We start from the raw sequence: 144,179 nt of genomic DNA on the forward strand, positions 1-144,179 counted from the left end.
CACCTCTGATCTCGCTTTTGATGATGTAAGGTTGGGCATTCAGACCTTGCTTCACCTGCTTTTCACCAAATATAGTCGGACATTCACACCTTCTTGCAGCCGAACACTTCCGCTCCACCTTTTAGTGTTCTATCACACCTTTTTTTCACCGCATTTTATACATTATGGTTGGAAATTTTCAACCACTCTCATCCGAAGACCTCTCCTCCCGCTTTTGTTAATATATTTGAACTTTAGTCGGACATTCAAACCTTCTTGCAGCTGAACCACCTCCGCTCCCTGTTTTGATCATATATGGTCTGGCAATACTACCTTTTCTTACCCGTTTGTGAGTAATTATGGCTGGACATTCACACCTACTTGCAGCCGAACACAACCTCTCTCGCTTTTGATGATGTATGGACCGGCATTCTTACCTTTTCTAACACATTTTTCAGCAATTATGGTCGGAGATTCACACCTACTCACAGACGAACAACTCCGCTCCCGCATTTGATGGTGTATAGTCGGGCATTCTCACCCTTTCTCATCAGCTTTTTGCAAATTATGATCTGACATTCACACCTACTTGCAGTCGAACAGCTCTGCTCCCGCTTTTGATTATGTATGGTTGGATATTCGAACCTTTTCTTCACTGCTTTTTACAAACTTTGGTTGGACGTTCACACCTTCTTGTAGCCGAACACATGCACTCCTGCTTTTGATGATGTATGGTTGGGCATTCGCACCTTTTTTTTACCCATTTTTCAGGTATTATGGGTGGACATTCACACCTTCTTGCAGCTGAACACCTCCTCTCCCACTTATGATCATGTGTGGTTTGATTTTCGAAAATTTTCTTTCATGTTTTCTAGCAATTATTGATGGACATTTAGACCTTCTTGCAGCTGAACACCACATCTCCCGATTTTGATTATGTATGGACCGGCATTTTTACCTTTTCTAACACATTTTTCAGCAATTATGGTTGGAGATTCACACCTACTCACAGCCGAACAACTCCGCTACCGCATTTGATGATGTATAGTCGGGCATTCTCACCCTTTCTCATCAGCTTTTTGCAAATTATGATCTGACATTCACACCTACTTGCAGTCGAACAGCTCTGCTCCCGCTTTGGATTATGTATGGTTGGATATTCGAACCTTTTCTTAACTGCTTTTTACAAACTTTGGTTGGACGTTCACACCTTCTTGTAGCCGAACACTTCCACTCCTGCTTTTGATGATGTATGGTTGGGCATTCGCACCTTTTTTTTACCCATTTTTCAGGTATTATGGGTGGACATTCACACCTTCTTGCAGCTGAACACCTCCTCTCCCACTTATGATCATGTGTGGTTTGATTTTCGAAAATTTTCTTTCATGTTTTCTAGCAATTATTGATGGACATTTAGACCTTCTTGCAGCTGAACACCACCTCTCCCGATTTTGATGATTTATGGACCGGCATTTTTACCTTTTCTAACACATTTTTCAGCAATTATGGTTGGAGATTCACACCTACTCACAGCCGAATAACTCCGCTACCGCATTTGATGGTGTATAGTCGGGCATTCTCACCCTTTCTCATCAGCTTTTTGCAAATTATGATCTGACATTCACACCTACTTCCAGTTGAACAGCTCTGCTCCCGCTTTTGATTATGTTTGGTTAGATATTCGAACTTTTCTTAACTGCTTTTTACAAACTTTGGTCGGACGTTCACAATATCTTGCAGCCGAACACCTCCGCTTCCGCTTTTGATGGTGTATATTCGGGCATACGAACCTTTTCTTACCCGCTTTTTACAAACCAAGGTCGGACTTTCACACCTTCTCTTAGCTGAACAACTCCGCTCCCTCTTTTGATTGTGTACAGTCGGGAATTTTAACCTTTTCTTACTCGATTTTTACCAACTATGGTCGGACATTCACACCGTCTTACAGCGGAACACCTCCGCTCCCTCTTTTAATGGTGTATGTTCGGGCAATCAAACCTTTTTATACCCGCTTTTTACAACTATGGTCGGACATTCAAATCTTCTTGTAGCCGAACACATCCACTCCTGCTTTTGATGATTTATGGTTGGGCATTCGCACCTTCTCTTACCCATTTTTCAGTAATTATGGGTGGACATTCACAGCTTCTTGCAGCTGAACAACTCCTCTCCCGCTTATTATCGTGTGCGGTTTGATATTCGAAAATTCTCTTTCATGTTTTCTAGCAATTATTGATGGACATTCAGACCTTCTTGTAGCCGAACACATCCACTCCTGCTTTTGATGATGTATGGTTGGGCATTCGCACCTTTTCTTACCCATTTTTCAGTAATTATGGGTAGATATTCACACCTTCTTGCAGCGGAACACCTCCTCTCCCGCTTATGATTATGTGCGGTTTGATATTCGAAAATTTTCTTTCATGTTTTATAGCAATTATTGATGGACATTCATACCTTCTTGTAGCCGAACACATCCACTCCTGCTTTTGATGGTGTATGGTTGGGCATTCGAACCTACTTGTTGCCCGTTTTTCATTAATTATGGGTGGACATTCACACCTTGTCGCAGCCAAACACCTCCGCTCCCTGTTTTGATCATGTATGTTTTGACATTCGCACCTTTTCTCACCCGCTTTTTACTATTGTCGGCCAATCACAGCTTCCTCTCAACCATACTTGTATGGTAGGAAATTCTCACCCACTCTCATCCGAAGACCTCTCCTCCCGCTTTTGTTAATATTTAGTCGGGCATTCGAACCTTTTCTTACCCACTTTTTACAAATTATGGTCGAACATTCACACCTACTTGCTGCCGAATACTTCCACTCCACCTTTTAGTGATGTATGGTTGGCATTTGCACCTTTTCTTACCCTCTTTTTATACTGATTGCTGAAGATTAAGTTGTTCTTTCTCAAACTACAAATTTTTTTTAATTGTTGAAACTTGATTTGAAGTGGAAAAATAAGGAGGACAAACAGTTTTAAGTCAGGCTGATAGAAGGAATTAATTTTATAGCAAAATCTGTATTTCGTCATATGTCGAGAGATGCTTATTGCTGAAGAAGTTCTTTCTCATTCTACAAAGTACAACGTTGTTTATCGTTGAAACTTGATTAGACATGAATAAATATGAAGGACAAAGCAGTCTTAACCTGGTTTGAGTTAATGAATTTGTTTTATAGGAGAATCCGAATTCGTGCATAACTCGTAAAATAGAGCTTATTTTCGGATTCCTGAAGAATGAGTCTGGTTCTTTCTCATAATACAAAGTTTGTTGTTTATTGTTGAAACTTCATCAGAAGTGAAGAAATAAATGAATGCCTATCAACAAATGTGGGATCTAAACTCTACTGCTTCCTCTAAAATAATTTCTTTTCTCAATTCAGAAATGTGTGTGTGTAAGTCACAACACCCGTGACACTAAAACGGCTTTCTTTTCTCTCTTTTCTCTACACTCTGCACTATGAGCACACACACCAAATCAGAAAGGCTTTTTTCTCTCTTTTCTACATTATGGACTGTTGGGACACAAAACCGCTCTCTCTTTTTTTTTTTGATTGTGTGCCAGGGCGTTGTCTCACGTATTAGATTATGCTTAAGATACGAATGGGTTTATCAGTCACATCAGAATCCATACATACTGATCCTCCCGTAATAAAATGGTCGGATCTTATCAAACACACTTTGTTTCTTGTGACAATCAAGTCAGCGAAACAGCGTATACACGTCAAGACACTGAATCAAGTTTGCCACAAGAACTCATAAGTTTGGCAGTATTGCTCTGCCGTCAGCAATCATACACCCATTTTATTTTCGTGAGACATGTGCAAGCACCTGTTCATCTACTGTTCTATCACTATGAATTAGTTTATCTATTATCAATAAGGATACTTCTACAACTACTATCAAAGTATGTCCGGACTTCTTATGTTGTCAGTTGCTATATATGAATAAGTGGGTAGCTACTGACAAGCATTAAGCATGTCACACAGCCCAAACATATAACATTTCAGGACACACCACACAGTTAACAACCACAGTGAAGTGTCAAAGCCCAAACATTCAACAGGACACTTACACAACACATTCAAATCAAACAGTCAGACAACATACAAGAACATATACCCCAGCCGGCATTGCTCCCTGCCTATTTTCCTACAGCTCACTATGTGTGCGCACACCTTTATTCACAAACTCTTCAACTTATACTCTTTTACCGAAGCTGCTACAGCTCGATTGGCCGAATACCCTTAGATCCTATTTCGGTGAATTTGACATCTGCCTTACATGTAACAGATTAGCGGTTTAGCAGTTTTAATTTAGTTTGAGTGAAGGAATTCATTTTATAGCAAAATCCGAAATCGTGAAGCACTCATGAAAGTAAGCTTATTCTCGGATTCCTGAAACTTTAGATTTGCTCTTTCTTTTACTGCAAAGTACAAAGTTGTTTTTTTTGTTTAAATCTTTCTAGACATGGTAAATATGAACGACAAAGCAGTTTTAACATAGTTTGAGTGAAGGAATTCATTTTATAGATAAAATCCCAAGAGTCTGCTGAGAAAAGAGAGTGAATGCGAAGTAGACCTTAACATGGCTCTGGGAGCGAGCCGAGTGTCGGCTAACCGGGAGAATTGCTTGAAAGAAACGCGACACCGAATGAGCGGTCAGAACAAAGCCTCAATACGGTGTTCCCGTGGTGTTTTTGTTGCTGCCTTGTCTTTTGCACAGAGTAAAAGACAAGGCAGCCATCGAATAGGGCCCGGTTGTTCCTACTTGGTCAGCCGAGGAGCAAGGGGGGGGGGAGCAAGCGTCTCAACCAAGCAAAGCTCACCATTGGGAGGGTGGCTATGCCAACTAGCCTGATGCCCTGCTCCCGCAGTGACGGATAATCGTACTCTGGTTTCTCTTCATAACGTACAAGTCTTTTGCCTTTTACTAAAGATTTCTGTGGAGAGCAGCACTAATGAGTTGTTTCTATTTTTGGCAGGCTTTACCTTTGCGGGTGAAGCCCTTTCTGTCTGTGCAAAAGAAATCTTGTTACTGTGCAGAGTGACTTCTCTGAGTAGAGTCGCCTTACTTGTTGCGACTGTGCCGATGTTCGAAGCTGGAGTGCAAAGTTGTTGCTTGAATGGTGCTTGCTGGAGCGTGCAGGAGTGCAAAGTTATACCATTTAAAAGGGCTGAAGAGTGCTCAGTGCAGCGGGTGGGCGACACTCTGGCCACCTTGAAAACCGAGGTTACATCCACTACCAGGGGCAGCCCAAGTTCTGCCGAAAGTGTGGTGAGCATGGGCACCTGGTTGAGGCTTGTACCAAGGTGTTATGTGGGAAGAGCAGAGAAATTGGGCAAACTTTTGGAGAGTGTCCAAATGGCAGGAAATCTAATCTCTGTGGAGAATTAAATCACCTCTTCAGAGATTGCCCTAAATCTTTTGCCAACAAATTAAAGACGGTAAAGCCACAGTCAAGCCAACAAAGAGAAGGACCAAAGGTGGCAGTTGGTGAACAAAGTGAAGAGGTTGACCCAATAAATTCAAACTTCCCGCCAAAAGCTTGGATTGGAAGTGAGGAGCAAAAAGGGGAGGGGCCTGTAGAGGCCTCACCACTCAGTGTTGAAGTCTGTGAGAATTCACAGGCAGAGGGTGGAGCTACGCTAAATGAGGAGGAAGAGCAGACGGGTGAGTCTAGTGAAGATACTCACCTCCCCGAAAGTCAACAGCCGAAGAGGACGGCATCTGAGCCTCTGATTCCCCAGTGGTATCAGAGAAGAGGGGAAGGGTTAGGTCCCTTTCAGACAGTTCTTCAGTGGAAGAACCTAGAGTCTTCCCCTCCGACTCACCAAATGAGGTCTCCTTTTTAACTTCAGCTCTGCAATCAACCCCCAGGGACTCAAAGTTAAATGCAACATTGCGTCAGAGGCCAACACCGAGAGTCCGAAAAGGAAATATAGATCACCCTACTCACTTTTCACCTAAAGAAATGAAGGAAGAGCTAGTTTCCCAAGAAATAACCTGAGTGTGTAATTTGTTTTGATAACTTAGAAAAACGAAAATGACATACCTACTTTCCTTTATCCTTTTAATGGTTCTCACCTTCTCAAAACTAAATGTGAGAAGTGTGAAATCAAAGACAAGAGCCCAGAGTATTTTATCATTCTTATACTCCATAAAATCAGATGTGTTTTTAATACAAGAATGTGGACTACCTTTTTTAAAAAACCATAGACAATGGGAGGAAATGTGGTCCCATTTATCAATGTGGAGTGGCTCAAATCAAAATAAAAATGATGGTGTGGCCATTCTAATTAAAAATCTGCATGTTCTGGTGAAAGGTAGCACAGTGGTGAGAGACGGACGGGCACTTTTAGCACACTTGAATTTTATGGGGCAAGACTTTAACCTCTTAAATATTTATGGTTTCAATGGAAAAAATGAAAGGTATGACCTTTTAGAAGATATACAGCTTTACATGCTAGGGCAAGTACCTTTAGTTGTAGGAGGGGATTTTAACTGTATCTTGAGCAGGAAAGATAGAAAAAGAGCAGGGGTAGATTTTAAAGTGGATAAGACTTCGATTTTACTTCAGGGCATATGCAGGGATTTTAAGCTTACTGACTGTTTTAAAACCATGCATCCCAGAGAGGAGGGCTTCACCTGGTTTAGTCATGATGGCACCAGAGCCTCTCGCATTGATTATTTCTTTACTAGAGATTGCCCACCCACTGATGTTAGATTAACCCCTGTTTTCTTTTCAGACCACCTTATGCTCTCCTGCACCCTTTCACCCCCTTCTGGTGTGACGGTAGGATGTGGTCTGTGGAAACTCAACTGTTCCCTGTTGGAGGATGAAATCATAGTCAGTCAGTACAGGGAATGTTATAAAGAGTGGCAGATCCTTCAAGACCTCTACGAAACACATGCACAATGGTGGGAAATGGTGAAGGAAACGACCCAGACTTTTTTTAAACAGCAAGGTAAACGTAAAAAAAGGAAAGAGAATGTATGATGGGACTACATAAACGCTTACAGCGCTACTTTAAACTAAATCAGTGTGGCATAGACTTTAAAGAAGAAATCAAAGATGTCAAAAAGGAAATGTCAGTTTTAGCAGAAATAAAGAGTAAAGGAATTTTTGTAAGAAGCAGGGAGCAGGAAATTGAGGAAGGTGAAAAAGAAAGAAAGTTATAAATAAAAAGGAGTGTATTCAAAATCTAAAAAGAGAAGATGGGTTTTTAACAAAATCCACACAAGAGATGATTGAAACTGTACATACCTTTTATAGTAACATGTACAAAGAGAAACCAGTGCACTTGGAAACATCGGCAGAAATTTTAAAATTCGTTGACTAAACCGTAAAAGAGAATGCACACTTGACACAGGATTTTACTGCTTTAGAGTTAAAAAAAATGCCTAACAGGTTTTAAGAGAAGTCGAGCTCCGGGTTTAGACGGGCTTCCTGCAGAATTCTATCTGACCTATTGGGACCTTTTATCATCAGACATTTTAGATGTTTTTAAAGATTTTGAAAAACTCGACCGACTGCCTGACAGTTTTAGAGTGGGAATAGTGACTCTACTTTATAAAAAAAATTATAAGACTGACCTAAAGAGTTGGAGGCCTATCACACTTTTAAACTTTGACTGTAAACTTTTTAGCAAGGTTTTAGCGACACGGATGTCCTCTGTTTTAGAGGAGGTAATTCACCCAGACCAAGCTTGTGCCATCTCAGGGAGACAACTCACCGACAGCCTCGTACTGATTCGAGACATCATTGATTACGCTAGAGACAGAAACACCCGGCTTGTCATCTTAAATTTAGACTTTGAAAAAGCTTTTGATCGGGTCTCGCATCAATATCTCTTTCAGGTGTTGCAGCCATCGAATAGGGCCCGATTGTTCCTACTTGGTGAGCTTTGCTTGGTTGAGACCCCCCCCCCCCCCCCCAACACACCCCTTGCTCCTCGGCTGACCAAGTAGGAACAATCGGGCCCTATTCGATGGTTGCCTTGTCTTTTACTCTGTGCAAAAGACAAGGCAGCCACAAACACCACGGGAACACCGTATTGAGGCTTTGTTCTGACCACTCATTCGGTGTCGCATTTCTTTCAAGCAATTCTCCCGGTTAGCCCGCACTCGGCTCGCTCCCAGAGCCGTGTTAAAGTCTACTTCGCATTCACTCTCTTTTCTCAGCAGATTAAAAGAAAGTTTCATCTTGGGCTCCCTGAAACTTCCATCCTGCACCGCTGTTTGCTTTTTCACAAGAGCAGAGGAGAGCGCACCGTTCCCAGCGGCACTGCAGTACCGGGTCGAGGCTTGGAGTGAACGGAGCAAGCTTCTTTTTCAACTCCTATTCTTAAAAATCCATTTAATATGTTGTCCTCGTATAGAGGACATATTAAACTGATAAGAACAGATACTACACTTGATCTTAGCCAAAAGGCCGAGAAGCGATAACTGTCCACTGTTTCAGGTCCGAGGGCCCTTGCTGGCACAATGCGCACTTGTAGCAGTGTTCTTTTTATGGCCATAGGTGGCCAGAGTGTCACGTTGCACCTCCGCCCACCCGCTGCACTGAGCACTCTTCAGCCCTTTTAAATGGTATAACTTTGCACTCCCGCATGCTCCAGCAAGCACCATTCAAGCAACAACTTTGCACTCCAGCTTCGAACATCGGCACAGTCGCAACAAGTAAGGCGACTCTACTCAGAGAAGTCACTCTGCAAAGTAACAAGATTTCTTTTGCACAGACAGAAAGGGCTTCACCCGCAAAGGAAAAGCCTGCCAATAATAGAAACAACTCATTAGTGCTGCTCTCCACGGAAGTCTTTAGTAAAAGGCGAAAGACTTGTATGTTATGAAGAGAAACCAGAGTACGATTATCCGTCACTGCGGGAGCAGGGCATCAGGCTAGTTGGCATAGCCACCTTCCCCATGGTGAGCTTTGCTTGGTTGAGACGCTTGCCAAAACAAAAACAAAAACACCACGGGAACACCGTATTGAGGCTTTGTTCTGACCGCTCATTCGGTGTCGCGTTTCTTTCAAGCAATTCTCCCGGTTAGCCGACACTCGGCTTGCTCCCAGAGCCATGTTAAAGTCTACTTCGCATTCACTCTCTTTTCTCAGCAGACTCTTGGGATTTTATCTATAAAATGAATTCCTTCACTCAAACTATGTGAAAACTGCTTTGTCGTTCATATTTACCATGTCTAGAAAGATTTAAACAAAAAAAACAACGTTGTACTTTGCAGTAAAAGAAAGAGCAAATCTAAAGTTTCAGGAATCCGAGAATAAGTTTACTTTCATGAGTGCTTCACGATTTCGGATTTTGCTATAAAATGAATTCCTTCACTCAAACTAAATTAAAACTGCTAAACCGCTAATCTGTTACATGTAAGGCGGATGTCAAATTCACCGAAATAGGATCTAAGGGTATTCAGCCAATCGAGCTGTAGCAGCTTCGGTAAAAGAGTATAAGTTGAAGAGTTTGTGAATAAAGGTGTGCGCACACATAGTGAGCTGTAGGAAAATAGGCAGGGAGCAATGTCGGCTGGGGTATATGTTCTTGTATGTTGTCTGACTGTTTGATTTCAATGTGTTGTGTAAGTGTCCTGTTGAATGTTTGGGCTTTGACACTTCACTGTGGTTGTTAACTGCGTGGTGTGTCCTGAAATGTTATATGTTTGGGCTGTGTGACATGCTTAATGCTTGTCAGTAGCTACCCACTTATTCATATATAGCAACTGACAACATAAGAAGTCTGGACATACTTTGATAGTAGTTGTAGAAGTATCCTTATTGATAATAGATAAACTAATTCATAGTGATAGAACAGTAGATGAACAGGTGCCTGCACGTCTCACGAAAATAAAATGGGTGTATGATTGCTGACGGCAGAGCAATACTGCCAAACTTATGAGTTCTTGTGGCAAACTTGATTCAGTGTCTTGACGTGTATACGCTGTTTCGCTGACTTGATTGTCACAAGAAACAAAGTGTGTTTGATAAGATCCGACCATTTTATTACGGGAGGATCAGTATGTATGGATTCTGATGTGACTGATAAACCCATTCATATCTTAAGCATAATCTAATACGTGAGACAACGCCCTGGCACACAATCAAAAAAAAAAAAAAGAGAGAGCGGTTTTGTGTCCCCACAGTCCATAATGTAGAAAAGAGAGAAAAAAGCCTTTCTGATTTGGTGTGTGTGCTCATAGTGCAGAGTGTAAAGAAAAGAGAGAAAAGAAAGCCGTTTTGGTGTCACGGGTGTTGTGACTTACACACACACATTTCTGAATTGAGAAAAGAAATTATTTTAGAGGAAGCAGTAGAGTTTAGATCCCACATTTGTTGATAGGCATTCATTTATTTCTTCACTTCTGATGAAGTTTCAACAATAAACAACAAACTTTGTATTATGAGAAAGAACCAGACTCATTCTTCAGGAATTCGAAAATAAGCTCTATTTTACGAGTTATGCACGAATTCGGATTCTCCTATGAAACTAATTCCTTAACTCTAACCAAGTTAAGACTGCTTTGTCCTTCATATTTATTCATGTCTAATCAAGTTTCAACGATAAACAACGTTGTAGTTTGTAGAATGAGAAAGAACTTCTTCAGCAATAAGCATCTCTCGACATATGACGAAATACAGATTTTGCTATAAAATTAATTCCTTCTATCAGCCTGACTTAAAACTGTTTGTCCTCCTTATTTATCCACTTCAAATCAAGTTTCAACAATTAAAAAAAATTTGTAGTTTGAGAAAGAACAACTTAATCTTCAGCAATCAGTATAAAAAGAGGGTAAGAAAAGGTGCAAATGCCAACCATACATCACTAAAAGGTGGAGCGGAAGTATTCGGCTGCAAGTAGGTGTGAATGTTCGACCATAATTTGTAAAAAGTGGGTAAGAAAAGGTTCGAATGCCCGACTAAATATTAACAAAAGCGGGAGGAGAGGTCTTCGGATGAGAGTGGGTGAGAATTTCCTACCATACAAGTATGGTGGAGTATGGTGATTGGCCGACAATAGTAAAAAGCTGGTGAGAAAGTGCGAATGTCAAAACATACATGATCAAAACAGGGAGCGGAGGTGTTTGGCTGCGACAAGGTGTGAATGTCCACCCATAATTAATGAAAAACGGGCAACAAGTAGGTTCGAATGCCCAACCATACATCATCAAAAGCAGGAGTGGATGTGTTCGGCTACAAGAAGGTATGAATGTCCATCAATAATTGCTATAAAACATGAAAGAAAATTTTCGAATATCAAAACGCACATAATCATAAGCGGGAGAGGAGGTGTTCCGCTGCAAGAAGGTGTGAATATCCACCCATAATTACTGAAAAATGGGTAAGAAAAGGTGCGAATGCCCAACCATTCATCATCAAAAGCAGGAGTGGATGTGTTTGGCTGTGAGTAGATGTGAATCTCCAACCATAATTGCTGAAAAATGTGTTAGAAAATTTAAGAATGCCGGTCCATACATCATCAAAAGCGGGAGAGGTGGTGTTCGGCTGCAAGTAGGTATGAATGTCCAGCCATAATTACTCACAAATGGGTAAGAAAAGGTAGTATTGCCAGACCATACATGATCAAAACAGGGAGCGGAGGTGGTTAAGCTGCAAGAAGGTGTTAATGTCCGACTAAAGTTTGTAAAAAGCGGGTAAGACAAGGTGCGAATGCCCGACAATGTATGATCAAAAGAGGGAGCGGAGGTTTTCGGCTGCAAGAAGGTCTGAATGTCCACCCATAATTCCTCAAAAATGGGTAGAAAAAGGGTGCGATTGCCAACCATACATCATCAAATGCGGGAGCGGAGGTATTCAGCTTCAAGAAGGTATGAATGTCCACCCATACATCATCAAAAGCAGAAGTGGATGTGTTCGGCTACAAGAAGGTTTGAATGTCCGACCATAGTTTGTAAAAGGCGGGTAAGAAAAGGTTCGAATGCCCGAACATACACCATCAAAGAGGGAGCGGAGGTGTTCCGCTGTAAGACAGTGTGAATGTCCGATCATAGTTGTAAAAAGCGGGTAAGAAAAGGTTAAAATACCCAACTGTACACAATCAAAAGAGGGAGCGGAGTTGTTCAGCTAAGAGAAGGTGTGACAGTCAGACCATTGTTTGTAAAAAGCGGGTAAGAAAAGGTTCGTATGCCCGAATATACACTATCAAAACCGGAAGCGTAGGTGTTCGGCTGCAAGAAGGTGTGAACGTCCGACCAAAGTTTGTAAAAAGCAGTTAAGAAAAGGTTAGAATATCTAACCAAACATAATCAAAAGCGGGAGCAGAGCTGTTCGACTGCAAGTAGGTGTGAATGTCAGAGAATAATATGCAAAAAGCTGATGAGAAAGGGTGAGAAAGCCCGACTATACATCATCAAAAGTGGGAGAGGTGGTGTTCGGCTGCAAGTAGGTGTGAATGTCCATCAATAATTGCTTTAAAACATGAAAGAAAATTTTCGAATATCAAACCTTACATGATCATTAGCGGGAGAGGAGGTGTTCAGCTGCAAGAAGGTGTGAATATCCACCCATAATTACTGAAAAATGGGTAGGAAAAGGTGCGAATGTCCAACCATACATCATCAAAAGCAGGAGTGGAGTTGTTCAGCTACAAGAAGGTATGAAAGTCCAACCATGGTTTGTAAAAAGCGGGTAAGAAAAGGTTCGAATACCCGAATATATACCATCAAAAGCGGAAGCGGAGGTGTTCGGCTGCAAGAAGGTGTGAACGTCCGACCAAAGTTTGTAAAAAGCAGTTAAGAAAAGGTTCGAATATCCAACCGAACATAATCAAAAGCGGGAGCAGAGCTGTTCGACTGCAAGTAGGTGTGAATGTCAGATCATAATTGCTGAAAAATGTGATAGAAAAGACTAGAATGCCGGACAATACATCATCAAAAGCGGGAGAGGTGGTTTTTCGGCTGCAAGTAGGTGTGAATATCCAGCCATAATTACTCACAAACGGGGGAAGAAAAGGTAGTATTTCCAGACCACACATGATCAAAACAGGGAATGGAGGTGGTTAAGCTGCAAGGTGTGAATGTCTGACTAAAGTTTGTAAAAACCGTGTAAGACAAGGGGCGAATGCCCGACAATGTATGATCAAAAGAGGGAGCGGAGGTTTTCGGCTGCAAGGTCTGAATGTCCAACCATAATTTTTAAAAACCGGGGAAGAAAAGGCTCGAAAGCCCGACTATACACCATCAAAAGCGGGAGCAGAGGTGTTCAGGTGCAAGAAGGTCTGAATGTCCGACCAATAATTACTGAAAAATGGGTAAGAAAAGGCACGAATGCCCAATCATACACCATCAAAAGCGGAAGCGGAGGTGTTCGGCTGCAAGACAATGTGAACGTCCCGACCAAAGTTTGTAAAAAAGCAGTTAAGAAAATGTTCGAATATCCAACCAAACATAATCAAAAGCGGGAGCAGAGCTGTTCGACTGCAAGTAGGTGTGAATATCTGATCATAATTTTCAAAAAGCTGATGAGAAAGGGTGAGAATGCCCGACTATACACTATCAAATGTGGGAGCGGAGGTGTTCGTCTGTGAGTAGGTGTGAATGTCCGACCATAATTGCTGAAAAATGTGTTAGAAAAGGTAAGAATGCCGGACCATATATCATCAAAAGCGGGAGAGGTTGTGTTCGGCTGCAAGTAGGTGTGAATGTCCAGCCATAATTACTCACAAACGGGTAAGAAAAGGTACTACTGCCAGACCATATATGATCAAAACAGGGAGCTGAGGTGGTTCAGCTGCAAGAAGGTTTGAAAAATGAATTCATTTTATACATAAAATCCGAAATCGTGCAGAACTCATGAAAATAAGCTTATTCTCGGATTCCTAAAACTTTTGATTGGCTCTTTCTTTTACTGCAAAGTAAAACGTGGTTTTTTTGTTTAAATCTATCGAGACATTGATAAATATGAAGGTAAAAGCCGTTTTAACATAGTTTGAGTGAAGGAATTGATTTTATAGATAAAATCCCAAATCATGCAGAAATCCTCAAAAGGGGCGTATGGCTTAATCACAAGTGTGGCTCTTTCTCATTCAGGGTAGTATGAGGAAGTTTATACTTGAAATATATGTAGAAATGGGTACATATGAAGGACAAAGCAGTGTTAACTTAGTTTGAGTGAAGGAATTCATTTTATACATAAAATCCCAAATCATGCAGAACTCCTCAAAAGGGGCATATGGCTTAATCACAAGTGTGGCTCTTTCTCATTCAGGGTAGTATGAGGAAGTTTATGCTTGAAATATATGTAGAAATGGGTACATATGAAGGACAAAGCAGTGTTAACTTAGTTTGAGTGAAGGAATTCATTTTATACATAAAATCCCAAATCATGCAGAACGTATGAAAAGAAGCTTATTCTCGGATTCCTGATCCTTCAGTTTTGCTCTTTCTTCTACTGCAAAATACAATGTTGTTCTTTGTTGAAGTCGATCTAGACATTGATAAATATGAAGGAAAAAGCAGTTTTAACTTGGTTGAGTGAATGAATTCATTTTATACATAAAATCCGAAATCGTGCAGAACTCATGAAAATAAGCTTATTCTCGGATTCCTAAAACTTTTGATTTGCTCTTTCTTTTATTGCAAAGTACAACGTTGTTTTTTTGTTTAACTCTATCGAGACATTGATATATATGAAGGTAAAAGCCGTTTTAACATAGTTTGAGTGAAGGAATTAATTTTATAGATAAAATCCCAAATCATGCAGAACTCCTCAAAAGGGAGGTATGGCTTAATCACAAGTGTGGCTCTTTCTCATTCAGGGTAATATGAGGAAGTTTATGCTTGAAATATATGTAGAAATGGGTACATATGAAGGACAAAGCAGTGTTAACTTAGTTTGCGTGAAGAAATTCATTTTATACATAAAATCCGAAATCGTGCAGAACTCATTAAAATAAGCTTATTCTCGGATTCCTAAAACTTTTGATTTGCACTTTCTTTTACTGCAAAGTACAACGTTGTTTTTTGTTGAAATCTATCTAGACATTGATAAATACCAGCCGAAACTCTGCTGCCGCTTTTGATAATTTATGGTTGGGCATTCTTACCTTTTCTTACCCGCTTTTTACAAATTATGATCTTACATTCACACCTACTTGCAGTCGAACACCTTCTCATCCACTTATGATCATGTGCGGTTGGGCTTTCCGCACCTTTTCTTACCCATTTTTCAGTAATTATGGGTGGACATTCAGACCTTCTTGCAGCCGAAAACCTCCGCTCCTCTTTTGATCATTACATTGTCGGGCATTCACACCTTGTCTTACCCGCTTTTTACAAACTTTAGTCGGACATTCAAACCTTCTTGCAGCTGAACCACCTCCGCTCCCCTGTTTTGATCATATATGGTCTGGCAATAGTACCTTTTCTTACCCGTTTGTGAGTAATTATGGCTGGACATTCACACCTTCTTGCAGCCGAACACAACCTCTCCCGCTTTTGATGATATATGGTCCGGCATTCTTACCTTTTCTAACACATTTTTCAGCAATTATGGTCGGACATTCACACCTACTCACAGACGAACACCTCCGCTCCCACATTTGATAGTGTATAGTCGGGCATTCTCACCCTTTCTCATCAGCTTTTTGCAAATTATGATCTGATATTCACACCTACTTGAAGTCGAACAGCTCTGCTCCCGCTTTTGATTATGTTTGGTTGGAAATTCGAACATTTTCTTAATGCTTTTTACAAACTTTGGTCGGACGTTCACACCGTCTTGCAGCCGAACACCTCCGCTTCCGCTTTTGATGGTGTATAGTCGGGCATTCGAGCCTTTTCTTACCCACCTATTACTTACTATGGTTGGACATTCAAACCTTCTTGTAGCCGAACACCTCTGCTCCCGCTGTTGATGGTGTATAGTCGGGCTTTCGAGCCTTTTCTTCCCCGATTTTTACAAATTATGGTTGGACATTCAGACATTGCAGCCGAAAACCTCCGCTCCCTCTTTTGATCATACATTGTCGGGCATTCGCCCCTTGTCTTACACGGTTTTTTACAAACTTTAGTCAGACATTCACACCTTGCAGCTGAAACACCTCCATTCCCTGTTTTGATCATGTGTGGTCTGGAAATACTACCTTTTCTTCCCCCGTTTGTGAGTAATTATGGCTGGACATTCACACCTACTTGCAGCCGAAAAACCACCTCTCCCGCTTTTGATGATGTATTGTCCGGCATTCTAGTCTTTTCTATCACATTTTTCAGCAATTATGATCTGACATTCACACCTACTTGCAGTCGAACAGCTCTGCTCCCGCTTTTGATTATGTTCGGTTGGATATTCAAACCTTTTCTTAACTGCTTTTTACAAACTTTGGTCGGACGTTCACACCTTCTTGCAGCCGAACACCCCCGCTTCCGCTTTTGATGGTATATATTCGGGTATTCGAACCTTCTCTTACCCGCTTTTTACAAACCATGGTTGGACTTTCATACCTTCTTGTAGCTGAACAACTCCACTCCTGCTTTTGATGATTTATGGTTGGACATTCGCATCTTTTCCTACCCATTTTTCAGTAATTATGGGTGGATATTCACATCTTCTTGCAGCTGAACACCTCCTCTCCCGCTAATGATCATGTAAGGTTTGATATTCGAAAATTTTCTTTCATGTTTTAAAGCAATTATTAATGGACATTCACACCTACTTGCAGCCGAACACCACCTCTCCCGCTTTTGATGATGTATGGACCGGCATTCTTACCTTTTCTAACACATTTTTCAGCAATTATGGTTGGAGAATCACACCTACTCCGCTACCGCATTTGATGGTGTAGAGTCGGGATTTCTCACCCTTTCTCATCAGCTTTTTGCAAATTATTCTCTGACATTCACACCTACTTGCAGTCGAACAGCTCTGCTCACGCTTTTTGATTATGTTTGGTTAGATATTCGAACCTTTTCTTAACTGCTTTTTTACAAACTTTGGTCGGACGTTCACACCTTCTTGCAGCCGAACACCTACACTTCCGGTTTTGATAGTGTATATTCGGGCATACGAACCTTTTCTTACCCGCTTTTTACAAACGATGGTCGGACTTTCACACCTTCTCTTAGCTGAAATACTCCGCTCCCTCTTTTGATTGTGTACAGTCGGGTATTTTAACCTTTTCTTACCCGCTTTTTACCAACTATGGTCGGACATTCACACCGTCTTACAGCGGAACACCTCCTCTCCCGTTTATGATCATGTACGGTTTGATATTCGAAAATTTACTTTCTTGTTTTAAAGCAATTATTGATGGACATTCAAACCTTCTTTTTGATGGTGTATAGTCGAGCTTTCGAGCCTTTTCTTCCCGGTTTTTACAAACCATGGTCGGACTTTCACACCTTCTTGTAGCCGAACAACTCCGCTCCCGCTATTGATTGTGTACAGTCGGGTATTTTAACCTTTTCTTACCCGCTTTTTACCAACTATGGTCGGACATTCACACCTTCGTACAGCGGAACACCTCCGCTCCCTCTTTTGATGGTGTATGTTCGGGTATTCAAACCTTTTCTTACCCGCTTTTTCCAAACTATGGTCGGCTATTCACAGCTTCCTCTCCACCATACTTGTATGGTTGGATATTCACACCCACTTGCATCCGAAGACCTCTGCCCCAAATTTTGTTGATATTTAGTCGGACATTCGCACCTTACCCGCTTTTGGCAAACTATGGCCTTCTTGCAGCCACACACCTCTGATCTCGCTTTTGATGATGTAAGGTTGGGCATTCAGACCTTGCTTCACCTGCTTTTCACCAAATATAGTCGGACATTCACACCTTCTTGCAGCCGAACACTTCCGCTCCACCTTTTAGTGTTCTATCACACCTTTTTTTCACCGCATTTTATACAGTCGGAAATTTTCAACCACTCTCATCCGAAGACCTCTCCTCCCGCTTTCTTTAATATATTTGAACTTTAGTCGGACATTCAAACCTTCTTGCAGCTGAACCACCTCCGCTCCCTGTTTTGATCATATATGGTCTGGCAATACTACCTTTTCTTACCCGTTTGTGAGTAATTATGGCTGGACATTCACACCTACTTGCAGCCGAACACAACCTCTCTCGCTTTTGATGATGTATGGACCGGCATTTTTACCTTTTCTAACACATTTTTCAGCAATTATGGTCGGAGATTCACACCTACTCACAGCCGAACAACTCCGCTCCCGCATTTGATGATGTATAGTCGGGCATTCTCACCCTTTCTCATCAGCTTTTTGCAAATTATGATCTGACATTCACACCTACTTGCAGTCGAAAAGCTCTGCTCCCGCTTTTGATTATGTATGGTTGGATATTCGAACCTTTTCTTAACTGCTTTTTACAAACTTTGGTTGGACGTTCACACCGTCTTGTAGCCGAACACATGCACTCCTGCTTTTGATGATGTATGGTTGGGCATTCGCACCTTTTTTTTACCCATTTTTCAGGAATTATGGGTGGACATTCACACCTTCTTGCAGCTGAACACCTCCTCTCCCACTTATGATCATGTGTGGTTTGATTTTCGAAAATTTTCTTTCATGTTTTCTAGCAATTATTGATGGACATTTAGACCTTCTTGCAGCTGAACACCACCTCTCCCGATTTTGATGATTTATGGACCGGCATTTTTACCTTTTCTAACACATTTTTCAGCAATTATGGTTGGAGATTCACACCTACTCACAGCCGAATAACTCCGCTACCGCATTTGATGGTGTATAGTCGGGCATTCTCACCCTTTCTCATCAGCTTTTTGCAAATTATGATCTGACATTCACACCTACTTCCAGTTGAACAGCTCTGCTCCCGCTTTTGATTATGTTTGGTTAGATATTCGAACTTTTCTTAACTGCTTTTTACAAACTTTGGTCGGACGTTCACAATATCTTGCAGCCGAACACCTCCGCTTCCGCTTTTGATGGTGTATATTCGGGCATACGAACCTTTTCTTACCCGCTTTTTACAAACCAAGGTCGGACTTTCACACCTTCTCTTAGCTGAACAACTCCGCTCCCTCTTTTGATTGTGTACAGTCGGGAATTTTAACCTTTTCTTACTCGATTTTTACCAACTATGGTCGGACATTCACACCGTCTTACAGCGGAACACCTCCGCTCCCTCTTTTAATGGTGTATGTTCGGGCAATCAAACCTTTTTATACCCGCTTTTTACAACTATGGTCGGACATTCAAATCTTCTTGTAGCCGAACACATCCACTCCTGCTTTTGATGATTTATGGTTGGGCATTCGCACCTTCTCTTACCCATTTTTCAGTAATTATGGGTGGACATTCACAGCTTCTTGCAGCTGAACAACTCCTCTCCCGCTTATTATCGTGTGCGGTTTGATATTCGAAAATTCTCTTTCATGTTTTCTAGCAATTATTGATGGACATTCAGACCTTCTTGTAGCCGAACACATCCACTCCTGCTTTTGATGATGTATGGTTGGGCATTCGCACCTTTTCTTACCCATTTTTCAGTAATTATGGGTGGATATTCACACCTTCTTGCAGCGGAACACCTCCTCTCCCGCTTATGATTATGTGCGGTTTGATATTCGAAAATTTTCTTTCATGTTTTATAGCAATTATTGATGGACATTCATACCTTCTTGTAGCCGAACACATCCACTCCTGCTTTTGATGGTGTATGGTTGGGCATTCGAACCTACTTGTTGCCCGTTTTTCATTAATTATGGGTGGACATTCACACCTTGTCGCAGCCAAACACCTCCGCTCCCTGTTTTGATCATGTATGTTTTGACATTCGCACCTTTTCTCACCCGCTTTTTACTATTGTCGGCCAATCACAGCTTCCTCTCAACCATACTTGTATGGTAGGAAATTCTCACCCACTCTCATCCGAAGACCTCTCCTCCCGCTTTTGTTAATATTTAGTCGGGCATTCGAACCTTTTCTTACCCACTTTTTACAAATTATGGTCGAACATTCACACCTACTTGCTGCCGAATACTTCCACTCCACCTTTTAGTGATGTATGGTTGGCATTTGCACCTTTTCTTACCCTCTTTTTATACTGATTGCTTAAGATTAAGTTGTTTTTTCTCAAACTAGAAATTTTTTTTAATTGTTGAAACTTGATTTGAAGTGGATAAATATGGAGGACAAACAGTTTTAAGTCAGGCTGATAGAAGGAATTAATTTTATAGCAAAATCTGTATTTCGTCATATGTCGAGAGATGCTTATTGCTGAAGAAGTTCTTTCTCATTCTACAAAGTACAACGTTGTTTATCGTTGAAACTTGATTAGACATGAATAAATATGAAGGACAAAGCAGTCTTAACCTGGTTTGAGTTAATGAATTCGTTTTATAGGAGAATCCGAATTCGTGCATAACTCGTAAAATAGAGCTTATTTTCGGATTCCTGAAGAATGAGTCTGGTTCTTTCTCATAATACAAAGTTTGTTGTTTATTGTTGAAACTTCATCAGAAGTGAAGAAATAAATGAATGCCTATCAACAAATGTGGGATCTAAACTCTACTGCTTCCTCTAAAATAATTTATTTTCTCAATTCAGAAATGTGTGTGTGTAAGTCACAACACCCGTGACACTAAAACGGCTTTCTTTTCTCTCTTTTCTCTAAACTCTGCACTATGAGCACACACACCAAATCAGAAAGGCTTTTTTCTCTCTTTTCTACATTATGGACTGTTGGGATACAAAACCGCTCTCTCTTTTTTTTTTTGATTGTGTGCCAGGGCGTTGTCTCACGTATTAGATTATGCTTAAGATACGAATGGGTTTATCAGTCACATCAGAATCCATACATACTGATCCTCCCGTAATAAAATGGTCGGATCTTATCAAACACACTTTGTTTCTTGTGACAATCAAGTCAGCGAAACAGCGTATACACGTCAAGACACTGAATCAAGTTTGCCACAAGAACTCATAAGTTTGGCAGTATTGCTCTGCCGTCAGCAATCATACACCCATTTTATTTTCGTGAGACATGTGCAAGCACCTGTTCATCTACTGTTCTATCACTATGAATTAGTTTATCTATTATCAATAAGGATACTTCTACAACTACTATCAAAGTATGTCCGGACTTCTTATGTTGTCAGTTGCTATATATGAATAAGTGGGTAGCTACTGACAAGCATTAAGCATGTCACACAGCCCAAACATATAACATTTCAGGACACACCACACAGTTAACAACCACAGTGAAGTGTCAAAGCCCAAACATTCAACAGGACACTTAAACAACACATTCAAATCAAACAGTCAGACAACATACAAGAACATATACCCCAGCCGGCATTGCTCCCTGCCTATTTTCCTACAGCTCACTATGTGTGCGCACACCTTTATTCACAAACTCTTCAACTTATACTCTTTTACCGAAGCTGCTACAGCTCGATTGGCCGAATACCCTTAGATCCTATTTCGGTGAATTTGACATCTGCCTTACATGTAACAGATTAGCGGTTTAGCAGTTTTAATTTAGTTTGAGTGAAGGAATTCATTTTATAGCAAAATCCGAAATCGTGAAGCACTCATGAAAGTAAGCTTATTCTCGGATTCCTGAAACTTTAGATTTGCTCTTTCTTTTACTGCAAAGTACAAAGTTGTTTTTTTTTGTTTAAATCTTTCTAGACATGGTAAATATGAAGGACAAAGCAGTTTTAACATAGTTTGAGTGAAGGAATTCATTTTATAGATAAAATCCCAAGAGTCTGCTGAGAAAAGAGAGTGAATGCGAAGTAGACTTTAACATGGCTCTGGGAGCGAGCCGAGTGTCGGCTAACCGGGAGAATTGCTTGAAAGAAACGCGACACCGAATGAGCGGTCAGAACAAAGCCTCAATACGGTGTTCCCGTGGTGTTTTTGTTGCTGCCTTGTCTTTTGCACAGAGTAAAAGACAAGGCAGCCATCGAATAGGGCCCGGTTGTTCCTACTTGGTCAGCCGAGGAGCAAGGGGGGGGGGAGCAAGCGTCTCAACCAAGCAAAGCTCACCATTGGGAAGGTGGCTATGCCAACTAGCCTGATGCCCTGCTCCCGCAGTGACGGATAATCGTACTCTGGTTTCTCTTCATAACGTACAAGTCTTTTGCCTTTTACTAAAGATTTCTGTGGAGAGCAGCACTAATGAGTTGTTTCTATTTTTGGCAGGCTTTACCTTTGCGGGTGAAGCCCTTTCTGTCTGTGCAAAAGAAATCTTGTTACTGTGCAGAGTGACTTCTCTGAGTAGAGTCGCCTTACTTGTTGCGACTGTGCCGATGTTCGAAGCTGGAGTGCAAAGTTGTTGCTTGAATGGTGCTTGCTGGAGCGTGCAGGAGTGCAAAGTTATACCATTTAAAAGGGCTGAAGAGTGCTCAGTGCAGTGGGTGGGCGACACTCTGGCCACCTTGAAAACCGAGGTTACATCCACTACCAGGGGCAGCCCAAGTTCTGCCGAAAGTGTGGTGAGCATGGGCACCTGGTTGAGGCTTGTACCAAGGTGTTATGTGGGAAGAGCAGAGAAATTGGGCAAACTTTTGGAGAGTGTCCAAATGGCAGGAAATCTAATCTCTGTGGAGAATTAAATCACCTCTTCAGAGATTGCCCTAAATCTTTTGCCAACAAATTAAAGACGGTAAAGCCACAGTCAAGCCAACAAAGAGAAGGACCAAAGGTGGCAGTTGGTGAACAAAGTGAAGAGGTTGACCCAATAAATTCAAACTTCCCGCCAAAAGCTTGGATTGGAAGTGAGGAGCAAAAAGGGGAGGGGCCTGTAGAGGCCTCACCACTCAGTGTTGAAGTCTGTGAGAATTCACAGGCAGAGGGTGGAGCTACGCTAAATGAGGAGGAAGAGCAGACGGGTGAGTCTAGTGAAGATACTCACCTCCCCGAAAGTCAACAGCCGAAGAGGACGGCATCTGAGCCTCTGATTCCCCAGTGGTATCAGAGAAGAGGGGAAGGGTTAGGTCCCTTTCAGACAGTTCTTCAGTGGAAGAACCTAGAGTCTTCCCCTCCGACTCACCAAATGAGGTCTCCTTTTTAACTTCAGCTCTGCAATCAACCCCCAGGGACTCAAAGTTAAATGCAACATTGCGTCAGAGGCCAACACCGAGAGTCCGAAAAGGAAATATAGATCACCCTACTCACTTTTCACCTAAAGAAATGAAGGAAGAGCTAGTTTCCCAAGAAATAACCTGAGTGTGTAATTTGTTTTGATAACTTAGAAAAACGAAAATGACATACCTACTTTCCTTTATCCTTTTAATGGTTCTCACCTTCTCAAAACTAAATGTGAGAAGTGTGAAATCAAAGACAAGAGCCAAGAGTATTTTATCATTCTTATACTCCATAAAATCAGATGTGTTTTTAATACAAGAATGTGGACTACCTTTTTTAAAAAACCATAGACAATGGGAGGAAATGTGGTCCCATTTATCAATGTGGAGTGGCTCAAATCAAAATAAAAATGATGGTGTGGCCATTCTAATTAAAAATCCGCATGTTCTGGTGAAAGGTAGCACAGTGGTGAGAGACGGACGGGCACTTTTAGCACACTTGAATTTTATGGGGCAAGACTTTAACCTCTTAAATATTTATGGTTTCAATGGAAAAAATGAAAGGTATGACCTTTTAGAAGATATACAGCTTTACATGCTAGGGCAAGTACCTTTAGTTGTAGGAGGGGATTTTAACTGTATCTTGAGCAGGAAAGATAGAAAAAGAGCAGGGGTAGATTTTAAAGTGGATAAGACTTCGATTTTACTTCAGGGCATATGCAGGGATTTTAAGCTTACTGACTGTTTTAAAACCATGCATCCCAGAGAGGAGGGCTTCACCTGGTTTAGTCATGATGGCACCAGAGCCTCTCGCATTGATTATTTCTTTACTAGAGATTGCCCACCCACTGATGTTAGATTAACCCCTGTTTTCTTTTCAGACCACCTTATGCTCTCCTGCACCCTTTCACCCCCTTCTGGTGTGACGGTAGGAAGTGGTCTGTGGAAACTCAACTGTTCCCTGTTGGAGGATGAAATCATAGTCAGTCAGTACAGGGAATGTTATAAAGAGTGGCAGATCCTTCAAGACCTCTACGAAACACATGCACAATGGTGGGAAATGGTGAAGGAAACGACCCAGACTTTTTTTAAACAGCAAGGTAAACGTAAAAAAAGGAAAGAGAATAGATGTATGATGGGACTACATAAACGCTTACAGCGCTACTTTAAACTAAATCAGTGTGGCATAGACTTTAAAGAAGAAATCAAAGATGTCAAAAAGGAAATGTCAGTTTTAGCAGAAATAAAGAGTAAAGGAATTTTTGTAAGAAGCAGGGAGCAGGAAATTGAGGAAGGTGAAAAAGAAAGAAAGTTATAAATAAAAAGGAGTGTATTCAAAATCTAAAAAGAGAAGATGGGTTTTTAACAAAATCCACACAAGAGATGATTGAAACTGTACATACCTTTTATAGTAACATGTACAAAGAGAAACCAGTGCACTTGGAAACATCGGCAGAAATTTTAAAATTCGTTGACTAAACCGTAAAAGAGAATGCACACTTGACACAGGATTTTACTGCTTTAGAGTTAAAAAAATGCCTAACAGGTTTTAAGAGAAGTCGAGCTCCGGGTTTAGACGGGCTTCCTGCAGAATTCTATCTGACCTATTGGGACCTTTTATCATCAGACATTTTAGATGTTTTTAAAGATTTTGAAAAACTCGACCGACTGCCTGACAGTTTTAGAGTGGGAATAGTGACTCTATTTTATAAAAAAAATTATAAGACTGACCTAAAGAGTTGGAGGCCCATCACACTTTTAAGCTTTACTGTAAACTTTTTAGCAAGGTTTTAGCGACACGGATGTCCTCTGTTTTAGAGGAGGTAATTCACCCAGACCAAGCTTGTGCCATCTCAGGGAGACAACTCACCGACAGCCTCGTACTGATTCGAGACATCATTGATTACGCTAGAGACAGAAACACCCGGCTTGTCATCTTAAATTTAGACTTTGAAAAAGCTTTTGATCGGGTCTCGCATCAATATCTCTTTCAGGTGTTGCAGCCATCGAATAGGGCCCGATTGTTCCTACTTGGTGAGCTTTGCTTGGTTGAAGTCTACTTCGCATTCATTCTCTTTTCTCAGCAGATTAAAAGAAAGTTTCATCTTGGGCTCCCTGAAACTTCCATCCTGCACCGCTGTTTGCTTTTTCACAAGAGCAGAGGAGAGCGCACCGTTCCCAGCGGCACTGCAGTACCGGGTCGAGGCTTGGAGTGAACGGAGCAAGCTTCTTTTTCAACTCCTATTCTTAAAAATCCATTTAATATGTTGTCCTCGTATAGAGGACATATTAAACTGATAAGAACAGATACTACACTTGATCTTAGCCAAAAGGCCGAGAAGCGATAACTGTCCACTGTTTCAGGTCCGAGGGCCCTTGCTGGCACAATGCGCACTTCTAGCAGTGTTCTTTTTATGGCCATAGGTGGCCAGAGTGTCACGTTGCACCTCCGCCCACCCGCTGCACTGAGCACTCTTCAGCCCTTTTAAATGGTATAACTTTGCACTCCCGCACGCTCCAGCAAGCACCATTCAAGCAACAACTTTGCACTCCAGCTTCGAACATCGGCACAGTCGCAACAAGTAAGGCGACTCTACTCAGAGAAGTCACTCTGCACAGTAACAAGATTTCTTTTGCACAGACAGAAAGGGCTTCACCCGCAAAGGAAAAGCCTGCCAATATTAGAAACAACTCATTAGTGCTGCTCTCCACGGAAGTCTTTAGTAAAAGGCGAAAGACTTGTATGTTATGAAGAGAAACCAGAGTACGATTATCCGTCACTGCGGGAGCAGGGCATCAGGCTAGTTGGCATAGCCACCTTCCCCATGGTGAGCTTTGCTTGGTTGAGACGCTTGCCAAAACAAAAACAAAAACACCACGGGAACACCGTATTGAGGCTTTGTTCTGACCGCTCATTCAGTGTCGCGTTTCTTTCAAGCAATTCTCCCGGTTAGCCGACACTCGGCTTGCTCCCAGAGCCATGTTAAAGTCTACTTCGCATTCACTCTCTTTTCTCAGCAGACTCTTGGGATTTTATCTATAAAATGAATTCCTTCACTCAAACTATGTGAAAACTGCTTTGTCGTTCATATTTACCATGTCTAGAAAGATTTAAACAAAAAAAACAACGTTGTACTTTGCAGTAAAAGAAAGAGCAAATCTAAAGTTTCAGGAATCCGAGAATAAGCTTACTTTCATGAGTGCTTCATGGTTTCGGATTTTGCTATAAAATGAATTCCTTCACTCAAACTAAATTAAAACTGCTAAACCGCTAATCTGTTACATGTAAGGTGGATGTCAAATTCACCGAAATAGGATCTAAGGGTATTCAGCCAATCGAGCTGTAGCAGCTTCGGTAAAAGAGTATAAGTTGAAGAGTTTGTGAATAAAGGTGTGCGCACACATAGTGAGCTGTAGGAAAATAGGCAGGGAGCAATGTCGGCTGGGGTATATGTTCTTGTATGTTGTCTGACTGTTTGATTTCAATGTGTTGTGTAAGTGTCCTGTTGAATGTTTGGGCTTTGACACTTCACTGTGGTTGTTAACTGCGTGGTGTGTCCTGAAATGTTATATGTTTGGGCTGTGTGACATGCTTAATGCTTGTCAGTAGCTACCCACTTATTCATATATAGCAACTGACAACATAAGAAGTCTGGACATACTTTGATAGTAGTTGTAGAAGTATCCTTATTGATAATAGATAAACTAATTCATAGTGATAGAACAGTAGATGAACAGGTGCCTGCACGTCTCACGAAAATAAAATGGGTGTATGATTGCTGACGGCAGAGCAATACTGCCAAACTTATGAGTTCTTGTGGCAAACTTGATTCAGTGTCTTGACGTGTATACGCTGTTTCGCTGACTTGATTGTCACAAGAAACAAAGTGTGTTTGATAAGATCCGACCATTTTATTACGGGAGGATCAGTATGTATGGATTCTGATGTGACTGATAAACCCATTCATATCTTAAGCATAATCTAATACGTGAGACAACGCCCTGGCACACAATCAAAAAAAAAAAAGAGAGAGCGGTTTTGTGTCCCCACAGTCCATAATGTAGAAAAGAGAGAAAAAAGCCTTTCTGATTTGGTGTGTGTGCTCATAGTGCAGAGTGTAGAGAAAAGAGAGAAAAGAAAGCCGTTTTGGTGTCACGGGTGTTGTGACTTACACACACACATTTCTGAATTGAGAAAAGAAATTATTTTAGAGGAAGCAGTAGAGTTTAGATCCCACATTTGTTGATAGGCATTCATTTATTTCTTCACTTCTGATGAAGTTTCAACAATAAACAACAAACTTTGTATTATGAGAAAGAACCAGACTCATTCTTCAGGAATTCGAAAATAAGCTCTATTTTACGAGTTATGCACGAATTCGGATTCTCCTATAAAACGAATTCCTTAACCCAAACCAAGTTAAGACTGCTTTGTCCTTCATATTTATTCATGTCTAATCAAGTTTCAACGATAAACAACGCTGTACTTTGTAGAATGAGAAAGAACTTCTTCAGCAATAAGCATCTCTCGACATATGACGAAATACAGATTTTGCTATAAAATTAATTCCTTCTATCAGCCTGACTTAAAACTGTTTGTCCTCCTTATTTATCCACTTCAAATCAAGTTTCAACAATTAAAAAAAATTTGTAGTTTGAGAAAGAACAACTTAATCTTCAGCAATCAGTATAAAAAGAGGGTAAGAAAAGGTGCAAATGCCAACCATACATCACTAAAAGGTGGAGCGGAAGTATTCGGCTGCAAGTAGGTGTGAATGTTCGACCATAATTTGTAAAAAGTGGGTAAGAAAAGGTTCGAATGCCCGACTAAATATTAACAAAAGCGGGAGGAGAGGTCTTCGGATGAGAGTGGGTGAGAATTTCCTACCATACAAGTATGGTGGAGTATGGTGATTGGCCGACAATAGTAAAAAGCTGGTGAGAAAGTGCGAATGTCAAAACATACATGATCAAAACAGGGAGCGGAGGTGTTTGGCTGCGACAAGGTGTGAATGTCCACCCATAATTAATGAAAAACGGGCAACAAGTAGGTTCGAATGCCCAACCATACATCATCAAAAGCAGGAGTGGATGTGTTCGGCTACAAGAAGGTATGAATGTCCATCAATAATTGCTATAAAACATGAAAGAAAATTTTCGAATATCAAAACGCACATAATCATAAGCGGGAGAGGAGGTGTTCCGCTGCAAGAAGGTGTGAATATCCACCCATAATTACTGAAAAATGGGTAAGAAAAGGTGCGAATGCCCAACCATTCATCATCAAAAGCAGGAGTGGATGTGTTTGGCTGTGAGTAGATGTGAATCTCCGACCATAATTGCTGAAAAATGTGTTAGAAAATTTAAGAATGCCGGTCCATACATCATCAAAAGCGGGAGAGGTGGTGTTCGGCTGCAAGTAGGTATGAATGTCCAGCCATAATTACTCACAAATGGGTAAGAAAAGGTAGTATTGCCAGACCATACATGATCAAAACACGGAGCGGAGGTGGTTAAGCTGCAAGAAGGTGTTAATGTCCGACTAAAGTTTGTAAAAAGCGGGTAAGAAAAGGTGCGAATGCCCGACAATGTATGATCAAAAGAGGGAGCGGAGGTTTTCGGCTGAAAGAAGGTCTGAATGTCCAACCATAATTTGTAAAAACCGGGGAAGAAAAGGCTCGAAAGCCCGACTATACACCATCAAAAGCTGGAGCGGAGGTGTTCAGCTGCAAGAAGGTCTGAATGTCCATCAATAATTGCTAGAAAACATTAAAGAGAATTTTCGAATATCAAACCGCACATGATAATAAGCGGGAGAGGAGGTGTTCAGCTGCAAGTCGGTGTGAATGTCCACCCATAATTCCTGAAAAATGGGTAAGAAAAGGTGCGAATGCCCAACCATACATCATCAAATGCAGGAGTGGATGTGTTCGGCTACAAGAAGGTTTGAATGTCCGACCATAGTTTGTAAAAAGCGGGAAAGAAAAGGTTTGAATGCCCAAACATACACCATCAAAACAGGGAGCGGAGGTGTTCCGCTGTAAGAAGGTGTGAATGTCCGACCATAGTTGGTAAAAATCGGGTAAGAAAAGGTTAAAATTCCCGACTGTACACAATCAATAGCGGGAGCGGAGTTGTTCGGCTACAAGAAGGTGTGAATGTCCGACTATGGTTTGTAAAAAGCGGGTAAGAAAAGGCTCGAATGCCCGACTATTCACAATCAAAAGCGGAAGCGGAGGTGTTCGGCTGCAAGAAGGTGTGAACGTCCGACCAAAGTTTTTAAAAAGCAGTTAAGAAAAGGTTCGAATATCCAACCAAACATAATTAAAAGCGGGAGCGGAGCTGTTCAACTGCAAGTAGGTTTGAATGTCAGATCATAATTTGCAAAAAGCTGATGAGAAAGGGTGAGAATGCCCGACTATATACCATCAAATGCGGGAGCGGAAGTGTTCGGCTGTGAGTAGGTGTGAATGTCAAACCATAATTGCTGAAAAATGTGTTAGAAAAGGTAATAATGCCGGTTCATACATCATCAAAAGCGGGAGAGGTGGTGTTCGGCTGCAAGTAGGTGTGAATGTCCAGCCATAATTACTCACAAACGGGTAAGAAAAGGTAGTATTGCCAGACCATACATGATCAAAACAGGGAGCGGAGGTGGTTAAGCTGCAAGAAGGTGTTAATGTCCGACTAAAGTTTGTAAAAAGCGGGTAAGACAAGGTGCGAATGCCCGACAATGTATGATCAAAAGAGGGAGCGGAGGTTTTCGGCTGCAAGAAGGTCTGAATGTCCACCCATAATTCCTGAAAAATGGGTAGAAAAAGGGTGCGATTGCCAACCATACATCATCAAATGCGGGAGCGGAGGTATTCAGCTTCAAGAAGGTATGAATGTCCACCCATACATCATCAAAAGCAGAAGTGGATGTGTTCGGCTGCAAGAAGGTTTGAATGTCCGACCATAGTTTGTAAAAGGCGGGTAAGAAAAGGTTCGAATGCCCGAACATACACCATCAAAAGAGGGAGCGGAGGTGTTCCGCTGTAAGACAGTGTGAATGTCCGATCATAGTTGGTAAAAAGCGGGTAAGAAAAGGTTAAAATACCCAACTGTACACAATCAAAAGAGGGAGCGGAGTTGTTCAGCTAAGAGAAGGTGTGAAAGTCAGACCATTGTTTGTAAAAAGCGGGTAAGAAAAGGTTCGTATGCCCGAATATACACTATCAAAACCGGAAGCGTAGGTGTTCGGCTGCAAGAAGGTGTGAACGTCCGACCAAAGTTTGTAAAAAGCAGTTAAGAAAAGGTTAGAATATCTAACCAAACATAATTAAAAGCGGGAGCAGAGCTGTTCGACTGCAAGTAGGTGTGAATGTCAGAGAATAATATGCAAAAAGCTGATGAGAAAGGGTGAGAAAGCCCGACTATACATCATCAAAAGTGGGAGAGGTGGTGTTCGGCTGCAAGTAGGTGTGAATGTCCATCAATAATTGCTTTAAAACATGAAAGAAAATTTTCAAATATCAAACCTTACATGATCATTAGCGGGAGAGGAGGTGTTCAGCTGCAAGAAGGTGTGAATATCCACCCATAATTACTGAAAAATGGGTAGGAAAAGGTGCGAATGTCCAACCATACATCATCAAAAGCAGGAGTGGAGTTGTTCAGCTACAAGAAGGTATGAAAGTCCAACCATGGTTTGTAAAAAGCGGGTAAGAAAAGGTTCGAATACCCGAATATATACCATCAAAAGCGGAAGCGGAGGTGTTCGGCTGCAAGAAGGTGTGAACGTCCGACCAAAGTTTGTAAAAAGCAGTTAAGAAAAGGTTCGAATATCCAACCGAACATAATCAAAAGCGGGAGCAGAGCTGTTCGACTGCAAGTAGGTGTGAATGTCAGATCATAATTGCTGAAAAATGTGATAGAAAAGACTAGAATGCCGGACAATACATCATCAAAAGCGGGAGAGGTGGTTTTTCGGCTGCAAGTAGGTGTGAATATCCAGCCATAATTACTCACAAACGGGGGAAGAAAAGGTAGTATTTCCAGACCACACATCATCAAAACAGGGAATGGAGGTGGTTAAGCTGCAAGGTTTGAATGTCTGACTAAAGTTTGTAAAAACCGTGTAAGACAAGGGGCGAATGCCCGACAATGTATGATCAAAAGAGGGAGCGGAGGTTTTCGGCTGCAAGGTCTGAATGTCCAACCATAATTTTTAAAAACCGGGGAAGAAAAGGCTCGAAAGCCCGACTATACACCATCAAAAGCGGGAGCAGAGGTGTTCAGGTGCAAGAAGGTCTGAATGTCCGACCAATAATTACTGAAAAATGGGTAAGAAAAGGCGCGAATGCCCAATCATACACCATCAAAAGCGGAAGCGGAGGTGTTCGGCTGCAAGACAATGTGAACGTCCGACCAAAGTTTGTAAAAAGCAGTTAAGAAAATGTTCGAATATCCAACCAAACATAATCAAAAGCGGGAGCAGAGCTGTTCGACTGCAAGTAGGTGTGAATATCTGATCATAATTTTCAAAAAGCTGATGAGAAAGGGTGAGAATGCCCGACTATACACTATCAAATGTGGGAGCGGAGGTGTTCGTCTGTGAGTAGGTGTGAATGTCCGACCATAATTGCTGAAAAATGTGTTAGAAAAGGTAAGAATGCCGGACCATATATCATCAAAAGCGGGAGAGGTTGTGTTCGGCTGCAAGTAGGTGTGAATGTCCAGCCATAATTACTCACAAACGGGTAAGAAAAGGTACTACTGCCAGACCATATATGATCAAAACAGGGAGCTGAGGTGGTTCAGCTGCAAGAAGGTTTGAATGTCCGACTAAAGTTTGTAAAAAGCGGGTAAGACAAGGTGTGAATGCCCGACAATGTATGATCAAAAGAGGAGCGGAGGTTTTCGGCTGCAAGAAGGTCTGAATGTCCAACCATAATTTGTAAAAATCGGGGAAGAAAAGGCTCGAAAGCCCGACTATACACGATCAAAAGCGGCAGCGGAGGTATTCGGCTGTAAGAAGGTCTGAATGTCCACCCATAATTACTGAAAAATGGGTAATAAAAGGTGCGAAAGCCCAACCGCACATGATCATAAGTGGATGAGAAGGTGTTCGACTGCAAGTAGGTGTGAATGTAAGATCATAATTTGTAAAAAGCGGGTAAGAAAAGGTAGGAATGCCCAACCATAAATTATCAAAAGCGGCAGCAGAGTTTCGGCTGGTATTTATCAATGTCTAGATAGATTTCAACAAAAAACAACGTTGTACTTTGCAGTAAAAGAAAGTGCAAATCAAAAGTTTTAGGAGTCCGAGAAAAAGCTTATTTTCATGAGTTCTGCACGATTTCGGATTTTATGTATAAAATGAATTCCTTCACGCAAACTAAGTTAACACTGCTTTGTCCTTCATATGTACCCATTTCTACATATATTTCAAGCATAAACTTCCTCATATTACCCTGAATGAGAAAGAGCCACACTTGTGATTAAGCCATACCTCCCTTTTGAGGAGTTCTGCATGATTTGGGATTTTATGTATAAAATTAATTAATTCACTCAAACCAAGTTAAAACTGCTTTTTCCTTCATATTTATCAATGTCTAGATCGACTTCAACAAAGAACAACATTGTATTTTGCAGTAGAAGAAAGAGCAACACTGAAGGATCAGGAATCCGAGAATAAGCTTATTTTTTTTATGGGCAAGTGGGAACTGCTTTGTCCTTCATATTTATCAATGTGTAGATGGATTTCAACTTCTTCCTCTACTGCAAAGTCCAATGTTTTTCTTTGTTGAAGTCGATCTATACATTGATAAATATGGAAGGACAAAGCAGTTTTAACTTGGTTTGAGCAAAGCAATTCATTTTATAGCAAAATCCGAAATCGTGCAGAACTCATGAAAGCAGGCTTATACTCGGACTCCTGAAACTTTAGATTTGCTCTTTCTTTTACTGCAAAGTACAACGTTGTTTTTTTTGTTTAAATCTTTCCAGACATGGTAAATATGAAGGACAAATCAGTTTTAACATAGTTTGAGTGAAGGAATGCATTTTATAAGCAAAATCCCAAATCATGCGGAACTCACGAAAAGCTTTTTCTCGCTTTTCACTGCTTTTACAAACTTTGGTCGGACGTTCACACCTTCTTGCATCCGAACACCTCCGCTTCCGCTTTTGATGATGTATATTCGGGCATTCGAACGTTTTCTTACCCGCTTTTTACAAACCATTGTCAGACTTTCACACCTTCTTGCAGCCGAACACCACCTCTCCCGCTTTTGATGATGTATGGTCCAGTATTCTTACCTTTTCTAACACATTTTTCAGCAATTATGGTCGGACATTCACACCTACTCACAGCTGAACACCTCCGCTCCCGCTTTTGATCATACAATGTCGGGACATCGCTCCTTGTCTTACCAGCTTTTTACAAACTTTAGTCGAACATTCACATCTTTTTGCAGCCGAACACCTCCGCTCTCTCTTTTGATCATACATTGTCGGGCATTCGCACCTTGTCTTACCCGCTTTTTACAAACTATAGTCAGACATTCACACCTTGCAGCTGAACCTCCGCTCCCTGTTTTGATAATGTATGGTCTGGCAATACTAACTTTTATTACCCGTTTGTGAGTAATTATGGCTGGACATTCACACCTACTTGCAGTCGAACAGCTCTGCTCCCGCTTTTGATTATGTTTGGTTGGATATTCGAACCTTTTCTTAACTGCTTTTTACAAACCATGGTCAGACTTTCACACCTTCTTGTAGTCGAACAACTCCGCTCCCGCTATTGATTGTGTACAGTCGGGTATTTTAATCTTTTCTTACCCGCTTTTTACCAACTATGGTCGGACATTCACACCGTTTTACAGCGGAACACCTCCGCTCCCGCTTTTTATGGTGTATAGTCGGGCATTCGAACCTTTTCTTACCCGCTATTTACAAACTATGGTAGGACATTCAAACCTTCGTGTAATCGACAACCTCCGCTCTCTCTTTTGATCATACATTGTCGGACATTCGCACCTTTTCTTACCCGCTTTTTACCAACTATGGTCGGACATTCACACCTTCTTACAGCGGAACACCTCCGCTCCCTCTTTTGATGGTGTATGTTCGGGCATTCAAACCTTTTCTTATCCGCTTTTTCCAAACTATGGTCGGCTATTCACAGCTTCCTCTCCACCATACTTGTATGGTGGGATATTCACACCCACTTGCATCCGAAGACCTCCGCCCCAAATTTTGTTGATATTTAGTCGGACATTCGCACCTTACCCGCTTTTGGCAAACTATGGCCTTCTTGCAGCCAAACACCTCTGATCTCGCTTTTGATGATGTAAGGTTGGGCATTCAGACCTTGCTTCACCTGCTTTTCACCAAATATAGTCGGACAGTCACACCTTCTTGCAGCCGAACACTTCCACTCCACCTTTTAGTGTTCTATCACACCTTTTTTTTCACCGCATTTTATACATTATGGTTGGAAATTTTCAACCACTCTAATCCGAAGACCTCTCCTCCCGCTTTTGTTAATATATTTGAACTTTAGTCGGACATTCAAACCTTCTTGCAGCTGAACCACCTCCGCTCCCTGTTTTGATCAGATATGGTCTGGCAATACTACCTTTTCTTACCCGTTTGTGAGTAATTATGGCTGGACATTCACACCTTCTTGCAGCCGAACACAACCTCTCTCGCTTTTGATGATGTATGGACCGGCATTTTTATCTTTTCTAACACATTTTTCAGCAATTATGGTCGGAGATTCACACCTACTCACAGCCGAACAACTCCGCTCCCGAATTTAATGATGTATAGTCGGGCATTCTCACCCTTTCTCATCAGCTTTTTGCAAATTATGATCTGACATTCACACCTACTTGCAGTCGAACAGCTCTGCTCCCGCTTTTGATTATGTTTGGTTGGATATTCGAACCTTTTCTTAACTGCTTTTTACATATTTTCGTTGGACGTTCACACCTTCTTGTAGCCGAACACTTCCACTCCTGCTTTTGATGATGTATGGTTGGGCATTCACACCTTTTTTTTGCCCATTTTTCAGGAATTATGGGTGGACATTCACACCTTGCAGCTGAACACCTCCTCTCCCACTTATGATCATGTGCGGTTTGATTTTCGAAAAGTTTCTTTCATGTTTTCTAGCAATTATTGATGGACATGTAGACCTTCTTGCAGCTGAACACCTCCGCTCCCGCTTTTGATCATACATTGTCAGGCATTCGCACCTTGTCTTACCCACTTTTTACAAACTTTAGTCGAACAGTCACACCTTTTTGCAGCCGAACACCACCTCTCCCGCTTTTGATGATGTATGGTCCAGCATTCTTACCCTTTCTAACACATTTTTCAGCAATTATGGTCGGACATTCACACCTACTCAGAGCCGAACACCTCCTCTCCCGCTTATGATCATGTGCGGTTTGATATTCGAAAATTTACTTTCATGTTTTAAAGCAATTATTGATGGACATTCAAACCTTCTTTTTGATGGTGTATAGTCGGGCTTTCGAGCCTTTTCTTCCCGGTTTTTACAAACCATGGTCGGACTTTCACACCTTCTTGTAGCCGAACAACTCCGCTCCCCCTATTGATTGTGTAGAGTCGGGTATTTTAACCTTTTCTTACCCGCTTTTTACCAACTATGGTCGGAAATTCACAGCTTCGTACAGCGGAACACCTCCGCTCCTTCTTTTGATGGTGTATGTTCGGGCATTCAAACCTTTTCTTACCCGCTTTTTCCAAACTATGGTCGGCTATTCACAGCTTCCTCTCCACCATACTTGTATGGTGGGATATTCACACCCACTTGCATCCGAAGACCTCCGCCCCAAATTTTGTTGATATTTAGTCGGACATTCGCACCTTACCCGCTTTTGGCAAACTATGGCCATCTTGCAGCCAAACACCTCTGATCTCGCTTTTGATGATGTAAGGTTGGGCATTCAGACCTTGCTTCACCTGCTTTTCACCAAATATAGTCGGACATTCACACCTTCTTGCAGCCGAACACTTCCGCTCCACCTTTTAGTGTTCTATGAGGCATTCATATATTTTTTTTCACCGTATTTTATAGATTATGGTTGGAAATTCTCACCCACTCTCATCCGAAGACCTCTCCTCCCGCTTTTGTTAATATATTGTCGGGCATTCGCACCTTGTCTTACCCGCTTTTTACAAACTATAGTCAGACATTCACACCTTGCAGCTGAACCTCCGCTCCCTGTTTTGATAATGTATGGTCTGGCAATACTAACTTTTATTACCCGTTTGTGAGTAATTATGGCTGGACATTCACACCTACTTGCAGTCGAACAGCTCTGCTCCCGCTTTTGATTATGTTTGGTTGGATATTCGAACCTTTTCTTAACTGCTTTTTACAAACCATGGTCGGACTTTCACACCTTCTTGTAGCCGAACAACTCCGCTCCCGCTATTGATTGTGTACAGTCGGGTATTTTAACCTTTTCTTACCCGCTTTTTACCAACTATGGTCGGACATTCACACCGTCTTACAGCGGAACACCTCCGCTCCCGCTTTTTATGGTGTATAGTCGGGCATTCGAACCTTTTCTTACCCGCTATTTACAAACTATGGTAGGACATTCAAACCTTCGTGTATCCGACAACCTCCGCTCTCTCTTTTGATCATACATTGTCGGACATTCGCACCTTTTCTTACCCGGTTTTTACAAACTATGGTCGGACTTTCACACCTTCTTGTAGCCGAACACATCCGCTCCCGCTATTGATTGTGTACAGTCGGGTATTTTAATCTTTTCTTACCCGCTTTTGACCAACTATGGTTGGACATTCACACCTTCTTACAGCGGAACACCTCCGCTCCCTCTTTTGATGGTGTATGTTTGGGCATTCAAACCTTTTCTTATCCGCTTTTTCCAAACTATGGTCGGCTATTCACAGCTTCCTCTCCACCATACTTGTATGGTGGGATATTCAAACCCACTTGCATCCGAAGACCTCCGCCCCAAATTTTGTTGATATTTATTCGGACATTCGCACCTTACCCGCTTTTGGCAAACTATGGCCTTCTTGCAGCCAAACACCTCTGATCTCGCTTTTGATGATGTAAGGTTGGGCATTCAGACCTTGCTTCACCTGCTTTTCACCAAATATAGTCGGACAGTCACACCTTCTTGCAGCCGAACACTTCCGCTCCACCTTTTAGTGTTCTATCACACCTTTTTTTTCACCGCATTTTATACATTATGGTTGGAAATTTTCAATCACTCTCATCCGAAGACCTCTCCTCCTGCTTTTGTTAATATATTTGAACTTTAGTCGGACATTCAAACCTTCTTGCAGCTGAACCACCTCCGCTCCCTGTTTTGATCAGATATGGTCTGGCAATACTACCTTTTCTTACCCGTTTGTGAGTAATTATGGCTGGACATTCACACCTTCTTGCAGCCGAACACAACCTCTCTCGCTTTTGATGATGTATGGACCGGCATTTTTATCTTTTCTAACACATTTTTCAGCAATTATGGTCGGAGATTCACACCTACTCACAGCCGAACAACTCCGCTCCCGCATTTGATGATGTATAGTCGGGCATTCTCACCCTTTCTCATCAGCTTTTTGCAAATTATGATCTGACATTCACACCTACTTGCAGTCAAACAGCTCTGCTCCCGCTTTTGATTATGTTTGGTTGGATATTCTAACCTTTTCTTAACTGCTTTTTACATATTTTCGTTGGACGTTCACACCTTCTTGTAGCCGAACACTTCCACTCCTGCTTTTGATGATGTATGGTTGGGCATTCACACCTTTTTTTTGCCCATTTTTCAGGAATCATGGGTGGACATTCACACCTTGCAGCTGAACACCTCCTCTCCCACTTATGATCATGTGCGGTTTGATTTTCGAAAAGTTTCTTTCATGTTTTCTAGCAATTATTGATGGACATGTAGACCTTCTTGCAGCTGAACACCTCCGCTCCCGCTTTTGATCATACATTGTCAGGCATTCGCACCTTGTCTTACCCACTTTTTACAAACTTTAGTCGAACAGTCACACCTTTTTGCAGCCGAACACCACCTCTCCCGCTTTTGATGATGTATGGTCCAGCATTCTTACCTTTTCTAACACATTTTTCAGCAATTATGGTCGGACATTCACACCTACTCAGAGCCGAACACCTCCGCTCCCGCATTTGATGGTGTATAGTCGGGCATTCTCACCCTTTCTCATCAGCTTTTTACAAATTATGATCTGACATTCACACCTGCTTTTGATAATGTATTGTTAGGCATTTGCACCTTTTTTTTTACCCATTTTTCAGGAATTATGGGTGGACATTCACACCTTCTGCAGCCGAACACCTCCTCTCCCGCTTATGATCATGTGCGGTTTGATATTCGAAAATTTACTTTCATGTTTTAAAGCAATTATTGATGGACATTCAAACCTTCTTTTTGATGGTGTATAGTCGGGCTTTCGAGCCTTTTCTTCCCGGTTTTTACAAACCATGGTCGGACTTTCACACCTTCTTGTAGCCGAACAACTCCGCTCCCCCTATTGATTGTGTAGAGTCGGGTATTTTAACCTTTTCTTACCCGCTTTTTACCAACTATGGTCGGAAATTCACAGCTTCGTACAGCGGAACACCTCCGCTCCTTCTTTTGATGGTGTATGTTCGGGCATTCAAACCTTTTCTTACCCGCTTTTTCCAAACTATGGTCGGCTATTCACAGCTTCCTCTCCACCATACTTGTATGGTGGGATATTCACACCCACTTGCATCCGAAGACCTCCGCCCCAAATTTTGTTGATATTTAGTCGGACATTCGCACCTTACCCGCTTTTGGCAAACTATGGCCTTCTTGCAGCCAAACACCTCTGATCTCGCTTTTGATGATGTAAGGTTGGGCATTCAGACCTTGCTTCACCTGCTTTTCACCAAATATAGTCGGACATTCACACCTTCTTGCAGCCGAACACTTCCGCTCCACCTTTTAGTGTTCTATGAGGCATTCATATATTTTTTTTCACCGTATTTTATAGATTATGGTTGGAAATTCTCACCCACTCTCATCCGAAGACCTCTCCTCCCGCTTTTGTTAATATATTGTCGGGCATTCGCACCTTGTCTTACCCGCTTTTTACAAACTATAGTCAGACATTCACACCTTGCAGCTGAACCTCCGCTCCCTGTTTTGATAATGTATGGTCTGGCAATACTAACTTTTATTACCCGTTTGTGAGTAATTATGGCTGGACATTCACACCTACTTGCAGTCGAACAGCTCTGCTCCCGCTTTTGATTATGTTTGGTTGGATATTCGAACCTTTTCTTAACTGCTTTTTACAAACCATGGTCGGACTTTCACACCTTCTTGTAGCCGAACAACTCCGCTCCCGCTATTGATTGTGTACAGTCGGGTATTTTAACCTTTTCTTACCCGCTTTTTACCAACTATGGTCGGACATTCACACCGTCTTACAGCGGAACACCTCCGCTCCCGCTTTTTATGGTGTATAGTCGGGCATTCGAACCTTTTCTTACCCGCTATTTACAAACTATGGTAGGACATTCAAACCTTCGTGTATCCGACAACCTCCGCTCTCTCTTTTGATCATACATTGTCGGACATTCGCACCTTTTCTTACCCGGTTTTTACAAACCATGGTCGGACTTTCACACCTTCTTGTAGCCGAACACATCCGCTCCCGCTATTGATTGTGTACAGTCGGGTATTTTAATCTTTTCTTACCCGCTTTTTACCAACTATGGTTGGACATTCACACCTTCTTACAGCGGAACACCTCCGCTCCCTCTTTTGATGGTGTATGTTTGGGCATTCAAACCTTTTCTTATCCGCTTTTTCCAAACTATGGTCGGCTATTCACAGCTTCCTCTCCACCATACTTGTATGGTGGGATATTCACACCCACTTGCATCCGAAGACCTCCGCCCCAAATTTTGTTGATATTTATTCGGACATTCGCACCTTACCCGCTTTTGGCAAACTATGGCCTTCTTGCAGCCAAACACCTCTGATCTCGCTTTTGATGATGTAAGGTTGGGCATTCAGACCTTACTTCACCTGCTTTTCACCAAATATAGTCGGACAGTCACACCTTCTTGCAGCCGAACACTTCCGCTCCACCTTTTAGTGTTCTATCACACCTTTTTTTTCACCGCATTTTATACATTATGGTTGGAAATTTTCAATCACTCTCATCCGAAGACCTCTCCTCCTGCTTTTGTTAATATATTTGAACTTTAGTCGGACATTCAAACCTTCTTGCAGCTGAACCACCTCCGCTCCCTGTTTTGATCAGATATGGTCTGGCAATACTACCTTTTCTTACCCGTTTGTGAGTAATTATGGCTGGACATTCACACCTTCTTGCAGCCGAACACAACCTCTCTCGCTTTTGATGATGTATGGACCGGCATTTTTATCTTTTCTAACACATTTTTCAGCAATTATGGTCGGAGATTCACACCTACTCACAGCCGAACAACTCCGCTCCCGCATTTGATGATGTATAGTCGGGCATTCTCACCCTTTCTCATCAGCTTTTTGCAAATTATGATCTGACATTCACACCTACTTGCAGTCGAACAGCTCTGCTCCCGCTTTTGATTATGTTTGGTTGGATATTCTAACCTTTTCTTAACTGCTTTTTACATATTTTCGTTGGACGTTCACACCTTCTTGTAGCCGAACACTTCCACTCCTGCTTTTGATGATGTATGGTTGGGCATTCACACCTTTTTTTTGCCCATTTTTCAGGAATTATGGGTGGACATTCACACCTTGCAGCTAAACACCTCCTCTCCCACTTATGATCATGTGCGGTTTGATTTTCGAAAAGTTTCTTTCATGTTTTCTAGCAATTATTGATGGACATGTAGACCTTCTTGCAGCTGAACACCTCCGCTCCCGCTTTTGATCATACATTGTCAGGCATTCGCACCTTGTCTTACCCACTTTTTACAAACTTTAGTCGAACAGTCACACCTTTTTTCAGCCGAACACCACCTCTCCCGCTTTTGATGATGTATGGTCCAGCATTCTTACCTTTTCTAACACATTTTTCAGCAATTATGGTCGGACATTCACACCTACTCAGAGCCGAACACCTCCGCTCCCGCATTTGATGGTGTATAGTCGGGCATTCTCACCCTTTCTCATCAGCTTTTTACAAATTATGATCTGACATTCACACCTGCTTTTGATAATGTATTGTTAGGCATTCGCACCTTTTTTTTTACCCATTTTTCAGGAATTATGGGTGGACATTCACACCTTCTGCAGCCGAACACCTCCTCTCCCGCTTATGATCATGTGCGGTTTGATATTCGAAAATTTACTTTCATGTTTTAAAGCAATTATTGATGGACATTCAAACCTTCTTTTTGATGGTGTATAGTCGGGCTTTCGAGCCTTTTCTTCCCGGTTTTTACAAACCATGGTCGGACTTTCACACCTTCTTGTAGCCGAACAACTCCGCTCCCCCTATTGATTGTGTACAGTCGGGTATTTTAACCTTTTCTTACCCGCTTTTTACCAACTATGGTCGGAAATTCACACCTTCGTACAGCGGAACACCTCCGCTCCTTCTTTTGATGGTGTATGTTCGGGCATTAAAACCTTTTCTTACCCGCTTTTTCCAAACTATGGTCGGCTATTCACAGCTTCCTCTCCACCATACTTGTATGGTGGGATATTCACACCCACTTGCATCCGAAGACCTCCGCCCCAAATTTTGTTGATATTTAGTCGGACATTCGCACCTTACCCGCTTTTGGCAAACTATGGCCTTCTTGCAGCCAAACACCTCTGATCTCGCTTTTGAAGATGTAAGGTTGGGCATTCAGACCTTGCTTCACCTGCTTTTCACCAAATATAGTCGGACATTCACACCTTCTTGCAGCCGAACACTTCCGCTCCACCTTTTAGTGTTCTATGAGGCATTCATATATTTTTTTTCACCGTATTTTATAGATTATGGTTGGAAATTCTCACCCACTCTCATCCGAAGACCTCTTCTCCCGCTTTTGTTAATATATTGTCGGGCATTCGCACCTTGTCTTACCCGCTTTTTACAAACTATAGTCAGACATTCACACCTTGCAGCTGAACCTCCGCTCCCTGTTTTGATAATGTATGGTCTGGCAATACTAACTTTTATTACCCGTTTGTGAGTAATTATGGCTGGACATTCACACCTACTTGCAGTCGAACAGCTCTGCTCCCGCTTTTGATTATGTTTGGTTGGATATTCGAACCTTTTCTTAACTGCTTTTTACAAACCATGGTCGGACTTTCACACCTTCTTGTAGCCGAACAACTCCGCTCCCGCTATTGATTGTGTACAGTCGGGTATTTTAACCTTTTCTTACCCGCTTTTTACCAACTATGGTCGGACATTCACACCGTCTTACAGCGGAACACCTCCGCTCCCGCTTTTTATGGTGTATAGTCGGGCATTCGAACCTTTTCTTACCCGCTATTTACAAACTATGGTAGGACATTCAAACCTTCGTGTATCCGACAACCTCCGCTCTCTCTTTTGATCATACATTGTCGGACATTCGCACCTTTTCTTACCCGGTTTTTACAAACCATGGTCGGACTTTCACACCTTCTTGTAGCCGAACACATCCGCTCCCGCTATTGATTGTGTACAGTCGGGTATTTTAATCTTTTCTTACCCGCTTTTTACCAACTATGGTTGGACATTCACACCTTCTTACAGCGGAACACCTCCGCTCCCTCTTTTGATGGTGTATGTTCGGGCATTCAAACCTTTTCTTATCCGCTTTTTCCAAACTATGGTCGGCTATTCACAGCTTCCTCTCCACCATACTTGTATGGTGGGATATTCACACCCACTTGCATCCGAAGACCTCCGCTCCAAATTTTGTTGATATTTAGTCGGACATTCGCACCTTACCCGCTTTTGGCAAACTATGGCCTTCTTGCAGCCAAACACCTGATCTCGCTTTTGATGATGTAAGGTTGGGCATTCAGACCTTGCTTCACCTGCTTTTCACCAAATATAGTCGGACATTAACACCTTCTTGCAGCCGAACACTTCCGCTCCACCTTTTGATCATAAATTGTCGGGCATTCGCACCTTGTCTTACCCACTTTATACAAACTATAGTCAGACAATCACCACTTGCAGCTGAACCTTATTGATGGACATTCAAACCTTCTTGCAGCTGAACCCCTCTGCTCCCGCTTTTGATGGTGTATAGTCGGGCTTTCGAGCCTTTTCTTCACGGTTTTTACAAATTATGGTTGGACATTCACACCTTGCCGCAGCCAAACACCTCCGCTCCCTGGTTTGATCATGTATGGTTGGACATTCGCACCTTTTCTTACCCGCTTTTTACAAACCATTGTTGGACTTTCACACCTTTTACTAGCCGAACAACTCCGCTCCCGCTATTAATTGTGTACAGTCGGGTATTTTAACCTTTTCTTACCCGCTTTTTACCAACTATGGTCGGACATTCACACCTTCTTACAGCGGAACACCTCCGCTCCCTGTTTTGATTATGTATGGTTTGACATTCGCACCTTCTCTCACCCGCCTTTTACTATGGTCGGCCATTCACAGCTTCCTCTCCACCATACTTGTATGGTGGGATATTCACACCCACTTGCATCCGAAGACCTCCGCCCCCACTTTTGTTGATATTTAGTCGGTCATTCGCACCTTACCCGCTTTTGGCAAACTATGGCCTTCTTGCAGCCAAACACCTCTGATCTCGCTTTTGATGATGTAAGGTTGGGAATTCAGACCTTGCTTCACCTGCTTTTCACCAAATATAGTCGGACATTCACACCTTCTTGCAGCCGAACACTTCCGCTCCACCTTTTAGTGTTCTATGGGGCATTCACACCTTTTTTTTCACCGCATTTTATAGATTATGGTTGGAAATTCTCACCCACTCTCATCCGAAGACCTCTCCTCCCGCTTTTGTTAATATATAGTCAGGCATTCGAACCTTTTCTTACCCACTTTTTACAAATTATGGTCGGACATTCACACCTACTTGCAGCTGAATACTTCCGCTCCACCTTTTAGGTATGTATGGTTGGCATTTGCACCTTTTCTTACCCTCTTTTTATACTGATTGCTGAAGATTAAGTTGTACTTTCTGAAACTACAACATTTTTTTAATTGTTGAAAACTGATTTGAAGTGGATAAATTACGAGGACAAACAGTTTTAAGTCAGGCTGATAGAAGGAATTAATTTTATAGCAAAATCTGTATTTTGTCATATGACGAGAGATGCTTATTGCTGAAGAAGTTCTTTCTCATTCTACAAACTACAACGTTGTTTATCATTGAAACTTGATTAGACATGAATAAATATGAAGGACAAAGCAGTCTTAACTTGGTTTGAGTTAAGGAATTCGTTTTATGGGAGAATCCGAATTTGTGCATAACTCGTAAATTAGAGCTTATTTTCAGATTCCTGAAGAATGAGTCTGGTTCTTTCTCATAATACAAAGTTTGTTGTTTATTGTTGAAACTTCATCAGAAGTGAAGAAATAAATGAATGCCTATCAACAAATGTGGGATCTAAACTCTAGTGCTTCCTCTAAAATAATTTCCTTTCTCAATTTAGAAATGTGTGTGTGTAAGTCACAACACCCGTGACACCAAAACGGCTTTCTTTTCTCTACACTCTGCACTATGAGCACACACACCAAATCAGAAAGGCTTTTTTCTCTCTTTTCTACATAATGGACTGTGGGGACACAAAACCGCTATCTCTTTTTTTTTTTGATTGTGTGCCAGGGCGTTGTCTCACGTATTAGATTATGCTTAAGATACGAATGGGTTTATCAGTCACATCAGAATCCATACATACTGATCCTCCCGTAATAACATGGTCGGATCTTATCAAACACACTTTGTTTCTTGTGACAATCAAGTCAGCGAAACAGCGTATACACGTCAAGACACTGAATCAAGTTTGCCACAAGAACTCATAAGTTTAGCAGTATTGCTCTGCCGTCAGCAATCATACATCCATTTTATTTTCGTGAGACATGTGCAGGCACCTGTTCATCTACTGTTCTATCACTATGAATTAGTTTATCTATTATCAATAAGGATACTTCTACAACTACTATCAAAGTATGTCCAGACTTCTTATGTCTTCAGTTTCTATAAATGAATAAGTGGGTAGCTACTGACAAGCATTAAGCATGTCACACAGCCCAAACATGTAACATTCAACAGGACACTTACACAATACATTCAAATCAAACAGTCAGACAACATACAAGAACCTATACCCCAGCCGGCATTGCTCCCTGCCTATTTTCCTACAGCTCACTATGTGTGCGCAGACCTTTATTCACAAACTCTTCAACTTATACTCTTTTACCGAAGCTGCTACAGCTCGATTGGCCGAATACCGAATAATCCTAATGCGGTGAATTTGACATCTGCCTTACATGTAACAGAATAGCAGTTTAGCAGTTTTAATTTAGTTTGAGTGAAGGAATTCATTTTATAACAAAATCCGAAATCGTGAAGAACTCATGAAAGTAAGCTTATTCTCGGATTCCTGAAACTTTAGATTTGCTCTTTCTTTTACTGCAAAGTACAACGTTGGTTTTTTTGTTTAAATCTTTCAAGACATGGTAAATATGAAGGACAAAGCAGTTTTAACATAGTTTGAGTGAAGGAATTCATTTTATAGATAAAATCCCAAGAGTCTGCTGAGAAAAGAGAGTGAATGCGAAGTAGACTTTAACACGGCTCTGGGAGCGAGCCGAGTGCGGGCTAACCGGGAGAATTGCTTGAAAGAAACGCGACACCGAATGAGCGGTCAGAACAAAGCCTCAATACCGTGTTCCCATGGTGTTTTTGTTGCTGCCTTGTCTTTTGCACAGAGTAAAAGACAAGGCAGCCATCGAATAGGGCCCGATTGTTCCTACTTGGTCAGCCGAGGAGCAAGGGGGGGGGGGGAGCAAGCGTCTCAACCAAGCAAAGCTCACCATGGGGAAGGTGGCTATGCCAACTAGCCTGATGCCCTGCTCCCGCAGTGACGGATAATCGTACTCTGGTTTCTCTTCATAACGTACAAGTCTTTCGCCTTTTACTAAAGACTTCTGTGGAGAGCAGCACTAATGAGTTGTTTCTATTTTTGGCAGGCTTTACCTTTGCGGGTGAAGCCCTTTCTGTCTGTGCAAAAGAAATCTTGTTACTTTGCAGAGTGACTTCTCTGAGTAGAGTCGCCTTACTTGTTGCGACTGTGCCGATGTTGCTTGAATGGTGCTCGCTGGAGCGTGCGGGAGTGCAAAGTTATACCATTTAAAAGGGCTGAAGAGTGCTCAGTGCAGCGGGTGGGCGGAGGTGCAAAGTGACACTCTGGCCACCTATGGCCATAAAAAGAACACCGCTACAAGTGCGCATTGTGACAGAAAGGGCCCTCGGACATGAACCAGTGGACAGTTATCGCTTCTCGGCCTTTTGGCTAAGATCAAGTGTAGTATCTGTTCTTATCAGTTTAATATCTGATATGTCCTCTATACGAGGACTACATATTAAATGGATTTTTAGCAATAGGAGTTGAAAAAGACCCGCTGGGAACGGAGCGCTCTTCTCTACTCTTGTGAAAATGCAAACAGCGGTGCAGGATGCAAGTTTCAGGGAGCCCAAGATGAAACTTTCTTTTAGTCTGCTGAGAAAAGAGAGTGAATGCGAAGTAGACTTTAACACGGCTCTGGGAGTGAGCCGAGTGCGGGCTAACCGGCAGAATTGCTTGAAAGAAACGCCATACCAAATGAGCGGTCAGAACAAAGCCTCAATACGGTTTTCCCGTGGTGTTTTTGTTGCTTCCGCTGTTTGCTTTTTCACAAGAGCACACATGTTGAGGGGGGGCCTGGGGTGGCCTGGGTGATGGTGGGTCTCAGGCCCGGGCTGCTGCGACTGGTGTGACCGAATGGTTTGTTTGTTTGTTTTTTGTTGTTGTTTGTTTGTTTTTTGTAGAGGTCCTCCGGAGTGGGGTTGGGTTGAGTGGGGTGGGGCGGGATGGGTACCTTCTGGGGGTACAGTAGCTCCCGGAATATGGTCGCTGCAGGCCCCGAGCCTGGTGGACATCAGGCCCTCCTGTCCTGTGTTGGCTCCCTGGTAGCGGGGATGCGTATTGCAGCCAGTCCCTGGCTGCCCTCTCTGGGGGAGAGTAGCTCCCCCAGTGTATATCCCCATACCCCTCTCCCTTCTGGCTCCTGTACACAGCACACACTCACACATGAAGGGTTTTGGGGGCGTGTGTGTTCGGTGGGGTGTAGTGGACTCTGCAGTAGTTGCACTCTGCAGTTCCCCGCCCCTGTTTTTATTACACCTTAGACATTACTACTTATCAAACACACTCACACACACACATTAGGTCTTGGGGGGTGGTTACACTGAGTGGCATCTGGTGGGCGGGGCTCTTTGGGTATGTAGGCTGCCCAGAGGGCCACGCTCCCAGTTCTACAAGTTTGGCTGCCCCTCAATTTTAATTGCTCACTATTAGAAAATATTGAAGAGCCAGAAGGGTGAGGGGAGGGGTCTTCTTCGCACACCCCTGCTTCCAGGTTGCTGCTCGGGGCGGGAGGGGCCAGGAGGATTAATTAATTGTTCTGCTGGTTTGGGGTCTGTGGTGGCTGGGGGGCTGCTGGCCCCCTGGTGTGCCCGCTGCACTACACCCCAGCGGAGTCGAGGGAGGGAGGACGTGTGGATGTATGGGACATGAAAGTGTGTGTGGTAATGATTGGGCCTGGATCTTGGACTTGCTGTCGCCTGGCCTGCCTTTTAAGAACAACGAGAGAAACAAAAAGGGACAACGCTTCATGGTGGAAGGTGATGTATAAATAACTGTTTATATGATGAAGGAGAGACCATTTGAGCAGCACAGCCATTTCGCAGCACAGGGACAGCAGTCCAAGTTAAAGGATCTCCCACGTGGTATCACCTGTCACACTGTGTCAAGGCATCAAAAGAAGAAAAAATCACCAAACTGAAGGACAAAGAGACGAAGACTCCGGTGAACGAAGAGAGAGGACTGACAAACCAGAAATACAAAAGGATGCTCGATGTCAAGATCCAGAAGAAGAGGCTAACAATGCCACGAACACTTACGATGCTGGGAATGATGCCAGCAATGAACAGAGAAGAAGATTCAGTGTCATCAATCTGCAACACGTGCCTCTAATGAGGGGGTGAATATAGAATCCTCAACGATTACAACGTCTCTGGGAACTGTGACAACAACAAGGTTTAAACCATTTTGATATATATTGTAACCTATTGGCTAAGGAATAGTGCTGAAAATGAGGTATATCTAATCCACCACTGTCTGTAGGGTTTTTAAACTAATACGTGGTGGTTTGTTTTTCCACAGAAATTTGGAGATGCATGAATCTAGTGACTTAAACCAAGTAGCAGATGGTTTTATGGGGATCATTGAGAACATATAGTTAACTTTTGGTAGTATCATCATTTTAATGGTTGTAACTCTCCCCATAAGTGATATAGGTAAGGACTTCCAATGAGAGAGATCGTCCTCTACTCTCTTTAATAACTGCACTTAATTTAGCTTTGTTAGCTCTGAGAGCCTGGAGGAAATGTTTATGCCTAAATATCTAATATTTCCTGACTGTAAAGTGATCGCAGGTATATTCTGGACCCTACAGTTAATGGGCAGAACTGTGGTCTTAGACCAGTTGATAGAGTAGTCAGAAAGTGCTGAGAATTTATTTATGAGTGTGATCGTGTGAGTGAGAGACGTCTGTGAGTTCTGAAGGAAAAGTAATACATCATCAGCATAAAGACTTATTTTATGCTCAATATTTTGGGATTGGATGCCTTCAATATTTCTATCTTGTCTGATAGAAGCTGCTAAAGGTTTGATGAAAATAGCAAAAAGTGAGGGAGAAAGTGGGCAACCCTATCGTGTACCTCTCTGCAGACTGAAGCTTGGAGAAGTTTGATCATTTGTCCTGACACATGTATTTGGGGAGCTATTTAATATCCTTATCCAGTTGATAAAGTGTGACCCAAACCCGAATTTGTTTAATGCTGCGAATAAAAATTTCCAGTTCACTCCATCAAATGCTTTTTCTGCATCTAGAGAGTCGATTGTGGTTTCCAAGTTGTTGATGGTAGAATAGTCTATGAGATTAATGATCCGGTTTGTGAACGAACTGTTGTGCCTACTGCTCTTCAGCCTGTCAAATGAAACGTAGAATTTGAAAAGTGACAAATGAACGAAGACCCAAGGAGTTGAGTCGTAAACGAATCAATACTGTTTCCTGTGCGAGGACCCGTCAGCCGAGGAGTTGAGTCATGAACGAATCAATACTGTTTCCTGTGCGAGGACCCGTCACCCGAGGAGTTGAGTCGTGAACGAATCAATACTGTTTCCTGTCCTGCTGACTGAGGTTATGAAGCTGCCGCCTGCCATGGGGTGAGGAAGGGTACTAAATGAAAATGAACGAATCACTCACTGAGACAACTCGTTACTCCCGAGTCATATAAAAAATTAGTTCATATCGAACGAATCGCTCACGAACGACACATCACTATCTATTTGACGAGTTATGCATGAATTCGGATTTTGCAATAAAATTAATTCCTTCTCTCAAACCAAGTTCAAACTGCTTTGTTCTTCATATTTATCTACTTCTAATCTAGTTTCAACAATAAACAACACTGTATTTTGTAGTATGAAAAAGAACAAGACCTAATTTTCAGCAACAAGCTTCTCTCGAGGAGATATGAAGGAATACAGATTTTGCTATAAAATTAAATCCTTCTATCAAACTGACTTAAAATTTCTTCACTTCTGATGAAGTTTCAACAATAAACAACAAACTCTGTATTATGAGAAAGAACCAGACTCATTCTTCAGGAATCCGAAAATAAGCTCTATTTTACGAGTTATGCACGAATTCGGATTCTCCTATAAAACGAATTCCTTAACTCAAACCAAGTTAAGACTGCTTTGTCCTTCATATTTATTCATGTCTAATCAAGTTTCAACGATAAACAACGTTGTACTTTGTAGAATGAGAAAGAACTTCTTCAGCAATAAGCATCTCTCGACATATGACGAAATACAGATTTTGCTATAAAATTAATTCCTTCTATCAGCCTGACTTAAAACTGTTTGTCCTCCTTATTTATCCACTTCAAATCAAGTTTGAACAATTAAAAAAAATGTGTAGTTTGAGAAAAAAAAACTTAATCTTAAGCAATCAGTATAAAAAGAGGGTAAGAAAAGGTGCAAATGCCAACCATACATCACTAAAAGGTGGAGCGGAAGTATTCAGCTGCAAGTAGGTGCGAATGCCTGACAATGTATGATCAAAAGAGGGAGCGGAGGTTTTCGGCTGCAAGGTCTGAATGTCCAACCATAATTTGTAAAAACGGGGAAGAAAAGGCTCGAAAGCCCGACTATACACCATCAAAAGCGGGAGCGGAGGTGTTCGGCTGAAAGTAGGTGTGAATGTTCGACCATAATTTGTAAAAAGCGTGTCAGAAAAGGTTCGAATGCCCGACTATATAATAACCAAAGCAGGAGGAGAGGTCTTCGGATAAGAGTGTGTGAGAATTTCCAACCATAATCTATAAAATGCGGTGAAAAGGTGTGAATACCCCATAGAACACTAATAGGTGGAGCGGAAGTGTTCGGCTGCAAGAAGGTGTGAATGTCTGACCATAGTTTGTAAAAAGCGGGTAAGAAAAGGTTCGAATGCCCGAACATACACCATCAAAAGAGGGAGCGGAGGTGTTCCGCTGTAAGAAGGTGTGAATGTCTGACCATAGTTGGTAAAAAGCGGGTAAGAAAAGGTTAAAATACCCGACTGTACACAATCAATAGCGGGAGCGGAGTTGTTCGGCTACAAGAAGTTGTGAAAGTCCGACCATGGTTTGTAAAAAGCGGGTAAGAAAAGGTTCGAATGCCCGAATATATACCATCAAAAGCGGATGCGGAGGTGTTCAGCTGCAAGAAGGTGTGAACGTACGACCAAAGTTTGTAAAAAGCAGTTAAGAAAAGTTTTGAATATCCAACCAAACATAATCAAAAGCGGGAGTAGGGCTGTTCGACTGCAAGTAGGTGTGAATGTCAGATCATAATTTGCAAAAAGCTGAAGAGAAAGGGTGAGAATGCCCGACTATACACCATCAAATGCGGGAGCGGAGTTGTTCGGCTGTGAGTAGGTGGGAATGTCAAACCATAATTGCTGAAAAATGTGTTAGAAAAGACTAGAATGCCGCACAATACATCATCAAAAGCGGGAGAGGTGGTTTTCAGCTGCAAGTAGGTGTCAATGTCCAGCCATAATTGCTCACAAACAGGTAAGAAAAGGTAGTATTGCCAGACCACACATGATCAAAACAGGGAGCGGAGATGGTTTAGCTGCAAGGTGTGAATGTCTGACTAAAGTTTGTAAAAATCGGGTAAGACAAGGTGCGAATGCCCGACAAAGTATGATCAAAAGAGGGAGCGGAGGTTTTCGGCTGCAAGAAGGTCTGAATGTCCACCCATAATTCCTGTAAAATGGATAAAAAAAAGGGTGCGAATGCACAACCATACATCATCAAAAGCAGGAGTGGATGTGTTCGGCTACAAGAAGATTTTAATTCCATCAATAATTGCTTTAAAACATGAAAGAAAATTTTCGAATATCAAACCGCACATGATCATAAGCGGGAGAGGAGTGGTTCAGCTGAGAGAAGGTGTGAATGTCCAACCATAATTACTGAAAAATGGGTAAGAAAAGGTGAGAATGCCCAACCATACATCATCAAAAGCAGGAGTGGATATGGTCAGCTACAAGAAGGTTTGAATGTCCGACCATAATTTGTAAAATGCGGGTAAGAAAAGGTTAAAATACACGACTGTACACAATCAATAGCGTGAGCGGAGTTGTTCGGCTACAAGAAGGTGTGAAAGTCCGACCATGGTTTGTAAAAAGCGGGTAAGAAAAGGTTCGATTGCCCGAATATATACCATCAAAAGTGGAAGCGGAGGTGTTCGGCTGCAAGAAGGTGTGAACGTCCAACCAAAGTTTGTAAAAAGCAGTTAAGAAAAGTTCGAATATCCAACCAAACATAATCAAAAGCGGGAGCAAAGCTTTTCGACTGCAAGTAGGTGTGAATGTCAGATCATAATTTTCAAAAAGCTGATAAGAAAGGGTGAGAATGCCCGACTATACACCATCGTATGCGGGAGAGGTGGTGTTCGGCTGCAAGTAGGTGTGAATGTCCAGCCATAATTGCTCACAAACGGTTAAGAAAAGGTAGCATTGCCAGACCACACATGATCAAAACAGGGAGCGGAGGTGGTTTAGCTGCAAGGTGTTAATGTCTGACTAAAGTTTGTAAAAAGCGGGTAAGACTAGGTGCGAATGCCTGACAATGTATGATCAAAAGAGGGAGCGGAGGTTTTCAGCTGCAAGGTCTGAATGTCCAACCATAATTTGTAAAAACCGGGGAAGAAAAGGCTCGAAAGCCCGACTATACACCATCAACAGCGGGAGCGGAGGTGTTCAGCTGCATGAAGATGTGAATGTCCACCAATAATTACTGAAAAATGGTTAAGAAAAGTTGCGAATGCCCAACCATACATCATGAAAACAGGAAGCGGAGGTGTTCCGCTGTAAGAAGGTGGGAACGTCCGACCATAGTTGGTAAAAAGAGGGTAAGAAAAGGTTAAAATTCCCGACTGTACACAATCAAAAGAGTGAGCGGAGTTGTTCAGCTACAAGAAGGTGTGAAAGTCCGACCATGGTTTGTAAAAAGCGGGTAAGAAAAGGTTCGTATGCACGAATATATATCATCAAAAGCGGAAGTGGAGGTGTTCGGCTTCAAGAAGACGTAAACGTCCTACCCAAGTTTGTAAAAAGCAGTTAAGAAAAGGTTCGAATATTCAACCAAACATAATCAAAAGTGGGAGCAGAGCTGTTCGACTGCAAGTAGGTGTGAATGTCAGATCATAATTTGCAAAAAGCTGATGAGAAAGGGTGAGAATGCCCGACTATACACCATCAAATGCGGGAGCGGAGCTGTTCGGCTGTGAGTAGGTGTGAATGTCCACCCATAATTCCTGAAAAATCAGTAAAAAAAGGGTGTGAATGCCCAATCATACATCATCAAAAGCAGGAGTGGATGTGTTCGGCTACAAGAAGGTGTGAACGTCCAACCAAAATATGTAAAAAGCAGTTAAGAAAAGGTTCGAATATCCAACCAAACATAATGAAAAGCGGGAGCAGAGCTGTTCGACTGCAAGTAGGTGTGAATGTCAGATCATAATTTGCAAAAAGCTGATGAGAAAGGGTGAGAATGCCCAACTATACACCATCAAATGCGGGAGCGGAGTTGTTCGGCTGTGAGTAGGTGTGAATCTCCGACCATAATTGCTGAAAAATGTGTTAGAAAAGGTAAGAATGCCGGTCCATACATCATCAAAAGCGGGAGAGGTTGTGTTCGGCTGCAAGTAGGTGTGAATATCCACCCATAATTACTCACAAACGGGTAAGAAAAGGTAGTATTGCCAGACCATATATGATCAAAACAGGGAGCGGAGGTGGTTCAGCTGCAAGAAGGTTTGAATGTCCGACTAAAGTTCAAATATATTAACAAAAGCGGGAGGAGAGGTCTTCGGATGAGAGTGGTTGAAAATTTCCAACCATAATGTATAAAATGCGGTGAAAAAAAAAGGTGTGATAGAACACTAAAAGGTGGAGCGGAAGTGTTCGGCTGCAAGTAGGTGTGAATATCCACCCATAATTACTCACAAACGGGTAAGAAAAGGTAGTATTGCCAGACCATATATGATCAAAACAGGGAGCGGAGGTGGTTCAGCTGCAAGAAGGTTTGAATGTCCGACTAAAGTTCAAATATATTAACAAAAGCGGGAGGAGAGGTCTTCGGATGAGAGTGGTTGAAAATTTCCAACCATAATGTATAAAATGCGGTGAAAAAAAAAGGTGTGATAGAACACTAAAAGGTGGAGCGGAAGTGTTCGGCTGCAAGAAGGTGTGAATGTCCGACTATATTTGGTGAAAAGCAGGTGAAGCAAGGTCTGAATGCCCAACCTTACATCATCAAAAGCGAGATCAGAGGTGTTTGGCTGCAAGAAGGCCATAGTTTGCCAAAAGCGGGTAAGGTGCGAATGTCCGACTAAATATCAACAAAATTTGGGGCGGAGGTCTTCGGATGCAAGTGGGTGTGAATATCCCACCATACAAGTATGGTGGAGAGGAAGCTGTGAATAGCCGACCATAGTTTGGAAAAAGGGGGTAAGAAAAGGTTTGAATGCCCGAACATACACCATCAAAAGAGGGAGCGGAGGTGTTCCGCTGTACGAAGGTGTGAATGTCCGACCATAGTTGGTAAAAAGCGGGTAAGAAAAGGTTAAAATACCCGACTTTACACAATCAATAGCGGGAGCGCATGTGTTCAGCTACAAGAAGGTGTGAAAGTCCGAACATGGTTTGTAAAAAGCGGGTAAGAAACGGTGCGAATATCCGACAATGTATGATCAAAAGAGAGAGCGGAGGTTTTCGGATACAAAAAGGTTTGAATGTCCTACCATAGTTTGTAAATAGCGGGTAAGAAAAGGTTCGAATGCCTGACTATACACCATAAAAAGTAGGAGCGGAGGTGTTCCGCTGTAAGACGGTGTGAATGTCCAATCATAGTTGGTAAAAAGCGGGTAAGAATAGGTTAAAATACCCGACTGTACACAGTCAATAGCGAGAGCGGAGTTGTTCGGCTACAAGAATATGTGAAAGTCCGACCATGGTTTGTAAAAAAAAGGTTCGAATATCCAACCAAACATAATCAAAAGTGGGAGCAGAGCTGTTCGACTGCAAGTAGGTGTGAATGTCCAGCCATAATTACTCACAAACGGGTAATAAAAGGTAGTATTGCCAGACCATACATAATCAAAACATGGAGCGGAGGTTCAGCTGCAAGGTGTGAATGTCTGACTATAGTTTGTAAAAAGCGGGTAAGACAAAGTGCGATTGCCCGACAATGTATGATCAAAAGAGGGAGCGGAGGTGTTCGGCTGCGAGGTCTGAATGTCCAACCATAATTTGTAAAAACCGGGTAAGAAAAGGCTCGAAAGCCCGACTATACATCATCAAAAGCGGGAAAGGAGGTGTTGAGCTGCAAGAAGGTGTGAATGTTCGACTAAAGTTTGTAAAAAGCTTGTAAGACAAGGAGCGATGGCCCGACATTGTATGATCAAAAGCGGGAGCGGAGGTGTTCAGCTGTGAGTAGGTGTGAATGTCCGACCATAATTGCTGAAAAATGTGTTAGAAAAGGTAAGAATACTGGACCATATATCATCAAAAGTGGGAGAGATGGTGTTCGGCTGCAAGAAAGTGTGAAAGTCCGACAATGGTTTGTAAAAAGCGGGTAAGAAAAGGTTCGAATGCCCGAATATACATCATCAAAAGCGGAAGTGGAGGTGTTCGGATGCAAGAAGGTGTGAACGTCCGACCAAAGTTTGTAAAAAGCAGTGAAAAGCGAGAAAAAGCTTTTCGTGAGTTCTGCATGATTTGAGATTTTGCTTATAAAATTTATTCCTTCACTCAAACTATGTTAAAACTGATTTGTCCCTCATATTTAACATGTCTAGAAAGATTTAAACAAAAAAAACAACGTTGTACTTTGCAGTAAAAGAAAGAGCAAATCTAAAGTTTCGGGAATCCGAGTATAAGCCTGCTTTCATGAGTTCTGCACGATTTCGGATTTTGGTATAAAATGAACTGCTTTGTCCTTCCATATTTATCAATGTCTAGATCGACTTCAACAAAGAAAAACATTGGACTTTGCAGTAGAAGAAGTTGAAATCCATCTACACATTGATAAATATAACAAAGCAGTTCCCACTTGCCCATAAGAAAATAAGCTTATTCTCGGATTCCTGATCCTTCAGTGTTGCTCTTTCTTCTACTGCAAAATACAATGTTGTTCTTTGTTGAAGTCGATCTAGACATTGATAAATATGAAGGAAAAAGCAGTTTTAACTTGGTTTGAGTGAATGAATTCATTTTATACATAAAATCCGAAATCGTGCAGAACTCATGAAAATAAGCTTATTCTCGGATTCCTAAAACTTTTGATTTGCTTTTTCTTTTACTGCAAAGTACAACGTTGTTTTTTTGTTTAAATCTATCGAGACATTGATAAATATGAAGGTAAAAGCCGTTTTAACATAGTTTGAGTGAAGGAATTAATTTTATAGATAAAATCCCAAATCATGCAGAACTCCTCAAAAGGGGCGTATGGCTTAATCACGAGTGTGGTTCTTTCTCATTCAGGGTAGTATGAGGAAGTTTATGCTTGAAATATATGTAGAAATTGGTACATATGAAGGACAAAGCAGTGTTAACTTAGTTAGAGTGAAGAAATTCATTTTATACATAAAATCCGAAATCGTGCAGAACTCATGAAAATAAGCTTATTCTCGGATTCCTAAAACTTTTGATTTGCACTTTCTTTTACTGCAAAGTACAACGTTGTTTTTTGTTGAAATCTATCTAGACATTGATAAATACCAGCCAAACATCTCTGCTGCCGCTTTTGATAATTTATGGTTGGGCATTCTTACCTTTTCACAAATTATGATCTGACATTCACACCTACTTGCAGTCGAACACCTTCTCATCCACTTATGATCATGTGCGGTTGGGCTTTCGCACCTTTTCTTACCTATTTTTCAGTAATTATGGGTGGACATTTAGACCTTCTTACAGCCGAACACCTGCGCTGCCGCTTTTGATAGTGTATAGTCGGGCTTTCGAGCCTTTTCTTCCCCGATTTTTACAAATTATGGTTGGACATTCAGACCTTCTTGCAGCCGAAAACCTCCGCTCCTCTTTTGATCATACATTGTTGGGCATTCGCACCTTGTCTTACCCGCTTTTTACAAACTTTAGTCGGACATTCACACCTACTTGCAGCTGAACACAACCTCTCCCGCTTTTGATGATATATGGTCCGGCATTCTTACCTTTTCTAACACATTTTTCAGCAATTATGGTCGGATATTCACACCTACTCACAGACGAACACATCCGCTCCCACATTTGATAGTGTATAGTCGGGCATTCTCACCCTTTCTCATCAGCTTTTTGCAAATTATGATCTGATATTCACACCTACTTGCAGTCGAACAGCTCTGCTCCCGCTTTTGATTATGTTTGGTTGGATATTCGAACCTTTTCTTAACTGCTTTTTACAAACTTTGGTCGGACGTTCACACCTTCTTGCAGCCGAACACCTCCGCTTCCGCTTTTGATGGTGTATAGTCGGGCATTCGAGCCTTTTCTTACCCGCCTTTTACTTACTATGTTTGGACATTCAAACCTTCTTGTAGCCGAACACATCCACTCCTGCTTTTGATGATGTATGGTTGGGCATTCGCACCTTTTCTTACCCATTTTTCAGTAATTATTGGTCGGACATTCAGACCTTCTTGCACCGGAACACCTCCGCTCCCGCTTTTGATGGTGTATAGTCGGGCTTTCGAGCCTTTTCTTCCCCGGTTTTTACAAATTATGGTTGGACATTCAGACCTTGCAGCCGAAAACCTCTGCTCCCTCTTTTGATCATACATTGTCGGGCATTCGCACCTTGTCTTACACGCTTTTTACAAACTTTAGTCAGACATTCACACCTTGCAGCTGAACTACCTCCACTCCCTGTTTTGATCATGTGTGGTCTGGCAATACTACCTTTTCTTCCCCCGTTTGTGAGTAATTATGGCTGGACATTCATACCTACTTGCAGCCGAAAAACCACCTCTCCCGCTTTTGATGATGTATTGTCCGGCATTCTAGTCTTTTCTATCACATTTTTCAGCAATTATGGTCGGACATTCACACCTACTCACAGCCGAAAACTTCCGCTCCCGCATTTGATGGTGTATAGTCGGGCATTCTCACCCTTTCTCTTCAGCTTTTTGCAAATTATGATCTGACATTCAAACCTACTTGCAGTCGAACAGCTCTGCTCCTGTATTTGATTATGTTTTGTTGGATATTCGAACCTTTTCTTAACTGCTTTTTACAAACTTTGGTCGGACGTTCACACCTTCTTGCAGCCGAACACCTCCGCTTCCACTTTTGATGGTATATATTCGGGCATTCGAACTTTTTCTTACCCGCTTTTTACAAACCATGGTCGGACATTCAAACCTTCTTGTAGCCAAAAACATCCACTCCTGCTTTTGATGATGTATGGTTGGGCATTCTCAACTTTTCTTACCCATTTTTCAGTAATTATGGGTGGACATTCACACCTTCTCTCAGCTGAACCACTCCTCTCCCGCTTATGATCATGTGCGGTTTGATATTTGAAAATTTTCTTTAATGTTTTAAAACAATTATTGATGGAATTAAAATCTTCTTGTAGCCGAACACATCCACTCCTGCTTTTGATGATGTATGGTTGGGCCTTCGCACCCTTTTTTTATCCATTTTTCAGGAATTATGGGTGGACATTCAGACCTTCTGGCAGCCGAAAACCTCCGCTCCCTCTTTTGATCATACTTTGTCGGGCATTCGCACCTTGTCTTACCCGATTTTTATAAACTTTAGTCGGACATTCACACCTTCTTGCAGCTGAACCACTTCCGCTCCCTGTTTTGATCATGTATGGTCTGGCAATACTACCTTTTCTTACCCATTTGTGAGTAATTATGGCTGGACATTCACACCTACTTGCAGTCGAACAGCTCTGCTCACGCTTTTGATTATGTTTGGTTGGATATTCAAACCTTTTCTTAACTGCTTTTTACAAACTTTGGTCGGATGTTTACGTCTTCTTGAAGCCGAACACCTCCACTTTCGCTTTTGATGGTGTATATTCGGGCATACAAACCTTATCTTACCCTCTTTTTACCAACTATGGTCGGACGTTCACACCTTCTTACAGCCGAACACCTCCGCTCCCTCTTTTGATCATACTTTGTCGGGCATTCGCACCTTGTCTCACCCGATCTTTACAAACTTTAGTCAGACATTCACACCTTGCAGCTAAACCACCTCCGCTCCCTGTTTTGATCATGTGTGGTCTGGCAATACTACATTTTCTTACCTGTTTGTGAGCAATTATGGCTGGACATTCATACCTACTTGCAGCTGAACACCACCTCTCCCGCTATTGATGATGTATTGTCCGGCATTCTAGTCTTTTCTATCACATTTTTCAGCAATTATGGTCGGACATTCACACCTACTCACAGCCGAAAACTTCCGCTCCCGCATTTGATGGTGTATAGTCGGGCATTCTCACCCTTTCTCTTCAGCTTTTTGCAAATTATGATCTGACATTCACACCTACTTGCAGTCGAACAGCTCTGCTCCTGTTTTTGATTATGTTTTGTTGGATATTCGAACCTTTTCTTAACTGCTTTTTACAAACTTTGGTCGGACGTTCACACCTTCTTGCAGCCGAACACCTCCGCTTCCACTTTTGATGGTATATATTCGGGCATTCAAACTTTTTCTTACCCGCTTTTTACAAACCATGGTCGGACTTTCAAACCTTCTTGTAGCCGAACAAGTCCGCTCCTGCTATTGATTGTGAACAGTCGGGTATTTGAACCTTTTCTTACCCGCTTTTTAGCAACTATGGTCGGACATTCACACCTTCTTACAGCGGAACACCTCCTCTCCCTCTTTTGATGGTGTATGTTAGGGCATTCAAACCTTTTCTTACCCGCTTTTTACAAACTATGGTTGGACATTAAAACCTTCTTGTAGCCGAACACATCCACTCCTGCTTTTAATGATGTATGGTTGGGCATTCGTACCTTTTCTTACCCATTTTGCAGTAATTATGGTTGGACATTCACACCTTCTTGCATTTGAACACCTCCTCTCCCGCTTATGATCATGTGCGGTTTGATATTCGAAAATTCTCTTCCATGTTTTCTAGCAATTTTTGATGGACATTCAGACCTTCTTGCAGCTGATCACCTCCGCTCCCGCTTTGATGGTGTATAGTCGGGCTTTCGAGCCTTTTCTTCCCCGGTTTTTACAAATTATGGTTGGACATTCAGACCTTGCAGTCGAAAACCTCCGCTCCCTCTTTTGATCATACATTGTCGGGCATTCGCACCTTGTCTTACACGCTTTTTACAAACTTTAGTCAGACATTCACACCTTGCAGCTGAACCACCTCCACTCCCTGTTTTGATCATGTGTGGTCTGGCAATACTACCTTTTCTTCCCCCGTTTGTGAGTAATTATGGCTGGACATTCATACCTACTTGCAGCCGAAAAACCACCTCTCCCGCTTTTGATGATGTATTGTCCGGCATTCTAGTCTTTTCTATCACATTTTTCAGCAATTATGGTCGGACATTCACACCTACTCACAGCCGAAAACTTCCGCTCCCGCATTTGATGGTGTATAGTCGGGCATTCTCACCCTTTCTCTTCAGCTTTTTGCAAATTATGATCTGACATTCACACCTACTTGCTGTCGAAAAGCTCTGCTCCTGTATTTGATTATGTTTTGTTGGATATTCGAACCTTTTCTTAACTGCTTTTTACAAACTTTGGTCGGACGTTCACACCTTCTTGTAGCCGAACACATGCACTCCTGCTTTTGATGATGTATGGTTGGGCATTCGCACCTTTTTTTTACCCATTTTTCAGGAATTATGGGTGGACATTCACACCTTCTCTTAGCTGAACAACTCCGCTCCCTCTTTTGATTGTGTACAGTCGGGTATTTTAACCTTTTCTTCCCCCCTTTTTACCAACTATGGTCGGACATTCACAACGTCTTACAGCGGAACACCTCCGCTTCCTCTTTTGATGATGTATGGTTAGGCATTCGCACCTTTTCATACCCATTTTTCAGTAATTATGGGTGGACATTCACACCTTCTTGCAGCTGAACACCTCCTCTCCCGCTTATGATCATGTGCGGTTTGATATTGGAAAATTTTCTTTCATGTTTTCTAGCAATTATTGATGGACATTCAGACCTTCTTGCAGCTGAACACCTCCGCTCCCGCTTTTGATGGTGTATAGTCGGGCTTTCGAGCCTTTTCTTCCCCGGTTTTTACAAATTATTGTTGGACATTCAGACCTTCTTGCAGCCGAAAACCTCCACTCCCTCTTTTGATCATACATTGTCGGGCATTCGCACCTTTTCTTACCCGCTTTTTACAAACCATTGTTGGACTTTCACACCTTTTACTAGCCGAACAACTCCGCTCCCGCTGTTAATTGTGTACAGTCGGGTATTTTAACCTTTTCTTACCCGCTTTTTACCAACTATGGTCGGACATTCACACCTTCTTACAGCGGAACACCTCCGCTCCCTGTTTTGATTATGTATGGTTTGACATTCGCACCTTCTCTCACCCGCCTTTTACTATGGTCGGCCATTCACAGCTTCCTCTCCACCATACTTGTATGGTGAGATATTCACACCCACTTGCAGTCGATAAGCTCTGCTCCTGTATTTGATTATGTTTTGTTGGATATTCGAACCTTTTCTTAACTGCTTTTTACAAACTTTGGTCGGACGTTCACACCTTCTTGCAGCCGAAGACCTCCGCTTCCACTTTTGATGGTATATATTCGGGCATTCGAACATTTTCTTACCCGCTTTTTACAAACCATGGTCAGACATTCAAACCTTCTTGTAGCCGAACACATCCACTCCTGCTTTTGATGATGTATGGTTGGGCATTCTCAACTTTTCTTACCCATTTTTCAGTAATTATGGGTGGATATTCACACCTTCTCTCAGCTGAACCACTCCTCTCCCGCTTATGATCATGTGCGGTTTGATATTTGAAAATTTTCTCCGCTCCCTCTTTTGATTGTGTACAGTCGGGTATTTTAACCTTTTCTTACCCGCTTTTTACCAACTATGGTCGGACATTCACACCTTCTTACAGCGGAACACCTCCGCTCCCTGTTTTGATTATGTATGGTTTGACATTCGCACCTTCTCTCACTCGCCTTTTACTATGGTCGGCCATTCACAGCTTCCTCTCCACCATACTTGTATGGTGGGATATTCACACCCACTTGCATCCATAGACCTCCGCCCCAAATTTTGTTGATATTTAGTCGGACATTCGCACCTTACCCGCTTTTGGCAAACTATGGCCTTCTTGCAGCCAAACACCTCTGATCTCGCTTTTGATGATGTAAGGTTGGGCATTCAGACCTTGCTTCACCTGCTTGTCACCAAATATAGTCGGACATTCACACCTTCTTGCAGCCGAACACTTCCGCTCCACCTTTTAGTGTTCTATGGGGCATTCACACCTTTTTTTTCACCGCATTTTATAGATTATGGTTGGAAATTCTCACCCACTCTCATCCGAAGACCTCTCCTCCCTCTTTTGTTAATATATAGTCGGGCATTCGAACCTTTTCTTACCCACTTTTTACAAATTATGGTCGGACATTCACACCTACTTGCAGCCGAATACTTCCGCTCCACCTTTTAGGTATGTATGGTTGGCATTTGCACCTTTTCTTACCCTCTTTTTATACTGATTGCTGAAGATTAAGTTGTACTTTCTCAAACTACAAAATTTTTTTAATTGTTGAAAATTGATTTGAAGTGGATAAATTACGAGGACAAACAGTTTTAAGTCAGGCTGATAGAAGGAATTAATTTAATAGAAAAATCTGTACTTCGTCATATGTCGAGAGATGCTTATTGCTGAAGAAGTTCTTTCTCATTCTACAAAGTACAACGTTGTTTATCGTTGAAATTTGATTAGACATGAATAAATATGAAGGACAGTCTTAACTTGGTTTGAGTTAAGGAATTCGTTTTATAGGAGAATCCGAATTCGTGCATAACTCGTAAAATAGAGCTTATTTTCGGATTCCTGAAGAATGAGTCTGGTTCTTTCTCATAATACAAAGTTTGTTGTTTATTGTTGAAACTTCATCAGAAGTGAAGAAATTTTAAGTCAGTTTGATAGGATTTAATTTTATAGCAAAATCTGTATTCCTTCATATCTCCTCGAGAGAAGCTTATTGCTGAAATTTAGGTCTTGTTCTTTTTCATACTACAAAATACAGTGTTGTTTATTGTTGAAACTAGATTAGAAGTAGATAAATATGAAGAACAAAGCAGTTTGAACTTGGTTTGAGAGAAGGAATTAATTTTATTGCAAAATCCGAATTCATGCATAACTCGTCAAATAGATAGCGATGTGTCGTTCGTGAGCGATTCGTTCGATATGAACTAATTTTTTATATGACTCGGGAGTAACGAGTTGTCTCAGTGAGTGATTCGTTCATTTTCATTTAGTACCCTTCCTCACCACATGACAGGCGGCAGCTTCATAAGCTCAGTCAGCAGGACAGGAAACAGTATTGATTCGTTCACGACTCAACTCCTCGGGTGATGGGTCCTCGCACAGGAAACAGTATTGATTCGTTCATGACTCAACTCCTCGGCTGACGGGTCCTCGCACAGGAAACAGTTTTGATTCGTTTACGACTCAACTCCTTGAGTCTTCGTTCATTTGTCACTTTTCAAATTCTACGTTTCATTTAACAGGCTGAAGAGCATTAGGCACAACAGTTCGTTCACAAACCGGATCATTAATCTCATAGACTATTCTACCATCAACAACTTGGAAACCACAATCGACTCTCTAGATGCAGAAAAAGCATTTGATGGAGTGAACTGGAAATTTTTATTCGCAGCATTAAACAAATTCGGGTTTGGGTCACACTTTATCAACTGGATAAGGATATTAAATAGCTCCCCAAATACATGTGTCAGGACAAATGATCAAACTTCTCCAAGCTTCAGTCTGCAGAGAGGTACACGATAGGGTTGCCCACTTTCTCCCTCACTTTTTGCTATTTTCATCAAACCTTCAGCAGCTTCTATCAGACAAGATAGAAATATTAAAGGCATCCAATCCCAAAATATTGAGCATAAAATAAGTCTTTATGCTGATGATGTATTACTTTTCCTTCAGAACTCACAGACGTCTCTCACTCACACGATCACACTCATAAATAAATTCTCAGCACTTTCTGACTACTCTATCAACTGGTCTAATTGGTCGATCACTTTACACTTTACAGTCAGGAAATATTAGATATTTAGGCATAAACATTTCCTCCAGGCTCTCAGAGCTAACAAAGCTGAATTAAGTGCAATTATTAAAGAGAGTAGAGGACGATCTCTCTCATTGGAAGTCCTTACCTATATCACTTATGGGGAGAGTTACAACCATTAAAATGATGATACTACCAAAAGTTAACTATATGTTCTCAATGATCCCCATAAAACCATCTGCTACTTGGTTTAAGTCACTAGATTCATGCATCTCCAAATTTCTGTGGAAAAACAAACCACCACGTATTAGTTTAAAAACCCTACAGACAGTGGTGGATTAGATATACTTTATTTTCAGCACTATTCCTTAGCCAATAGGTTACAATATATATCAAAATGGTTTAAACTTTGTTGTTGTCACAGTTCCCAGAGACGTTGTAATCATTGAGGATTCTATATTCACCCCCTCATTAGAGGCACGTGTTGCAGATTGATGACACTGAATCTTCTTCTCTGTTCATTGCTGGCATCATTCCCAGCATCGTAAGTGTTCGTGGCATTGTTAGCCTCTTCTTCTGGATCTTGACATCGAGCATCCTTTTGTATTTCTGGTTTGTCAGTCCTCTCTCTTCGTTCACCAGAGTCTTCGTCTCTTTGTCCTTGAGTTTGGTGATTTTTTCTTCTTTTGATGCCTTGACACAGTGTGACAGGTGATACCACGTGGGAGATCCTTTAACTTGGACTGCTGTCCCTGTGCTGCGAAATGGCTGTGCTGCTCGAATGGTCTCTCCTTCATCATATACACAGTTATTTATACATCACCTTCCACCATGAAGCGTTGTCCCTTTTTGTTTCTCTCTTTGTTCTTAAAATGCTGTTATGCATGTCTAAAACCAATCCATTAAATTAGATCATTTTGGCACTAAAGCGATCTACAATGTGCTAGGTCGCAAAGCTGCTCATCTTTGGTAAACAGCTCTTCAGAAAGGCATTCTTCAATTGATTTCACTATTTTTTTTGTAATAATTTTGTGATTTCCTACAGAACTACATTTCTTCTCCCATCTGTCTGAGTATTTAATATTGTCTGGGTCCCGTTAAAACATGTATTTTTCCCATCTAATTCCTTGTTTGCTTTAAAACAAGTATTCCCCATTTTCTATCCCTTCAGTAACCAACCAGTTTGTATGGAGTACTCTGGAGCAACTTGACTGATCAGTAAAACACTGCTTTTGTTGTCACCGCAAGGCTTCCCCCGTCGGTTGTTTCACTGAGACACTACTGAGTAACTACAACTCAACACAGTTTATACACATAACATTCATATACATACTAACAAACAAACAAACAATTATTTATCGCAATTTTCTTATCTCTGTTTGAACGTACACCCAGGTAAATATTCCTGTAGTCTTCTCATACCGACTATGGACCCATTCATTGTTTAACTTCACTGTTTTGCAAATCCTAATTGAATATTACACATTGACATTGAACTTTACTGGATAAGCAGGTCTTCATTGCATTCAGCAGCCTATATGTGAGCATCTATGTGTAAGCTGTTCTTCTTTGCATTTATCAGCAGCAAGCAATTCTTCATTGCACATCCATATGAAAATAGTAAAACAATTCCAATGCGTTAGCGAAACCTTCTATATCAGGAGTGTCCATCATGATGCTGGGAATAGAACCTCTTTCCCAGAATAGTTCAACCTTCATTACTCAATTGATCATAACTCCGCAATGAGCACATTTCAAAGTATCATTCCTCTACATGTATTCAAAAATCTATGTGTAAATGTTTAATATTTCTTATATTTGTTGATGTCATTCTGTGTGCATGGGGCCTAAACCCAATCTCTGTGTGGCAATTTTAATTTAAACAAGTTGAACTCTGCCTCTGATCATTTAAAAAAGGTGTGTACCAATATCAACCTTTCTCAGGTAATTACTGATCCTACAAAACCAAACTTAAGAGATCCTTCAAGGTTGTCTCTGATTGGCTCAATCTTAACAAATCAAAGGTAGAAAATCCGCAGTATCTGAACTTGGTGTTAGTTATCACTGCTCAATAGCCTGTATCAGAATTGCAAAAATGAAAACATTAGGTCCACGCTTGGTATCCAGATCCTGAAACATCTCCATGAGCAGGCTTTTTTTTAACTGATCTGTTGAATAGTTATACTTTTTGTAAATCTTCTAATTCCAAGGTTGATAAACACGCCCCTTTTAAAAAGTATAGAACTTAGAACAGGTCTAGTCCCTGGCTTTCGGCAGAACTGTCTTCTTTACTTTTTTTTTTTTCCCCTTATCATGTTCAGCATTATGGCAGCAGAATTGTAGTTTGAATACCTTTGATGCCAAACAGATTTGCTTTGCCAAGGGAAGTTTTATAAATGTAAAGCTCCCCTTGATGCCCATTTATTTATTTCTGTTTACAATATATGACATGTAATAGAACTGAACCGGACCGGGGGACAAGGAAAGAAGAAGAGGAAAGAAGAGGAAACAGAACAAAAATAGAAACAAAAACCAGACAACCAGCTGCTACACCTGTAAAAAACAAAACAGACAACAATCCATGGCCTCTGAGGGGAATCCAGCCTTAGTGCCAGGAGCACCTGAAAGCAGACAAGCAGAGAAAAAACAAACACACAAACAAACAAAAATAAGCACAAGAAGCGGCAATCGCATACAACACAGCTGTGGATATAGATGACCTGAGACGACATGATAATACATCAACTGCTTAGCGACCATGCTACTGGACTAATGAATGTGGTTGTGTGTGTGAGAGAACATGCAACACCCATGGCACAGGACCTACATGATAACCGTGCTTAGTTATGAGTGTATAAGCGTACAAGGCCACAATCCACAGCCCCCCCAAGCAATCAGAAGCAGGCAGAGAGGGCCACAAGACCCAGGCCACCAGCAGCCCCCACAGAGCACAGAACCCAGGATGCCCACCGCAGGGGCAACCACGCATCCACCCAGAAGACTGCAGAGGAAGCCCCCTGGAAAGAGCCCCCATAAGCATAGGGCAGAGGCCCTCCGGGAGCCAGGGGCAACAGCCCACCGACGTCGCCAGGCCCCAGCCGCCCAGACATGGGCCGTGCACTGGATCCGGGCACCAGGAGCCCGAGCGCCCCCAAACCCCCCGGCAGAGCCCCAGACAGCCACACAGTGGATCAGCGCCTGCCCCAGCACCCCTGGCCAAGTGCCCTGGGAGTCAAGACGTGCCCACAGGTGGGTGAAGTCGTGAGCAGCGGGGAGAGGCCACGCCATCCCCCCCATCGGGAAAAGCACAGGCAGGCCAGGCGACAGCAAGTCCAAGATCCAGGCCCAATCATTACCACACACACTTTCATGTCCCATACATCCACACGTCCTCCCTCCCTCGACTCCGCTGGGGTGTAGTGCAGCGGGCACACCAGGGGGCCAGCAGCCCCCCAGCCACCACAGACCAGCAGAACAATTAATTAATCCTCCTGGCCCCTCCCGCCCCGAGCAGCAACCAGGAAGCAGGGGTGTGCGAAGAAGACCCCTCCCCTCACCCTTCTGGCTCTTCAATATTTTCTAATAGTGAGCAATTAAAATTGAGGGGCAGCCAAACTTGTAGAACTGGGAGCGTGGCCCTCTGGGCAGCCTACATACCCAAAGAGCCCCGCCAACCAGATGCCACTCAGTGTAACCACCCCCCAAGACCTAATGTGTGTGTGTGAGTGTGTTTGGTAAGTAGTAATGTCTAAGGTGTAATTAAAACAGGGGCGGGGAACTGCAGAGTGCAACTACTGCAGAGTCCACTACACCCCACCGAACACACACGCCCCCAAAACCCTTCATGTGTGAGTGTGTGCTGTGTACAGGAGCCAGAAGGGAGAGGGGTACTAGCTACTCTCCCCCAGAGAGGGCACCCAGGGACTGGCTGCAATAGGCATCCTCGCTACCAGGGAGCCAACACAGGACAGGAGGGTCTGATGTCCACCAGGCTTGGGGCCTGCAGCGACCATATTCCGGGAGCTACTGTACCCCCAGAAGGTACCCATCCCGCCCCACCCCACTCAACCCAACCCCACTCCGGAGGACCTCTACAAAGAACAAACAAACAACAACAAAAAACAAACAAACAAACCACCCGGTCACACCAGTCGCAGCCGCCCGGGCCTGAGACCCAACATCACCCAGGCCCCCCCAGGCCCCCCCTCAACAGGTGCGCTCTTGTGAAAAAGCAAACAGCGGCAGCAACAAAAACACCACGGGAACACCGTATTGAGGCTTTGTTCTGACCGCTCATTTGGTATGGCGTTTCTATCAAGCATTTCTCCCGGTTAGCCCGCACTCGGCTCGCTCCCAGAGCCGTGTTAAAGTCTACTTCGCATTCACTCTCTTTTCTCAGCAGACTAAAAGAAAGTTTCATCTTGGGCTCCCTGAAACTTGCATCCTGCACCGCTGTTTGCTTTTTCACAAGAGCAGAGAAGAGCGCACCATTCTCAGCGGCACTGCAGTACCGGGTCAATGCTTGGAGTGAACGGAGCAAGCTACTTTTTCAACTCCTATTGCTAAAAATCCATTTAATATGTAGTCCTCGTATAGAGAACATATCAGATATTAAACTGATAAGAACAGATACTACACTTGATCTTAGCCAAAAGGCCGAGAAGCGATAACTGTCCACTGGTTCATGTCCGAGGGCCCTTCCTGGCACAATGCGCACTTGTAGCGGTGTTCTTTTTATGGCCATAGGTGGCCAGAGTGTCACGTTGCACCTCCGCCCACCCGCTGCACTGAGAACTCTTCAGTCCTTTTAAATGGTATAACTTTGCACTCCCGCATGCTCCAGCAAGCACCATTCAAGCAACAACTTTGCACTCCAGCTTCGAACATCGGCACAGTAAGGCGACTCTACTCAGAGAAGTCACTCTGCACAGTAACAAGATTTCTTTTGCACAGACAGAAAGGGCTTCACCCGCAAAGGTAAAGCCTGCCAAAAATAGAAACAACTCATTAGTGCTGCTCTCCACGGAAGTCTTTAGTAAAAGGCGAAAGACTTGTATGTTATGAAGAGAAACCAGAGTACGATTATCCGTCACTGCGGGAGCAGGGCATCAGGCTAGTTGGTATAGCCACCTTCCCCATGGTGAGCTTTGCTTGGTTGAGACGCTTGCCCCCCCCCCCCCTTGCTCCTCGGCTGACCAAGTAGGAACAATTGGGCCCTATTCGATGGCTGCCTTGTCTTTTACTCTGTGCAAAAGACAAAAACACCATGGGAACACGGTATTGAGGCTTTGTTCTGACCGCTCATTCGGTGTCGCGTTTCTTTCAAGCAATTCTCCCAGTTAGCCCACATTCGGCTCGCTCCCAGAGCCGTGTTAAAGTCTACTTCGCATTCACTCTCTTTTCTCAGCAGACTCTTGGGATTTTATCTATAAATTGAATTCCTTCACTCAAACTATGTTAAAACTGCTTTGTCCTTCATATTTACCATGTCTAGAAAGATTTAAACAAAAAAAACAACTTTGTACTTTGCAGTAAAAGAAAGAGCAAATCTAAAGTTTCAGGAATCCGACAATAAGCTTACTTTCATGAGTTCTTCACGATTTCGGATTTTGCTATAAAATGAATTCCTTCACTCAAACTAAATTAAAACTGCTAAACCGCTAATCTGTTACATGTAAGGCAGATATCAAATTCACCGAAATAGGATCTAAGGGTATTCGGCCAATCGAGCTGTAGCAGCTTTGGTAAAATATAAGTTAAGTTGAAGAGTTTGTGAATAAAGGTGTGCGCACACATAGTGAGCTGTAGGAAAATAGGCAGGGAGCAATGCCGGCTGGGGTATATGTTCTTGTATGTTGTCTGACTGTTTGATTTGAATGTGTTGTGTAAGTGTCCTGTTGAATGTTACATGTTTGGGCTTTGACACTTCACTGTGGTTGTTAACTGTGTGGTGTGTCCTGAAATGTTATATGTTTGGGCTCTGTGACATGCTTAATCTTGTCAGTAGCTATCCACTTATTCATATATAGCAACTGACTACATAAGAAGTCTGGACATACTTTGATAGTAGTTGTAGAAGTATCCTTATTGATAATAGATAAACTAATTCATAGTGATAGAACAGTAGATGAACAGGTGCCTGCACATGCCTCACGAAAATAAAATGGGTGTATGATTGCTGACGGCAGAGCAATACTGCCAAACTTATGAGTTCTTGTGGCAAACTTGATTCAGTGTCTTGACGTGTATACGCTGTTTGGCTGACTTGATTGTCAAAAGAAACAAAGTGTGTTTGATAAGATCCGACCATTTTATTACGGGAGGATCAGTATGTATGGATTCTGATGTGACTGATAAATCCATTCGTTTCGGTAGCATAATCTAATACGTGAGACAACGCCCTGACACACAATCAAAAAAAAAGAGAGAGAGCGGTTTTGTTTCCTCACAGTCCATAATGTAGAAAAGAGAGAAAAAAGCCTTTCTGATTTGGTGTGTGTGCTCACAGTGCAGAGTGTAGAGAAAAGAGAGAAAAGAAAGCCGTTTTGGTGTCACGGGTGTTGTGACTTACACACACACATTTCTGAATTGAGAAAGGAAATTATTTTAGAGGAAGCACTAGAGTTTAGATCCCACATTTGTTGATAGGCATTCATTTATTTCTTCACTTCTGATGAAGTTTCAACAATAAACAACAAACTTTGTATTATGAGAAAGAACCAGACTCATTCTTCAGGAATCCGAAAATAAGCTCTATTTTACGAGTTATGCACGAATTCGGATTCTCCTATAAAACGAATTCCTTAACTCTAACCAAGTTAAGACTGCTTTGTCCTTCATATTTATTCATGTCTAATCAAGTTTCAATGATAAACAACGTTGTACTTTGTAGAATGAGAAAGAACTTCTTCAGCAATAAGCATCTCTCGACATATGACGAAATACAGATTTTCCTATAAAATTAATTCCTTCTATCAGCCTGACTTAAAACTGTTTGTCCTCCTTATTTATCCACTTCAAATCAAGTTTCAACAATTAAAAAAAAATTCTAGTTTGAGAAAGAACAACTTAATCTTCAGCAATCAGTATAAAAAGAGGGTAAGAAAAGGTGCAAATGCCAACCATACATCACTAAAAGGTGGAGCGGAAGTATTCGGCTGCAAGTAGGTGTGAATGTTCGACCATAATTTGTAAAAAGCGGGTAAGAAAAAGTTCGAATGCCCGACTATATATCAACCAAAGCAGGAGAGGTCTTCGGATAAGAGTGGGTGAGAATTTCCAACCATAATCTATAAAATGCGGTGAAAAAAAAGGTGTGAATACCCCATAGAACACTAAAAGGTGGAGCGGAAGTGTTCGGCTGCAAGAAGGTGTGAATGTCCGACTATATTTGGTGAAAAGCAGGTGAAGCAAGGTCTGAATGCCCAAACTTACATAATCAAAAGCGAGATCAGAGGTGTTTGGCTGCAAGAAGGCCATAGTTTGCCAAAAGCGGGTAAGCTGCGAATGACCGACTAAATATCAACAAAAGTGGGGGCGGAGGTCTTCGGAAGCAAGTGGGTGTGAATATCCCACCATACAAGTATGCTTGAGAGGAAGCTGTGAATGGCCGACCATAGTAAAAAGCGGATGAGAAAAGGTGCGAATGTCCAACCATACATGATCAAAACAGGGAGCGGAGGTGTTTGGCTGCGACAAGGTGTGTATGTCCACCCATAATTAATGAAAAGCGGGCAACAAGTAGGTTTGAATGCCCAACCATACATCATCAAAAGCAGGAGTGGATGTGTTCAGCTACAAGAAGGTTTGAATGTCTGACCATAGTTTGTAAAAAGCGGGTAAGAAAAGGTTAAAATACCCGACTGTACACAATCAATAGCATGAGCGGAGTTGTTCCGCTGTAAGAAGGTGTGAAAGTCCGACCATGGTTTGTAAAAAGCGGGTAAGAAAAAGTTTGAATGCCCGAAAATATACCATCAAAAGTGGAAGCGGAGGTGTTCGGCTGCAAGAAGGTGTGAACGTCCGACCAAAGTTTGTAAAAAGCAGTTAAGAAAAGGTTCGAATATCCAACAAAACATCATCAAATACAGGAGCAGAGCTGTTCGACTGCAAGTAGGTGTGAATGTCAGATCATAATTTGCAAAAAGCTGAAGAGAAAGGGTGAGAATGCCCGACTATACACCATCAAATGCGGGAGCGGAAGTATTCGGCTGTGAGTAGGTGTGAATGTCCGACCATAATTGCTCAAAAATGTGTTAGAAAAGACTAGAATGCCGGACAATACATCATCAAAAGCGGGAGAGGTGGTGTTCAGCTGCAAGTAGGTGTGAATGTCCAGCCATAATTGCTCACAAACAGGTAAGAAAATGTAGTATTGCCAGACCACACATGATCAAAACAGGGAGCGGAGGTGGTTTAGCTGCAAGGTGTGAATGTCTGACTAAAGTTTGTAAAAATCGGGTGAGACAAGGTGCGAATGCCCAACAAAGTATGATCAAAAGAGGGAGCGGAGGTGTTCGGCTGTAAGAAGGTGTGAACGTCCGACCATAGTTGGTAAAAAGAGGGTAAGAAAAGGTTAAAATTCCCGACTGTACACAATCAAAAGAGGGAGGGGAGTTGTTCAGCTACAAGAAGGTGTGAAAGCCCGACTATGGTTTGTAAAAAGCGGGTAAGATAAGGTTCGTATGCCCGAATATACACCATCAAAAGCGGAAGTGGAGGTGTTCGGCTTCAAGAAGACGTAAACATCCGACCAAAGTTTGTAAAAAGCAGTTAAGAAAAGGTTCAAATATCCAACCAAACATAATCAAAAGCGGGAGCAGAGCTGTTCGACTGCAAGTAGGTGTGAATGTCCAGCCATAATTACTCACAAATGGGTAAGAAAAGGTAGTATTGCCAGACCATACATGATCAAAACAGGGAGCGGAAGTGGTTCAGCTGCAAGAAGGTGTGAATGTCCGACTAAAGTTTATAAAAATCGGGTAAGACAAGGTGCGAATGCCCGACAAAGTATGATCAAAAGAGGGATCGGAGGTTTTCGGCTGCAAGAAGGTCTGAATGTCCACCCATAATTCCTGAAAAATGGATAAAAAAAGGGTGCGAATGCCCAACCATACATCATCAAAAGCAGGAGTGGATGTGTTCGGCTACAAGAAGATTTTAATTCCATCAATAATTGTTTTAATATATGAAAGAAAATTTTCGAATATCAAACCGCACATGATCATAAGCGGGAGAGGAGTGGTTCAGCTGAGAGAAGGTGTGAATGTCCACCCATAATTACTGAAAAATGGGTAAGAAAAGTTGAGAATGCCCAACCATGCATCATCAAAAGCAGGAGTGGATGTGTTCGGCTACAAGAAGGTTTGAATGTCCGACCATAGTTTGTAAAAAGCGGGTAAGAAAAGGTTAAAATACCCGACTGTACACAATCAATAGCAGGAGCAGAGTTGTTCGGCTACAAGAAGGTGTGAAAGTCCGACCATGTTTTGTAAAAAGCGGGTAAGAAAAAGTTCGAATGCCCGAATATATACCATCAAAAGTGGAAGCGGAGGTGTTCGGCTGCAAGAAGGTGTGAACGTCCGACCAAAGTTTGTAAAAAGCAGTTAAGAAAAGGTTTGAATATCCAACAAAACATAATCAAATACAGGAGCAGAGCTGTTCGACTGCAAGTAGGTGTGAATGTCAGATCATAATTTGCAAAAAGCTGAAGAGAAAGGGTGAGAATGCCCGACTATACACCATCAAATGCGGGAGCGGAAGTATTCGGCTGTGAGTAGGTGTGAATGTCCGACCATAATTGCTCAAAAATGTGTTAGAAAAGACTAGAATGCCGGACAATACATCATCAAAAGCGGGAGAGGTGGTGTTCAGCTGCAAGTAGGTGTGAATGTCCAGCCATAATTGCTCAAAAACAGGTAAGAAAATGTAGTATTGCCAGACCACACATGATCAAAACAGGGAGCGGAGGTGGTTTAGCTGCAAGGTGTGAATGTCTGACTAAAGTTTGTAAAAATCGGGTGAGACAAGGTGCGAATGCCCGACAAAGTATGATCAAAAGAGGGAGCGGAGGTTTTCGGCTCCAAGAAGGTCTGAATGTCCACCCATAATTCCTGAAAACTGGATAAAAAAAGGGTGCGAATGCCCAACCATACATCATCAAAAGCAGGAGTGGATGTGTTCGGCTACAAGAATATTTTAATTCCATCAGTAATTGTTTTAAAACATGAAAGAAAATTTTCGAATATCAAACCGCACATGATCATAAGCGGGAGAGGATTGGTTCAGCTGAGAGATGGTGTGAATGTCCACCCATAATTACTGAAAAATGGGTAAGAAAAGTTGAGAATGCCTAACCATACATCATCAAAAGCAGGAGTGGATGTGTTCGGCTACAAGAAGGTTTGAATGTCCGACCATAGTTTGTAAAAAGCGGGTAAGAAAAGGTTAAAATACCCGACTGTACACGATCAATAGCAGGAGCGGAGTTGTTCGGCTAGAAGAAGGTGTGAAAGTCCGACCATGTTTTGTAAAAAGCGGGTAAGAAAAAGTTCGAATGCCCGAATATATACCATCAAAAGTGGAAGCGGAGGTGTTCGGCTGCAAGAAGGTGTGAACGTCCGACCAAAGTTTGTAAAAAGCAGTTAAGAAAAGGTTTGAATATCCAACAAAACATAATCAAATACAGGAGCAGAGCTTTTCGACTGCAAGTAGGTGTGAATTTCAGATCATAATTTGCAAAAAGCTGAAGAGAAAGGGTGAGAATGCCCGACTATACACCATCAAATGCGGGAGCGGAAGTATTCGGCTGTGAGTAGGTGTGAATGTCCAACCATAATTGCTCAAAAATGTGTTAGAAAAGACTAGAATGCCGGACAATACATCATCAAAAGCGGGAGAGGTGGTGTTCAGCTGCAAGTAGGTGTGAGTGTCCAGCCATAATTGCTCACAAACAGATAAGAAAATGTAGTATTGCCAGACCACACATGATCAAAACAGGGAGCGGAGGTGGTTTAGCTGCAAGGTGTGAATGTCTGACTAAAGTTTGTAAAAATCGGGTGAGACAAGATGCGAATGCCCGACAAAGTATGATCAAAAGAGGGAGCGGAGGTTTTCGGCTCCAAGAAGGTCTGAATGTCCACCCATAATTCCTGAAAACTGGATAAAAAAAGGTTGCGAATGCCCAACCATACATCATCAAAAGCAGGAGTGGATGTGTTCGGCTACAAGAAGATTTTAATTCCATCAATAATTGTTTTAAAACATGAAAGAAAATTTTCGAATATCAAACCGCACATAATCATAAGTGGGAGAGGAGTGGTTCAGCTGAGAGAAGGTGTGAATGTCCACCCATAATTACTGAAAAATGGGTAAGAAAAGTTGAGAATGCCCAACCATACATCATCAAAAGCAGGAGTGGATGTGTTCGGCTACAAGAAGGTTTGAATGTCCGACCATAGTTTGTAAAAAGCGGGTAAGAAAAGGTTAAAATACCCGACTGTACACAATCAATAGCAGGAGCGGAGTTGTTCGGCTACAAGAAGGTGTGAAAGTCCGACCATGGTTTGTAAAAAGCATGTAAGAAAAAGTTCGAATGCCCGAATATATACCATCAAAAGTGGAAGCAGAGGTGTTCGGCTGCAAGAAGGTGTGAACGTCCGACCAAAGTTTGTAAAAAGCAGTTAAGAAAAGGTTCGAATATCCAACAAAACATAATCAAAAACAGAAGCAGAGCTGTTCGACTGCAAGTAGGTGTGAATGTCAGATCATAATTTGCAAAAAGCTGAAGAGAAAGGGTGAGAATGCCCGACTATACACCATCAAATGCGGGAGCGGAAGTTTTCGGCTGTGAGTAGGTGTGAATGTCCAGCCATAATTGCTGAAAAATGTGATAGAAAAGACTAGAATGCCGGACAATACATCATCAAAAGCGGGAGAGGTGGTTTTTCGGCTGCAAGTAGGTATAAATGTCCAGCCATAATTACTCACAAACGGGGGAAGAAAAGGTAGTATTGCCAGACCACACATGATCAAAACAGGGAGTGGAGGTGGTTCAGCTGCAAGGTGTGAATGTCTGACTAAAGTTTGTAAAAAGCTTGTAAGACAAGGTGCGAATGCCCGACAATGTATGATCAAAAGAGGGAGCGGAGGTTTTCGGCTGCAAGGTCTGAATGTCCAACCATAATTTGTAAAAACCGGGGAAGAAAAGGCTCGAAAGCCCGACTATACACCGTCAAAAGCGGGAGCGGAGGTGTTCAGGTGCAAGAAGGTCTGAATGTCCGACCAATAATTACTGAATAATGGGTAAGAAAAGGTGCGAAAGCCCAACCATACATCATCAAAAGCAGGAGTGGATGTGTTCGGCTACAAGAAGGTTTGAATGTCCGACCATAGTTTGTAAAAGGCGGGTAAGAAAAGGCTCGAATGCCCGACTATACACCATCAAAAGCGGAAGCGGAGGTGTTCGGTTGTAAGAAGGTGTGAACGTCCGACCAAAATTTGTAAAAAGCAGTTAAGAAAAGGTTCGAATATCCAACCAAACATAATCAAAAGCGGGAGCAGAGCTGTTCGACTGCAAGTAGGTGTGAATATCAGATCATAATTTGCAAAAAGCTGATGAGAAAGGGTGAGAATGCCCGACTATACACTATCAAATGTGGGAGCGGATGTGTTCGTCTGTGAGTAGGTGTAAATATCCGACCATAATTGCTGAAAAATGTGTTAGAAAAGGTAATAATGCCGGACCATATATCATCAAAAGCGGGAGAGGTTGTGTTCAGCTGCAAGTAGGTGTGAATGTCCGACTAAAGTTTGTAAAAAGCGGGTAAGACAAGGTGCGAATGCCCAACAATGTATGATCAAAAGAGGAGCGGAGGTTTTCGGCTGCAAGAAGGTCTGAATGTCCAACCATAATTTGTAAAAATCGGGGAAGAAAAGGCTCGAAAACCCGACTATACACCATCAAAAGCGGCAGCGCAGGTGTTCGGCTGTAAGAAGGTCTGAATGTCCACCCATAATTACTGAAAAATGGGTAAGAAAAGGTGCGAAAGCCCAACCGCACATGATCATAAGTGGATGAGAAGGTGTTCGACTGCAAGTAGGTGTGAATGTCAGATCATAATTTGTGAAAAGGTAAGAATGCCCAACCATAAATTATCAAAAGCGACAGCAGAGATGTTCGGCTGGTATTTATCAATGTCTAGATAGATTTAACAAAAAACAACGTTGTACTTTGCAGTAAAAGAAAGTGCAAATCAAAAGTTTTAGGAATCCGAGAATAAGCTTATTTTCATGAGTTCTGCACGATTTCGGATTTTATGTATAAAATTAATTCCTTCTCTCAAACTAAGTTAACACTGCTTTGTCCTTCATATGTACCCATTTCTACATATATTTCAAGCATAAACGTCCTCATACTACCCTGAATGAGAAAGAACCACACTCGTGATTAAGCCATACGCCCCTTTTGAGGAGTTCTGCATGATTTGGGATTTTATCTATAAAATTAATTCCTTCACTCAAAATATGTTAAAACGTCTTTTACCTTCATATTTATCAATGTCTCGATAGATTTAAACAAAAAAAACAACGTTGTACTTTGCAGTAAAAGAAAGAGCAAATCAAAAGTTTTAGGAATCCGAGAATAAGCTTATTTTCATGAGTTCTGCACGATTTCGGATTTTATGTATAAAATGAATTCATTCACTCAAACCAAGTTAAAACTGCTTTTTCCTTCATATTTATCAATGTCTAGATCGACTTCAACAAAAACAACATTGTATTTTGCAGTAGAAGAAAGAGCAACACTGAAGGATCAGAAATCCGAGAATAAGCTTCTTTTCATACGTTCTGCATGATTTGGGATTTTATATAAAAAATGACTTCCTTCACTCAAACTAAGTTAACACTGCTTTGTCCTTCATATGTACCCATTTCTACATATATTTCAAGCATAAACTTCCTCATACTACCCTGAATGAGAAAGAACCACACTTGTGATTAAGCCATACGCCCCTTTTGAGGAGTCCTGAATGATTTGGGATCTATAAAAGTAATTCCTTCACTCAAACTATGTTAAAACGGCTTTTATCTTCATATTTATCAATGTCTCGATAGATTTAAACAAAAAAAACAACGTTGTACTTTGCAGTAAAAGAAAGAGCAAATCAAAAGTTTTAGGAATCGGAGAATAAGCTTATTTTCATACGTTCTGCATAGTTTGGGGTTTTATGTATAAAATGAATTCCTTCACTCAAACCGAGTGAAAACTGCTTGTCCTTCCATATTTATCAATGTCGAGATAGATTTAAACAAAACAAAAAACCACATTGTACTTTGCAATATAAGAAAGAGCAACACTGATGGATCAGGAATCCGAGAATAAACTTATTTTCATACGTTCTGCATGATTTGGGGTTTAATGTATAAAATGAATTCCTTCACTCAAACCGAGTGAAAACTGCTTTGTCCTTCCATATTTATCAATGTCGAGATAGATTTAAACAAAACAAAAAACCACATTGTACTTTGCAATATAAGAAAGAGCAACACTGAAGGATCAGGAATCCGAGAATAAGCTTATTTTCCTATGGACAAGTGGGAACTGCTTTGTCCTTCATATTTATCAATGTGTAGATGGATTTCAACTTCTTCTACTGCAAAGTCCAATGTTTTTCTTTATTGAAGTCGATCTAGACATTGATAAATATGGAAGGACAAAGCAGTTTTAACTTGGTTTGAGCAAAGCAATATTCGATGATGATGTATGGTTGGGCATTCACACCTTTTTTTTTGCCCATTTTTCAGGAATTATGGGTGGACATTCACACCTTCTTCCAGCTGAACACCTCCGCTCCCGCTTTTGATGATGTATAGTCAGGCTTTCGAGCCTTTTCTTACCCGGTTTTTACAAATTTTGGTTGGATATTCACACCTTCTTGCAGCTGAAAAACCTCCGCTCCCGCTTTTGATGATGTATAGTCAGGCTTTCGAGCCTTTTCTTACCCGGTTTTTACAAATTATGGTTGGATATTCAGACCTTGCAGCCGAACACCTCCGCTCCCTCTTTTGATCATACATTGTCGGGCATTGGCACCTTGTCTTACCCGCTTTTTACAAACTATAGTCAGACATTCACAACTTGCAGCTGAACCACCTCCGCTCCCTGTTTTGATCATGTATGGTCTGGCAATACTACCTTTTCTTACCAGTTTGTGAGTAATTATGGCTGGATATTCACACCTACTTGCAGTCGAACAGCTCTGCTCCCGCTTTTGATTATGTTTGGTTGGATATTCGAACCTTTTCTTAACTGCTTTTTACAAACTTTGTCGGACGTTCACACCTTCTTGCAGACGAACACCTCCGCTTTCCGCTTTTTATGGTATATATTTGGGCATTCGAACCTTTTCTTACCCGCTTTTTACAAACCATGGTCGGACTTTCACACCTTCTTGTAGCCGAACAACTCCGCTCCCGCTATTGATTGTGTACAGTCGGGTATGTTAACCTTTTCTTACCCGCTTTTTACCAACTATGGTCGGACATTCACACCTTCTTGTCGCCGAACACATCCGCTCCCGCTATTGATTGTGTACAGTCGGATATTTTAACCTTTTCTTACCCGCTTTTTAACAACTATGGTCGGACATTCACACCTTCGTACAGCGGAACACCTCTGCTCCCGCTTTTGATGGTGTATGTTCGGGCATTCAAACCTTTTCTTACCCACTTTTTACAAACTATGCTCGGACATTCAAACCTTCTTGTAGCCGAACACATCCTCTCCTGCTTTTGATGATGTATGGTTGGGCATTCAAACCTACTTGTTGCCCACTTTTCATTAATCATGGGTGGACATTCACACCTTGTCGCAGCCAAACACCTCCGCTCCCTGTTTTGATCATGTATGATTGGACATTCGCACCTTTTCTCACCCGCTTTTTACTATGGTCGGCCATTCACTGCTTCCTCTCCACCATACTTGTATGGTGGGATATTCACACCCACTTGCATCCGAAGACCTCCGCCCCAAATTTTGTTGATATTTATTCGGTCATTCGCAGCTTACCCACTTTTGGCAAACTATGGCCTTCTTGCAGCCAAACACCTCTGATCTCGCTTTTGATGATGTAAGGTTGGGCATTCAGACCTTGCTTCACCTGCTTTTCACCAAATATAGTCGGATATTCACACCCTCTTTCAGCCGAACCCTTCCGCTCCACCTTTTAGTGTTCTATCACACCTTTTTTTTCAACGCATTTTATAGATTATGGTTTGAAATTTTCAACCACTCTCATCCAACGACCTCTCTTCCCGCTTTTGTTAATATATTTGAACTTTAGTCGGACATTCAAACCTTCTTGCAGCTGAACCACCTCCGCTCCCTGTTTTGATCATATATGGTCCGGCAATACTGCGTTTTCTTTTTGGCTGGACATTCACACCTACTTGCAGCCGAACACAACCTCTCTCGCTTTTGATGATGTATGGACCGGCATTCTTACTTTTTCTAACACATTTTTCAGCAATTATGGTCGGAGATTCACACCTACTCACAGCCGAACAACTCCGCTCCCGCATTTGATGGTGTATAGTCGGGCATTCTCACCCTTTCTCATCAGCTTTTTGCAAATTATGATCTGACATTCACACCTACTTGCAGTCGAACAGCTCTGCTCCCGCTTTTGATTATGTTTGGTTTGATATTCGAACCTATTCTTACCCGCTTTTTACATACTTTGGTCGGACGTTCACACCTTCTTGTAGCCGAACACATCCACTCCTGCTTTTGATTATGTATGGTTGGGCATTCACACTTTTCTTTTGCCCATTTTTCAGGAATTATGGGTGGACATTCACACCTTCTTGCAGCTGAACACCTCCTATCCCACTTATAATCATGTGCGGTTTGATTTTCGAAAATTTTCTTTCATATTTTCTAGCAATTATTGATGGACATTTAGACCTTCTTGCAGCTGAACACCTCCGCTCCTGCTTTTGATCATACATTGTCAGGCAATCGTACCTTGTCTTACCAGCTTTTTACAAACTTTAGTCGAACAGTCACACCTTTTTGCAGCCGAACACCACCTCTCCCGCTTTTGATGATGTATGGTCCGGCATTCTTACCTTTTCTAACACATTTTTCAGCAATTATGGTCGGACATTCACACCTACTCAGAGCCGAACACCTCCGCTCCCGCATTTGATGGTGTATAGTCGGGCATTCTCACCCTTTCTCATCAGCTTTCTGCAAATTATGATGTGACATTCACACCTGCTTTTGATAATGTATTGTTAGGCATTCACAGCTTTTTTTTACCCATTTTTCAGGAATTATGGGTGGACATTCACACCTTCTTGCAGCCGAACAATTCCTCTCCCGCTTATTATCATGTGCGGTTTGATATTCGAAAATTTTCTTTCATGTTTTAAAGCAATTATTGATGGACATTCAAACCTTCTTGCAGCTGAACCCCTCTGCTCCCGCTTTTGATGTTGTATAGTCGGGCTTTCAAGCCTTTTCTTCCCGGTTTTTACAAATTATGGTTGGACATTCACACCTTGTCGCAGCCAAACACCTCCGCTCCCTGTTTTGATCATGTATGATTGGACATTCGCACCTTTTCTCACCCGCTTTTTGCAAACTATGGTCGGCTATTCAAAGCTTCTTCTCCACCATACAATTATGGTGGGATATTCACACCCACTTGCATCCGAAGACCTCCGCCCCCACATTTGTTGATATTTAGTCGGTCATTCGCACCTTACCCGCTTTTGGCAAACTATTACCTTCTTGCAGCCAAACACCTCTGATCTCACTTTTGATGATGTAAGGTTGGGCATTCAGACCTTGCTTCACCTGCTTTTCACCAAATATAGTCGGACATTCACACCTTCTTGCAGCCGAACCCTTCTGCTCCACCTTTTAGTGTTCTATCACACCTTTTTTTTCACCGCAGTTTATAGATTATGGTTGGAAATTCTAAACCACTTTCATCCGAAGACCTCTCCTCCCGCTTTTGTTAATATATTTGAACTTTAGTCAGACATTCACACCTTCTTGCAGCTGAACCACCTCCGCTCCCTGTTTTGATCATGTATGGTCTGGCAATACTACCTTTTCTTACCCGTTTGTGAGTAATTATGGCTGGACATTCACACCTACTTGCAGCCGAACACCACCTCTCTCGCTTTTGATGATGTATGGACCGGCATTCTTACCTTTTCAAACACATTTTTCAGCAATTATGGTCGGAGATTCACACCTACTCACAGCCGAACAACTCCGCTCCAGCATTTGATGGTGTACAGTCGGGCATTCTCACCCTTTCTCATCAGCTTTTTGCAAATTATGATCTGACATTCACACCTACTTGCAGTCGAACAGCTCTGCTCCCACTTTTGATTATGTTTGGTTAGATATTCGAGCCTTTTCTTAACTGCTTTTTACACACTTTGGTCGGACGTTCACAATATTTTGCAGCCGAACACCTCCGCTTCCGCTTTTGATGGTGTATATTCGGGCATACGAACCTTTTCTTACCCGCTTTTTACAAACCATGGTCGGACTTTCACACCTTCTCTTAGCTGAACAACTCCGCTCCCTCTTTTGACTGTGTACAGTCGGGTATTTTAACCTTTTCTTACCCGCTTTTTACCAACTATGGTCGGACATTCACAACGTCTTACAGTGGAACACCTCCGCTCCCTCTTTTGATGATGTATGGTTAGGCATTTGCACCTTTTCATACCCATTTTTCAGTAATTATGGGTGGACATTCACACCTTCTTGCAGCTGAACACCTCTCCCGCTTATGATCATGTGCGGTTTGATATTCGAAAATTTTCTTTCATGTTTTCTAGCAATTAAAAATTTGGACCTCGTGATCCCTTGCTTGGATATGGGACACCGGGGCCTCCCCCCGGAGCCAGGCCCGAGGGTGGGGCCCGGCAGCGGGCGCCTGGTGGCCGGGCCTGTGCCCATGGGGCTCGGTTGGGCATAGCCCGAAATGATGATGTGGGTCCCCCTTCCGACGGGCTCACCACCCGTGGGAGGGGCCAAGGGGGTCGGGTGCGATGTGAGCTGGGTAGCAGCTGAAGGCAGAGGCCTTGGCGGTCTGATCCTCAGCTACTGAAGCTAGCTCTTGGGACGTGGAATGTCACCTCTCTGTTGGGGAAGGAGCCGGAGCTGGTGCGTGAGGCTGAGCGGTTCCGGCTAGATATAGTCGGACTCACCTCGACGCACGGCTTGGGCTCTGGAACCAGTCCTCTTGAGAGGGGTTGGACTCTCTTCCACTCTGGAGTTGCCCGTGGTGAGAGGCGCAGAGCAGGTGTGGGCATACTTATTGCCCCCCGGCTGTGTGCCAGTACATTGGGGTTTACCCCAGTGAACGAGAGGGTAGCCTCCCTCCGCCTTCGGGTGGGGGGACGAGTCCTGACTGTTGTTTGTGCCTATGCGTCAAACAGCAGTTCAGAGTACCCACCCTTTTTGGAGTCTCTGGGGGAGGCACTGGAGAATGCTCCTACCGGAGACTCCCTCGTTCTGCTGGGGGACTTCAATGCTCACGTGGGCAATGACAGTGAGACCTGGAGGGGTGTGATTGGGAGGAACGGCCCCCCCGATCTGAACCAGAGTGGTGTTATGTTGTTGGACTTCTGTGCTGGTCATGGACTGTCCATAACGAACACCATGTTCAGACATAAGGGTGTCCATATGTGCACTTGGCACCAGGACACCCTTGGCCACAGTTCGATGATCGACTTTGTGGTTGTATCATCGGACTTGCGGCCGTATGTCCTGGACACTCGGGTGAATAGAGGGGCGGAGCTGTCAACTGATCACCACCTGGTGGTGAGTTGGCTCCGCTGGTGGAGGAGGATGCCGATCAGACCTGGCAGGCCCAAACGTATTGTGAGGGTCTGCTGGGAGCGTTTGTCAGAATCCCCCGTCAGAAGAAGCTTTAACTCCCACCTCCGGCAGAGCTTCAACCATATCCCGGGGGAGGTGGGGGACATTGAGTCCGAATGGGCCATGTTCCGTGACTCCATTGCCGAGGCAGCTGATCGGAGTTGTGGCCGTAAGGTGGTCGGTGCCTGTCGTGGCGGCAACCCTCGAACCTGCTGGTGCACACCAGTGGTGAGGGAAGCCGTCAAGCTGAAGAAGGAGTCCTATCGGGCCTTTTTGGCCAGTGGGACCCCGGAAGCAGCTGATAGGTACCGACAGGCCAGACGGGCCGCGGCTTCGGCGGTTGCTGAGGCAAAAACTCGGGCCTGGGAGGAGTTCGGTGAGACCATGGAGAACGATTTCCGGACGGCCTCGAAGAGATTCTGGTCCACCATCCGGCGTCTCAGGGGGGCTCACAGTCAACACTGTTTACAGTGGGGACGGGGCTTTGCTGACCTCAACTAGGGATGTTGTGAGTCGGTGGGGGGAGTACTTCGAGGAACTCCTCAATCCTACCAACACGTGCTCGGAAGAGGCAGAGTCGGAGAGCTCGGAGACGGGGCCTCCCATTTCTGGGGCTGAGGTTGCCGAGGTGGTCAAAAAGCTCCTCGGTGGCAAGGCCCCGGGGGTGGATGAGGTCCGTCCAGAGTTTCTCAAGGCTCTGGATGTTGTAGGGCTGTCTTGGCTGACACGCCTCTGCAGCATCGCGTGGACATCGGGGACAGTGCCTCTGGACTGGCAGATTGGGGTGGTGGTCCCCCTCTTTAAAAAGGGGGACCGGAGGGTGTGTTCCAACTATAGGGGTATCACACTCCTCAGCCTCCCTGGTAAGGTCTATTCGGGGGTATTGGAGAGGAGGATCCGTCGGATAATCGAGCCTCGGATTCAGGAGATGCAGTGTGGCTTTCGTCCTGGCCGTGGAACAGTGGACCAGCTCTATACCCTCGGCAGGATCCTGGAGGGTGCATGGGAGTTCGCCCAACCAGTCTACATGTGTTTTGTGGACTTGGAGAAAGCGTTCGACTGTGTCCCTCGTGGAGTCCTGTGGGGGGTGCTCCGGGAATATTGAGTGCCGGACCCCTTGATAGGGGCCGTTCGGCCTCTGTATGACCGGTGCCAGAGTTTGGTCCGCATTGCCGGCAGTAAGTCGGATACGTTTCCGGTGAGAGTTGGACTCCGTCAGGGCTGCCCTTTGTCACCGATTCTGTTCCTAACTTTTATGGACAGAATTTCTAGGCGCAGCCAGGGCGTTGAGGGTGTCCGATTTGGCGACCTCAGAATCGGGTCTCTGCTTTTTGCAGATGATGTGGTTCTGTTAGCGTCGTCAGGCCGTGACCTTCAGCTCTCACTTGAGCGATTTGCAGCCGAGTGTGAAGCGGCTGGGATGAGAATCAGCACCTCCAAATCCGAGACTATGGTTCTCAGCCGGAAAAGGGTGGAATGCTCTCTCCGGGTCGGGAATGAGATCCTTCCCCAAGTGGAGGAGTTCAAGTATCTCGGGGTCTTGTTCACGAGTGAGGGACGAATGAAGCGGGAGATTGACGGGCGGATCGGTGCGGCGTCTGCAGTGTTGCGGGCTCTGCACCGACCCGTCGTTGTGAAGAGGGAGCTGAGCCAGAAGGCGAAGCTCTCTACTTACTGGTCAATCTACGTTCCCATCCTTGTTCTTTCGGTCACTACCCACAACTCGTGACCATAGGTGATATGGTCACGAGTTGTGGGTAGTGACCGAAAGAACAAGATTGCGAATACAAGCGGCCGAAATGGGTTTCCTCCGCAGGGTGTCTGGGCTCTCCCTTAGAGATAGGGTGAGAAGCTCAGTCATCCGGGAGGGGCTCGGAGTAGAACCGCTGCTCCTCCGCATTGAGAGGAGTCAGATGAGGTGGCTCGGGCATCTGGTTAGGATGCCCCCTGGGCGCCTCCCTGGGGAGGTGTTCCGGGCACGTCCCACTGGGAGGAGACCCCGGGGAAGACCCAGGACACGCTGGAGAGACTATGTCTCTCGGCTGGCCTGGGAACGCCTCGGGGTCCCCTCGGAAGAGCTGGAGGAAGTGGCCGGGGACAGAGACGTCTGGGTTTCTCTACTCAAGCTGTTGCCCCCGCGACCCGACCCCCGGATAAGCGGCAGATGATGGATGGATGGATGGATTTTCTAGCAATTATTGATGGACATTCAGACCTTCTTGCAGCTGAACACCTCCGCTCCCGCTTTTGATGGTGTATAGTCGGGCTTTCGAGCCTTTTCTTCCCCGGTTTTTACAAATTATGCGTGGACATTCACACCTTCATGCAGCTGAACACCTCCTCTCCCACTTATGAACATGTGTGGTTTGATATTCAAAAATTCTCTTTCATGTTTTCTAGCAATTATTGATGGACATTCAGACCTTCTTATAGCTGAACACCTCCGCTCCAGCTGTTGATGGTGTATAGTCGGGCTTTCGAGCCTTTTCTTCCCCGATTTTTACAAATTATGGATGGACATTCAGACCTTCTTTCAGCCGAAAACCTCCGCTCCCTCTTGTGATCATACATTGTCGGGCATTCGTACCTTTTCTTACCCGCTTTTTACAAACCATGGTCGGACTTTCACACCTTTTAGTAGCGGAACAACTCTGCTCCCGCTATTGATTGTGTACAGTCGGGTATTTTAACCTTTTCTTACCTGCTTTTTTACCAACTATGGTCGGACATTCACACCATCTTACAGCGGAACACCTCCGCTCCCTCCTTTGATGGTGTATGTTCGGGCAATCGAACCTTTTCTTACCCGCTTTTTACAAACTATGGTCAGACATTCAAACCTTCTTGTAGCCGAACACATCCGCTCCTGCTTTTGATGATGTATGGTTGGGCATTCAAACCTACTTGTTGCCCGCTTTTCATTAATTATGGGTGGACATACACACCTTGTCGCAGCAAAACACCTCCGCTCCCTGTTTTGATCATGTATGATTGGACATTCGCACCTTTTCTCACCCGCTTTTTACTATGGTTGGCCATTCACAGCTTCCTCTCAACCATACTTGTATGGTGGGATACTCACACCCACTTGCATCCGAAGACCTCCGCCCCCACTTTTGTTGATATTTAGTCGGGCATTCGAACCTTTTCTTACCCACTTTTTAGAAATTATGGTCGGACATTCACACCTACTTGCAGCCGAATACTTCCGCTCCACCTTTTAGGTATCTATGGTTGGCATTTGCACCTTTTTTTACCCTCTTTTTATACTGATTGCTGAAGATTAAGTTGTACTTTCTCAAACTACAACATTTTTTTAATTGTTGAAAATTGATTTGAAGTGGATAAATTACGAGGACAAACAGTTTTAAGTCAGGCTGATAGAAGGAATTAATTTTATAGAAAAATCTGTACTTCGTCATTTGTCGAGAGATGCTTATTGCTGAAGAAGTTCTTTCTCATTCTACAAAGTACAACGTTGTTTATCGTTGAAACTTGATTAGACATGAATAAATATGAAGGACAAAGCAGTCTTAACTTGGTTTGAGTTAAGGAATTCGTTTTATAGGAGAATCCGAATTCGTGCATAACTCGTAAAATAGAGCTTATTTTCGGATTCCTGAAGAATGAGTCTGGTTCTTTCTCATAATACAAAGTTTGTTGTTTATTGTTGAAACTTCATCAGAAGTGAAGAAATAAATGAATGCCTATCAACAAATGTGGGATACAAACTCTAGTGCTTCCTCTAAAATAATTTCCTTTCTCAATTTAGAAATGTTTGTTTGTAAGTCACAACACCCGTGACACCAAAACGGCTTTCTTTTCTCTACACTCTGCACTATGAGCACACACACCAAATCAGAAAGGCTTTTTTCTCTCTTTTCTACATTATTTACTGTGGGAACACAAAACCGCTCTCTCTTTTTTTTTTTTATCGTGTGCCAGGGCGTCGTCTCACGTATTAGATTATGCTTAAGATACGAATGGGTTTATCAGTCACATCAGAATCCATACATACTGATCCTCCCGTAATAAAATGGTCGGATCTTATCAAACACACTTTGTTTCTTGTGACAATCAAGTCAGCGAAACAGCGTATACACGTCAAGACACTGAATCAAGTTTGCCACAAGAACTCATAAGTTTGTCAGTATTGCTCTGCCGTCAGCAATCATACACCCATTTTATTTTCGTGAGACTTGCAGGCACCTGTTCATCTACTGTTCTATCACTATGAATTAGTTTATCTATTATCAATAAGGATACTTCTACAACTACTATCAAAGTATGTCCAGACTTCTTATGTTGTCAGTTGCTATATATGAATAAGTGGGTAGCTACTGACAAGAAGTTAGCATGTCACACAGCCCAAACATATAACATTTCAGGACACACCACACAGTTAACAACCACAGTGAAGCATGTCAAAGCCCAAACATGTAACATTCAACAGGACACTTACACAACACATTCAAATCAAACAGTCAGACAACATACAAGAACATATACCCCAGCCGGCATTGCTCCCTGCCTATTTTCCTACAGCTCACTATGTGTGCGCACACCTTTATTCACAAACTCTTCAACTTATACTCTTTTACCGAAGCTGCTACAGCTCGATTGGCCGAATACCGAATAATCCTATTTCGGTGAATTTGACATCTGCCTTACATGTAACAGATTAGCGGTTTAGCAGTTTTAATTTAGTTTGAGTGAAGGAATTCATTTTATAGCAAAATCCGAAATCGTGAAGAAGTAAGCTTATTCTCGGATACCTGAAACTTTAGATTTGCTCTTTCTTTTACTGCAAAGTACAACGTTGGTTTTTTTGTTTAAATCTTTCAAGACATGGTAAATATGAAGGACAAAGCCGTTTTAACATAGTTTGAGTGAAGGAATTCATTTTATAGATAAAATCCCAAGAGTCTGCTGAGAAAAGAGAGTGAATGCGAAGTAGACTTTAACACGGCTCTGGGAGCGAGCCGTGTGCGGGCTAACCGGGAGAATTGCTTGAAAGAAACGCGACACCGAATGAGTGGTCAGAACAAAGCCTCAATACGGTTTTCCCGTGGTGTTTTTGTTGCTGCCTTGTCTTTTGCACAGAGTAAAAGACAAGGCAGCCATCGAATAGGGCCTGATTGTTCCTACTTGGTCAGCCGAGGAGCAAGGAGGGGGGAGCAGGCGTCTCAACCAAGCAAAGCTCACCATGGGGAAGGTGGCTATGCCAACTAGCCTGATGCCCTGCTCCCGCAGTGACGGATAATCGTACTCTGGTTTCTCTTCATAACGTACAAGTCTTTCGCCTTTTACTAAAGACTTCTGTGGAGAGCAGCACTAATGAGTTGTTTCTATTTTTGGCAGGCTTTACCTTTGCGGGTGAAGCCCTTTCTGTCTGTGCAAAAGAAATCTTGTTACTTTGCAGAGTGACTTCTCTGAGTAGAGTCGCCTTACTTGTTGCGACTGTGCCGATGTTCGAAGCTGGAGTGCAAAGTTGTTGCTTGAATGGTGCTCGCTGGAGCGTGCGGGAGTGCAAAGTTATACAATTTAAAAGGGCTGAAGAGTGCTCAGTGCAGCGGGTGGGCGGAGGTTCATCGTGACACTCTGGCCACCTATGGTCATAAAAAGAACACCGCTACAAGTGCGCATTGTGCCAGGAAGGGCCCTCGGACGTGAAGCAGTGGACAGTTATCGCTTATCGGCCTTTTGGCTAAGATCAAGTGTAGTATCTGTTCTTATCAGTTTAATATCTGATATGTCCTCTATACGAGGACTACATATTAAATGGATTTTTAGCAATAGGAGTTGAAAAAGTAGCTTGCTCCGTTCACTCCAAGCATTGACCGGGTACTGCAGTGCCGCTGGGAACGGTGCGCTCTTCTCTGCTGTTGTGAAAAAGCAAACAGCGGTGCAGGATGCAAGTTTCCCCATACCCCTCTCCCTTCTGGCTCCTGTACACAGCACACACTCACACATGAAGGGTTTTGGGGGCGTGTGTGTTCGGTGGGGTGTAGTGGACTCTGCAGTAGTTGCACTCTGCAGTTCCCCGCCCCTGTTTTAATTACACCTTAGACATTACTACTTATCAAACACACTCACACACACACATTAGGTCTTGGGGGGTGGTTACACTGAGTGGCATCTGGTGGGCAGGGCTCTTTGGGTATGTAGGCTGCCCAGAGGGCCACGCTCCCAGTTCTACAAGTTTGGCTGCCCCTCAATTTTAATTGCTCACTATTAGAAAATATTGAAGAGCCAGAAGGGTGAGGGGAGGGGTCTTCTTCGCACACCCCTGCTTCCTGGTTGCTGCTCAGGGCGGGAGGGGCCAGGAGGATTAATTAATTGTTCTGCTGGTTTGGGGTCTGTGGTGGCTGGGGGGCTGCTGGCCCCCTGGTGTGCCCGCTGCACTACACCCCAGCGGAGTCGAGGGAGGGAGGACGTGTGGATGTATGGGACATGAAAGTGTGTGTGGTAATGATTGGGCCTGGATCTTGGACTTGCTGTCGCCTGGCCTGCCTGTGCTTCTCCCGATGGGGGGGGTGGCGTGGCCTCTCCCCGCTGCTCGCGACTTCACCCACCTGTGGGCACGTCTTGACTCCCAGGGCACTTGGCCAGGGGTGCTGGGGCAGGCGCTGATCCACTGTGTGGCTGCCTGGGGCGCTTGGCCCTCCTGGGTATTGGGTGGGGCCTCTGACGGGGGGTTTGGGGGCCCGGATCCAGTGCACGGCCCATGTCTGGGCGGCTGGGGCCTGGTGACGTCGGTGGGCTGTTGCCACTGGCTCCCGGAGGGCCTCTGCCCTATGCTTATGGGGGCTCTTTCCGGGGGCTTCCTCTGCAGTCTTCTGGGTTGATGCGTGGTTGCCCCTGCGGTGGGCTTCCTGGGTTCTGTGCTCTGTGGGGGCTGCTGGTGGCCTGGGTCTTGTGGCCCTCTCTGCCTGCTTCTGATTGCTTGGGGTGGCTGTGGATTGTGGCCCTGTACGCTTATACACTCATAACTAAGCACGGTTATCATGTAGGTCCTGTGCCATGGGTGTTGCATGTTCTCACACACACACAACCACATTCATTAGTCCAGTAGCATGGTCACTAAGCAGTTGATGTATTATCATGTCGTCTCAGGTCATCTATATCCACAGCTGTGTTGTATGCGATTGCCGCTTCTTGTGCTTATTTTTGTTTGTTTGTGTGTTTGTTTTTTCTCTGCTTGTCTGCTTTCAGGTGCTCCTGGCGCTAAGGCTGGATTCCCCTCAGAGGCCATGGATTGTTGTCTGTTTTGTTTTTTACAGGTGTAGCAGCTGGTTGTCTGGTTTTTGTTTCTATTTTTGTTCTGTTTCCTCTTCTTTCCTCTTCTTCTTTCCTTGTCCCCCGGTCCGGTTCAGTTCTATTACATGTCATATATTGTAAACAGAAATAAATAAATGGGCATCAAGGGGAGCTTTACATTTATAAAACTTCCCTTGGCAAAGCAAATCTGTTTGGCATCAAAGGTATTCAGACTACAATTCTGCTGCCATAATGCTGAACATGATAAGGGAAAAAAAAAAAAAGTAAAGAAGACAGTTCTGCCGAAAGCCAGGGACTAGACCTGTTCTAAGTTCTATACTTTTTAAAAGGGGCGTGTTTATCAACTATGGAATTAGAAGATTTACAAAAAGTATAACTATTCAACAGATCAGTTAAAAAAAAGCCTGCTCATGGAGATGTTTCAGGATCTGGATACCAAGCGTGGACCTAATGTTTTCATTTTTGCAATTCTGATACAGGCTATTGAGCAGTGATAACTAACACCAAGTTCAGATACTGCGGATTTTCTACCTTTGATTTGTTAAGATTGAGCCAATCAGGGACAACCTTGAAGGATCTCTTAAGTTTGGTTTTGTAGGATCAGTAATTACCTGAGAAAGGTTGATATTGGTACACACCTTTTTTAAAAGATCAGAGGCAGAGTTCAACTTGTTTAAATTAAAATTGCCACACAGAGATTGGGTTTAGGCCCCATGCACACAGAATGACATCAACAAATATAAGAAATATTAAACATTTACACATAGATTTTTGAATACATGTAGAGGAATGATACTTTGAAATGTGCTCATTGCGGAGTTATGATCAGTTGAGTAATGAAGGTTGAACTATTCTGGGAAAGAGGTTCTATTCCCAGCATCATGATGGACACTCCTGATATAGAAGGTTTCGCTAACGCATTGGAATTGTTTTACTATTTTCATATGGATGTGCAATGAAGAATTGCTTGCTGCTGATAAATGCAACGAAGAACAGCTTACACATAGATGCTCACATATAGGCTGCTGAATGCAATGAAGACCTGCTTATCCAGTAAAGTTCAATGTCAATGTGTAATATTCAATTAGGATTTGCAATACAGTGAAGTTAAACAATGAATGGGTCCATAGTCGGTATGAGAAGACTACAGGAATATTTACCTGGGTTTACGTTCCAACAGAGATAAGAAAATTGCGATAAATAATTGTTTGTTTGTTTGTTAGTATGTATATGAATGTTATGTGTATAAACGGTGTTGAGTTGTAGTTACTCAGTAGTGTCTCAGTGAAACAACCGACGGGGGAAGCCTTGCGGTGACAACAAAAGCAGTGTTTTACTGATCAGTCAAGTTGCTCCAGAGTACTCCATACAAACTGGTTGGCTACTGAAGGGATAGAAAATGGGGAATACTTGTTTTAAAGCAAACAAGGAATTAGATGGGAAAAATACATGTTTTAATGGGACCCAGACAATATTAAATACTCAGACAGATGGGAGAAGAAATATAGTTTTGTAGGAAATCACAAAATTATTACATAAAATTAGTGAAATCAATTGAAGAATGCCTTTCTGAAGAGCTGTTTACCACAGATGAGCAGCTTTGCGACCAAGCACATTGTAGATCGCTTTAGTGCCAAAATGATCTAATTTAATGGATTGGTTTTAGACATGCATAACAGCATTTTAAGAACAAAGAGAGAAACAAAAAGGGACAACGCTTCATGGTGGAAGGTGATGTATAAATAACTGTGTATATGATGAAGGAGAGACCATTTGAGCAGCACAGCCATTTCGCAGCACAGGGACAGCAGTCCAAGTTAAAGGATCTCCCACGTGGTATCACCTGTCACACTGTGTCAAGGCATCAAAAGAAGAAAAAATCACCAAACTCAAGGACAAAGAGACGAAGACTCCGGTGAACGAAGAGAGAGGACTGACAAACCAGAAATACAAAAGGATGCTCGATGTCAAGATCCAGAAGAAGAGGCTAACAATGCCACGAACACTTACGATGCTGGGAATGATGCCAGCAATGAACAGAGAAGAAGATTCAGTGTCATCAATCTGCAACACGTGCCTCTAATGAGGGGGTGAATATAGAATCCTCAACGATTACAACGTCTCTGGGAACTGTGACAACAACAAGGTTTAAACCATTTTGATATATATTGTAACCTATTGGCTAAGGAATAGTGCTGAAAATGAGGTATATCTAATCCACCACTGTCTGTAGGGTTTTTAAACTAATACGTGGTGGTTTGTTTTTCCACAGAAATTTGGAGATGCATGAATCTAGTGACTTAAACCAGGTAGCAGATGGTTTTATGGGGATCATTGAGAACATATAGTTAACTTTTGGTAGTATCATCATTTTAATGGTTGTAACTCTCCCCATAAGTGATATAGGTAAGGACTTCCAATGAGAGAGATCGTCCTCTACTCTCTTTAATAATTGCACTTAATTTAGCTTTGTTAGCTCTGAGAGCCTGGAGGAAATGTTTATGCCTAAATATCTAATATTTCCTGACTGTAAAGTGGTCGCAGGTATATTCTGGACCCTACAGTTAATTGGCAGAACTGTGGTCTTAGACCAGTTGATAGAGTAGTCAGAAAGTGCTGAGAATTTATTTATGAGTGTGATCGTGTGAGTGAGAGACGTCTGTGAGTTCTGAAGGAAAAGTAATACATCATCAGCATAAAGACTTATTTTATGCTCAATATTTTGGTATTGGATGCCTTTAATATTTCTATCTTGTCTGATAGAAGCTGCTAAAAGTTTGATGAAAATAGCAAAAAGTGAGGGAGAAAGTGGGCAACCCTATCGTGTACCTCTCTGCAGACGGAAGCTTGGAGAAGTTTGATCATTTGTCCTGACACATGTATTTGGGGAGCTATTTAATATCCTTATCCAGTTGATAAAGTGTGACCCAAACCCGAATTTGTTTAATGCTGCGAATAAAAATTTCCAGTTCACTCCATCAAATGCTTTTTCTGCATCTAGAGAGTCGATTGTGGTTTCCAAGTTGTTGATGGTAGAATAGTCTATGATATTAATGATCCGGTTTGTGAACGAACTGTTGTGCCTACTGCTCTTCAGCCTGTCAAATGAAACGTAGAATTTGAAAAGTGACAAATGAACGAAGACCCAAGGACTTGAGTCGTAAACGAATCAATACTGTTTCCTGTGCGAGGACCCGTCAGCCGAGGAGTTGAGTCATGAATGAATCAATACTGTTTCATGTGCGAGGACCCGTCACCCGAGGAGTTGAGTCATGAACGAATCAATACTGTTTCCTGTCCTGCTGACTGAGCTTATGAAGCTGCCGCCTGTCATGTGGTGAGGAAGGGTACTAAATGAAAATGAACGAATCACTCACTGAGACAACTCGTTACTCCCGAGTCATATAAAAAATTAGTTCATATCGAACGAATCGCTCACGAACGAAACATCACTATCTATTTGACGAGTTGTTCATGAATTCGGATTTTGCAATAAAATTAATTCCTTCTCTCAAACCAAGTTCAAACTGCTTTGTTCTTCATATTTATCTACTTCTAATCTAGTTTCAACAATAAACAACACTGTATTTTGTAGTATGAAAAAGAACAAGACCTAATTTTCAGCAATAAGCTTCTCTCGAGGAGATATGAAGGAATACAGATTTTGCTATAAAATTAAATCCTATCAAACTGACTTAAAATTTCTTCACTTCTGATGAAGTTTCAAAAATAAACAACAAACTTTGTATTATGAGAAAGAACCAGACTCATTCTTCAGGAATCCGAAAATAAGCTCTATTTTACGAGTTATGCACGAATTTGGATTCTCCTATAAAACGAATTCCTTAACTCAAACCAAGTTAAGACTGCTTTGTCCTTCATATTTATTCATGTCTAATCAAGTTTCAACGATAAACAACGTTGTACTTTGTAGAATGAGAAAGAACTTCTTCAGCAATAAGCATCTCTCGACATATGACGAAGTACAGATTTTTCTATAAAATTAATTCCTTCTATCAGCCTGACTTAAAACTGTTTGTCCTCGTAATTTATCCACTTCAAATCAATTTTCAACAATTAAATAAATGTTGTAGTTTGAGAAAGAACAACTTAATCTTCAGCAATCAGTATAAAAAGAGGGTAAGAAAAGGTGCAAATGCCAACCATACATCACTAAAAGGTGGAGCGGAAGTATTCGGCTGCAAGTAGGTGTGAATGTTCGACCATAATTTGTAAAAAGCGGGTAAGAAAAGGTTCAAATGCCCGACTATATATTAACAAAAGCGTTAGGAGAGGTCTTCGGATGAGAGTGGGTGAGAATTTCCAACAATAATCTATAAAATGCGGTGAAAAAAAAGGTGTGAATGCCCCATAGAACACTAAAAGGTGGAGCGGAAGTGTTCGGCTGCAAGAAGGTGTGAATGTCCGACTATATTTGGTGAAAAGCAGGTGAAGCAAGGTCTGAATGCCCAACCTTACATCATCAAAAGCGAGATCAGAGGTGTTTGGCTGCAAGAAGGCCATAGTTTGCCAAAAGCGGGTAAGGTGCGAATGACCGACTAAATATCAACAAAAGTGGGGGCGGAGGTCTTCGGATGCAAGTGGGTGTGAATATCCCACCATACAAGTATGGTGGAGAGGAAGCTGTGAATGGCCGACCATAGTAAAAGGCGGGTGAGAGAAGGTGCGAATGTCAAACCATACATAATCAAAACAGGGAGCGGAGGTGTTCCGCTGTAAGAAGGTGTGAATGTCCGACCATAGTTGGTAAAAAGCGGGTAAGAAAAGGTTAAAATACCCGACTGTACACAATTAATAGCGGGAGCGGAGTTGTTCGGCTAGTAAAAGGTGTGAAAGTCCAACAATGGTTTGTAAAAAGCGGGTAAGAAAAGGTGCGAATGCCCGACAATGTATGATCAAAAGAGGGAGTGGAGGTTTTCGGCTGCAAGAAGGTCTGAATGTCCAACCATAATTTGTAAAAACCGGGGAAGAAAAGGCTCGAAAGCCCGACTATACACCATCAAAAGCGGGAGCGTAGGTGTTCAGCTGCAAGAAGGTCTGAATGTCCATCAATAATTGCTAGAAAATCCATCCATCCATCCATCAACTGCCGCTTATCCGGGGGTCGGGTCGCGGGGGCAGAAGCTTGAGTAGAGAAACCCAGACGTCTCTGTCCCCGGCCACTTCCTCCAGCTCTTCCGAGGGGACCCAGAGGCGTTCCCAGGCCAGCCGAGAGACATAGTCTCTCCAGTGTGTCCTGGGTCTTCCCCGGGGTCTCCTCCCAGTGGGACGTGCCCGGAACACCTCCCCAGGGAGGCGCCCAGGGGGCATCCTAACCAGATGCCCGAGCCACCTCATCTGACTCCTCTAAATGCGGAGGAGCAGCGGTTCTACTCCGAGCCCCTCCCGGATGACTGAGCTTCTCACCCTATCTCTAAGGGAGAGCCCAGACACCCTGCGGAGGAAACCCATTTCGGCCGCTTGTATTCGCAATCTTGTTCTTTCGGTCACTACCCACAACTCGTGACAATAGCTGAGGATGGGAACGTAGATTGACCAGTAAGTAGAGAGCTTCGCCTTCTGGCTCAGCTCCCTCTTCACAACGACGGGTCGGTGCAGAGCCCGCAACACTGCAGACGCCGCACCGATCCGCCCGTCAATCTCCCGCTCCATTCGTCCCTCACTCGTGAACAAGACCCCGAGATACTTGAACTCCTCCACTTGGGGAAGGATCTCATTCCCGACCCGGAGAGAGCATTCCACCCTTTTCCGGCTGAGAACCATAGTCTCGGATTTGGAGGTGCTGATTCTCATCCCAGCCGCTTCACACTCGGCTGCAAATCGCTCCAGTGAGAGCTGAAGGTCACGGCCTGACGACGCTAACAGAACCACATCATCTGCAAAAAGCAGAGACCCGATTCTGAGGTCACCAAATCGGACACCCTCAACGCCCTGGCTGCGCCTAGAAATTCTGTCCATAAAAGTTAGGAACAGAATCGGTGACAAAGGGCAGCCCTGACGGAGTCCAACTCTCACCGGAAACGTATCCGACTTACTGCCGGCAATGCGGACCAAACTCTGGCACCGGTCATACAGAGACCGAACGGCCCCTATCAAGGGGTCCGGCACTCCATATTCCCGGAGCACCCCCCACAGGACTCCACGAGGGACACGGTCGAACGCTTTCTCCAAGTCCACAAAACACATGTAGACTGGTTGGGCGAACTCCCATGCACCCTCCAGGATCCTGCCGAGGGTATAGAGCTGGTCCACTGTTCCACGGCCAGGACGAAAGCCACACTGCATCTCCTGAATCCGAGGCTCGATTATCCGACGGATCCTCCTCTCCAATACCCCCGAATAGACCTTACCAGGGAGGCTGAGGAGTGTGATACCCCTATAGTTGGAACACACCCTCCGGTCCCCCTTTTTAAAGAGGGGGACCACCACCCCAATCTGCCAGTCCAGAGGCACTGTCCCCGATGTCCACGCGATGCTGCAGAGGCGTGTCAGCCAAGACAGCCCTACAACATCCAGAGCCTTGAGAAACTCTGGACGGACCTCATCCACCCCCGGGGCCTTGCCACCGAGGAGCTTTTTGACCACCTCGGCAACCTCAGCCCCAGAAATGGGAGGCCCCGTCTCCGAGCTCTCCGACTCTGCCTCTTCCGAGCACGTGTTGGTAGGATTGAGGAGTTCCTCGAAGTACTCCACCCACCGACTCACAACATCCCTAGTTGAGGTCAGCAAAGCCCCGTCCCCACTGTAAACAGTGTTGACTGTGAGCCGCTTCCCCCCCCTGAGACGCCGGATGGTGGACCAGAATCTCTTCGAGGCCATCCGGAAATCGTTCTCCATGGTCTCACCGAACTCCTCCCAGGCCAGAGTTTTTGCCTCAGCAACCGCCGAAGCCGCGGCCCGTCTGGCCTGTCGGTACCTATCAGCTGCTTCCAGGGTCCCACTGGCCAAAAAGGCCCGATAGGACTCCTTCTTCAGCTTGACGGCTTCCCTCACCACTGGTGTCCACCAGCAGGTTCGAGGGTTGCCGCCACGACAGGCACCGACCACCTTACGGCCACAACTCCGATCAGCTGCCTCGGCAATGGAGTCACGGAACATGGCCCATTCGGACTCAATGTCCCCCACCTCCCCCGGGATATGGTTGAAGCTCTGCCGGAGGTGGGAGTTAAACCTCCTTCTGACGGGGGATTCTGACAAACGCTCCCAGCAGACCCTCACAATACGTTTGGGCCTGCCAGGTCTGATCGGCATCCTCCCCCACCAGCGGAGCCAACTCACCACCAGGTGGTGATCAGTTGACAGCTCCGCCCCTCTCTTCACCCGAGTGTCCAGGACATACGGCCGCAAGTCCGATGATACAACCACAAAGTCGATCATCGAACTGCGGCCAAGGGTGTCCTGGTGCCAAGTGCACATATGGACACCCTTATGTCTGAACATGGTGTTCGTTATGGACAGTCCATGACCAGCACAGAAGTCCAACAACATAACACCACTCTGGTTCAGATCGGGGGGGCCGTTCCTCCCAATCACACCCCTCCAGGTCTCACTGTCATTGCCCACGTGAGCATTGAAGTCCCCCAGCAGAACGAGGGAGTCTCCGGTAGGAGCATTCTCCAGTGCCTCCCCCAGAGACTCCAAAAAGGGTGGGTACTCTGAACTGCTGTTTGGCGCATAGGCACAAACAACAGTCAGGACTCGTCCCCCCACCCGAAGGCGGAGGGAGGCTACCCTCTCGTTCACTGGGGTAAACCCCAATGTACTGGCACACAGCCGGGGGGCAATAAGTATGCCCACACCTTCTCTGCGCCTCTCACCACGGGCAACTCCAGAGTGGAAGAGAGTCCAACCCCTCTCAAGAGGACTGGTTCCAGAGCCCAAGCCGTGCGTCGAGGTGAGTCCGACTATATCCAGCCGGAACCGCTCAGCCTCACGCACCAGCTCCGGCTCCTTCCCCAACAGAGAGGTGACATTCCACGTCCCAAGAGCTAGCTTCAGTAGCCGAGGATCAGACCGCCAAGGCCTCTGCCTTCGGCTGCTACCCAGCTCACATCGCACCCGACCCCCTTGGCCCCTCCCACGGGTGGTGAGCCCGTCGGAAGGGGGACCCACGTCATCATTTCGGGCTATGCCCGACCGAGCCCCATGGGCACAGGCCCGGCCACCAGGCGCCCGCTGCCGGGCCCCAACCCCGGGCCTGGCTCCGGGGGGAGGCCCCGGTGTCCCATATCCGGGCAAGGGATCACGAAGTCCAAATTTTTAATTGCTAGAAAACATGAAAGAAAATTTTCGAATATCAAACCGCACATGATTATAAGCTGGAGAGGTGTTCAGCTGCAAGAAGGTGTGAATGTCCACCCATAATTACTGAAAAATGGGTATGAAAAGGTGCAAATGCCTAACCATACATCATCAAAAGAGCGAGCGGACGTGTTCCGCTGTAAGACATTGTGAATGTCCGACCATAGTTGGTAAAAAGCGGGTAAGAAAAGGTTAAAATACCCGACTGTACACAATCAATAGCGGGAGTGGAGTTGTTCGGCTACTAAAAGGTGTGAAAGTCCGACCATGGTTTGTAAAAAGCGGGTGAGAAAAGGTGCGAATGCCCGACAATGTATGATCAAAAGAGGGAGTGGAGGTGTTCCGCTGTAAGACGGTGTGAATGTCCGACCATGGATGGTAAAAAGCGGGTAAGAAAAGGTTAAATTACCAGACTGTACACAATCAAAAGAGGGAGCGGAGTTGTTCAGCTAAGAGAAGGTGTGAAAGTCCGACCTTGATTTGTAAAAAGCGGGTAAGAAAAGGTTCGTATGCCCGAATATACACCATCAAAAGCGGAAGCGGAGGTGTTCGGCTGCAAGATATTGTGAACGTCCGACCAAAGTTTGTAAAAAGCAGTTAAAAAAAGGTTTGAATATCTAACCATACATCATCAAAAGCAGGAGTGGATGTGTTCGGCTACAAGAAGGTGTGAACGTCCAACCAAAATATGTAAAAAGCAGTTAAGAAAAGGTTCGAATATCCAACCAAACATAATCAAAAGCGGGAGCAGAGCTGTTCGACTGCAAGTAGGTGTGAATGTCAGATCATAATTTGCAAAAAGCTGATGAGAAAGGGTGAGAATGCCCGACTATACATTATCAAATGCGGGAGCGGAGTTGTTCGGCTGTGAGTAGATGTGAATCTCCGACCATAATTGCTGAAAAATGTGTTGGAAAAGGTAGGAATGCCGGTCCATACATCATCAAAAGCGAGAGAGGTGGTGTTCGGCTGCAAGTAGGTGTGAATGTCCAGCCATAATTACTCACAAACGGGTAAGAAAAGGTAGTATTGCCAAACCATACATGATCAAAACAGGGAGCGGAGGTGGTTCAGCTGCAAGAAGGTGTGAATGTCCGACTAAAGTTAAAATATATTAACAAAAGCGGGAGGAGAGGTCTTCGGATGAGAGTGGTTGAGAATTTCCAACCATAATCTATAAAATGCGGTGAAAAAAAAGGTATGAATAGAACACTAAAAGGTCGAGCAGAAGTGTTCGGCTGCAAGTAGGTGTGAATGTCCGACTATATTTGGTGAAAAGCATGTGAAGCAAGGTCTGAATGCCCAAACTTACATCATCAAAAGTGAGATCAGAGGTGTTTGGCTGCAAGAAGGTCATAGTTTGCCAAAAGCAGGTAAGGTGCGAATGACCGACTAAATATCAACAAAAGTGGGGGCGGAGGTCTTCGGATGCAAGTGGGTGTGAATATCCTACCATAAAAGTATGGTGGAGAGGAAGCTGTGAATAGCCGACCATAGTTTCGAAAAAGCGGGTAAGAAAAGGTTTGAATGCTCGAACATACACCATCACAAGAGGGAGCGGAGATGTTCCGCTGTACGAAGGTGTGAATGTCCGACCATAGTTGGTAAAAAGCGGGTAAGAAAAGGTTAAAATACCCGACTGTACACAATCAATAGCGGGAGCGGAGTTGTTCGGCTACAAGAAGGTGTGAAAGTCCGACCATGGTTTGTAAAAAGCGGGTAAGAAAAGGTTCGAATGCCCGAATATATACCATAAAAAGCGGAAGCGGAGGTGTTCGACTGCATAAAGTTGTGAACGTCCGACCAAAGTTTGTAAAAAGCAGTTAAGAAAAGGTTCGAATATCCAACCAAACATAATCAAAAGCGGGAGCAGAGCTGTTCGACTGCAAGTAGGTGTGAATGTCCAGCCATAATTACTCACAAACGGTAATAAAAGGTAGTATTGCCAGACCATACATGATCAAAACAGGGAGCGGAGTTGTTCGGCTGCAAGGTGTGAATGTCCAACCATAATTTGTAAAAACCGGGTAAGAAAAGGCTCAAAAGCCCGACTATACATCATCAAAAGTGGGAGCGGAGGTGTTCAGCTGCAAGAAGGTGTGAATGTTCGACTATAGTTTGTAAAAAGCGGGTAAGACAAGGTGCGAATGCCCGACAATGTATGATCAAAAGAGGGAGCGGAGGTGTTCGGCTGCAAGGTCTGAATGTCCAACCATAATTTGTAAAAACCGGGTAAGAAAAGGCTCGAAAGCCCGACTATACATCATCAAAAGTGGGAGCGGAGGTGTTCAGCTGCAAGAAGGTGTGAATGTTCGACTAAAGTTTGTAAAAAGCTGGTAAGACAAGGAGCGATGGCCCGACAATGTATGATCAAAATCGGGAGCGGAGGTGTTCAGCTGTGAGTAGGTGTGAATGTCCGACCATAATTGCTGAAAAATGTGTTAGAAAAGGTAAGAATACTGGAGCATACATCATCAAAAGCGGGAGAGGTGGTGTTCGGCTGCAAGAAGGTGTGAAAGTCCGACAATGGTTTGTAAAAAGCGGGTAAGAAAAGGTTCGAATAACCGAATATACATCATCAAAAGCGGAAGCGGAGGTGTTCGGATGCAAGAAGGTGTGAACGTCCGACCAAAGTTTGTAAAAAGCAGTGTAAAGCAAGAAAAAGCTTTTCATGAGTTCTGCATGACTTGGGATTTTGCTTATAAAATGCATTCCTTCACTCAAACTATGTTAAAACTGATTTGTCCTTCATATTTACCATGTCTAGAAAGATTTAAACAAAAAAAACAACGTTGTACTTTGCAGTAAAAGAAAGAGCAAATCTAAAGTTTCAGGAATCCGAGTATAGGCCTGCTTTCATGAGTTCTTCACGATTTCGGATTTTGCTATAAAATGAATTGCTTTGCTCAAACCAAGTTAAAACTGCTTTGTCCTTCCATATTTATCAATGTCTAGATCGACTTCAACAAAGAAAAACATTGGACTTTGCAGTAGAAGAAGTTGAAATCCATCTACACATTGATAAATATGAAGGACAAAGCAGTTCCCACTTGCCCATAAGAAAATAAGCTTATTCTCGGATTCCTGATCCTTCAGTGTTGCTCTTTCTTCTACTGCAAAATACAATGTTGTTCTTTGTGGACGTCGATCTAGACATTGATAAATATGAAGGACAAAGCAGTTTTCACTTGGTTTGAGTTAAGGAATTCATTTTATACATAAAATCCCAAATCATGCAGAACGTATGAAAAGAAGCTTATTCTCGGATTCCTGATCCTTCAGTGTTGCTCTTTCTTCTACTGAAAATTCAATGTTGTTCTTTGTGGACGTCGATCTAGACATTGATAAATATGAAGGACAAAGCAGTTTTCACTTGGTTTGAGTTAGGGAATTCATTTTATACATAAAATCCCAAATCATGCAGAACGTATGAAAAGAAGCTTATTCTCGGATTCCTGATCCTTCAGTGTTGTTCTTTCTTCTACTGCAAAATACAATGTTGTTCTTTGTTGAAGTCGATCTAGACATTGATAAATATGAAGGAAAAGGCAGTTTTAACTTGGTTTGAGTGAAGGAATTCATTTTATACATAAAATCCCAAATCATGCAGAACGTATGAAAAGAAGCTTATTCTCGGATTCCTGATCCTTCAGTGTTGCTCTTTCTTCTACTGCAAAATACAATGTTGTTCCTTGTTGAAATCTATTTAGACATTGATAAATACCAGCCGAACATCTCTGCTGCCGCTTTTGATAATTTATGGTTGGGCATTCTTACCTTTTCTTACCCGCTTTTTACAAATTATGATCTGACTCCTTGCAGTTGAACACCTTCTCATCCACTTATGATCATGTGCGGTTGGGCAATTATGGGTAGGTGTGAATGTTCGACCATAATTTATAAAAAGCAGGTAAGAAAAGGTTCGAATGCCTGACTATATATTAACCAAAGCAGGAGGAGAGTTCTTCGGATAAGAGTGGGTGAGAATTTCCAACCATAATCTATAAAATGCGGTGGAAAAAAAAGGTGTGAAAACCCCATAGAACACTAAAAGGTGGAGCGGAAGGGTTCGGCTGCAAGAAGGTGTGAATGTCCGACTATATTTGGTGAAAAGCAGGTGAAGCAAGGTCTGAATGCCCAACCTACATCATCAAAAGCGAGATCAAAGGGGTTTGGCTGCAAGAAGGCCATAGTTTGCCAAAAGCGGGTAAGCTGCGAATGATCGACTAAATATGCCCAACGTCCGACAAAGTTTGTAAAAAGTAGTTAAGAAAAGGTTCGAATATCCAACCAAACATAATCAAAAGCGGGAGCAGAGTTGTTCGACTGCAAGTAGGTGTGAATGTCCAGCCATAATTACTCACAAACGGGTAAGAAAAGGTAGTATTGCCAGACCATACATGATCAAAACAGGGAGCGGAGGTGGTTCAGCTGCAAGTTGTGAATGTCTGACTATAGTTTGTAAAAAGCGGGTAGGACAAGGTGCCAATGCCCGACAATGTATGATCAAAAGAGGGAGCGGAGGTGTTCGGCTGCAAGGTCTGAATGTGCAACCATAATTTGTAAAGTCCGGGTAAGAAAAGGCTCGAAAGCCTGACTATACATCATCAAAAGTGGGAGCGGAGGTGTTCAGCTGCAAGAAGGTGTGAATATCCAACCATAATTTGTAAAAACCGGGTAAGAAAAGGCTCGAAAGCCTGACTATACATCATCAAAAGCGGGAGCGGAGGTGTTCAGATGGAAGAAGGTGTGAATGTCCACCCATAATTCCTGAAAAATGGGCAAAAAAAAAGGTGTGAATGCCCAACCATACATCATCATCGAATATGGCTTTGCTCAAACCAAGTTAAAACTGCTTTGTCCTTCCATATTTATCAATGTCTAGATCGACTTCAACAAAGAAAAACATTGGACTTTGCAGTAGAAGAAGTTGAAATCCATCTACACATTGATAAATATGAAGGACAAAGCAGTTCCCACTTGCCCATAAGAAAATAAGCTTATTCTCGGATTCCTGATTCTTCAGTGTTGCTCTTTCTTATATTGCAAAGTACAATGTGGTTTTTTGTTGTGTTTAAATCTATCTCGACATTAATAAATATGGAAGGACAAAGCAGTTTTCACTCGGTTTGAGTGAAGGAATTCATTTTATACATGAAACCCCAAATCATGCAGAACGTATGAAAATAAGTTTATTCTCGGATTCCTGATCCATCAGTGTTGCTCTTTCTTATATTGCAAAGTACAATGTTGCTCTTTGTTGAAGTCAATCTAGACATTGATAAATATGAATGAAAAAGCAGTTTTAACTTGGTTTGAGTGAATGAATTCATTTTATACATAAAATCCGAAATCGTGCAGAACTCTTGAAAATAAGCTTATTCTCGGATTCCTAAAACTTTTGATTTGCTCTTCCTTTTACTGCAAAGTACAACGTTGTTTTTTTTGTTTAAATCTATTGAGACATTGATAAATATGAAGGTAAAAGCCGTTTTAACATAGTTTGAGTGAAGGAATTACTTTTATAGATCCCAAATAATGCAGAACTCCTCAAAAGGGGCGTATGGCTTAATCACAAGTGTGGTTCTTTCTCATTAAGGGTAATATGAGGATGTTTATGCTTGAAATATATGTAGAAATGGGTACATATGAAGGACAAAGCAGTTTTAACTTGGTTTAAGTGAAGGAATCCATTTTATACATAAAATGCCAAATCATGCAGAACGTATGAAAATAAGCTTATTCTTGGATTCCTGATCCTTCAGTGTTGCTCTTTCTTCTACTGCAAAATACAATGTTGTTCTTTGTTGAAGTCGATCTAGACATTGATAAATATGAAGGAAAAAGCAGTTTTAACTTGGTTTGAGTGAATTAATTAATTTTATACATAAAATCCGAAATCGTGCAGAACTCATGAAAATAAGCTTATTCTCGGATTCCTAAAACTTTTGATTTGCTCTTTCTTTTACTGCAAAGTACAACGTTGTTTTTTTGTTTAAATCTATCGAGACATTGATAAATATGAAGGTAAAAGCCGTTTTAACATAGTTTGAGTGAAGGAATTAATTTTATAGATAAAATCCCAAATCATGCAGAACTCCTCAAAAAGGAAGTATGTTTTAATCACAAGTGTGGTTCTTTGTCATTCAGGGTAATATGAGGAAGTTTATGCTTGAAATATATGTAGAAATGGGTACATATGAAGGACAAAGCAGTTTTAACTTAGTTTGAGTGAAGCAATTAATTTTATAGCAAAATCCGAAATCGTGCAGAACTCATGAAAGCAAGCTTATACTCGCATTCCTGAAACTTTAGATTTGCTCTTTCTTTTACTGCAAAGTACAACGTTGTTTTTTGTTGAAATCTATCTAGACATTGATAAATACCATCCGAACATCTGTGCCGCCGCTTTTGATAATTTATGGTTGGGCATTATTACCTTTTCTTACCCGCTTTTTAAAAATTATGATCTGACATTCACACCTTCTTGCAGCCGAACACCGCTCCCAGTTTTGATGATGTATGATTGGGCATTCATACCCTTTTTTTACCCATTTTTCAGGAATTATGGGTGGATATTCAGACCTTGCAGCCGAAAACAACCGCTCCCTCTTTTGATCACACATTGTCGAGCATTCGCACCTTGTCTTACCCGCTTTTTATAAACTTTAGTCGGACATTCACACCTTCTTGCAGCTGAACCACCTCCGCTCCCTGTTTTGATCATGTATGGTCTGGCAATACTACCTTTTCTTACCCGTTTGTGAGTAATTATGGCTGGACATTCACACCTACTTGCAGCCGAACACCACTTCTCCCGCTTTTGATGATGTATGGACCAGCATTCTTACCTTTTCTTACACATTTTTCAGCAATTATGGCTGGAGATTCACACCTACTCACAGCCGAACAGCTCCGCTCCCGTATTTGATGGTGTATAGTCGGGCATTCTGACCCTTTCTCATCAGCTTTTTGCAAATTATGATCTGACATTCACACATACTTGCAGTCGAACAGCTCTGCTCCCGCTTTTGATTATGTTTGGTTGGATATTCGAACCTTTTCTTACCTGCTTTTTCAAAACTTTTGTCGGACATTCACACCTTCTTGCAGCTGAACCACCTCCGCTCCCTGTTTTGATCATGTATGGTCTGGCAATACTACCTTTTCTTACCCGTTTTTGAGTAATTATGGCTGGACATTCACACCTACTTGCAGTCGAACAGCTCTGCTCCTGCTTTTGATTATGTTTGGTTGGATATTCGAACCTCTTCTTTAACTGCTTTTTCAAATCTTTTGTCGGACATTCACACCTTCTTACAGCTGAACCACCTCCGCTCCCTGTTTTGATCATGTATGGTCTGGCAATACTACCTTTTCTTACCCGTTTTTGAGTAATTATGGCTGGACATTCACACCTACTTGCAGTCGAACAGCTCTGCTCCCGCTTTTGATTATGTTTGCTTGGATATTCGAACCTTTTCTCAACTGCTTTTTCAAACCTTTTGTCGGACATTCACGTCTTCTTGAAGCCGAACACCTCCGCTTCCGCTTTTGATGGTGGATATTCGATCATACGAGCCTTTTCTTACCCGCTTTTTACAAACCATGGTCGGACTTTCACACCTTCTTGTAGCTGAACAACTCCGCTCCCTCTTTTTATTGTGTACAGTTGGGAATTTTAACCTTTTCTTACCCGCTTTTTACCAACTATGGTCGGACATTCACACCTTCTTACAGCGGAGCACCTCCGCTCCCTCTTTTGATGGTGTATGTTCGAGCATTGGAACCTTTTCTTACTCGCCTTTTACAAACTATGGTCAGACATTCAAACCTTCTTGTAGCCGAACACATCCACTCCTGCTTTTGATGATGTGTGGTTGGGCATTCGTACCTTTTCTTAACCATTTTTCAGTAATTATTGGTGGACATTCACACCTTCATGCAGCTGAACACCTCCGCTCCCGCTTTTGATGGTGTATAGTCGGGCTTTCGAGCCTTTTCTTACCCGATTTTTACAAACTTTAGTCAGACATTCACACCTTGCAGCTAAACCACCTCCGCTCCCTGTTTTGATCATGTGTGGTCTGGCAATACTACTTTTCTTACCTGTTTGTGAGCAATTATGGCTGGACATTCACACCTACTTGCAGCTGAACACCACCTCTCCCGCTTTTGATGATGTATTGTCCGGCATTCTTACCTTTTCTAACACATTTTTGAACAATTATGGTCGGACATTCACACCTACTCACAGCCGAACACTTCCACTCCCGCATTTGATGGTGTATAGTCGGGCATTCTCACCCTTTCTCTTCAGCTTTTTGCAAATTATGATCTGACATTCACACCTATTTGCAGTTGAACAGCTCTGCTCCCGCTTTTGATTATGTTTGGTTGGATATTCGAACCTTTTCTTAACTGCTTTTTCAAAACTTTTGTCGGACATTCTGTTAGAAAAATTAACTAACAGACAACGGTATGAAACCAAGAAATCCCTCAGAGGCCTCAGAATTTTACTTGCAAGGGGAGAACAACACACGAACCTTCTCTCTGCAGATTCACAAGAGTTCTCCAACGAGTGGTTGCCTCCCTTGCTCTTTTATTAGGTGACACACACACACATACATACAATCCCCTATGTGCCCAGGTCTGGCTTATCTCTTTAGTTTTGAGGCATCTCCTTATTTGGGGAGCTATAAAGATAACAATCAGTGGAGAGACAACATTCCTTCTTCGAACACAGTTCTCTTTGTCTCCCAACTTCTCCTTGTGAAGTTTTGATATGAAATGGCCTCTTTGGCTGTGACTTTTATTTAATGATAATAAGCAAACTTTTCTGACATTTCCCTCCTGTTTATCATTAATAAATGTCACCCTTCACATCAGTATCTTACAAGTCCTTTTAGCTTTCTGTAAGAACTTCATTTGTATTACAACCTTATCAATTTACACTCAAAAGGTTCTTCACTTTATTTCGTCTAAACACAATTATTGTCAGCTTCTTGGACAATGTGCGACATTGGATATAGGTCCGCATGATATTCTTCATCTTCTTCGTCCTCCTGGAGAAGCAACGTTCTGAACTCAGAAGGGTGTCCCTCTATGGTCTGGACCACCAACCTGGTGCATAGAGAACGGAGACAAGGCACACAAAAATACCCGCACACTACCAATATTGCAGTAAATACTGCTGCAGTCATCATAAGTGATAGAATCATGGCTCTATATCTCCCAAACATAGTCATCAAGTTAGACCATATAGAAGTATCAACTCCTGAATGCTCCTTCAATTCTTCAGATAGGACACTTTCGTTAAAGATCCGTCTGGTACTGTGTTCTTAGGTATCAGACGTTAGAACACGCTCCTCCTTTTTCAGCCAGGAAAGAAGGACACAGACAGTTGAAAAGTTATAGATTCTCCTGATGATTCTCCTGGTGACACACATTCCATTTAGTTCCGAAGGTATGCACCTTCCCTGCTTCAGCAATATCCTTTGCTGCTTAACAGTGCCCTGATGGACCTGTTTTGTTTTCCCATTTCCCATAAGTCTCCCAACCTAAAATAGGTAGAACCACAAAGAGACTTATGACCAGTCCTGTTACCAACAACCACTTTGAACCTTTCTTTTTTTCTTCTTTTCCTCTCTTCTCTTGTGCTCTCTGCCTCTTGCCCTGCTAAGTGCTAGAGAGATGTCCCTGCTTCACCAGCGTTGAGTTTACCAGGATCTATACACCTGGTCCACTTTGTAGCTGGACTTCCCTCTCTAGCAGTCAGGGGAAGGCAAAGAGTACCTCTTGTGTATCCAAGTATCACGTCTCTCGACCTTGACAGCGGTTGAGGTGTTTGGATCTGGAATGGACCTTCCCAGCTCGGTTTGTTCCACACCTTCCTCTTTATCACCTTCGTGAAGACCCAGTCTCCGATATTAAGTTCTGTTCCAACCTGTAATGGCAAAGTCTCATTCGGAACATTATTATATTGACTTATATCTTCCATTTCGAACATCCTTTTCAGATAACTTGCTAGAGTGTTGTTGGGGAAATTTAGTAATGCACAGAGTCAGTTATTCTCTTCTGAGGAGATAAGAGGCTTTTATAATAATATCTTGCAAAATAGAACAACACAGTACAAAATACAGAGTTGCTCTGATTACTGAGGCAAAAACACAGTTATATTGCCCTTTTATCACGTCATCTCTCTTTGGGTATAGTTGATTGTTCTTCTATCTTCCCTCCCCAACCATCAGTTGAGGTTACCCAGACCCAGTCATAAATACCAGCCTAACCCTGTCCCCCCTAAAGTGCAGCTATGTCATTATAACCAGCCCACCATTGTAAAGAGGACTTTAAGAAAAACAGGGCAGGGTGGTCCCTTGCAACTCGGTCATTTGCAGTTCATGCACAGTAACACTCAATACAATGCATATAAGAATTCATTTTCCATTACAGTGTCGTCATCCTCCTACTGGTGGCATGCAATTTAGCTAGGTCTGGGATAGAATATGGTCTTCCATACATTATTTCAAGTTAAATATTGACCTTGTGTGGGAGTTATCCTCATGCTTAGCTGAACTAAGTCAGGACATTTCTCCCTGTTTCTTCCATTGCTTTCCTCAGTTTCAGCTTAATTGTTCCATTAGTTCTTTCCACTAGCCCTGCACTCTGGGAATGCTAACCACAATGTTTTTTCAAGTTTATGCAGAAGTGGTCTCCTATCTTTTGGATCACTTCATTCACAAAATGACTTCCATTATCACTCCTGATAATCTGTGGAATCCCAAAAGTAGATATTATTATTTTGCATAAAGCTGTTGCTACTCTCAGGGCATCTGCTGAATGACATGGAAATATTTCTACCCATTTAGAAAATGCATCAATTATTACCAAACAGTACTTCTGGCTGTTACATTTGTTTAGTTCCATAAAATCCATGTGTATTTCTTGGAAAGGATACTCTGGTTTAGGAAACTGACCTCTTCGTGGTCTCATGTTTCCCTGTGGATTGTCTTTCATGCAAATCTGACATTGTGCACAAAAGTTTTTTGAATAAGTAGTAAAACCATTATGAGTATAATATTGTTCTATTATACTGTTCATCCCTCCTGTTGACACATGGCAAGGCCCATGTGCCACAAATGCTGCCCATTTATAGATGGATTTTAGCAAGATTGGTTTTCCATCAACGGTCAGGTGTAGATGTCATCTTTCAAAATTGCTCCTTTATTGCACCACAGAGTTCTTTTGCTGTTTGGTGCTTGTTGTTGCATGTATTTTAAAACATTATTTTCCATAGTCATAGTTAAAACGTGTGACTTTGCAGCTTTATCTAAAAAATCATTTCCTTTGCTTACAAAGTCTGTTCCTTTTATGTGTGCATTGCACATATGCAGACCGCAATAGCTTTTGGTACCAATATTGCGTCCAGCAAATCTCGCAGCAGTTCTTTATGAGTTACTGGCTTTCCAGTGGAGCTTTGGTAGCCTCTGCTTCTGCTTGTACGCAGTGGGGTGTGGCCACCGGATCCAGTCTTTTAGAGAAATAAGCTATCGGCTTACTTTTGCTCACTTTATTTCCTGTGTCTGCTACATAATGTAGCAGCACTATGGTGTCTTGTTTGCATTTCTGTTGTGACTTTCCTGCCACTAGGTTGTCATCCACATACGCCAGTATCTAGCTACCTTGGAGAGGAACAAATTCGGCTTGACAATTTGCTATATCCTCTGCAAAGATAGTTGGACTTTCTGCATACCCCTGGGGCAGCCTCGTAAAAGCGTATCTTTTTCCTTCAAAAGTGAATGCAAACCAATACTGAGAGTCTGGATGAATTGGGATAGAAAAGAAAGCATTTCTCAACTCTATCACAGAGAAATGAGTTGACTCTGGTCACAACTGGTTTAACAGTGTGTTGAAGGGCTGAACTGCCTTTCTGCTCATCAGATCTCCAGTCAGTGACGTCTTTGACATATAATGCTGATTGGTTCAATTGTTTCCAGTCTGTCCAGCCATTTATGGCCATGGACACATGTGGTGTTTTCCCATATTGCACCAATCTATTAATTTCCGGGGTAAGAGTACATAAACAAAAACAGTTGTCCTCTCTCCAATAACATGCAGTAAGAACAACTCTTTGTGGGCCTAATCGACAAAAAGCCTTGTCAAATGCATAGTCTGGACCAGTGGTTTCTTAAACCTCACTGTGACATGATAACCCCCTGGGGGAGAGGTGCTCTTTGGGTGACGAGTGACTTCAGCTGTCAGATCAGCCAGCTGATTTGCAGTGCCTGCTATATCGACAGTTGGTAAGTCCAAGGACCAGTGATAGTGCCTTGTATAACAAGGGTCCCTGCATATTGACGTGCCAACATGGCCCCATTCTCTGTTGGGTATATGACAATTTTCATTTTTTTCCATAAAGTTTCGTCCTAGTAGATTAAAGGGGCAGGCTGGGGAAAGCACCACTTGTCCCCAGGAACTTCCACCTTTTTCTGGGAATTCTAACTTTATTTTGGTGGACATAGGTTTCTTTTGCACCTCTCCACCTGCTGATCTTACTAAAATGCTAACTTTAGATGTGGGGAACTTGTGGCAATCATCTCTCATCACAGTGCGGCATGCTCCTGAATTACATAAAAACACATATGATTTCCCTTGTACAAGTAAAGTCATTTGAGGCATGCTATCAGCCATTGTGCAGATATCCACTAAATCCAACATCTCATCCACCACTAGTGGTTCTTCCTTTCCATTTTCTGCACTCGGCTGCCCTCTGTCTAGTCATTGTTGTTTCTTTTTTTTCTTTTTTTTATTAGGACAATCTCTGCTAAGATGTCCTAGCTTGCCACACAACCAACACTCTATATCTGAAAACCTTCCTCTTCCCCTTCCTCTGGTGAAACCTCGACCTCTTCCTCTTTCTCTGTCGTCCCAGCTTGGACTTTCCATATAAATCACATCTGCATCTCCTCCCAAATAATTATCACAGCTGTCTGCCACAAACACATCAGCTTTCTTTTCTCTATTCTTTTTTTTCTGTGTCACTTTCTCTGCATGCATGACCTGGTCCATAAATTGAGGAAGAGTGGATCTGTGGAGGTGTCACAGGAGTCAGTGACTCCCCTCCCCCTGCTCCCTCCACAGAGAGTATGGCAGGGCAAAAGCACCAGAGATGGAGGGGGGTTGTTTTATTATCTTCAGGATGGACAACAGCACATATTGTGCCTTTTTCCTTTCTCCCTTTCTCTTCCCCTAATTTCCTCTTATGAGCTTCAGCCAACCACACTTTTGCAGTAGTGGTTTTGGGTCCGTCCTGTTTTCGACCTTTATTTTTATCTTTATCTTTTAATTTGTTCACCAGCATTTGGCACTGAGGGACAGACAATTTTCTCAAAAAACCATATTTTCTTTTCCAGTGATTTAGGTATTGCTGTTCCATAAATTTACGATCCCCCTCCCTGTCCATTGTACCATTCACATTCCCCATTTTATTAATATCTTTGTCCTTAATAAACGTCCAGGTTTGTCTACTTCAACAGTCAGTAACCTTTGTTGACACCGTTAGGTTCCCAGTTACTCTGCTGCTTCAACAAAACTCCGTTCCAATCACTCGTTCCTTTCTCTCATACACACGCTCCAAAAGGCTCCTCCACTCACACACTCAAACCAGCGCCTCTCACCCTTTCACGTGCACACTCAAAACAGCGCAATTGCACAATACAAATACTAACACACTTAAACACACAAAACACATTCAAAAACAAATACTATAGACTTACAAACACCGGGTACCCATTTGGTAGGGACTTTAACCCTCCTTTTCCTTAGGTAGGGACTTTAACCCTCCTTTTCCCATAAGATAGGGACTCGAACCCCCCCCCTTTTTTTTTTTTTTCTCTCTAAAAAAAAATAGGAAAAAAAACACAAAATACAATAGACATACAGACAATATGTACCCTTAGGCAGGGACTCTATCCCCCCTTACTTTTTCTAAGGTTGGGACTTAAACCCACCGTACTTTGGCAGGGACTTTCAACCCTCCTTCCTCTTTCTAACTTTACTTTTGGCAGGGACTTTCAACCCTCCTTCCTTTTTGTAACTTTACTTTTGGCAGGGACTTTCAACCCTCCTTCCTTTTTCTAAGGTTGGGACTTAAACCCACCTTACTTTTTCTAACTCAGTTGCAACATTCAATATCAAAATATATTACTTACAATTCGGCTGTTCCTTTTTTTTCTTGGTCTCATCCACTGTCCGTTGTAAAACTGCGCTTGGATGCCGTCATTTGTGAGGAGTTCTCCCGGAAAGGGCCTTCTCTGGCGAACGGAGAATTTTAGCCCCGTGCGTCTTTCCTCCGACCTAGTCGGGCTGTGCACAGTCTACAGAGTTTCGGCCCTCCCGGTAGAAACCCTCGTACAAAATGTTGGATCCGGCTCGAAGGACCAAAATGTTAGAAAAATTAACTAACAGACAACGGTATGAAACCAAGAAATCCCTCAGAGGCCTCAGAATTTTACTTGCAAGGGGAGAACAACAAACAAACCTTCTCTCTGCAGATTCACAAGAGTTCTCCAACGAGTGGTTGCCTCCCTTGCTCTTTTATTAGGTGACACACACACACATACATACAATCCCCTATGTGCCCAGGTCTGGCTTATCTCCTTAGTTTGGAGGCATCTCCTTATTTGGGGAGCTATAAAGATAACAATCAGTGGGGAGACAACATTCCTTCTTCGAACACAGTTCTCTTTGTCTCCCAACTTCTCCTTGTGAAGTTTTGATATGAAATGGCCTCTTTGGCTGTGACTTTTATTTAATGATAATAAGCAAACTTTTCTGACACATTCACACCTTCTTGCAGCCGAACCACCTCCGCTCCCTGTTTTGATCATGTATGGTCTGGCAATACTACCTTTTCTTACCCGTTTTTTAGTAATTATGGCTGGACATTCACACCTACTTGCAGTCGAACAGCTCTGCTCCCGCTTTTGATTATGTTTGGTTGGATATTCGAACCTTTTCTTAACTGCTTTTTCAAAACTTTTGTCGGACATTCACACCTTCTTACAGCTGAACCACCTCCGCTCCCTGTTTTGATCATGTATGGTCTGGCAATACTACCTTTTCTTACCCGTTTTTCAGTAATTATGGCTGGACATTCACACCTACTTGCAGTCGAACAGCTCTGCTCCTGTATTTGATTATGTTTTTTTGGATATTCGAACCTTTTCTTAACTGCTTTTTACAAACTTTGGTCGGACGTTCACACCTTCTTGCAGCCGAACACCTCCGCTTCCACTTTTGATGGTATATATTCGGGCATTCAAACTTTTTCTTACCCGCTTTTTACAAACCATGGTCGGACTTTCACACCTTCTTGTAGCCGAACAACTCCGCTCCCGCTATTGATTGTGTACAGTTGGGTATTTTAACCTTTTCTTACCCGCTTTTTACCAACTATGGTCGGACATTCACACCTTCTTACAGCGGAACACCTCCGCTCCCTCTTTTGATGGTGTATGTTCGGGCATTCAAACTTTTTTTTCTTACCCGCTTTTTATAAACTATGGTTGGACATAAAACCTTCTTGTAGCCGAACACATCCACTCCTGCTTTTGATGATGTATGGTTGGGCATTCGTACCTTTTCTTACCCATTTTGCAGTAATTATGGGTGGACATTCACACCTTCTTGCATTTGAACACCTCCTCTCCCGCTTATGATCATGAGCGGTTTGATATTCGAAAATTCTCTTCCATGTTTTCTAGCAATTTTTGATGGACATTCAGACCTTCTTGCAGCTGATCACCTCCGCTCCAGCTGTTGATGGTGTATAGTTGGGCTTTCGAGCCTTTTCTTCCCCGATTATTACAAATTATGAATGGACATTCAGACCTTCTTTCAGCCGAAAACCTCTCCTCCCTCTTTTGATCATACATTGTCGGGCATTCGCACCTTTTCTTACCCGCTTTTTACAAACCATGGTCGGACTTTCACACCTTTTAGTAGCGGAACAACTCTGCTCCCGCTACTGATTGTGTACAGTCGGGTATTTTCACCTTTTCTTACCTGCTTTTTACAAACTATGGTCAGACATTCAAACCTTCTTGTAGCCGAACACATCCACTCCTGCTTTTGATGATGTATGGTTGAGCATTCAAACCTACTTGTTGCCCGCTTTTCATTAATTATGGGTGGACATACACACCTTGTCGCAGCCAAACACCTCCGCTCCCTGTTTTGATCATGTATGGTTGGACATTCGCACCTTTTCTCACCCGCTTTTTACTATGGTCGGCCATTCACAGCTTCCTCTCAAGCATACTTGTATGGTGGGATATTCACACCCACTTGCTTCCGAAGACCTCCGCCCCCACTTTTGTTGATATTTAGTCGGTCATTCGCAGCTTACCCGCTTTTGGCAAACTATGGCCTTCTTGCAGCCAAACACCTCTGATCTCGCTTTTGATTATGTAAGTTTGGGCATTCAGACCTTGCTTCACCTGCTTTTCACCAAATATAGTCGGACATTCACACCTTCTTGCAGCCGAACACTTCCGCTCCACCTTTTAGTGTTCTATGGGGTATTCACACCTTTTTTTTCACCGCATTTTATAGATTATGGTTGGAAATTCTCACCCACTCTTATCCGAAGACCTCTCCTGCTTTGGTTGATATATAGTCGGGCATTCGAACATTTTCTTACCCGCTTTTTACAAATTATGGTCGAACATTCACACCTACTTGCAGCCGAATACTTCCGCTCCACCTTTTAGTGATGTATGGTTGGCATTTGCACCTTTTCTTACCCTCTTTTTATACTGATTGCTGAAGATTAAGTTGTTCTTTCTCAAACTAGAATTTTTTTTTAATTGTTGAAACTTGATTTGAAGTGGATAAATAAGGAGGACAAACAGTTTTAAGTCAGGCTGATAGAAGGAATTAATTTTATAGGAAAATCTGTATTTCGTCATATGTCGAGAGATGCTTATTGCTGAAGAAGTTCTTTCTCATTCTCACTCATAGCATTGACCCGGTACTGCAGTGCCGCTGAGAATGGTGCGCTCTTCTCTACTCTTGTGAAAAAGCAAACAGCGGTGCAGGATGCAAGTTTCAGGGAGCCCAAGATGAAACTTTCTTTTAGTCTGCTGAGAAAAGAGAGTGAATGCGAAGTAGACTTTAACACGGCTCTGGGAGCGAGCCGAGTGTGGGCTAACCGGGAGAAATGCTTGAAAGAAACGCCATACCAAATGAGCGGTCAGACCAAAGCCTCAATACGGTGTTCCCGTGGTGTTTTTGTTGCTGCCGCTGTTTGCTTTTTCACAAGAGCGCACCTGTTGAGGGGGGGACTGGGGGGGCCTGGATGATGGTGGGTCTCAGGCCCGGGCTGCTGCGACTGGTGTGACCGGGTGGTTTGTTTGTTTGTTTTTTGTTGTTGTTTGTTTGTTCTTTGTAGAGGTCCTCCGGAGTGGGGTTGGGTTGAGTGGGGTGGGGCGGGATGGGTACCTTCTGGGGGTACAGTAGCTCCCGGAATATGGTCGCTGCAGGCCCCAAGCCTGGTGGACATCAGGCCCTCCTGTCCTGTGTTGGCTCCCTGGTAGTCCCTGGCTGCCCTCTCTGGGGGAGAGTAGCTTCCCCAGTGTATATCCCTATACCCCTCTCCCTTCTGGCTCCTGTACACAGCACACACTCACACATGAAGGGTTTTGGGGGCGTGTGTGTTCGGTGGGGTGTAGTGGACTCTGCAGTAGTTGCACTCTGCAGTTCCCCTGTTTTAATTACACCTTAGACATTACTACTTATCAAACACACTCACACACACACATTAGGTCTTGGGGGGTGGTTACACTGAGTGGCATCTGGTGGGCGGGGCTCTTTGGGTATGTAGGCTGCCCAGAGGCTCACGCTCCCAGTTCTACAAGTTTGGCTGCCCCTCAATTTTAATTGCTCACTATTAGAAAATATTGAAGAGCCAGAAGGGTGAGGGGAGGGGTCTTCTTCCCACACCCCTGCTTCCTGGTTGCTGCTCGGGGCCAGGAGGATTAATTAATTGTTCTGCTGGTTTGGGGTCTGTGGTGGCTGGGGGGCTGCTGGCCCCCTGGTGTGCCCGCTGCACTACACCCCAGCGGAGTCGAGGGAGGGAGGACGTGTGGATGTATGGGACATGAAAGTGTGTGTGGTAATGATTGGGCCTGGATCTTGGACTTGCTGTCGCCTGGCCTGCCTGTGCTTCTTCCGATGGGGGGGGCGGCGTGGCCTCTCCCCGCTGCTCGCGATTTCACCCACCTGTGGGCACGTCTTGACTCCCAGGGCACTTGGCCAGGGGTGCTGGGGCAGGCGCTGATCCACTGTGTGGCTGTCTGGGGCTCTGCCGGGGGGTTTGGGGGCGCTCGGGCTCCTGGTGCCCGGATCCAGTGCACGGCCCATGTCTGGGCGGCTGGGGCCTGGCGACGTCGGTGGGCTGTTGCCCCTGGCTCCCGGAGGGCCTCTGCCCTATGCTTATGGGGGCTCTTTCCAGGAGGCTTCCTCTGCAGTCTTCTGGGTAGATGCGTGGTTGCCCCTGCGGTGGGCTTCCTGGGTTCTGTGCTCTGTGGGGGCTGCTGGTGGCCTGGGTCTTGTGGCCCTCTCTGCCTGCTTCTGATTGCTTGGGGGGGCTGTGGATTGTGGCCCTGTACGCTTATACACTCATAACTAAGCACGGTTATCATGTAGGTCCTGTGCCATGGGTGTTGCATGTTCTCACACACACACAACCACATTCATTAGTCCAGTAGCATGGTCGCTAAGCAGTTGATGTATTATCATGTCGTCTCAGGTCATCTATATCCACAGCTGTGTTGTATGCGATTGCCGCTTCTTGTGCTTATTTTTGTTTGTTTGTGTGTTTTTTTTTTCTCTGCTTGTCTGCTTTCAGGTGCTCCTGGCGCTAAGGCTGGATTCCCCTCAGAGGCCATGGATTGTTGTCTGTTTTGTTTTTTTACAGGTGTAGCAGCTGGTTGTCTGGTTTTTGTTTCTATTTTTGTTCTGTTTCCTCTTCTTTCCTCTTCTTCTTTCCTTGTACCCCGGTCCGGTTCAGTTCTATTACATGTCATATATTGTAAACAGAAATAAATAAATGGGCATCAAGGGGAGCTTTACATTTATAAAACTTCCCTTGGCAAAGCAAATCTGTTTGGCATCAAAGGTATTCAGACTACAATTCTGCTGCCATAATGCTGAACATGATAAGGGGAAAAAAATAAAGAAGCCAGTTCTGCCGAAAGCCAGGGACTAGACCTGTTCTAAGTTCTATACTTTTTAAAAGGGGCGTGTTTATCAACTATGGAATTAGAAGATTTACAAAAAGTATAACTATTCAACAGATCAGTTAAAAAAAAAAGCCTGCTCATGGAGATGTTTCAGGATCTGGATACCAAGCGTGGACCTAATGTTTTCATTTTTGCAATGCTGATACAGGCTATTGAGCAGTGATAACTAACACCAAGTTCAGATACTGCGGATTTTCTACCTTTGATTTGTTAAGATTGAGACAATCAGGGACAACCTTGAAGGATCTCTTAAGTTTGGTTTTGTAGGATCAGTAATTACCTGAGAAAGGTTGATATTGGTACACACCTTTTTTAAATGATCAGAGGCAGAGTTCAACTTGTTTAAATTAAAATTGCCACAGAGATTGGGTTTAGGCCCCATGCACACAGAATGACATCAACAAATATAAGAAATATTAAACATTTACACATAGATTTTTGAATACATGTAGAGGAATGATACTTTGAAATGTGCTCATTGCGGAGTTATGATCAATTGAGTAATGAAGGTTGAACTATTCTGGGAAAGAGGTTCTATTCCCAGCATCATGATGGACACTCCTGATATAGAAGGTTTCGCTAACGCATTGAAATTGTTTTACTATTTTCATATGGATGTGCAATGAAGAATTGCTTGTTGCTGATAAATGCAAAGAAGAACAGCTTACACATAGATGCTCACATATAGGCTGCTGAATGCAATGAATACCTGCTTATCCAGTAAAGTTAAATGTCAATGTGTAATATTCAATTAGGATTTGCAAAACAGTGAAGTTAAACAATGAATGGGTCCATAGTCGGTATGAGAAGACTACAGGAATATTTACCTGGGTGTACGTTCAAACAGAGATAAGAAAGTTGCGATAAATAATTGTTTGTTTGTTTGTTAGTATGTATATGAATGTTATGTGTATAAACTGTGTTGAGTTGTAGTTACTCAGTAGTGTCTCAGTGAAACAACCGACGGGGGAAGCCTTGCGGTGACAACAAAAGCAGTGTTTTACTGATCAGTCAAGTTGCTCCAGAGTACTCCATACAAACTGGTTGGCTACTGAAGGGATAGAAAATGGGGAATACTTGTTTTAAAGCAAACAAGGAATTAGATGGGAAAAATACATGTTTTAACGGGACCCAGACAATATTAAATACTCAGACAGATGGGAGAAGAAATGTAGTTCTGTAGGAAATCACAAAATTATTACAAAAAAATGAGTGAAATCAATTGAAGAATGCCTTTCTGAAGAGCTGTTTACCACAGATGAGCAGCTTTGCGACCAAGCACATTGTAGATCGCTTTAGTGCCAAAATGATCTAATTTAATGGATTGGTTTTAGACATGCATAACAGCATTTTAAGAACAAAGAGAGAAACAAAAAGGGACAACGTTTCATGGTGGAAAGTGATGTATAAATAACTGTGTATATAATGAAGGAGAGACCATTTGAGCAGCACAGCCATTTCGCAGCACAGGGACAGCAGTCCAAGTTAAAGGATCTCCCACGTGGTATCACCTGTCACACTGTGTCAAGGCATCAAAAGAAGAAAAAATCACCAAACTCAAGGACAAAGAGATGAAGACTCTGGTGAACGAAGAGAGAGGACTCACAAACCAGAAATACAAAAGGATGCTCGATGTCAAGATCCAGAAGAAGAGGCTAACAATGCCACGAACACTTACGATGCTGGGAATGATGCCAGCAATGAACAGAGAAGAAGATTCAGTGTCATCAATCTGCAACACGTGCCTCTAATGAGGGGGTGAATATAGAATCCTCAACGATTACAACGTCTCTGGGAACTGTGACAACAACAAGGTTTAAACCATTTTGATATATATTGTAACCTATTGGCTAAGGAATAGTGCTGAAAATGAGGTAAATCTAATCCACCACTGTCTGTAGGGTTTTTAAACTAATACGTGGTGGTTTGTTTTTCCACAGAAATTTGGAGATGCATGAATCTAGTGACTTAAACCAAGTAGCAGATGGTTTTATGGGGATCATTGAGAACATATAGTTAACTTTTGGTAGTATCATCATTTTAATGGTTGTAACTCTCCCCATAAGTGATATAGGTAAGGACTTCCAATGAGAGAGATCATCCTCTACTCTCTTTAATAATTGCACTTAATTTAGCTTTGTTAGCTCTGAGAGCCTGGAGGAAATGTTTATGCCTAAATATCTAATATTTCCTGACTGTAAAGTGTAAAGTGATCGACCAATTAGACCAGTTGATAGAGTAGTCAGAAAGTGCTGAGAATTTATTTATGAGTGTGATCGCGTGAGTGAGAGACGTCTGTGAGTTCTGAAGGAAAAGTAATACATCATCAGCATAAAGACTTATTTTATGCTCAATATTTTGGGATTGGATGCCTTTAATATTTCTATCTTGTCTGATAGAAGCTGCTAAAGGTTTGATGAAAATAGCAAAAAGTGAGGGAGAAAGTGGGCAACCCTATCGTGTACCTCTCTGCAGACTGAAGCTTGGAGAAGTTTGATCATTTGTCCTGACACATGTATTTGGGGAGCTATTTAATATCCTTATCCAGTTGATAAAGTGTGACCCAAACCCGAATTTGTTTAATGCTGCGAATAAAAATTTCCAGTTCACTCCATCAAATGCTTTTTCTGCATCTGGAGAGTCGATTGTGGTTTCCAAGTTGTTGATGGTAGAATAGTCTATGAGATTAATGATCCGGTTTGTGAACGAACTGTTGTGCCTACTGCTCTTCAGCCTGTCAAATGAAACATAGAATTTGAAAAGTGACAAATGAACGAAGACCCAAGGAGTTGAGTCGTAAACGAATCAATACTGTTTCCTGTGCGAGGACCCGTCAGCCGAGGAGTTGAGTCATGAACGAATCAATACTGTTTCCTGTGCGAGGACCCGTCACCCGAGGAGTTGAGTCGTAAGCTAATCAATACTGTTTCCTGTCCTGCTGACTGAGGTTATGAAGCTGCCGCCTGCCATGTGGTGAGGAAGGGTACTAAATGAAAATGAACGAATCACTCACTGAGACAACTCGTTACTCCCGAGTCATATAAAAAATTAGTTCATATCGAACGAATCGCTCACGAACGACACATCACTATCTATTTGACGAGTTATGCATGAATTCGGATTTTGCAATAAATTTAATTCCTTCTCTCAAACCAAGTTCAAACTGCTTTGTTCTTCATATTTATCTACTTCTAATCTAGTTTCAACAATAAACAACACTGTATTTTGTAGTATGAAAAAGAACAAGACCTAATTTTCAGCAATAAGCTTCTCTCGAGGAGATAAGAAGGAATACAGATTTTGCTATAAAATTAAATCCTTCTATCAAACTCACTTAAAATTTCTTCACTTCTGATGAAATTTCAACAATAAACAACAAACTTTGTATTATGAGAAAGAACCAGACTCATTCTTCAGGAATCCGAAAATAAGCTCTATTTTACGAGTTATGCACAAATTCGGATTCTCCTATAAAACGAATTCCTTAACTCAAACCAAGTTAAGACTGCTTTGTCCTTCATATTTATTCATGTCTAATCAAGTTTCAACGATAAACAACGTTGTACTTTGTAGAATGAGAAAGAACTTCTTCAGCAATAAGCATCTCTCGACATATGACGAAATACAGATTTTGCTATAAAATTAATTCCTTCTATCAGCCTGACTTAAAACTGTTTGTCCTCCTTATTTATCCACTTCAAATCAAGTTTCAACAATTAAAAAAATTTAGTAGTTTGAGAAAAAACAACTTAATCTTAAGCAATCTATACTGATTGAAAGAGGGTAAGAAAAGGTGCAAATGCCAACCATACATCACTATAAGGTGGAGCGGAAGTATTCGGCTGCAAGTAGGTGCGAATGCCTGACAATGTATGATCAAAAGAGGGAGCGGAGGTTTTCGGCTGCTAGGTCTGAATGTCCAACCATAATTTGTTAAAACCGGGGAAGAAAAGGCTCGAAAGCCCGACTATACACCATCAAAAGCGGGAGCGGAGGTGTTCGGCTGCAAGTAGGTGTGAATGTTCGACCACAATTTGTAAAAAGCGGGTAAGAAAAGGTTCGAATGCCCGACTATATATTAACCAAAGCAGGAGGAGAGGTCTTTGGATAAGAGTGGGTGAGAATTTCCAACCATAATCTATAAAATGCGGTGAAAAAAAAGGTGTGAATACCCCATAGAGCACTAAAAGGTGGAGCGGAAGTGTTCGGCTGCAAGAAGGTGTGAATATCTGGCCATAGTTTGTAAAGAGCAGGTAAGAAAAGGTTTGAATGCCCGAACATACACCATCAAAGGAGGGAGCGGAGGTGTTCCGCTGTAAGAAGGTGTGAATGTCCGACCATAGTTGGCAAAAAGCAGGTAAGAAAAGGTTAAAATACCCGATTGTACACAATCAATAGCGGGAGCAGAGTTGTTCCGCTACTAAAAGGTGTGAAAGTCCGACCATGGTTTGTAAAAAGCGGGTAAGAAAAGGTGCGAATGCCCGACAATGTATGATCAAAAGAGGGAGCGGAGGTTTTCGGCTGAAAGAAGGTCTGAATGTCCATCCATAATTTGTAAAAACCGGGGAAGAAAAGGCTTGAAAGCCCGACTATACACCATCAACAGCTGGAGCGGAGGTGTTCAGCTGCAAGAAGGTCTGAATGTCCATCAATAATTGCTAGAAAACATGGAAGAGAATTTTCGAATATCAAACCGCACATGATCATAAGCGGGAGAGGAGGTGTTCAGCTGCAAGAAGGTGTGAATGTCCACCCATAGTTTGTAAAAACTGGGTAAGAAAAGGTGACCATAGTTGGTAAAAAGCGGGTAAGAAAAGGTGAAAATACCCGACAATGTATGATCAAAAGAGGGAGCGGAGGTTTTCGGCTGCAAGAAGGTCTGAATGTTCAACAATAATTTGTAAAAACCGGGGAAGAAAAGCCTCGAAAGCCCGACTATACGCCATCAAAAGCGGGATTTGAGGTCTTCAGCTGCAAGAAGGTGTGAATGTCCATCAATAATTGCTAGACAACATGAAAGAAAATTTTCGATTATCAAACCACACATGATCATAAGCGGGAGAAGAGGTGTTCAGCTGCAAGAAGGTGTGAATGTCCACCCATAGTTTGAAAAAATGGGTATGAAAAGGTGCGAATGCCCAACCATACATCATCAAAAGCAGGAGTGGATGTGTTCGGCTACAAGAAGGTTTGAATGTCCGACCATAGTTTGTAAAAAGCGGGTAAGGAAAGGTTCGAATGCCAAAACATACACCATCAAAAGAGGGAGCGGAGGTGTTCCGCTGTAAGACGGTGTGAATGTCCGACCATAGTTGGTAAAAATCGGGTAAGAAAAGGTTAAAATACCCGATTGTACACAATCAATAGCGGGAGCGGAGTTGTTCGGCTACAAGAAGGTGTGAAAGTCCGACCATGGTTTGTAAAAAGCGGGTAAGAAAAGGTTCGAATGCCCGAATGTATGCCATCAAAAGCGGAAGCTGAGGTGTTCGACTGCAAGAAGGTGTGAACGTCCGACAAAAGTTTGTAAAAAGCAGTTAAGAAAAGGTTCGAATATCCAACCAAACATAATCAAAAGCGGGAACGGAGCTGTTCGACTGCAAGTAGGTGTGAATGTCCAGCCATAATTACTCAAAAACGGGAAAGAAAAGGTAGTATTGCCAGACCATACATGATCAAAACAGGGAGCGGAAGTGGTTCAGCTGCAAGAAGGTGTGAATGTCCGACAAAAGTTTTGAAAAAGCAGTTAAGAAAAGGTTCGAATATCCAACCAAACATAATCAAAAGCGGGAGCAGAGCTTTTCGACTGCAAGTAGGTGTGAATGTCAGATCATAGTTTGCAAAAAGCTGATGAGAAAGGGTCAGAATTCCCGACTATACACCATCAAATACGGGAGCGGAGCTGTTCGGCTGTGAATAGGTGTGAATCTCCAGCCATAATTGCTGAAAAATGTGTTAGAAAAGGTAAGAATGCTGGTCCATACATCATTAATGCGGGAGAAATGGTGTTCGGCTACAAGTAGGTGTGAATGTCCAGCCATAATTACTCACAAACAGGTAAGAAAAGGAAGTATTGCCAGACCATACATGATCAAAACAGAGAGCGGAGGTGGTTCAGCTGCAAGAAGGTGTGAATGTCCGACTAAAGTTTATAAAAAGCGGGTAAGACAAGGTGCGAATGCTCGACAATGTATGATCAAAAGAGGGAGCGGAGGTTTTCGGCTGCAAGAAGGTCTGAATGTCCACCCATAATTCCTGAAAAATGGGTAAAAAAATTGGTGTGAATGCCCAATCATACATCATCAAAAGCAGGAGTGGATGTGTTCGGCTGCAAGAAGTTCTGAATGTCCAACCATAATTTGTAAAAAACGGGGAAAAAAAAGCTCGAAAGGCCGACTATACACCATCAAAACTGGGAGCGGAGGAGTTCGGCTGCAAAAAGGTGTGAATGTCAGATCATAATTTGTAAAAAGCGGGTAAGAAAAGGTAAGAATGCCCAACCATAAATTATCAAATGCGGCGGCACAGATATTCGGCTGGTATTTATCAATGTCTAGATAGATTTCAACAACAAACAACGTTGTACTTTGCAGTAAAAGAAAGAGCAAATCTAAAGTTTCAGGAATGCGAGTATAAGCTTGCTTTCATGAGTTCTGCACGATTTCGGATTATGCTATAAAATGAATTGCTTCACTCAAACTAAGTTAAAACTGCTTTGTCCTACATATGTACCCATTTCTATATATATTTCAAGCATAAACTTCCTCATATTACCCTGAATGACAAAGAACCACACTTGTGATTAAAACATACGCCCTCTTTGAGGAGTTCTGCATGATTTGGGATTTTATCTATAAAATTGATTCCTTCACTCAAACTATGTTAAAACGGATTTTACCTTCATATTTATCAATGTCTCGATAGATTTAAACAAAAAAACAACGTTGTACTTTGCAGTAAAAGAAAGAGCAAATCAAAAGTTTTAGGAATCCGAGAATAAGCTTATTTTCATGAGTTCTGCACGATTTCGGATTTTATGTATAAAATGAATTAATTCACTCAAACCAAGTTAAAACTGCTTTTTCCTTCATATTTATCAATGTCTAGATCGACTTCAACAAAGAACCACATTGTATTTTGCAGTAGAAGAAAGAGCAACACTGAAGGATCAAGAATCCAAGAATAAGCTTATTTTCATACGTTCTGCATGATTTGGGATTTTATGTATAAAATGGATTCCTTCACTCAAACCAAGTGAAAACTGCTTTTAACTTCATATTTATCAATGTCTAGATCGATTTCAACAAAGAACAACATTGGATTTTGCAGTAGAAGAAAGAACAACACTGAAGGATCAGAAATCCGAGAATAAGCTTATTTTCATACGTTCTGCATGATTTGGGATTTTATGTATAAAATGAATTCCTTCACTCAAACCAAGTTAAAACTGCTTTGTCCTTCATATGTACCCATTTCTATATATATTTCAAGCATAAACATCCTCATATTACCCTTATTTAGAAAGAACCACACTTGTGATTAAGCCATACGCCCCTTTTGAGGAGTTCTGCATGATTTGGGATTTTATCTATAAAATTAATTCCTTCACTCAAACTATGTTAAAACGGCTTTTACCTTCATATTTATCAATGTCTCGATAGATTTAAACAAAAAAAACAACATTGTACTTTGCAGTAAAAGAAAGAGCAAATCAAAAGTTTTAGGAATCCGAGAATAAGCTTATTTTCATGAGTTCTGTACGATTTCTGATTTTATGTATAAAATGAATTAATTCACTCAAACCAAGTTAAAACTGCTTTTTCATTCATATTTATCAATGTCTAGATTGACTTCCACAATGAACAACATTGTATTTTGCAGTAGAAGAAAGAGCAACACTGAAGGATCAGGAATCCGAGAATAAGCTTATTTTCTTATGGGCAAGTGGGAACTGCTTTGTCCTTCATATTTATCAATGTGTAGATGGATTTCAACTTCTTCTACTGCAAAGTCCAATGTTTTTCTGTGTTGAAGTCGATCTAGACATTGATAAATATGGAAGGACAAAGCAGTTTTAACTTGGTTTGAGCAAAGCAATATTCGAACCTTTTCTTAACTGCTTTTTACATATTTTGGTTGGACGTTCACACCTTCTTGTAGCCGAACACATCCAGTCCTGCTTTTGATGATGTATGGTTGGGCATTCACACCTTTTTTTTGCCCATTTTTCAGGAATTATGGGTGGACATTCACACCTTCTTGCAGCTGAACACCTCCTCTCCCGCTTTTGATGATGTATATTCAGGCTTTCGAGCCTTTTCTTACCCGGTTTTTACAAATTATGGTTGGACATTCAGACCTTGCAGCCGAACACCTCCGCTCCCTCTTTTGATCATACATTGTCGGGCATTCGCATCTTGTCTTACCCGCTTTTTATAAACTATAGTCAGACATTCACAACTTGCAGCTGAACCACCTCCGCTCCCTGTTTTGATCATGTATGGTCTGGCAATACTACCTTTTCTTACCCGTTTGTGAGTAATTATGGCTGGACATTCACACCTACTTGCAGTCGAACAGCTCTGCTCCCGCTTTTGATTATGTTTGGTTGGAAATTCGAACCTTTTCTTAACTGCTTTTTACAAACTTTGTCCTACGTTCACACCTCCCTGCAGCCGAACACCTCCGCTTCCGCTTTTTATGGTATATATTCGGGCATTCGAACCTTTTCTTACCCGCTTTTTACAAACCATGGTCGGACTTTCACACCTTCTTGTAGCCGAACAACTCTGCTCCCGCTATTGATTGTGTACAGTCGGGTATTTTAACCTTTTCTTACCCGCTTTTTACCAACTATGGTCGGACATTCACACCTTCTTGTAGCCGAACACATCCGCTCCCGCTATTGATTGTGTACAGTCTGGTTTTTTAACCTTTTCTTACCCGCTTTTTAACAACTATGGTCGGACATTCACACCTTCGTACAGCGGAACACCTCCGCTCCCTGTTTTGATGGTGTATGGTTGGACATTCGCACCTTTTCTCACCCGCTTTTTACAAACTATGCTCGGACATTCAAACCTTCTTGTAGCCGAACACATCCACTCCTGCTTTTGATGATGTATGGTTGGGTATTCAAACCTACTTGTTGCCCACTTTTCATTAATTATGGGTGGACATTCACACCTTGTCGCAGCCAAACACCTCCGCTCCCTGTTTTGATGGTGTATGGTTGGACATTCGCACCTTTTCTCACCCGCTTTTTGCAAACTATGGTCGCCTATTCAAAGCTTCCTCTCCACCATACTTGTATGGTGGGATATTCACACCCACTTGCATTCGAAGACCTCCGCCCCCACTTTTGTTGATATTTAGTCGGTCATTTGCAGCTTACCCGCTTTTGGCAAAGTATGGCCTTCTTGCAGCCAAACACCTCTGATCTCGCTTTTGATGATGTAAGGTTGGGCTTCAAGGTTGGGCTTGCTTCACCTGCTTTTCACCAAATATAGCCGGACATTTACACCTTCTTGCAGCCGAACACTTTCGCTCCACCTTTTAGTGTTCTATCACACCTTTTTTTTCACCGCATTTTATAGATTATGGTTGGAAATTCTCAACCACTCTCATCCGAAGACCTCTCCTCCCGCTTTTGTTAATATATTTGAACTTTAGTCGGACATTCAAACCTTCTTGCAGCTGAACCACCTCCGCTCCCTGTTTTGATCATATATGGTCCGGCAATACTGCGTTTTCTTACCCGTTTGTGAGTAATTATGGCTGGACATTCACACCTACTTGCAGCCGAACACAACCTCTCTCGCTTTTGATGATGTATGGACCGGCATTCTTACCTTTTCTAACACATTTTTCAGCAATTATGGTCGGAGATTCACACCTACTCACAGCCGAACAACTCCGCTCCCGCATTTGATGGTGTATAGTCGGGCATTCTCACCCTTTCTCATCAGCTTTTTGCAAATTATGATCTGACATTCACACCTACTTGCAGTCGAACAGCTCTGCTCCCACTTTTGATTATGTTTGGTTGGATATGCGAACCTATTCTTAACTGCTTTTTACATACTTTGGTCGGATGTTCACACCTTCTTGTAGCCGAACACATCCACTCCTGCTTTTGATGATGTATGGTTGGGAATTCACACCTTTTCTTTGCCCATTTTTCAGGAATTATGGGTGGACATTCACATCTTTTTGCAGCTGAACACCTCCTATCCCACTTATGATCATGTGAGGTTTGATTTTTGAAAATTTTCTTTCATGTTTTCTAGCAATTATTGATGGACATTTAGAACCTTCTTGCAGCTGAACACCTCCGCTCCTGCTTTTGATCATACATTGTCAGGCAATTGTACCTTGTCTTACCCACTTTTTACAAACTTTAGTCGAACAGTCACACCTTTTTGCAGCCGAACACCACCTCTCCCGCTTTTGATGATGTATGGTCCGGCATTCTTACCTTTTCTAACACATTTTTCAGCAATTATGGTCGAACATTCACACCTACTCAGACCCGAACACCTCCGCTCCCGCATTTGATGGTGTATAGTCGGGCATTCTCACCCTTTCTCATCAGCTTTTTGCAAATTATGATCTGATAATCACACCCTCTTTTGATAATGTATTGTTAGGCATTCGCATCTTTTTTTACCCATTTTATAGGAATTATGGGTGGACATTCACACCTCCTCTCCCGCTTATGATCATGTGCGGTTTGATATTCGAAAATTTTCTTTCATGTTTTAAAGCAATTATTGATGGACATTCAAACCTTCTTGCAGCCGAACACATCCACTCCTGTTTTTGATGGTTTATAGTCGGGCTTTCCAGCCTTTTCTTCCCGGTTTTTACAAATTATGGTTGGACATTCAAACCTTGTCGCAGCCAAACACCTCCGCTCCCTGTTTTGATGGTGTATGGTTGGACATTCGCACCTTTTCTCACCCGCTTTTTGCAAACTATGGTCGCCTATTCAAAGCTTCCTCTCCACCATACTTGTATGGTGGGATATTCACACCCACTTGCATTCGAAGACCTCCGCCCCCACTTTTGTTGATATTTAGTCGGTCATTCGCACCTTACCCGCTTTTGGCAAACTATTACCTTCTTGCAGCCAAACACCTCTGATCTCACTTTTGATGATGTAAGGTTGGGCATTCAGACCTTGCTTCACCTGCTTTTCACCAAATATAGTCGGACATTCACACCTTCTTGCAGCCGATCCCTTCCGCTCCACCTTTTAGTGTTCTATCACACCTTTTTTTTGACCGCATTTTATAGATTATGGTTGGAAATTCTCAACCACTCTCATCCGAAGACCTCTCCTCCCGCTTTTGTTAATATATTTGAACTTTAGTCAGACATTCACACCTTCTTGCAGCTGAACCACCTCTGCTCCCTCTTTTGATCATGTATGGTCTGGCAATACTATCTTTTCTTACCCGTTTTTGAGTAATTATGGCTGGACATTCACACCTACTTGCAGCCGAACACCACCTCTCTCGCTTTTGATGATGTATGGACCGGCATTCTTACCTTTTCAAACACATTTTTCAGCAATCATGGTCGGAGATTCACACCTACTCACAGCCGAACAACTCCGCTCCCGCATTTGATGGTGTACAGTCGGGCATTCTCACCCTTTCTCATCAGCTTTTTGCAAATTATGATCTGACATTCACACCTACTTGCAGTCGAACAGCTCTGCTCCCGCTTTTGATTATGTTTGGTTGCATATTCGAACCTTTTCTTAACTGCTTTTTACAAACTTTGGTCGGACGTTCACACCTTCTTGTAGCCGAACACATGCACTCCGGCTTTTGATGATGTATGGTTGGGTATTCGCACCTTTTTTTTACCCATTTTTCAGGAATTATGGGTGGACATTCACACCTTCTCTTAGCTGAACAACTCCGCTCCCTCTTTTGATTGTGTACAGTCGGGTATTTTAACCTTTTCTTACCCGCTTTTTACCAACTATGGTCGGACATTCACAACGTCTTACAGCGGAACACCTCCGCTCCCTCTTTTGATGATGTATGGTTAGGCATTCGCACCTTTTCATACCCATTTTTCAGTAATTATGGGTGGACATTCACACCTTCTTGCAGCTGAACACCTCCTCTCCCGCTTATGATCATGTGCGGTTTGATATTGGAAAATTTTCTTTCATGTTTTCTAGCAATTATTGATGGACATTCAGACCTTCTTGCAGCTGAACACCTCCGCTCCCGCTTTTGATGGTGTATAGTCGGGCTTTCGAGCCTTTTCTTCCCCGGTTTTTACAAATTATGGTTGGACATTCAGACCTTCTTGCAGCCGAAAACCTCCACTCCCTCTTTTGATCATACATTGTCGGGCATCCGCACCTTTTCTTACCCACTTTTTACCAACCATTGTTGTACTTTCACACCTTTTACTAGCCGAACAACTCCGCTCCCGCTATTAATTGTGTACAGTTGGGTATTTTAACCTTTTCTTACCCGCTTTTTACCAACTATGGTCGGACATTCACATCTTCTTACAGCGGAACACCTCCGCTCCCTGTTTTGATTATGTATGGTTTGACATTCGCACCTTCTCTCACCCGCCTTTTACTATGGTCGGCCATTCACAGCTTCCTCTCCACCATACTTGTATGGTGGGATATTCACACCCACTTGCATCCGAAGACCTCCGCCCCAAATTTTGTTGATATTTAGTCGGACATTCGCACCTTACCAGATTTTGGCAAACTATGGCCTTCTTGCAGCCAAAAACCTCTGATCTCGCTTTTGATGATGTAAGGTTGGGCATTCAGACCTTGCTTCACCTGCTTTTCACCAAATATAGTCGGACATTCACACCTTCTTGCAGCCGAACACTTCCGCTCCACCTTTTGGTGTTGTATGGGGCATTCACACCTTTTTTTTCACCGCATTTTATAGATTATGGTTGGAAATTCTCACCCACTCTGATCCGAAGACCTCTCCTCCCGCTTTTGTTAATATATAGTCGGGGATTCGAACCTTTTCTTACCCACTTTTTACAAATTATGGTCGGACATTCACAACTACTTGCAGCCGAATACTTCCGCTCCACCTTTTAGGTATGTATGGTTGGCATTTGCACCTTTTCTTACCCTCTTTTTATACTGATTGCTGAAGATTAAGTTGTACTTTCTCAAACTACAACATTTTTTTAATTGTTGAAAATTGATTTGAAGTGGATAAATTACGAGGACAAACAGTTTTAAGTCAGGCTGATAGAAGGAATTAATTTTATAGCAAAATCTGTACTTCGTCATATGTCGAGAGATGCTTATTGCTGAAGAAGTTCTTTCTCATTCTACAAAGTACAACGTTGTTTATCGTTGAAACTTGATTAGACATGAATAAATATGAAGGACAAAGCAGTCTTAACTTGGTTTGAGTTAAGGAATTCGTTTTATAGGAGAATCCGAATTCGTGCATAACTCGTAAAATAGAGCTTATTTTCGGATTCTTGAAGAATGAGTCTGGTTCTTTCTCATAACACAAAGTTTGTTGTTTATTGTTGAAACTTCATCAGAAGTGAAGAAATTTTAAGTCAGTTTGATAGAAGGATTTAATTTTATAGCAAAATCTGTATTCCTTCATATCTCCTCGAGAGAAGCTTATTGCTGAAAATTAGGTCTTGTTCTTTTTCATACTACAAAATACAGTGGTGTTTATTGTTGAAACTAGATTAGAAGTAGATAAATATGAAGAACAAAGCAGTTTGAACTTGGTTTGAGAGAAGGAATTAATTTTATTGCAAAATCCGAATTCATGCATAACTCGTCAAATAGATAGTGATGTCTCGTTCGTGAGCGATTCGTTCGATATGAACTAATTTTTTATATGACTCGGGAGTAACGAGTTGTCTCAGTGAGTGATTCGTTCATTTTCATTTAGTACCCTTCCTCACTACATGACAGGCGGCAGCTTCATAAGCTCAGTCAGCAGGACAGGAAACAATATTGATTCGTTCACGACTCAACTCCTCGGGTGACGGGTCCTCGCACAGGAAACAGTATTGATTCGTTCATGACTCAACTCCTCGGCTGACGGGTCCTCGCACAGGAAACAGTATTGATTCGTTTACGACTCAACTCCTTGGGTCTTCGTTCATTTGTCACTTTTCAAATTCTACGTTTCATTTGACAGGCTGAAGAGCAGTAGGCACAACAGTTCGTTCACAAACCGGATCATTAATCTCATAGACTATTCTACCATCAACAACTTGGAAACCACAATCGACTCTCTAGATGCAGAAAAAGCATTTGATGGAGTGAACTGGAAATTTTTATTCGCAGCATTAAACAAATTCGGGTTTGGGTCACACTTTATCAACTGGATAAGGATATTAAATAGCTCCCCAAATACATGTGTCAGGACAAATGATCAAACTTCTCCAAGCTTCAGTCTGCAGAGAGGTACACGATAGGGTTGCCCACTTTCTCCCTCACTTTTTGCTATTTTCATCAAACCTTTAGCAGCTTCTATCAGACAAGATAGAAATATTAAAGGCATCCAATCCCAAAATATTGAGCATAAAATAAGTCTTTATGCTGATGATGTATTACTTTTCCTTCAGAACTCACAGACGTCTCTCACTCACGCGATCACACTCATAAATAAATTCTCAGCACTTTCTGACTACTCTATCAACTGGTCTAAGACCACAGTTCTGCCAATTAACTGTAGGGTCCAGAATATACCTGCGATCACTTTACAGTCAGGAAATATTAGATATTTAGGCATAAACATTTCCTCCAGGCTCTCAGAGCTAACAAAGCTAAATTAAGTGCAATTATTAAAGAGAGTAGAGGACGATCTCTCTCATTGGAACTCCTTACCTATATCACTTATGGGGAGAGTTACAACCATTAAAATGATGATACTACCAAAAGTTAACTATATGTTCTCAATGATCCCCATAAAACCATCTGCTACTTGGTTTAAGTCACTAGATTCATGCATCTCCAAATTTCTGTGGAAAAACAAACCACCACGTATTAGTTTAAAAACCCTACAGACAGTGGTGGATTAGATATACCTCATTTTCAGCACTATTCCTTAGCCAATAGGTTACAATATATATCAAAATGGTTTAAACCTTGTTGTTGTCACAGTTCCCAGAGACGTTGTAATCGTTGAGGATTCTATATTCACCCCCTCATTAGAGGCACGTGTTGCAGATTGATGACACTGAATCTTCTTCTCTGTTCATTGCTGGCATCATTCCCAGCATCGTAAGTGTTCGTGGCATTGTTAGCCTCTTCTTCTGGATCTTGACATCGAGCATCCTTTTGTATTTCTGGTTTGTCAGTCCTCTCTCTTCGTTCACCGGAGTCTTCGTCTCTTTGTCCTTGAGTTTGGTGATTTTTTCTTCTTTTGATGCCTTGACACAGTGTGACAGGTGATACCACGTGGGAGATCCTTTAACTTGGACTGCTGTCCCTGTGCTGCGAAATGGCTGTGCTGCTCAAATGGTCTCTCCTTCATCATATACACAGTTATTTATACATCACCTTCCACCATGAAGCGTTGTCCCTTTTTGTTTCTCTCTTTGTTCTTAAAATGCTGTTATGCATGTCTAAAACCAATCCATTAAATTAGATCATTTTGGCACTAAAGCGATCTACAATGTGCTTGGTCGCAAAGCTGCTCATCTGTGGTAAACAGCTCCTCAGAAAGGCATTCTTCAATTGATTTCACTAATTTTATGTAATAATTTTGTGATTTCCTACAAAACTACATTTCTTCTCCCATCTGTCTGAGTATTTCATATTGTCTGGGTCCCGTTAAAACATGTATTTTTCCCATCTAATTCCTTGTTTGCTTTAAAACAAGTATTCCCCATTTTCTATCCCTTCAGTAGCCAACCAGTTTGTATGGAGTACTCTGGAGCAACTTGACTGATCAGTAAAACACTGCTTTTGTTGTCACCGCAAGGCTTCCCCCGTCGGTTGTTTCACTGAGACACTACTGAGTAACTACAACTCAACACAGTTTATACACATAACATTCATATACATACTAACAAACAAACAAACAATTATTTATCGCAATTTTCTTATCTCTGTTTGAACGTAAACCCAGGTAAATATTCCTGTAGTCTTCTCATACCGACTATGGACCCATTCATTGTTTAACTTCACTGTTTTGCAAATCCTAATTGAATATTACACATTGACATTGAACTTTACTGGATAAGCAGGTCTTCATTGCATTCAGCAGCCTATATGTGAGCATCTATGTGTAAGCTGTTCTTCTTTGCTTTTATCAGCAGCAAGCAATTCTTCATTGTACATCCATATGAAAATAGTAAAACAATTCCAATGCGTTAGCGAAACCTTCTATATCAGGAGTTTCCATCATGATGCTGGTAATAGAACCTCTTTCCCAGAATAGTTCAACCTTCATTACTCAACTGATCATAACTCCGCAATGAGCACATTTCAAAGTATCATTCCTCTACATGTATTCAAAAATCTATGTGTAAATGTTTAATATGTCTTATATTTGTTGATGTCATTCTGTGTGCATGGGGCCTAAACCCAATCTCTGTGTGGCAATTTTAATTTAAACAAGTTGAACTCTGCCTCTGATCTTTTAAAAAAGGTGTGTACCAATATCAACCTTTCTCAGGTAATTACTGATCCTACAAAACCAAACTTAAGAGATCCTTCAAGGTTGTCCCTGATTGGCTCAATCTTAACAAATCAAAGGTAGAAAATCCGCAGTATCTGAACTTGGTGTTAGTTATCACTGCTCAATAGCCTGTATCAGAATTGCAAAAATGAAAACATTAGGTCCACGCTTGGTATCCAGATCCTGAAACATCTCCATGAGCAGGCTTTTTTTTTAACTGATCTGTTGAATAGTTATAATTTTTGTAAATCTTCTAATTCCATAGTTGATAAACACGCCCCTTTTAAAAAGTATAGAACTTAGAACAGGTCTAGTCCCTGGCTTTCGGCAGAACTGACTTCTTTACTTTTTTTTTTTCCCCTTATCATGTTCAGCATTATGGCAGCAGAATTGTAGTCTGAATACCTTTGATGCCAAACAGATTTGCTTTGCCAAGGGAAATTTTATAAATGTAAAGCTCCCCTTGATGCCCATTTATTTATTTCTGTTTACAATATATGACATGTAATAGAACTGAACCGGACCGGGGGACAAGGAAAGAAGAAGAGGAAAGAAGAGGAAACAGAACAAAAATAGAAACAAAAACCAGACAACCAGCTGCTACACCTGTAAAAAAACAAAACAGACAACAATCCATGGCCTCTGAGGGGAATCCAGCCTTAGCGCCAGGAGCACCTGAAAGCAGACAAGCAGAGAAAAAAAAAACACACAAACAAACAAAAATAAGCACAAGAAGCGGCAATCGCATACAACACAGCTGTGGATATAGATGACCTGAGACGACATGATAATACATCAACTGCTTAGCGACCATGCTACTGGACTAATGAATGTGGTTGTGTGTGTGTGAGAACATGCAACACCCATGGCACAGGACCTAGATGATAACCGTGCTTAGTTATCAGAAGCAGGCAGAGAGGGCCACAAGACCCAGGCCACCAGCAGCCCCCACAGAGCACAGAACCCAGGAAGCCCACCGCAGGGGCAACCACGCATCCACCCAGAAGACTGCAGAGGAAGCCCCCGGAAAGAGCCCCCATAAGCATAGGGCAGGGGCCCTCCGGGAGCCAGGGGCAACAGCCCACCGACGTCGCCAGGCCCCAGCCGCCCAGACATGGGCCGTGCACTGGATCCGGGCCCCCAAACCCCCCGGCAGAGGCCCCACCCAATACCCAGGAGGGCCAAGCGCCCCAGGCAGCCACACAGTGGATCAGCGCCTGCCCCTGGCCAAATGCCCTGGGAGTCAAGACGTGCCCACAGGTGGGTGAAGTCGCGAGCAGCGGGGAGAGGCCACGCCACCCCCCCCATCGGGAGAAGCACAGGCAGGCCAGGCGACAGCAAGTCCAAGATCCAGGCCCAATCATTACCACACACACTTTCATGTCCCATACATCCACACGTCCTCCCTCCCTCGACTCCGCTGGGGTGTAGTGCAGCCCCCCAGCCACCACAGACCCCAAACCAGCAGAACAATTAATTAATCCTCCTGGCCCCTCCCGCCCCGAGCAGCAACCAGGAAGCAGGGGTGTGCGAAGAAGACCCCTCCCCTCACCCTTCTGGCTCTTCAATATTTTCTAATAGTGAGCAATTAAAATTTAGGGGCAGCCAAACTTGTAGAACTGGGAGCGTGGCCCTCTGGGCAGCCTACATACCCAAAGAGCCCCGCCCACCAGATGCCACTCAGTGTAACCACCCCCCAAGACCTAATGTGTGTGTGTGAGTGTGTTTGATAAGTAGTAATGTCTAAGGTGTAATTAAAACAGGGGCGGGGAACTGCAGAGTGCAACTACTGCAGAGTCCACTACACCCCACCGAACACACACGCCCCCAAAACCCTTCATGTGTGAGTGTGTGCTGTGTACAGGAGCCAGAAGGGAGAGGGGTATGGGGAAACTTGCATCCTGCACCGCTGTTTACTTTTTCACAACAGCAGAGAAGAGCGCACCGTTCCCAGCGGCACTGCAGTACCCGGTCAATGCTTGGAGTGAACGGAGCAAGCTACTTTTTCAACTCCTATTGCTAAAAATCCATTTAATATGTAGTCCTCGTATAGAGGACATATCAGATATTAAACTGATAAGAACAGATACTACACTTGATCTTAGCCAAAAGGCCGAGAAGCGATAACTGTCCACTGGTTCACGTCCGAGGGCCCTTCCTGGCACAATGCGAACTTGTAGCGGTGTTCTTTTTATGACCATAGGTGGCCAGAGTGTCACTTTGCACCTCCGCCCACCCGCTACACTAAGCACTCTTCAGCCCTTTTAAATGGTATAACTTTGCACTCCCGCACGCTCCAGCGAGCACCATTCAAGCAACAACTTTGCACTCCAGCTTCGAACATCGGCACAGTCGCAACAAGTAAGGCGACTCTACTCAGAGAAGTCACTCTGCACAGTAACAAGATTTGTTTTGCACAGACAGAAAGGGCTTCACCCGCAAAGGTAAAGCCTGCCAAAAATAGAAACAACTCATTAGTGCTGCTCTCCACAGAAGTCTTTAGTAAAAGGCGAAAGACTTGTACGTTATGAAGAGAAACCAGAGTACGATTATCCGTCACTGCGGGAGCAGGGCATCAGGCTAGTTGGCATAGCCACCTTCCCCATGGTGAGCTTTGCTTGGTTGAGACGCTTGCTCCCCCCTCCTTGCTCCTCGGCTGACCAAGTAGGAACAATCGGGCCCTATTCGATGGCTGCCTTGTCTTTTACTCTGTGCAAAAGACAAGGCAGCAACAAAAACACCACGGGAAAACCGTATTGAGGCTTTGTTCTGACCACTCATTCGGTGTCGCGTTTCTTTCAAGCAATTCTCCCGGTTAGCCCGCACTCGGCTCGCTCCCAGAGCCGTGTTAAAGTCTACTTCGCATTCACTCTCTTTTCTCAGCAGACTCTTGGGATTATATCTATAAAATGAATTCCTTCACTCAAACTATGTTAAAACTGCTTTGTCCTTCATATTTACCATGTCTTGAAAGATTTAAACAAAAAAACCAACGTTGTACTTTGCAGTAAAAGAAAGAGCAAATCTAAAGTTTCAGGAATCCGAGAATAAGCTTACTTTCATGAGTTCTTCACGATTTCGGATTTTGCTATAAAATGAATTCCTTCACTCAAACTAAATTAAAACTGCTAAACCGCTAATCTGTTACATGTAAGGCAGATGTCAAATTCACCGAAATAGGATTATTCGGTATTCGGCCAATCGAGCTGTAGCAGCTTCGGTAAAAGAGTATAAGTTGAAGAGTTTGTGTGTCCTGAAATGTTATATGTTTGGGCTGTGTGACATGCTAAATGCTTGTCAGTAGCTACCCACTTATTCATATATAGCAACTGACAACATAAGAAGTCCGGACATACTTTGATAGAGTAGTCGTAGAAGTATCCTTATTGATAATAGATAAACTAATTCATAGTGATAGAATAGTAGATGAACAGGTGCCTGCACATGTCTCACGAAAATAAAATGGGTGTATGATTGCTGACGGCAGAGCAATACTGCCAAACTTATGAGTTCTTGTGGCAAACTTGATTCAGTGTCTTGACGTGTATACGCTGTTTCGCTGACTTGATTGTCACAAGAAACAAAGTGTGTTTGATAAGATCCGACCATTTTATTACGGGAGGATCAGTATGTATGGATTCTGATGTGACTGATAAACCCATTCGTATCTTAAGCATAATCTAATACGTGAGACGACGCCCTGGCACACGATAAAAAAAAAAAAAGAGAGAGCGGTTTTGTGTCCCCACAGTCCATAATGTAGAAAAGAGAGAAAAAAGCCTTTCTGATTTGGTGTGTGTGCTCATAGTGCAGAGTGTAGAGAAAAGAAAGCCGTTTTGGTGTCACGGGTGTTGTGACTTACACACACACATTTCTAAATTGAGAAAGGAAATTATTTTAGAGGAAGCACTAGAGTTTGTATCCCACATTTGTTGATAGGCATTCATTTATTTCTTCACTTCTGATGAAGTTTCAACAATAAACAACAAACTTTGTATTATGAGAAAGAACCAGACTCATTCTTCAGGAATCCGAAAATAAGCTCTATTTTACGAGTTATGCACGAATTCGGATTCTCCTATAAAATGAATTCCTTAACTCAAACCAAGTTAAGACTGCTTTGTCCTTCATATTTATTCATGTCTAATCAAGTTTCAACGATAAACAACGTTGTACTTTGTAGAATGAGAAAGAACTTCTTCAGCAATAAGCATCTCTCGACATATGACGAAGTACAGATTTTTCTATAAAATTAATTCCTTCTATCAGCCTGACTTAAAACTGTTTGTCCTCGTAATTTATCTACTTCAAATCAATTTTCAACAATTAAAAAAATGTTGTAGTTTGAGAAAGTACAACTTAATCTTCAGCAATCAGTATAAAAAGAGGGTAAGAAAAGGTGCAAATGCCAACCATACATACCTAAAAGGTGGAGTGGAAGTATTCGGCTGCAAGTAGTTGTGAATGTCCGACCATAATTTGTAAAAAGTGGGTAAGAAAAGGTTCGAATGCCCGACTATATATTAACAAAAGCGGGAGGAGAGGTCTTCGGATGAGAGTGGGTGAGAATTTCCAACCATAATCTATAAAATGCGGTGAAAAAAAAGGTGTGAATGCCCCATAGAACACTAAAAGGTGGAGCAGAAGTGTTCGGCTGCAAGAAGGTGGTGAATGTCCGACTATATTTGGTGAAAAGCAGGTGAAGCAAGGTCTGAATGCCCAACCTTACATCATCAAAAGCGAGATCAGAGGTGTTTGGCTGCAAGAAGGCCATAGTTTGCCAAAAGCGGGTAAGGTGCGAATGACCGACTAAATATCAACAAAAGTGGGGGCGGAGGTCTTCGGATGCAAGTGGGTGTGAATATCCCACCATACAAGTACAAGCTGTGAATGGCCGACCATAGTAAAAGGCGGGTGAGAGAAGGTGCGAATGTCAACCCATACATAATCAAAACAGGGAGCGGAGGTGTTCCGCTGTAAAAAGGTGTGAATGTCCGACCATAGTTGGTAAAAAGCGGGTAAGAAAAGGTTAAAATACCCGACTGTACACAATCAATAGCGGGAGCAGAGTTGTTCCGCTACTAAAAGGTGTGAAAGTCCGACCATGGTTTGTAAAAAGCGGGTAAGAAAAGGTGCGAATGCCCGACAATGTATGATCAAAAGAGGGAGCGGAGGTTTTCGGCTGAAAGAAGGTCTGAATGTCCATCCATAATTTGTAAAAATCGGGGAAGAAAAGGCTCGAAAGCCTGACTATACACCATCAACAGCTGGAGCGGAGGTGTTCAGCTGCAAGAAGGTGTGAACGTCCGACCAAAGTTTGTAAAAAGCAGTTAAGAAAAGGTTCGAATATCCAACCATACATAATCAAAAGCGGGAGCAGAGCTGTTCGACTGCAAGTAGGTGTGAATGTCAGATCATAATTTGCAAAAAGCTGATGAGAAAGGGTGAGAATGCCCGACTATACACCATCAAATGCGGGAGTGGAAGTGTTCGGCTGTGAGTAGGTGTGAATGTCAAACCATAATTGCTGAAAAATGTGTTAGAAAAGACTAGAATGCCGGACCATACATCATCAAAAGCGAGAAAAGTGGTGTTCGGCTGCAAGTAGGTGTGAATGTCCAGCCATAATTACTCACAAACGTGTAAGAAAAGGTAGTATTGCCAGACCATACATGATCAAAACAGGGAGCGGAGTTAGTTCAGCTGCAAGAAGGTGTGAATGTCCGACTAAAGTTTGTAAAAAGCGGGTAAGACAAGGTGCGAATGCCCACCAATGTATGATCAAAAGAGGAGCGGAGGTTTTCGGCTGCAAGGTCTGAATGTCTATCCATAATTTGTAAAAATCGGGGAAGAAAAGGCTCGAAAGCCCGACTATACACCATCAAAAGCGGCAGCGGAGGTATTCGGCTGTAAGAAGGTCTGAATGTCCACCCATAATTACTGAAAAATGGGTAAGAAAAGGTCCGAAAGCCCAACCGCACATGATCATAAGTGGATGAGAAGGTGTTCGACTGCAAGTAGGTGTGAATGTAGAATCATAATTTGTAAAAAGCGGGTAAGAAAAGGTAAGAATGCCCAACCATAAATTATCAAAAGCGGCAGCAGAGATGTTCGGCTGGTATTTATCAATGTCTAGATAGATTTCAACAAAAAACAACGTTGTACTTTGCAGTAAAAGAAAGAGCAAATCAAAAGTTCTAGGAATCCGAGAATAAGCTTATTTTCATGAGTTCTGCACGATTTCGGATTTTATGTATAAAATGAATTCCTTTACTCAAACTAAGTTAACACTGCTTTGTCCTTTATATGTACCCATTTCTACATATATTTCAAGCATAAACTTCCTCATACTACCCTGAATGAGAAAGAACCACACTTGTGATTAAGCCATACGCCCCTTTTGAGGAGTTCTGCATGATTTGGGATTATATCTATAAAATTAATTCCTTCACTCAAACTATGTTAAAACGGCTTTTACCTTCATATTTATCAATGGCTCGATAGATTTAAACAAAAAACAACGTTTTACTTTGCAGTAAAAGAAAGAGCAAATCAAAAGTTTTAGGAATCCGAGAATAAGCTTATTTTCATGAGTTCTGCACGATTTCGGATTTTATGTATAAAATGAATTCATTCACTCAAACCAAGTGAAAACTGCTTTTTCCTTCATATTTATCAATGTCTAGATTAACTTCAACAAAGAACAACATTGTATTTTGATGTAGAAGAAAGAGCAACACTGAAGGATCAGGAATCCGAGAATAAGCTTCTTTTCATACGTTCTGCATGATTTGGGATTTTATGTATAAAATGAATTCCTTAACTCAAACCAAGTGAAAACTGCTTTGTCCTTCATATTTATCAATGTCTAGATCGACTTCCACAAAGAACAACATTGTATTTTGCACTAGAAGAAAGAGCAACACTGAAGGATCAGGAATCCGAGAATAAGCTTATTTTCTTATGGGCAAGTGGGAACTGCTTTGTCCTTCATATTTATCAATGTGTAGATGGATTTCAACTTCTTCTACTGCAAAGTCCAATGTTTTTCTTTGTTGAAGTCGATCTAGACATTGATAAATATGGAAGGACAAAACAGTTTTAACTTGGTTTGAGCAAAGCAATTAATTTTATAGCAAAATCCAAAATCGTGCAGAACTCATGAAAGCAGGCTTATACTCGGATTCCTGAAACTTTAGATTTGCTCTTTCTTTTACTGCAAAGTACAACGTTGTTTTTTTTGTTTAAATCTTTCTAGATGGTAAATATGAAGGACAAATCAGTTTTAACATAGTTTGAGTGAAGGAATGCATTTTATAAGCAAAATCCCAAATCATGAAGAACTCAAGAAAAGCTTTTTCTCGCTTTTCACTGCTTTTTACAAACTTTGGTCGGACGTTCACACCTTCTTGCATCCGAACACCTCCGCTTCTGCTTTTGATGATGTATATTTGGGCATTCGAACATTTTCTTACCCGCTTTTTACAAACCATTGTTGGACTTTCACACCTTCTTGCAGCCGAACACCACCTCTCCCGCTTTTGATGATGTATGGTCCAGTATTCTTACTTTTTCTAACACATTTTTCAGCAATTATGGTCGGACATTCACACCTACTCACAGCTGAACACCTCCGCTCCCGATTTTGATCATACATTGTTGGGCCATCGCTCCTTGTCTTACCAGCTTTTTACAAACTTTAGTCGAACATTCCCACCTTCTTGCAGCTGAACACCTCCGCTCCCGCTTTTGATGATGTATAGTCGGGCTTTCGAGCCTTTTCTTATCCGGTTTTTACAAATTATGGTTGGACATTCAGACCTTGCAGCCGAACACCTCCGCTCCCTCTTTTGATCATACATTGTCGGGCATTCGCACCATGTCTTACCCGCTTTTTACAAACTATAGTCAGAAATTCACACCTTAAAGCTGAACCTCCGCTCCATGTTTTGATCATGTATGGTCTGGCAATACTACCTTTTATTACCGTTTGTGAGTAATTATGGCTGGACATTCACACCTACTTGCAGTCGAACAGCTCTGCTCCCGCTTTTGATTATGTTTGGTTGGATATTCGAACCTTTTCTTCACTGCTTTTTACAAACTTTGGTCGGACGTTCACACCTTCTTGCAGTCGAACACCTCTGCTTCCGCTTTTTATGGTATATATTCGGGCATTCGAACCTTTTCTTACCCGCTTTTTACAAACTATGGTAGGACATTCAAACCTTCTTGTATCCGAAAACCTCCGCTCTGTCTTTTGATCATACATTGTCGGACATTCGCACCTTTTCTTACCCGCTTTTTACAAACCATGGTCGGACTTTCACACCTTCTTGTAGCCGAACACATCCGCTCCCGCTATTGATTGTGTACAGTCGGGTATTTTAACCTTTTCTTACCCGCATTTTACCAACTATGGTCGGACATTCACACCTTCGTACAGCGGAACAACTCTGCTCCCGGTTTTGATGGTGTATGTTCGGGCATTCAAACCTTTTCTTACCCGCTTTTTCCAAACTATGGTCGGCTATTCACAGCTTCCTCTCCACC

General features: G+C 42.6%; 13 non-coding genes and 1 pseudogene across 13 annotated transcripts; 6 read left to right on the forward strand and 8 right to left on the reverse strand.

Annotated features, from left to right (window-relative positions):
* The first annotated feature begins 4,873 nt into the window (after positions 1-4,873).
* Positions 4,874-4,987, forward strand: LOC140310699 (U5 spliceosomal RNA). The gene has a single exon (XR_011916745.1). It is a non-coding gene; the product is annotated as a U5 spliceosomal RNA (small nuclear RNA).
* A 3,260-nt stretch (positions 4,988-8,247) lies between these two features.
* Positions 8,248-8,431, reverse strand: LOC140310464 (U2 spliceosomal RNA). The gene has a single exon (XR_011916532.1). It is a non-coding gene; the product is annotated as a U2 spliceosomal RNA (small nuclear RNA).
* Positions 8,432-8,739: 308 nt separating this feature from the next.
* On the reverse strand, positions 8,740-8,853 carry LOC140310531 (U5 spliceosomal RNA). Its single transcript, XR_011916590.1, has one exon. It is a non-coding gene; the product is annotated as a U5 spliceosomal RNA (small nuclear RNA).
* A 13,195-nt stretch (positions 8,854-22,048) lies between these two features.
* LOC140310701 (U5 spliceosomal RNA) lies at positions 22,049-22,162 on the forward strand. Its single transcript, XR_011916747.1, has one exon. It is a non-coding gene; the product is annotated as a U5 spliceosomal RNA (small nuclear RNA).
* A 3,028-nt stretch (positions 22,163-25,190) lies between these two features.
* LOC140310465 (U2 spliceosomal RNA) lies at positions 25,191-25,374 on the reverse strand. Its single transcript, XR_011916533.1, has one exon. It is a non-coding gene; the product is annotated as a U2 spliceosomal RNA (small nuclear RNA).
* Positions 25,375-25,682: 308 nt separating this feature from the next.
* On the reverse strand, positions 25,683-25,796 carry LOC140310707 (U5 spliceosomal RNA). The gene has a single exon (XR_011916752.1). It is a non-coding gene; the product is annotated as a U5 spliceosomal RNA (small nuclear RNA).
* A 20,323-nt stretch (positions 25,797-46,119) lies between these two features.
* Positions 46,120-46,233, forward strand: LOC140310512 (U5 spliceosomal RNA). Its single transcript, XR_011916573.1, has one exon. It is a non-coding gene; the product is annotated as a U5 spliceosomal RNA (small nuclear RNA).
* Positions 46,234-46,518: 285 nt separating this feature from the next.
* LOC140310482 (U2 spliceosomal RNA) lies at positions 46,519-46,723 on the forward strand (annotated as a pseudogene).
* A 21,891-nt stretch (positions 46,724-68,614) lies between these two features.
* On the reverse strand, positions 68,615-68,805 carry LOC140310590 (U2 spliceosomal RNA). Its single transcript, XR_011916645.1, has one exon. It is a non-coding gene; the product is annotated as a U2 spliceosomal RNA (small nuclear RNA).
* A 298-nt stretch (positions 68,806-69,103) lies between these two features.
* On the reverse strand, positions 69,104-69,217 carry LOC140310497 (U5 spliceosomal RNA). Its single transcript, XR_011916559.1, has one exon. It is a non-coding gene; the product is annotated as a U5 spliceosomal RNA (small nuclear RNA).
* A 20,097-nt stretch (positions 69,218-89,314) lies between these two features.
* On the forward strand, positions 89,315-89,428 carry LOC140310513 (U5 spliceosomal RNA). Its single transcript, XR_011916574.1, has one exon. It is a non-coding gene; the product is annotated as a U5 spliceosomal RNA (small nuclear RNA).
* Positions 89,429-89,736: 308 nt separating this feature from the next.
* On the forward strand, positions 89,737-89,927 carry LOC140310676 (U2 spliceosomal RNA). The gene has a single exon (XR_011916724.1). It is a non-coding gene; the product is annotated as a U2 spliceosomal RNA (small nuclear RNA).
* Positions 89,928-137,560: 47,633 nt separating this feature from the next.
* On the reverse strand, positions 137,561-137,751 carry LOC140310456 (U2 spliceosomal RNA). Its single transcript, XR_011916525.1, has one exon. It is a non-coding gene; the product is annotated as a U2 spliceosomal RNA (small nuclear RNA).
* A 308-nt stretch (positions 137,752-138,059) lies between these two features.
* On the reverse strand, positions 138,060-138,173 carry LOC140310514 (U5 spliceosomal RNA). Its single transcript, XR_011916575.1, has one exon. It is a non-coding gene; the product is annotated as a U5 spliceosomal RNA (small nuclear RNA).
* Positions 138,174-144,179: the final 6,006 nt, after the last annotated feature.

This window comes from Leuresthes tenuis, unplaced genomic scaffold, assembly GCF_036924035.1.
Source record: "Leuresthes tenuis unplaced genomic scaffold, fLeuTen1.0.hap1 SCAF_6, whole genome shotgun sequence".
In the NCBI taxonomy this organism is placed as follows: Eukaryota; Metazoa; Chordata; class Actinopteri; order Atheriniformes; family Atherinopsidae; genus Leuresthes; species Leuresthes tenuis.